Here is a 142,977-nt window from a genome sequence, read left to right as displayed (position 1 = left end):
CCATCTTCCTCGCCAATCCGTTTCTCAAGACCTCGGTGAGTGGAGAGCCTTCCAGCCCTGATGGAAGCCACATGGAGGCGGGAGGAGCCGGTAAGGGGGCCACCCACTGCAGTTCCGGGGCAGCATTCCTATCTCCTGAAGTCTTTGAATTCTTTCTCTGTCTTATGCCAAAGTGTCTCTGGCTTTGCCATGTCATTTTGCACAGAGCAGCATTCAGAACATTAGCCAAAGCTGCAAACTGCTAAAGCAGCTGCCCACACCCCCTGAAAGAATGCACCTAAATCAATAACTTCATTCCAGCTGAGAAACAAACTCCGCCCTCTGTGCCCAGGGACCCTAAGTCCCTTCTCATGATGACTATACGTATCTTTGTTTTGTTTTTGTTTTTATTTACAGTATGACTGTACACGCTGGTGCAGCCATGCTCTTCCTTCAAGAAGTCATTCTTCATTCCCCTTCCATAATAATGCATTTCACTCCCAGGCCTTGTTGAATTTCAATTCTGGTTACCAGCCACGTAAAAACGTGTAGTAGCAGGGCATGAGAGTGTGGTTATTTTCCCTCAAAGGGCGAGGACTCTTCCTAAGGCAGGAGAGGCACAGTGCGAGTATTGCACAGTGGTAGGGCCGGGGGAGTCTCAGAATATTTCTGGATATTTTTATTCCAGTTCCATCTTGTCAGGCTTGCTTTCTTTCTCAACCATTGCCCTCACTTTTCATTAAAAGTACTATAGGCCGGGTGTGGTGGCCTATGCCTGCCTGTAATCCCAGCACTTTGGGAGGCTGAGGCGGTTGGATCATGAGGCCAGGAGTTCAAGACCAGCCTGACCAAGATGGTGAAACCCCATCTCTACTAAAAATACAAAAATTAGCTGGGCGTGGTGGCGGACGCCTGTAATCCCAACTACTCAGGAGGCTGAGACAGGAGAATCACGTGAACCCAGGCAGCAGAGGTTGCAGTGAGCCAAGATTGCGCCACTGCACTCTAGCCTGGGTGACAGAGCGAGATTCCGTCTCAAAAAAAAAAAAAAAAAAAGTACTGTAGGCTGTGAATTCAACTGTGTTAATACACAAGCTACAGGTTCAGCCTCGGATGGGTTCGGTTTTCAGCCTACTGGTAACCAGTTACAGAGTTTTTAAAAACTTAGTTGTAGAAATACTTGAATATTCTCTTTTTTTTTCTTTTTCTTTTCTTTTCTTTTTTTTTTTTTTGGATACACAGTTGCACTCTGTTGCCCAGGCTGAAGTGCAGTGCTGCAATCTTGGGCAACCTCTGCCTCCCAGGTTCAAGTGATTCTGCAGCCTCAGCCTCCCAAGTAGCTGGGATTATAGGCACCTGCCACCACACTTGGCTAAATTTTGTATTTTTAGTAGAGATGGGGTTTCACCACGTTGGCCAGGCTGGTCTCAAAGTCCTGACCTCAAGTGATCTGCCCGCATTGGCCTCCCAAAGTGCTGGGATTACAGGCGTGAGCCACCTTGCCCAGCCAATATTCTCTTTTTTGAGGCAAGTAATTTTAGATTTGGGTTACTATCATTTTTAATTTGGCCAGTGCTCACAGAAGCCACCACTGTATTTCATATTGCTTTTGCATGTCTCATCCCCTTTTAATTGGTCTCTAGATGATGACAAGGGAAAAAGGCAAGGCATATGTATAATATGCTACTAATTTTATTGAGAAGTAATTCCCATATTATAGAATACATTTTTTAAGTACACAATTCAGTGGTTGTAGTATATTCACAAGGTTGTACAACCATCACCATTATCCAGTTCCAGAACATTCTTATCACTCCAAAAAAAAAAAAAAATCCTGTTCTCGTTAGCTGTCACTTCCCATTCTTTCCTCCTCCAGCAATCTGTTTTCTGTCTCTATGAATTTGCCTCTTCTAGGCATTTCATATACATGAAATGATACAATGCATTGACTTTGGTGTCCAGCTTCTTTCGTTTAGCATGGTGCTTTCAAAGCTTAGTGTGTTGTGGCATGTATCAGTATTTCATCTTTATGGCTGAATAGTATTCTATTGTATATATTTTTAACAGAGTTTATCTGTTAACCAGTGGATAGACATTTGAATTGTTTCCATTTGGGGCTATTATGAATCACATGAACACTGGAGTACAAGTTTTTGTGTGAATTTGTGTTTTCCTTTCTCCTGGGTATACGCCTGGGGGAGAAGTGCTGGCTGATATGGTAAGCGGCTGCAGTATTTTACATTCCTTCCAGCAATCTGCAGAGGTTTCAATTTCTCCATATCCTTGCCAATATTGCTATCTTCGATTATAGCCATGTGAGTAAGTCTGAAGTAGAGTATGTTGCCTTTTATGTAAACACAAAGAGGAAAAAAATATAGATCTGTGCGTAATTGCTTAGATGTTCACAGAGTGTCTCTGGAAGATGACGTGAGAAACTGGCAACACTGGATGCCTCCAGGGAGAGGAACTGGGTAGCTGGTGGCTGATGCAGAAGGGAAATTTTATGCCAACCACCCTTCTCTAAGAAATTAAGTTTAGAGCATGTGCAAGTATTACCTATACAAATAATTAAATTAATATGAACTTAAAATTAAGTTAAATTTGGCCGGGCACGGCAGTTCACACCTGTAATCCCAGCATTTTGGGAGGCTGAGGTAGGCGGATCACCTGGGGTCAGGAGTTCAAGACCAGCCTGGTCAACACGGCAAAACCCTGTCTCTACTGAAAATACAAAAACTAACTGGGCGTGGTGGCATGCACCTATAATCCCAGCTACTGGGGAGGCTGAGGCAAGAGAATTGCTTGAACCTAGGAGGTGGAGGTTGCAGTGAGCGGAGATCGTACCACTGCACTCTGGCCTGGGCAACAGAATGAGACTCTGTCTCAAAAAAAAAAAAAAAAAAAAAATTAGGTTAAAGGTATTATAGCAGGGATTGGCTAACTATAGCCTGTGTACCAAATCTGGCCTGCCACCTGTTTCTGTATGGCCCATGAGTTAAGAATGGTTTTTACATTTTTAAATAGTTGAACAATCAAAAGAAGAATATTTTGTAGCACATGAAGTGATATGAAAGTCAAATTGTATTATCCATAAATAAGCTTTTATGGGGACACAGCCATGCTAATTTGTTTACTTTTTTCCATGGGTGATTTTGTGCTGCACTGGCAAAAGTGAGGAATTGTACCAGGGGCTGGATGTAGCATTCTCATTGCCTTAAACTGCTACTTGGCACAATGAGAATTGCAGTTACACAGTTAAAAAACAACAGGATTTTGAGTGCTACATATATTGCCACACTCTAACTTTAAAAAATTATGAGTACATCTCTTTCATGTTAAAAATCAAAGAAGGTAGAATTGGACTTTGAATGTCTGTTTTGAAGGCATAATGGGGTGAGAATTATTTTGCTATCACATCACATGACGAAACGTGTTTATTGTGCAATGACATAGCTCTTCTAAAAGAGGACGATATGCATCAATATTGCAGGGATCATGGCAGAGTTTCTTCACGAAAATTAAAAATGACAAAGAATCCATAACTAAATTATCAAGTAGTTCATTTGTTAACCAAGAAAGAAATCTGTTTATAAACGGTAAGTTAATTACATGATGTTTGATTACAGTGGCTGAATAAATGTACCCAGAAAAAATTAACTTGTTTAAGAATATTAGCCTTGCATTGAGGATAGCTGGTTGAAGAGTTTGGGACAAATCCTTGCCTCCTAGGTTCAAGTGATTCTCCTGTCTTAGCCTCCTGAGTAGCTGCGACTACGGGTGCACACCACTACACCTGGCTAATTTTCTTGAGGTTTTTTGTTTTTTGTTTTTGAGACGGAATCTTTCTCTGTTGTCCAGGCTGGAGTGCAGTGGCACAATCTCTGCTCACTGCAACCTCCACCTCCTGGCTTCAAGCGATTCTTCTGCCTCAGCCTCCGAGTATCTGGGACTACAGGCAAGCACCACCACACCCAGCTAATTTTTGAATTTTTAGTAGAGATGGGGTTTCACTATATTGGTCAGGCTGGTCTCAAACTCCTGACCTCAGATGATCCGCCCGCCTCAGCCTCCCAAAGTGCTGGGATTACAGGTGCGAGCCACCGTGCCTGGCCAACAGGCAGTTTTTTAAAAACTTGAGAAGTCAATGCCAAATTTGAAGTGGCTGCAGGAGTAGCTTTTATGCATGTAATAACTGTAGGGGAGAATATTTTTAAAGAAGTTGAAAAAACACTAATTCATTACAATCAGAAATGGAATCTATTAAGATGTGTTACAACTGATGACAGTAAAAATATGTGTGGAGCAGCAAGAGGCTTAGCTGGACAACTCTATAAAGCGTGCAGAAATGTAAGAGGTTTAAAGCCTGTGAAATTCGTTGTATTATATATCAATATTTTCAGGAAAATATTTGAATTATGTGTTATTGAATGAGTACTGTTAACACTGAACTTGACTCTTGTGGACTTAATCATCAGTTCCATGAATTTTTATCAGAAATAGATAATAAATACCTTGACTTGTTCTACCACACAGAAATTTGAAGGCTCATTGGTAGTGAAGTTTAATTGAGATATTTTGAGCTCAGGGCCAAGATTTAAGTTTTTCTGAATAAGAATAGCCTCTGTCAACCACTATTATACTATAGTATAATAGTGCTTAGAATTTGCTGTGAATTTGAAAGTATTTCTTAATAAATTCAAGCTAATATTAAAAGGCAAAACAGTGCTTATATGCAAAACTTATATTGTGGTAAAGTCATTTTGCCTTTCTAATATTGTTTGGGTCACAGCTGATGTTGTGTCACTTTAAATACTTCCCATGCTGTAGAAAGTTGAAACAAAAAGGAAGATCTCCATTTCCATACAAATTTCCTGTGGAATTGTTTTTGAAATTCAAGCTACAGTGTAAGCAACGTTTCTTAGAATGTGGTGTATGCTGAAAGGAAACTTACATGCTTCAAAGTCTATTTGACTGTGCAATAGAAGAGTTTCCAAATAACCTTCAATTCGAAATGATTAATACATAATGAAATGACATGCTAAAAGGCAAATATCAAGGAAACAATCTAATAGAATTCTGTAAATGCCTTACATGTGATGAATATAAATTACATTTAAATCACAACTGAATTCAATTCAATCACAATTGAATTCAATTAAAATCACATGCTTGTGGACTGATATCTTATTGGCAGTACCTATCTTTTGCGAAAGGACATTTTCAAAGATGAAATATGTAAAATCTCTTTACAGATCAGCATTGACAGATGAAAATTTGCCATTGGTTATGATAATAACCAACTTTGACCACCAAATAAGTAAAATGTCACCTCCCCCAAAGAGCTTCAATCTTCTCATTAGTAGAGCTATAAAACAAAAAAGTACTTATTATCGTAGTTTGAATTTCATCAGTTAAAATTTTGTGAAAAATCTTTTTTCCTCTCATGTTACATAATTGCCTCTATAACATCCTTGAGTTTGCCCACAAAGCCTAAAATATTTACTACCAGGCATTTACTTTAAAAGTTTACTGGAGTAATGTTAGTGACAATTTCTGAGTAAGAACCTCTAAAAATTCTCTTCCCCAGAAAAACAATGAGAAAACTGACAAAATAGTCAAAGTCAACAATTTTAGAACTTTGAAAATTAACCAAAGGTTTGCAGCCATTAGGAAAGCATGTATTTAAGAAAAATGGCTGAATCTTGATAAGAATAGTGAGCTTTGTGGCATCTTAACTTCCCATATTTCTATTTCCCTTTCTCCAGTTTTCTGGTAGCCTTGAAAACCAATAGCCTGCATTCAAAGTGAAAACCAGAGCTGGTAGTTACCAGAGAGAATGAAATGAGGTTGAAGCTCCTTCGAAGCCTCCTTCACAGGAATTATCATTATTTTACCCATCTGGTTTGTTTGCCATGACTGAAAGCTTGCCTAGTGTTAAAAGCCTTTTCCTTGGGGGCATTTGTCTAAACAATTAGGAGCAATTGTTTAATTTTATGCCTGCTTGAGGCAGTAGGTGACAGCTGGGACAAACAATAGGCTAACCCAAAAGCTGAAAAGGAAAAGTTGGGGAATGAAATGTCATGAAAAGCCACAGGATCTTTGGAAAGCATAGGCCCAAGGTGATGCATGGGCTCATGATGAACCAGTGAGGTTCTTTCATCTCTGGGTCACCTTGAGGCTCTATGCAAGAAAGAAGTAAAGACGAAGGCGGATTTGTCAGCTGCCTGGTTCAGTATTGAAGGCATGCTCCAACATATGCACAAAGCTCCCTGGCAAAGACTGGGAGAGTTGTTGATGACAAGAATTTAAGAAAATGTCTTTCTAATAATTAGCTGACCACTAAGCTAACAGAGCAGAGACTTCAGTGGCCACACATGACAAGAAATGCAGATTTCACAGAATTTATTCAGAAAAGTCACAAAGAAACGATGACAACAAGTAGCAATAACAATAAATAGCAACATCAACAAAACCTGGGGAAGGGAGAGAATTTGATTTTCAGAGTTGACATAATATGTTAAGAGGCTGGTTTTTAACAAAAAATTATGAGACGTGCAAGGAAATGAAGTATTACCAATACATAGAAAAAAGGAGCAATCAGCTGGGTATGCTAGCTCACTTCTGTAATCCCAGCACTTTGGGAGGCTGAGGTTGGTGAATTACCTGAGGTCAGGAGTTCAAGACCAGCCTGGCCAATATGATGAAACCTCGTCTCTACTAAAATACAAAAACTAGCTGGGCATGATGGGCAGGTGCCTGTAATCCCAGCTACTCGAGAGGCTGAGATGGGAGAATCGCTTGAACCTGGGAGGCAGAGGTTGCAGTCTGCTGAGGTCGCACCATTGTACTCTAGCCTGGGTGACAGAGTGAGGCTCTGTCTCAAAAAAACTTCTGAGGAAGCCTATGTAATCCCTGTCAATATCAACACTATCAATATCCAGCAAACATTTTTTATGGAAATTGACAAGCTGATACCAAAATTCATAAGGAAATGCAACAAGCCCAAACAATGAAAACAATCTTGAAAAAGAACAACAAAATCGGAGGACTCACTTTCTAGTTTCAAAACTTACTACAAAGCTACACTAATGAAGACTATGTGGATACATCACATCATGTGTAATAGAATTGAGAGCTCAAAAGTAAACTCATGCATTCATGGTCAATTGATTCCGCAACCCCTCCCCACCCCAGCTTTCCTTCACTATAAGAGTCAATTGATTTTTGACAAGAGTGCTAAGACAATTCAGTGGTGGAAAGAATAGTCTTTAAAAACAAATGGTGGTAGAACAACTGGATATCCATACCAAAAAGAAGGAAGTTGGATCCTCTTTTGAGGAAATATCCAAAATATCATTGTCCAGATCAATGTCATGGAGCTTTTATCCTATGTTTTCTTCTAGTAGTTTTACAGTTTCACATCCTTTTTTTTTGTTTGTTTGTTTTAGACAGAGTCTCACTCTGTCTCCCAGGTTGGAGTGCAGTGGCACGGTCTTGGCTCACTGCAACCTCTGCCCGCTGGGTTCAAGCAATTCTCCTGCCCCAGCCTCCCAAGTAGCTGGGACTACAGGTGCGTGCCATTACGCCTGGCTAATTTTTTTGTATTTTTAGTAGAGATGGGGTTTCACTATGTTGGCTAGACTGGTCTCGAACTTCTGACCTCAGGTGATCCACCTGCCTTGGCCTCCCAAAGTGCTGGGATTACAGGTGTGAGCCACCACACCTGGCTGTGAAATGTGAAAATTGTTTCACATTTTTAATCCATTTTTTTGTTTGTTTTTTATACATGAAGTAAGGTCTAATTTCATTATTCTTCATATGGCTATCCAGTTTCCCCAACACCATTTATTGAAGAGATTGTTTTCCCCATTGTATGTTCTTGGCATCTTTGCCAGAAGTCAATTGACCATTAATGCACAGCTTTATTTCTGGGCTTTTAATTTTGCTTCATTGGCCTGTGTGTCTGTTTTTATCCCAGTACCATGCTGTTTTGGTTAACATAGTTTTGTAGTGTATTTTGAAGTCAGGTAGTATGATGCCTCCAGCTTTGTTCTTTTGGCTCAAGATTGCTGTGGCTATTTGGGGTCTTTTATGGTTCCATACAAATTTTAGGATTATTTTTTCTGTTTCTGTGAAAATTTCATTGGGATTTTTATAGTGATTGCATTGGACCTATAAAAATCTTTGGGTAGTATGAATATTTAGAAAATCAACTAAAACAACTGTTTATTTTAGAAGATCAATAACATTGATAATTCTCTAGCCAGGATAACAAAGACCAAAAAAACAGAAGATACATGTTAGTAAAATCAGAAGTGATAGTGGATGCATCATCACTGAGACACTTAGAGGATATGCATTGATAATAAAGCCTTGCCAGTTGAAAAAGAACTGCTGCTGGTTGCCTTTATTAACAGATATTGAGGTGGAAACAAAACATTTACCAGGTCAATAGCTGCATATGAGGTACCAGGAGATGTGGTACCAGGAGATGGATATTTAAACAATATTAGTTCTTCTAAACTATGAACACCAGATATTTTTCCATCTATTTGTGTATTCTTCAATTTCTTTCATCAGCAATTTATAGTTTTCAGTATACAGATCTTTCACTTCCTTGATCACATTTATTCCTAAGTATTTTTGTTTTGTAACTATTGTAAATTGGTTATTTTCTTGATTCCTTTTTGAGATAGTTATTGTTAGTATGTAGAAATGCTACTACTAATTTTTGTATGTTGACTTTCTTTTCTTTCTCTCTCTTTTTTTTTTGAGATTGAGTTTCGCTCTTGTTGCCCAAGCTGGAGTGCAATGGCACGATTTCAGCTCACTGCAACCTCTGCCTCCCAGGTTCAAGCGATTCCTGCCTCAGCCTCCTGAGTAGCTGGGATTACAGGCATGCGCCACTATGCCCAGCTAATTTTTTGTGGTTTTAGTAGAGACAGAGTTTCACCAGGCTTGTCTCGAACTCCTGACCTCAGGTGATCCACCCACCTCGACCTCCCAAAGTGCTGGGATTACAGGTGTGAGCCATCGCGCCTGGCCTGCATGTAGACTTTCTAACCTGCAACTTTACTAAATTCACGTATTAGTTATAACAGTTTTTTCAATGGAGTCTTTAGGATCTTCCATATATAAGATCATGTCACCTGCTAACAAAGACAATTTAACTTCTTCCTTTCCAATTTGGATGGCTTTTTTTTTCCCCCTTGCCTACTTGCTCTGGCTAGAACTCAGTATTGTGTTGAATAGAAGTGGCAAGAGCAGGCATCCTTGTCTTATTCCTGATCTTAGAGAAAAAGCTTTCAACTTTTTACCATTAAGTAGAACATTCGCTGTGGACTTGTGATATAGGGCCTTGATTATATTCAGATACATTCTTTCTATACCTAGTTTGTTGAGATTTTTATTCTGAAGCAATGTTTAATTTTGTCTAATACTTTTTCTGTACCTATTGAGATAATGATATGTTTTTTGTCTTTTATTCTGTTAATGTGTTATATCACATTTATTGATTTGCATATGTGGAATTACCCTTGCATCCCAAGGGAAAATCTCATTTCATCATGGTGAAGGATCTTTTTAATGCGCTGTTGAGTTCAGTTTGCTTAGATTTTGTTGAGAATTTTAATGCGCTGTTGAGTTTAGTTTGCTTAGATTTTGTTGAGAATTTTTGCATCTGTGTTCATCAAGGATGCTGGCCCACAATTTTCTTTATTTGTGGTGTTCTTGTCTGGCTTTGGTATCAGTAAAACTGGCTTTGTAAAATGAGTTTGGAAGTATTCCCTCTCTTCAATTTTTTGGAAGAGTTTGAGATGGATTGGTATTAGTTCCTCAAATGTTTGGTAGAATTCACCTATGAAGCCATCAGGTCCTGGGCTTTTCTTTAGTGGGAGATTCAATCTCTTTTGTTATTGGTCTGTTCAGATTTTCTCTTTCTTCATGATTCAGTCCTGGTAGGTTGTATGTTTCTAGGAATTTATCCATTTCTTTTAGGTTCCCCATTTTGCTAGTATATAATTATTTATAATAATATCTTATGATCCTTTGTATTTCTGTGCTATTGATTGTAATTCTTCCTCTTTCATTTCTGGTTTTACTTACTTTAATCTTCTCTCTTTTCTTTCTTAGCCTAGCTAAAGGTTTGTCGATTATGTTTGTCTTTTCAAGAATCCAACTCTTAGTTTCACTGATCTTTTTTATTATTTTTCTAGTCCCTATTTCATTTATTTCTGCTCTGATCTTTATTCTTTTCTTCCTTCTACTAACTTTGGACTTAGTGTGTGTTTCTTTTTCTAGTACCTTGGGGTATGATGTTACGTTGTTTATTTGAAATCTTTCTTCTTTTTTGATATAGGTATTTATTGCTATAAACTTCCCTCTTAGAACTGCATCCCATAAGTTTTGGTATGTTTTTATTTTCGTTAGTCTCAAAATATTTTATTTATTTTTAGAGACAGTGTGTCACTCTGCTGCCCAGGCTGGAGTGCAGTGGCATGCTCATAGCTCACTCACTGTAATTTTGCACACCTGGACTCAAGTGATCTTCCCATCTCAGCCTCCCAAGCAGCTGGGACTACTGGCATGCACCACCACACCTGGCTAATTTTTCTATTTTTTATAGAGACAGGATCTCACCATGTTGCCTGGGCTCAGACAATCCTCCCACCTTGGCCTCCCAAAGCGCTAGGATTATAGGTGTCAGCCACCGTGCCCAGCCCTCAAGATAATTTTAAATTTCTTTTTAGCCTCATTTGTTGTTAAGGAGCATGTTGCTTAATTTCCACATACCTGTGAATTTTCTGAAATTCTTTCTGTTAGTGATTTCTAGTTTCATACCATTGTGGAAAAGATAAGACACTTGATATGATTTCAATCTTCTTAATTATGTTAAGATTTGGTTTTTGGCCTCGCATATGACCTATCCTAGAGGACATTCTATGTGTGCTTGAGAAGAATGTGTTTTCTGTTGCTATTGGATGAAATGGTCTGTATATGTCAGTTAGGTGGAACTTCGTTTGTTTGTTTTTGAGATGAAGTTCTGCTCTCATTGCCCAGGCTGGAGTGCAGTGGCACGGTCTCGGCTTACTGCAACCTCCACCTCCTGGGTTCAAGCGATTCTCCTGCCTCAGCCTCCCAAGTATCTGGGTTTACAGGTATGTGCCAACATGCCCTGCTAATTTTTGTATTTTTAGTAGAGACCGGGTTTCACCATGTTGGGCAGGCTGGTCTCGGACTCCTGACCTCAAGTGATCCACCTGCCTCAGCCTCCCAAAGTGCTGGGATCTACAGGCATGAGCCACCATGCCAGGCTTGGACCTTTTTTTTGAGACAGGGTCTCACTTTGTCACCCAGGCTGGAGTACAGCGGTGCCATCTCAGCTCACTGCAGCCTCGACCTTTCTGGTTCAAGTAATCCTCCTGCCTCAGCCCTGCAAGTAGCTGGAACTACAGATGTGCAGGCCAACACCTGGCTCAATTTTGGAATTTTAGTAGAGATCATGTTTCACCATGTTGCTCAGACTGGTTTTGATCTCCTGAGCTCAAGTAATCTGCCCACCTTGGCCTCTCAGAGTGTTGGAATTATAGGGGTGAGGCACCAGCCAACTGAACTCTTTTTTTCCTTCTGCATTATTTATTTTTTATTTTAATTTTAAGTTCTGGGATACATGTGTGGGATGTGCAGGCTTGTTACATAGTCAACGTGAGCCGTGGTGGTTTGCTGCACCTATCAACCCATCACCTAGGTATTAAGCCCAGCATGCATTAGCTGTTTTCCCTAATGCTCTCCCTCCCTCCTCCCTGACAGGCCCCAGGGTGTGTTGTTCCCCTCCCTGTGTCCATGTGTTCTCATTGCCAGCTGAACTCTTCAAATATTAATAAGAATAAACCTGCAATAGACTGAAGCACATATCAAAAATGTTAGTATAAATAAATTGTAATTAATAATGACAGTAATAATTGATCACTGTTGGAAGATGCTAGGGGATCTATACATTGTTTTGAAGATGAGTAAAGAGAGGGGGTCAAGCACTTATCTTGCCTTTCCTATACCAACTGTATATTCTTGTAACCAAATAGTGGATGCGAGGAAGTTTCTTTTTCAAGAAGCATAATACATGGAAAGAGAATGCTAAAATTGGAATTTGACCATTTTTCAGCCTCTGGTGAATTACTGAATGCAGATATTGAATATCAATGGTTGTTCACAATAAAAGGAGAGAAAGCAAGATGTTATGTTTTTCCCAAAGGAAGTACACAGCACCACCTGTAAAGTCATCTTGTAACAAAATCAGACTTGAATCTGATGAAGCCTCGAGGCCCAACAGCCAATCTTTGTTATTGAATTCAGGAATCCAATAAACGAATTCCAGACCGTGGGAAATAAACCATTTTAAGGAAGAAAAAAAGGGAGATAGAGGAGGACCTACAAATTCAGAGACTTGGAAGTCATATCAAGGAACCTTATATTTTGGCCGGGCGCGGTGGCTCAAGCCTGTAATCCCAGCACTTTGGGAGGCCGAGACGGGCGGATCACGAGGTCAGGAGATTGAGACCATCCTGGCTAACACAGTGAAACCCCGTCTCTACTAAAAATACAAAAAATTAGCCGGGCGTGGTGGCGGCGCCTGTAGTCCCAGCTACTCGGGAGGCTGAGGCAGGAGAATGGCGTAAACCCGGGAGGCGGAGCTTGCAGTGAGCCGAGATCCCGCCACTGCACTCCAGCCTGGGCGACAGAGCGAGACTCCGCCTCAAAAAAAAAAAAAAAAAAAAAAAAGGAACCTTATATTTTGAATTCTTATCTTTTTAATGCTAAAATAATTCATGAAACAATTTTAAATTGAAAATGGATAAGTGAGTGGTTATTTGATGATATTAAGGGAATGTTGTTGACACTTGTAGGTGTGATAATGATATTGTGGTATTCTAAAAGTACTTATCTTCTAGGATAAATAATATTTTCCAACAGAGACAGAGACTGATTTGCCAACCTTTTAGTGGTAGAGAGGTGCTGTGATTAATGCGTCCATTAGTTTTGCTACAAACAGAGAAGGAGAAATCCTTCAGATGGAAGGTGGGAAGCCCTATGAAGCTGTCAACCCTCCAATAGTCTGATATTTTTCTGCCAATTTACCTGAAGGTCCAACTTCAGTGGTACCTAATTCTCACAAGCAAGCAGACGGAGTTTAACACCAGCTTATCTACTGCATCATAATATTTCCAACCCACCTCATCTCACTTCAGCCTGTGCCACGTTTTAAGATTCTGCTGCTTTTAATATCCTACTTGGATTAGCAACTTTCATTTTAGTTGAGACCTGGGGGTGGGGAGTAGTTTCTTAGTCTCTTAGCCTCTTGGTCTGTTCAGGCTGCTATAACAACATACTATAGACAGGGTGGTTTGTGAACAACAGATATTTATTGCTCACAGTTCTGGAGGTTGAGAAGTCCAAGATCAAGGCACACGTGCAGCGTCTGGTGAGGGCTTCTTCCTTATAGATGGTGCCTTCTTACTGTATCTGTACACGATGGAAGGGGCAAGGCAGCTCCTTGGGGCCTCCTATTTTATGAAGGTGCTAATCCCATGCAAGGGGGAAGCTCTCATGATCTAATTACCCCTCAAAGTCCCCACCTCCTAATATCATTGCCTTGGGGGTTAGGGTTTGCACCTATGAATTTGAGGAGAACACATTCAAACCATAGCAGGGTGCTTTGAATTGCAAACCTCAGAAACCTTATTCAAATTAGATTGGTCAAAAGAGAGGATTACCTGTCTCATGTAACTGGGGAATCCAGAAGCTCATTTTACACGTAACCGAAATGAGACATCCGAGTTATCAGGATCAGACTAGGTCTCCTGCCTCCCCGCTCTCTCTGTGCCACCTCCTCCTGTCCCTTTGTCAATGTGCTTTCTTTGTGACAAAGAGGATGGCTTCCGGGACCCTACAATTCCCATTTTTCCCATGTCTGCATCCCAAAAGGCATTTAGGTGGCTAGATAGTGTTCTGTTTTATTTAAGCAATACTCAATTAATGAATATTTGCCTAGTTTCAAATCTTTCACTATTTTATGTGATTCTGTGATGCAGGTTGTTGCACGTAGGGCCAGTGGCACAATATGCTCTTTTTCAGATACAGTCCTAGAAGTAGAAATGCTGAATCCAAGTTTATACATTAGTCCCCCACCAACCCCCACCACACACACACACACACACACACACACACACACACACACTGATTGTTCTCTATCCCCAGTTTCAGTTTCATGGTCCATCCTGTCAACCACCCTGTTGCTAACACCCTAAACCCATTGCTGTTTACCCTCTGATCACATGTGTTGGCAGAACCCCAGTCTGGGATGAATCAAGTATGTATTATGCATATACCTGAGTAGCTAAGTTCTGAGGACAAAAGCCCACAACAGGATAACCTGATTTCCCAGCAATTCCTGATCACCAATATCAACTAAACCATCTGTTTTCAAATCCTTCTTTCCTCAAGTCAACACATTCTCCCTTTCTCTACAAAGATGTGTCAAACTTTCTGTTCTCTCCTCAAACCTCTGACTTCACCATTTCCTACCCTCACCCTTCCCACCTTCTATTGCAGAGAGAAAACAGTCCATGTGCAAGCACCCTGTCACCCGCCTAGCACTGAAAGTTCACCCCGTCAGCATTAGGCTGTCCCTCCCCGGGCTCCACCTGTGCTGAGGATCCTCTGCACTCTGCCCTCTCTGGAGTCTTCTTCTTTGGATAATTCTCCTTTCTGCATATTCAGCCTTTCCCTCCTTTACCCTCAACATTGAAACATTCAGATTGCTTCAGTCTTAAAAAGCAAGGCCAGGCATTGTGGCTCACACCTGTAACCCCAGCACTTTGGGAGACTGAGGTAGGCAGATCACCTGAGGTCAGGAGTTTGAGACCAGCCTGACCAATATGATGAAACCCCATCTCTACTAAAAATTCAAAAATTAGCCAGGCGTGGTGGCACATGCCTGTAATCCCAGCTACTCCGGAGGCTGAGATAGGAGAATCGCTTGAACCCTGGAGGCAGATGTTGCAGTGAGCCGAAATCACACCATTGCATTCCAGCCTGGGCAACAAGAGCGAAACTGTGTCTCAAAAAAAAAAAAAAGAAAGCAAAATCAAACAAAAACCACTTTTCTTGGCTTAACCTCCTCTGGTCCCCACTCCATGTTTCTCCTGCTCCACAGACGAACTCCATGTGAGAGTTCTCTCCTGTTGCAGTTCCGATGGCTTCAAAACAGATTCCCCCCACACTTAGTGGCATTGATTATTGTAATAGTTTCCATGGGTCAAAACTTCAGACAGAGCACCGTAGGGACAGCTCATTTCGGCTCCACCAGGTCTGAGCTTCAGCTGTTTGCTTCAAAAGCTGGGCTGGGATCACCTGAAGGTGTGTTTGCCCACAGGTATGGTGGCTGAAGGTCACTGTCAGCTGGGGCCTCAGTTGCTCCCCACGTGCGCCCCTCCAGGTTGTCCTGGATGACTCTGGGCTTCTTCACAGCAGGACACCTGCATTGCAAGCAAAAATATACTAAAAAAGAGAACCAGAGGTGGTCAAATTCACAGAGACAGAAAATAGAAGGATGGTCGCCAGGGACTGGCTGGAGGTGGAATGGGGAGTTGCTGAATAGGGACAGAGTCAGGTTTGCAAGGTGAAGAGGGTTCTGGAGATAGATGGACAACAGTGGGAATGTGCTTAACTCTACTGCGCTGTACACTTAGAAATGGCTAAGTTGGGTCGGGCCCGGTGGCTCATGCCTGTAATCCCAGCACTTTGGGAGGCCGAGGCGGACGGATCATGAGGTCAGGAGATCAAGACCATCCTGGCTAACGTGGTGAAACCCCGTCTCTACTAAAAATACAAAAAGTCAGGCATGGTGGCGGGCATCTGTAGTCCCAGCTACTCGGGAGGCTGAGGCAGGAGAATGGCATGAACCTGGGAGGCGGAGTTTGCAGTGAGCTGAGAATGCACCACTGCACTCCAGCCTGGGTGACAGAGCGAAACTCTATCTCAAAAAAAAAAAAGAAAGAAAGAAATGGCTTAGATGGTAAATTTTATGTTCTGTGTATTTTATTGCAACATAGAGCGAGAGAGAGGGAGAATAAAAATGAATATGAATCAGAAAGCTTATGCTTTTTATGACCCAGCCCCAGGGGTCACAGCAGCAAATCACTGTAAATCACTGTTCTCTGTCGGTCAGAGAAGCCACAGGTGTGCCCAGATTCAAGGATATGGGGGTAGACTCTGCCTCTTGATGGGGAGAGGGAAGGTTCTGGAAGTGCACGTGGAACTGAACATGTTGCTAGTGGCATTCATGAGAAACACAGCCTTCCATTTTGACTTTCCTAATCTCCATTTCCTCAGTTCGCACAAATCTAATTTCTTCCCAGTCTAACTTTTGCTCTTTACCTGTATAAATTCATAAATGATGCAGGCTGGGCACGGTGGCTCACACCTGTAATCCCAGCACTTTGGGAGGCTAAGGTGGGGGCGGATCACCTGAGGTCAGGAGTTCGAGACCAGCTTGGCCAACACGGTGAAACCCTTTCTCTACTAAAAATACAAAAGTTAGCTGGGCATGGTGGCATGTGCCTGTAATCCCAGCTACTCAGGAGGCCTAGGCAGGAGAATCACTTGAACCTGGGAGGAGGAGGTTGCAGTGAGCTGAGATTGTGCCACTGCACTCCAGCGTGGGTGACAGAGCAAGACTCCATCTCAAAGGAAAAAAAAAGCCGAATGCAGTGGCTCACACCTGTAATCCCAGCACTTTGGGAGGCCAAGGTGGGTGGATCACCTGAGGTCGGGAGCTCGAGACCAGCCTGACCAACATGGAGAAAATCCATCTGTACTAAAAATACAAAATTAGCTGGGCATAGTGGCCCATGCCTGTAATGCCAGCTACTAGGGAAGGTGAGGCAGGAGAATCGCTTGAACCTGGGAGGCAGAGGTTGCGGTGAGCCAAGATTGTACAATTGCACTCCAGCCTGGGCAACAAGAGCGAAACTCCGTTTCAAAAAAAAAAAAAACAAATGATGTATATGTTGATAAATCACATAGATTTGTGTTTGTTTGGTGCATGTTTTAATAAAGAAATGTTCAAGCTGGGTGCAGTGGCTCACACCTGTAATCCCAGCACTCTGGGAGGCTGAGGTGGGTGAATCACTGGGTCAGGAGTTCCAGACCAACCTGGCCAACATGGTGAAACCCCATCTGTACTAAAAATACAAAAAGCCAGACGTGGTAGCAGGTGCCTGTAGTCCCAGCTACTTGGGAGGCTGAGGCAGGAGAACCGTTGAACCCAGGAGGGGGAGATTACAGCGAGCCAAGATTGTGCCACTGCACTCCAGCCTGGGCGATAAGAGCAAAACTCTGTCTCAAAAAAAAAAAAAGTTCAAATGTATTCAAAAGAAGACAGACTAATATAATGACCCTCTGTTGCCCAACTTCAACAATGATCAATATTTGCAAATCTTGTTTTATCTGTCCCCCTACTCCCACTGGATAATTTTGCAGGGATTTCATCTTTTCCGGCTCCCAGAAGCACTACACAGAGGTGACCACTCCATTCCTCTTGAAACACTGGCTTCCCTTGGCCATCTCCTAATCGCCCTTCCCTTCTCAGACCTTTTCTTTCTCGGCTGGTTTCGGTTATTGTCCTCTCGGAATCTCTAGGTGTAAGAAGACCGCATCACTTGGTGCTACTGTTTTCCTCAGCCACCTGTCTTATGCTCTGGAGAACACTCTGGCACTCTTTAGTGAAATTAAGTGTCTACTCTTCTACCCAGAAACCCGACTCCTGGATATGTGTCCCAAAGCTGTGTCCTCTGGGTCTGTAGGCGCCTCGTTCAGGCATGAGTCCACATAGCCTTGTTTGGGGTAGCAGGGAGTGGAAGGCAGCCTGGGGGTCCACAGTAGTCATCAGGACTGCTCTAGATGTGCCAGCTTTCCTCTCCTATTGCCACATGCTAGAACGGAACTTCCCTGCGATATGGGGTTAGGTGGAGCCAGGTGACTTACCTGGGCATAGAAATGTGTGCAGAAGTGATGTGTATCACTACCACATGAGTCAGGGAGTGCTTTGCTGTGCCTTTTTGTCTGGCATAGCAAGCGACAGTAATAGAGAGGGCACCTAGGTCCCTGGGTGATAACAAGAACAGAACCCTCCTGTCGGTCTCCAGTGGTCATACAGTCTGAATGAGAAATGAGCATTTGTGCCTAAACCATTACCGTCTCAGGAATGTATGTTACAGCAGCATAACCTACTCTATCCTGGCTGATACAGTGACACATGTAGACCTGGAAGCAATGATGGCACATACACAGCAATGTGTACAGATCTGAGAAACAGGGCTGGGTGAGGAAAACACAGAATGAGATCTATAAGCATATTATTTATGCCAATTAAAAACAATGTGCCCCTTGGCTGGGAATGGTGGCTTATGCCTATAATCCCAGCACTTTGGGAGGTCAGGGCAGGCAGATCGCTTGAGTCAAGGAGTTCAAGACCAGTCTTGGTGACACGGCGAAACCTCGCCTCTACAAAAAATACAAAAATTAGCTCGGCATGGTGGTGGGTGCCTGTAGTCCTAATGGGGAGGATTGCTTGAGCCTAGGAGGTCCAGGCTGCAGTGAGCTGAGGTCACGCCATTGCACTCCAGCCTAGGTGACAGAGTGAGACCCCGTCTCAAAAATAAATAATAAAAACACTGTGCCCCAAACAATGTACATGTTTTTCAATAACACAAACAGAAAGAATACATCAGACATACTGGAATTGCTGCCTACAGAGAAAGAGAAGTGCAGCTAAGGGGAATAAGTAAATAAATAAAACAAGCACCTTGCACACACCAGTGAACATCTGGCCACAAAATGCGGAAGATAACGATTCCCATCTCCGGAGGTCCTATGAGGGGGAAAAGATCGGTGCTGTGTATCTCCTCCCTGGAGGCATCCAGTAATACCAGTTAGGCCTTTTAAGCATATTCACACAAAGATACATGCTCCCCCCAACACCACACGCACACTAACAGCCTTTTTATAGAAATGGAAGCATGCCAGTGAATACACTACTCAGCCCGTTGCCTGCTTCTCAGCCTATGATGGTGAGGTTGGAAGCTCTGAAGCTTGGGACGGGCTTTGTCACAGACTGAAAAAGAGATCTGGTCTGGGGGAATGAGGCCAAATGCAGATGTACACCCTTGCTCTTTACAGAGTATTAGGAACCTTTGAATTAATTTTGCCTTTTGTTTAAGGTATTTTATATTGCGTTTCTGTTACATGTAACAAATAAATCCCAACTAATACATCCGAATGCCCCTTTAATCATATATTCAATTTCCATAAACTTGGGCCTGTTTCTCAGCTTCTGTTTTGTTCCCAGGCTCTGCCTATTCCTGTGCTAGAACTGCACTAGAATGTATTATATGTGTGATATCTGGTAGGGCAACTCCATGGCCATGGCCAACAACCTTCACTGTTGGAATTCCATTTGCTATTCTCGTAGATAATTTATTCTTCCAGATGAACTATAAGATGAGTTTGCCACATTAAAAAGATCAGGGTACTCTGGGGTTGCATTAAATTTAGAGTTAACTTGGCCGGGCACGGTGGCCCACGCCTGTAATCCCAGCACTTTGGGAGGCCAAGGTGGGTGGATCACGAGGTCAGGAGATAGAGACCATCCTGGCTAACACGGTGAAACCTCGTCTCTACTAAAAATACAAAAAATTAGCTGGGCGTGGTGGTGGGTGCCTGTAGTCCCAGCTACTCAGGAGGCTGAGGAGGAGAATGGCATGAACCCGGGAGTCGGAGCTCGCAGTGAGCTGAGATTGCGCCACTGCACTCCAGCCTGGGCGACAGAGTGAAAAAAAAAAAAAAATTAGAGTTAACTTAGAGCAGAGGTGTCCAATCTGTTGGCTTCCCTGGACCACACTGGAAGAAGAATTATCTTGGGCCACACATAAAATATACTAGCAATAGCTGGTGCATTAAAAAAAAATCTAATGTTGTAAGACAGTTTATGAATTTGTGTTGGGTCACATTCAAAGCTGTCCTGGGCTGCATGTACATGGCTAATTTTTGCATTTTTTGTAGAGACAGGGTTTTGCCATGTTGGCCAGGCTGGTCTCGAACTCCTGGCCTCAAGCGATCCTTCTGCCTTGGCCTCCAAAAGTGCTGGGATTATAGGCATGAGTCACCATGCCTCATTTAGGATTTAAAAATGACTGCCTTACACACACGCATGCACACACACACGCTTGCACACACCCTACACACACTGTTATACACACCCACACTCACACACATTAATACAGCAGTGGCCCTTGGCAGAGCCTGTCAAGGTAGAGAATGAGCAGGCAAGTGAAGCTCCCCTTCACCAGGGAAGGTCTTGGATGGTTCCCAAAGGTTAAAAGCTGGGCTTCTGGAACCAAAGCAGGGCTGGAACCCCAGCTCTGCCCCTGAGCTGCTCCCTGACTTCTGGCAAGGGACGCCTCTCGGTGCCTCAGTTTCTGCCTTTATAAACAGTGAGATTTTAAAATATAATGTAATGTAGTCTAATATAATATAAATTGTATATAGTTTAATATGTAATATGTAATTCACCTTATACAGGTGTAATTATATGATATGAAATACACTGTGTAAATATAAATATGTAGTAAGGTAAAAGTATAGTGTTATAATATGTAATAAAATGTAATGTAGCACAGTATAATATAAATTATATAATTTAATGTATAATATATGAAGGTATGCATATATAATTATAAAATATAAAAGTTATACATTTAAATTGAAGTTATGTAGCCTTAGTCTGTATAATAAAATATAATATATTGTCATATAAAGTTTATATAACTTAATATATAATATCATATCACTTTGTACATGTATAATTGTAATACATGAATATATAAATATACATATGTAGTAATATAAAAATATTACAATATTAATAATCTATAAAATATAAACTATATAATTTAATATAAATTATATGCAATTTAATATGTAATATGTTACATAAGTATAATTACACTATAAAGTATAGAAATACATGTGTAGTAATATAGTATGTTAATTTATATTATGTAACAGAAATAGGATTTAAAGCCTCTTAATTGTTATGAGTATTAAAGTATTTCAACAGGATCTGGCACATAATAAACAGTACATATGAAAATCTTACTGTTATGGTTGTATGGTATAAGAATAGCAAGCACTTAAGTAGTACACGTGTGCATGGTAAGTACTCCATCAATGCTAGCTTTTATTATTATAGTTAGACAGTATACGAGTATTAAGAGACTTAGAATGGGGCCTTGGCACTCAGTGTTAAACTTTTATTATGGCACACCAAGTGAATTTTCTGTGGGGGTTTTCTAAGCTGTACAATCATATAATCCACACGTAATCACAATATTACCTTCTCCTTTCTCATATTTGTGACTTCAATATTTTTGGTCTAATTGTACTAACCATCACTTCCAGAACAAAATTAATAGTGGTGAGAATAGGTACTGTTTTGTTGTTCCTGGCTTCAAGAATATTAAGAATATTGCTGGCTGTTGGATTCATACACGCACAGGCACACACATGAAATGACATCAAAGAAGCATTCTTTTATTACTGTTTTGCCAAGGGCTTTTGTTTAAAAAACAAAACAAAACAGAAAGGGACTCAATGCTCTTAGATGTCTTTCAACCCTATCAAGCTGCCAAAGGCATCTTCTCTTTTGACCCATTAACATGGATGGTATGTTGGCAAATTTCGTGATACTCATCCTTTGCATTCTTTGGTAAGCCCTTTCACTCTAGTCTGAATTTTGTTTGCTATGATTTAGAGCTTACTTTGTAAAAAGTGTGTCAAGCATAGGAGAAGGAGACCCAAAGCATCAATATCATTGTAGGAAAATTCAAATGAACAAGAAGCAAAGCTCAATATGGCAGCGTTCTTCTGAATGTTATCGTTGTTGAACTAGCGCTAACAAATGCAATGCTGCAGTGACATGCAAAAGAAAATTCACTGGCATTATTTCAAGAGCAGTGACAGAAATTAATCCTTAAGACTCCAGTGAATTTAAACTCTCACAGTGAAGATTTGGGTTTCAGAAGACGTACTGAGTTATCCATGACAAAGCCCTCACTGTGGTCAGATGTGTAGATGAGTTAATTGTATGTCTTTTTATAATTGAAACAAAATGACTTTTTTTTTTTGAGACAGTCTCGCTCTGTCACCCAGACTGGAGTGCAATGGTGCCATCTTGGCTCACTGCAACCTCTGCCTCCTGTGTTCAAGTGATTCTCCTGCCTCAGCCTCCCAAGTAGCTGGGACTATGGAACTACAGGCGTGCGCCACCAAGTCTGGCTAATTTTTGTATTTTTAGTGAAGACAGGGTTTCACCGTGTTAACCAGGCTGGTGTCAAACTCCTGACCTCAAGTGATCCACCTGCTTCGGCCTCCCAAATGAAAAAAAGTGAAAACTTAAAAGTTTATTTGAGGTATGCAGGTGAAAAACAATTCTTTTTTTTTTTTTTTTTTCCTGTTTTCATTTTCATTTATTTATTTATTTACTTACTTATTTATTTTTGAGACAGAGTTTTGTGGTGTGGCCCAGGGTGGAAGGCAGTGGCACAATCTGAGCTCGTTGTAACCTCTGCCTCCCGGATTCAAGCGATTCTCCTGCCTCAGCCTTCCGAGTAACTGGGACTATGGAACTACAGGCACGTACCACCATGCCTGGCTAATTTTTGTATTTTTAGTAGAGGCAGGGTTTCGCCATGTTGGCCAGGCTGGTGTCAAACTCCTGGCCTCAAGTGATCTGCCCACCTCAGCCTTCCAAATGAAAATTTAAATGTTTATTTGAGGTATGCAGGTGAAAAACCTTTTTTCTTTCTTCTTTTAGACAGACAGAAAAAACTCAGCTTTTATTTTCAACCTACGTACTGCCTTTGTGGAATCAAGTTTCACTGAGACTTGAACATGACTTGAGTTAACTTATATTGTCACAGCTCTCAAAAGAATTCTTGGCCCACACCAAGGATTTCAATGGTTTCTCCACTACTGTTATTCTTCGTGAAAGTAAAAACCTTAAGGCAAATGATAAGCTACTATTACAATTTCAATTTATTGCTGAAACCGCTATAAGAATATTTTAACTTCTATGGGAAGATAATAGAAATACTTACAGTTGTGGATGAAGGCAATTATATAATTCCATATGGGGTAATTTCTCAGTTGTACAATGAGCTATAATTTTATGGGTAAAGTTTAACACTTTGTTGTCATGTACTGTTGCTGTAAATTGAACCAGGTAAAGCATGTTTAATTCACAGCAACAGTACATGCAGGTAGTCGATGTTTGCATTTCCAATTACTAATTAAGAAAAGTCGTCTTCTCTTTTGTGAAATTTAGCCATTTCTGCATTCAATTCTTGTTCCTAGAAACAAATAAGAATTATTCTAACTATTCTAGTGATAATTCTCTTTTTTGAGAAGATGAATCAACTTTAATATTTCCTTAAAATTTTGCATATCAGCAGTCTGGTTTCTCCCTCACCTTTTACCATTTCTCATTAGCAACCTCTGTTTTTTTGATTGATAGCTTGTTAAGGCCAATCTAAGTGTGATCTGGTACAAAAAGTTTTTTGGTTTGGAATTAAGGATAACATTTTAGCACCAAATTAGCTGAATGAAACTAGATTAAAGGCTCCCCCATACTTTAGGAGGCCAAGACATTTCAATCTCAAGAGCCATCAGAAAAAAAAAAAATTGTCATTCTGAACCCTGCTACTGAAGGCTATAATTGAGACAGAAAGATGAAACCGAGAGGGGGAAATATTGAATAACTACAGATTTACCCAATGCAATGTGATTTTTAGTGATCCTTCAGTTTCAAATTATAAAACCCTAAAGAACACAGTTCAGAATGCCCTCCCTGGCCAGTTCCTACAATTTCCAAGAATCCTGTTTGCTAATGAGCTATAAAATACTAAAGCAAGTACCAATCAGGGGATAAATGATGAGAAAACCCCAAAGCATTCTTAACCTTTGCTCCAGGAACTGTTTGGTAATCCCAACCCTGCACTCAGTTTTCCATTTCCCAACGTCTTTCTCCCCTCAAACTCAATTTAATGGGGACATTCTGTTTCCTTTGAGACAACCTGACCTTGGGGAACAGGGTCACAATATTTTTTCTTTATTTCTCTCCTTTTGGAAAAAGAGAAGAACCAATTCTTATCTCTGGTTCCTGGATCCTTATTTCTATTGACTGATGTCAATTTTTCTCAAACTTGACCTTCATCTCTGAAGCAGTGAAGTGTGTATGCGAGGAGGACTGCAGGTAGACGGGGTTCCTAGACTTCCCTTCCTATTATTGCAAAAGCCACCTTGACAAGGCCGTCAATTTCCAGAGAAAAGTGATGGAAATGCCCTCCTATTTCCCCAGTTGGTTCATTTCACATCTCTTCAAGGACTGTTAGCTTTGTGCCAGGCACTGCTTTGGGCTCCACAGATACGGCAGCGCCTTTTATCCCAGATTCTGACATCTGAGCCCTACCCTCCTTCACTCTCCTCTGCATGCAACCCCAAATCCCACCTCCTTCCAGGAAACTGTGTGTCACCAATTTTGGAAACCGAAGATCCTTAGAGATGTAAGCCTCTCTAAGCAGCAAGACATGAAAGTCATTAATTACAAAAACACAGTTGTGTCTCTAAATGTGTGCTGGAAATATGTGGTGTGCCCCAGGGCTTTCCTTGCGGGGGCATCCGCCACCTCAAGCTCCTTTCTATAGCTTTCGCCCTCTTCCCACCCTTTGAGTCTCAGTTCGAAGATTACCCCCTCAGAGACTTCTTCCCTAGCCACACCTTTTAAAATGATACCCCCAAAACCACCACATCACATGAGCTTGCTGTAGATAAACTTTGTGACTGTCTGAATTACCTTAATTATTTATTTGGTTACCTTTGTATTGTCTCACTTCTCCCTCTAGCATGAGAATGGTTTTCTACCCCATTGGCTGCTGTCACCTGGCCACCTAGTACAGGGCTTGGTGGATTGTTGAGTCTCTAATAAATACTGGTTGAAAAGTCTGTGCTATGACAAAGGATGAAAACGTTTGTTCTTAAAATACGAAAAAATTACTCCTAGTAAATTTATGCCAAGAAATTACCAGACCATCATGGTGATGAAAGACTAACCCAGAAATTTATATCAATAATCCCCCTCTCCTCTGCCTCACCAAGCCCCATATAGGTGAAACCCCAATTTGGAAATGTGATTTGCCTCACAGTACAGGGAGGGCCCCCATTTGAACAGAACCAGCCTGTCCTGGGCACAATCACTTTGTTCAGCTTTAGCCCTAAGGAGGCATTCAACAAAGTTGTAGTTGGGAAAAAGATCTCCTAAACAGCGTATTATCTATCATTCAGCAACACCACTGCATTTCTTTCCAATCTTACAATCTTGGGTGGTTTTTTTTTTTGAATCAGCGTCTTGGGTTGGGGGTTTTCTCTTTGTCCTAATCCCTCCTCCTCCTGTCTCTGTACGGGGGAGCTGTTTTCTTGTTCCTTCTTTCTTGCCTATTAAACTTTACGCTCCTTAAAACCAAAAAAAAAAAAAAAAAAAAGGGGGGGGGGGTTCTTGGGTTGGAATTTAAAGTTGCAGGAGCCTGGCTACCTGGGTTTTAATCTGGACTCTACTACTTATTAGCTATGTGATCTTGAACCAAGGAGGTTGTTCAACTTTCTTTTTTTCTTTTTCTTTTTCTTTTTTTTTTTTGAGACAGAGTCTCACTCTGTCATCCAGGCTGGAGTGCAGTGGCGTGATCTTGGCTCACTGCAACCTCTGCCTCCAGGTTGGAGCAATTCTTCTGCCTCAGCCTCCCTAGTAGCTGGGATTACAGGTGTGTGCCACCATGCCCGGCTAATTTTTGTATTTTTAGTAGAGACAGGGTTTCGCCATGTTGGCCAGGCTGGTCTTGTGCTGGGATTACAGGCATGAGTCACCACGCCTGGCCGGTTGTTCAACTTTCTACTCCTTGGTTTCCTCATCTGTAAAGCAAGGATAAAAACATCTTGAGTTATTCTCTGTAAAGTGCTTAAATTAGGGACGGTAGGTGGTAGGCTCTCAACAACATAGTTGCTCTTACTATTATCATCATTTTTTTTTTTTTAGACAGGGTCTCACTCTGTTGCCCAGGCTGGAGTACACTGGCTCCATCTTGGCTCACTGCAACCTCCACTTCCTGAATTCAGGTGATCCTCCTGCCTCAGCCTCCTAAGTATCTGGGACTACAGATGCATGCCACCATGCCTAGCTAATTTTTTATTTTTATTTTTTGTAGAAAGATGGGGTTTTGCCATGTTACCCAGGCTGATGTCGAACTCCTGGCCTCAAGTGATCCACCCGCCTTGGCTTCCCAAAATGCCGAGATTACAGGCATGAGCCACTGTGCCTGGCCTACTATCATCATTAACATTGGAAGTTTTAAAAACTTTCATCTGGAAATGTAAGATTTTTCCTTCTCTTTTTCTTTATTTTGCTTTGTTTTATTTTATTTTTGAGATAAGGTCTTGCTCTGTTGCCCAGGCTGGAGTACAGTGGTGCAATGGTAGCTCATTGCAGCCTTGAACTCCTGTCTTCAAGGGATCCTACCACCTTTGCCTTCTAAGTACTGGGATTACAGGTATAAGCCACTGCGCCTGGCCCCTTGTTTGTAAGCTTTTGCTTAAAATAGCCAACACATAGAAAATGAGAATAGTGCAATGGACCCCCACGTACTGATCACCCTGTTTTAACAAGCATCACCTGGTGGCCAATCTTGTTTCACCTCCACCCTCCTATCAGTGATGTGCTGGAGTCAACTGGCACTGTCTGCTCAGAGCTGACTGTGCACATCTCTTCCCAACTCCATATCCAATGGCATACTGCTGGGAGTTTGAAATCAATCATAGTGGGGGATTTACACCATGGAAATTGGCAAACACTAACATCAAGTCTCCCCACAGTCCCCCATTTGCCACAGGAGAGCCTCTGGCAAAACAATTTCCAGCACGTCTCCAACTTCTGCCTTCACTCCACTGCATGACTTTGGAACATCATATTATTTTGTTTCAGTGGGTATGTCTGAAAGATAAGAACTCTTGAAAATCATGATACTCCTATCACACGTGAAGAAGTTAACACTAGTTTTCTTAGTATTGTCAAATATCCAGCCATTGTTTAAATTTATCGGATGATTTCATACTTTTAAAAAAATAGTTGGTTTGTTCAAATCGGAAGGTTTATAATATGGGGATGCAATCAGCAAAATCTGGAATATGGAAAACTCTAAAGGACAAACAATTCAGTTTCTACAACAATGGAATCGTATAAGGGGCAAGAAAAAGAGAAGAGAAGAAGTAACCCACAGATTACACGGGATTTAGGAGATGAATCAACCAAATGTAACATAGGGACCCTACGCAAGTGGTAGTCTCTTGTATTTTCTTCTTCTTCTTCTTTTTTTTTTTTTTTTTTTGGTGAGATGGAGTCTCGCTCTGTCACCCAGGCTGGATGGAGTGCAGTGGCACGATCTTGGCTCACTGCAACCTCTGCCTCTTGGGTTCAAGGGATTCTCCTACCTCAGGCTCCTGAGTAGCTGGGATTACAGGCACATGCCACCACACCCGGCTAATTTTTGTATTTTTAGTAGAGACGGGCTTTTACCATGTTGGTCAGACTGGTCTTGAACTCCTGACTCATGATCTGCCCACCTCAGCCTCCCAAAGTGCTGGGATTACAGGTGTGAGTCACTGCACCCAGCCTGTATTTTCTCCTTAAAGCTTTATTGTTTTACCTTTCACATGCTATTGATTAAAAAAAAATTTTCTTTTTAAGAGACAGGGTCTTGCCATGTTGCCCAGGCTGGTCTCTAACTCCTTGACTCAGGCAGTCCTCCCACCTTAGCCTCCCAAAGTGCTGGGATTATAGTCATAAGCCCCTGTGGCCAGCCTGCTATTGATTTTTTAAAATATTATTATTATTTTAGGGATGGGGTCTTGTTGTTGTTGCATAGGCTGGAGTACAGTGGCACAATCATACCTCACTGCAGCCTCAAACTTCTAGGCTCCAGTGATCCTCCTGCCTCAGCCTCCCAAGTAGCTAGGACTGCAGGCATGTACACCATGCCTAGGCTGGTATTGATTTTTACAAGTTAATCTTATAAATCTGTACTTTGTACTTTACTAAATCCTCTCACTTTTTAGTAATTATTTCTCTGTGGATTTTTGGAGGGGAGTGTTATAATGCTTAATAATCACCTGTAATTTTTTTTTTTCAGCAGGGTCTTACTCGGTCATGAGGCTGGAGTGCAGTGGCATGAACATGGCTCACTGCAGCCTCGGCTTCCCGGGCTCAAGTCATCTGCCCACCTCAGCCTCCCAAGTAGCTGGAACTACAGGCATGTGCCACCACACCTGGCTAATTTTTAAAATTTTTATTAGAGACAAGGTCTTGCTTTGTTCCCCAGGCTGGTCTTGAACTCCTGGCCTCAAGCAATCCTCCTGTGTCTGCCTCCCAACGTGTTGGGATTACAGGTATGAGCCACTGCACCTGGCAAAAAGATAGTTTTGCCTCTCCCCTTCCAATTCTAGGTCTCTCATTGCTTTCTTTTGTCTAATTGAATTGGCTTATTCATCTAATACGATGATAAAGAGTGTGATGATGTGAGGCATCCTTGTCTTTCGTGTTTCTTATTCCTGACATTAGTGGAAAAGCTTTTAGAAGTTCCTCATTAAGGCCGGGCGCAGTGGCTCAAGCCTGTAATCCCAGCACTTTGGGAGGCCGAGACGGGTGGATCACGAGGTCAGGAGATCGAGACCATCCTGGCTAACATGGTGAAACCCCGTCTCTACTAAAAAATACAAAAAAACTAGCCGGGCGAGGTGGCAGGCACCTGTAGTCCCAGTTACTTGGGAGGCTGAGGCAGTAGAATGGCGTGAACCTGGGAGGCGGAGCTTGCAGTGAGCTGAGATCTGGCCACAGCACTCCAGCCTGGGCGACAGAGCAAGACTCCGTCTCAAAAAAAAAAAGTTCCTCATTAATTAAAATGTTGACTTTTGGAGATTTTATTTATATACATGATATATACTGTACTAAGTATATTACATATAGATATGTGGGATATATAGAGAGAGTCTTTATATCAGAAAAGCATCCATTACTATTTTATTGGATTTCTAAAATATGAATAAGTATTAAATTTTGGCAAATATTACTGTATTTGTTCATATTGAACAAACCTTGAATTCCTAGAATAAATCTTACCAGGCATGATGTATTTTTTCAAATGTAATATGGAATTATGTTTGCTTATATTTTAAAATATTTATATTGATATAAGTGAAATTAATCTGTAATTTTATTTTTGGGTGCAGTCTTTGGCATGTTTTGGAATCAATGGTACACTTTATAAAAACAATTTTGAGGTTTTCCTTTTATTATGTTATGGTCTGGCATAACGTAAGTAGCATTGGGATTATTTGACTTTTAGAGGTTTAATAGAATTCCCCTGTGAAACCATCTGGGCCTGGTGCCTTTTTCCTTTTCCTCATTTAAAAAAAAAAAAAGAAAATGTAATACATGTACTAAAAAGTTCCACATACTAAGTGTACAGCCCAGTGAATTTTCTCAAATGGAATACATTTGTTTAACCAGCATTTAGATCAAGAATAGAAACGTGCTAGCACCCCAGAAGTTTCCCTCATGTTTCCTTCTTGTCATTAGCTTCCCATCCCAGCGAGAGTCTGGAGCCTTTCCATCGTGGAGGCCTGTCACTGTGCTTTGTGTTTTTCTATGGTAACTGGTCGGCTTAGATTTATGATGTCTCTGCCGGGGTCAATTTTGGGGAAAAGTACTTTTTTCAATGATTATCTATTTCATCTAGGCTTTCTAATTTATTTACATAGAATTATGCAAATTGTTCTCTTATGATTTGAAAAGGTTTATTCCCCCCTAATATCTTCCCTAAGCCTTAAAACTACAGGCATTGGATATGTTTTTCTCAGATGTTCCATCAAGTTGCATACTACAGGAAATTATAAATCCCTCTCGGTCGGGCACAGTGGCTCACGCCTGTAATCCCAGCACTTTGGGAGGCCAAGGTGGGTGGATCACCTGAGGTCAGGAGTTTGAGACCAGACTGACCAATATAGTGAAACCTCATCTCTACTAAAAATACAGAATTAGCTGGGCGTGGTGGCGCATGCCTGTAATTCCAGCTCCGTAGGAGGCTGAGGCAGAAGAATCGCTTGAATTCAGGAGGTGGAGGTTGCAGTGAGTGAAGATGGTGCCATTGCACTCCAGCCTGGGCAACAAGAGCAAAACTCCATCTCAAAAATGAAAAAATAAAATAAAATAAATCCCTCCTATGTGTGTGTGCGTAATAGTGTTATTGAAAAGATACCGCCAGGTGCAATGGCTCACGCCTGGAATCCCAGTCCTTTGGGAGGCTGAGGTGGGTGGATCACTTGAGGTCAGGAGTTTGAGACCATCCTGGCCAACATGGTAAAACCCCATCTCTACCAAAAATACAAAAAAGTAGCTGGGCGTGGTGGTGGTGGGCTTCTGTCATCTCAGCTACCCTGGAGGCTGAGGCAGAAGAATTGCTTGAACGAGGGAGGCGGAGGTTGCAATGTGCTAAGATCACGCCACTGCATTCCAGCCTGGCTGACAGAGTGAGACTCTGTCTAAAAAAAAGAGAAAAGGAAGGAAGGAAGGAAGGGAGGGAGGGAGGCAGACAGGGAAAGGAGGGAAGGAGGGAGGGATACTTTTCTGTTACTTTTACTTTCTAAGTACACATACATAGCTGGATATCTATGTGTATTTCACATGGTGAAAAGTGAATAAAGAGGCCTCTATGAAAGACTGACAAAAAGAGGACAAAAGAGATTTGGTTGGGTTGTCTCTTCCCTCTCTCTTCTGCCTTCAGCTGTGCTGTGATACCATCTTGCAACCATGAGAGAGAAGCCAAGAAAATTGGGACGCATTAGTCCTGCCATTGATGAACTGCTGAAATAACAGGAATCACCTACCTCTAGAATTCTTGGTAAGTGGATATAAACTTCTGTTTGTCTGTGCCACTGTGGGTCAGGATTCTGTTACTTAAAGCTGAATGCATTCTTAACTGATACAATAAATAAAATAGGCAAAATGAGAAGACTTGTTGTTCATAGCATATGTGTTTTTTAATGTGGGAAAATTATCCTAGAGATGCAAAGTCCTCCAGCTTTGAAATAAGAACCTGTATAGCAATTACTTAAATTAAGTGCTTATTGCAATGGCCTTTTTAGTGTAACCTTTATTAAAAGCATAATTTGCTTAAATTCTTCACAACGCTTTAGATATCATTTACCTTTTTCACGTGTGAGCTAACTACAGCACAATGGGATAGGACCTGTTGTACAAATGATGGGATGCATTTTAATAGGGCTTTGAAAAGATTAAATGAGATCATCCATATGCAGAGTCTAGAACAGTACCTGGCACATAAAGTCCTCCATAAATGTTTGTTACTATTATTATTATTACCTTTGGGACAGAATCTCACTCTGTAACCAGGCTGGAGTGCAGTGCATGATCTCAGCTCACTGCAACCTCTGCCTCCTGGAGGCAGATTCTCCTTGCCTCCCGATTCTTCTTGCCTCAGCCTCCTGAGTAGCTGGGACTGCAGGTACTTGCCACCACACCTGACAAATTTTTAATATTTTTAGTAAAGACGAGGGTTCACCATGTTGGCCAGGATGGTCTCGAACTCCTGACCTCAGGTGATCTGCCCGCCTCAGACTCCCAAAGTGCTGGGATTACAGGTGTGAGCCACTGCACCTGGCCGTTAATTATATTTTAATAACAATTTTAAATAATGATGTTAGCTATTAATACTTGATGGCTGACTTCTTTTCATCTTTCACATTCTCAGAAGAAAATGTACTACATCAGAGAGGCCCTCCCCAGCTATTCTATCTCAAGTGAAATCCCTCCTCAAATATCTCCGATTCCCCACTGCCCGCATCCTGCTTATTGCTTCAGAGATTTTGTCACCATCTGTAATTCTTTTTATCATTTATTTAGTAAGTGTGTGTCTCTCTCGCTAGAACATGAATCCCACAAGAGCAGAATTCCCACTGGCTGGCATGGATCCCATAGTGTCTATGTATTTATTGAGTGAAAAGATGACCAAAGCCATCCAAGAAAGCATGATAATAAGAGGATAATAAGCATGATAATAAGAGGTCTAGGTAGAAGGGGTATGCAGATGTGGCCATTTTGAGGGCATAATTTTGTGCACATTTAAGTAAAAGTGGAGGTAAATAAAAATTCTGTCCCTTTTTAGACCCTTCTCACACTGTGAAGGGCCCTGATGGTTTTTTATTATCATGTTCAATCTAAAAGGTCAATGAATAGTCATTTATAATATTTGGCTTATACATCTCTACAAACTGTGGTGAAATTGTTACCTTTAGAAAAATAGTTTGCTTTGCACTTTAATAGCGATTTGAACATCGGATTAAATTTTTTTCTTTTTTCTTTTCTTTTTTTTTTTTTTTGAGACGGACTTGCTCCGTCGCCCAGGCTGGAGTGCAGTGGCACAATCTCAGCTCACCACAAGCTCCGCCTCCTGGGTTCACGCCATTCTCCTGCCTCAGCCTCCTGAGTAGCTTGGACTACAGGTGCCCGCCACCACACCTGGCCAATTTTTTGTATTTTTAGTAGAGACGGAGTTTCACCATGTTAGCCAGGATGATCTCGATCTCCTGACCTCGTGATCTGCCCGCCTTGGCCTCCCAAAGTGCTGGGATTGCAGGCATTCCGATTAAAAAAAAATTTTTTTTTAAATGGCTTCTTGTAATCAAAGATTTAGATGAAATTATTTATTATGTTTTGTTTTTTGAAGATCCTAAAATGTAGATTTTAAAATAGCTGTAGAAGTTCTGCTTGGTCCCAGGGGCAAAGGGAAAAGGAAAACAAAACTGTTTTAAATAGCAGTGATGAGCCCTAACACAGGGAAGCAAGTCTCAAACACATCAGGGTGACTGGTGAGGGCAGAGCCCTGACCTGGTAGGGAGGCAGGAGTATGGCCAGTGCCACGGTCTGTGGGAAGAGGCCCCACCCAACTACCTGGGTGTGGAATCCCATGGTGACCTGCAGGATTTTCGATGGGGGTCACAGGTCATGGACTCCTGATAACTGACATCATGGGAAGAACACCAGGAGACCTTTTTCTCTTTTCTCCTGCATCTTCCAGGACAACAGTATCTTGTAGGGACCAAGCAGTGGGCTTTGGCTACTTGAGTTTGAAGCCCATCTTCCCTTCTCACTGGAGACCTCTCTCGGGGCCTCTCTGGGCCTCGTTTACTCACTGTCAAAATAGCAGCTGAACCTATCCCATTGGGTAATGGCTAGCACTAGTAGATACCTGATAACTGTGCCTTTTGTGGCCCTTCTTCTAGAAGATACCATGAAGTCTCTGTCAGTTATGACCAACAAGGTGGGGCTTTGTGGTATCATTTTCCTGGGCATCTCTATGGCCTGGGAATTTTGTGTTTTCTAATTTTGATGGATATGGGGCTAGAGCTGTGACAATCTCATGTGGATTATGCTTAGACGGTTCCAGAATTTCTGTGCAAAAGGGGCATACAGGTGGCCATCTTGGAAGAGGAGCTAGGGGCTGGTCTTGTGGTTGCACTTGATAGCCACTGTCCAGGTTTTAGGTGTTTATTTGGGGTGCTTTGGAGGATTATGGGAACTTGTGGGCTAGTCTTTTGGTTATATTTGCATAGCAAGCCCCAATTTTTACTTGGATTGTATATTTATTTGGGAGATTTTGAGGGCTTTGTACTAAAAACTGCATAGCAAGCACACGTGTACTGAATGTTGTGTGAAAAATTAGATGGAAATGCAGGTATTTGCTACTTTTCTACCCCCCTTGGCGCTCATCGCTTGCTATATTGTATGATTAATTTGGGTGAGAGTAATTTGATCTGGAAACTAGAATAGGAAGTGGATTTGGGGCCTGGATTACAGAATGAACTTGAAGTCCCATTTGCCCAGCTTCAGAGGGCACCATCGTTGATGCTGGTCACTTCCTCCCACCCTTCCTGGGAGCCACCCAGGAAGCGACCACGTAGCGACAACACCTTGGGGGATAAGCCTAGGGGTGAAAGTCTAGGGAACCCACAGGACCTCAGAAATAAGCCACACTCCAACCCATTGAGTATGGACTCCCATCCCCACTCCCAATTATAGTGAATATTGTGAGTGATGGTCCACATATCCCGAGGTTTATTAGCTATTTGTATTTAAGTTGCATGCTTATATACTGTGCCCATTTTTCTGATGATATTGCTTATTAATTCATAAAAACTCTGCTTATTAAGTAAACCCTTTGTTAAATTTTTACCTAACCCAGGCCCTTCCCCCATTCAAATTTGAAGTGTGATTTTCATTTTTGTAGTCATCCCCAACCCCCTTAAGGCCTTTAGGTCTCAGGTTATGCTGCAGAGAGGCCCTTTATAAACCCAAGAGTTTAACTGTAAAATAGCCACTTTAAAAAGTACCTCTTTTATTTAGATGTATGTGATCAACTTGTCAAATTCATTTTGGTGTGTGCAATGAGGTAGGGATCCAGTCTAAATTTTCCCCAAATGGCTACACCATTTCTTGAATAACCCCATTGATTTGAAACACGGCGCTCCTATATTTCTCCACATCATTTAGTCCCTATCTTATAGCAAAAAATACACTACTTTTCTTAGGAAGCCTGGGTCAGCAGGCAAACTGTGTGATGATGTAATGGCTCAGTTGTGTGATGTTGTTGGCAGAATCTTTGGATAGGATGGCAGTGATCAAAATGTAGAGGTGACTGGGGCATAGTGGTCCACTATGGGGTAAAAGTTTGGGAGATCAACAGGAGTGGACTTTTCCTATTGTCTGAAAATTATTTCAAGACACCTACATTTTACAGTCACCAGAAAACATACAGTGGTGAGATTTTATACCCACTTCACCTTGGGGCCTCCCAACTTTTGATGTAAGGGCCAAGTCAAACCATGAATGACAGGAATCTGCGCAGAACCACAAATAACTCACGGGAGTCCCATCATTCTTTGCTCACATTTAATTTTTATTTTGATTTTTTTTAATGCTGCACAACACAATATTTATTTCATTTGTTTCTTTTATTTCATTTTATTTGTTTGCTGCTGTTGTTTTATTTATTTTTATTGAAAGTCAGAGGGAACTTCTGTGGCCTTTTCTCCTTTTTCTGTAGGCCGCCTTAAGCTTTCTAAATTTGGAACATCTAAGCAAGCTGAAGGGAAAAGGGGGTTTCGCAAAATCACTTGGGGGAAGGGAAAGGTTGCTTTGTTAATCATGCCCTATGGTGGGTGATTAACTGCTTGTACAATTACGTTTCACTTTTAATTAATTGTGCTTAAGGCTTTAATTAAATTTGGGGGTTCCCTTCTTAGAGCAGCTCGTACTGACGAAGGTGCATGCGCTGAATGATGTCACGGCAGTCGTTGAACACACGGCGGATGTTCTCAGTGTCCACAGCGCAGGTGAAGTGAGGGTAGCAGTAGTGACGCCCATCTCCACTGGCAGTGCTGATCCTCTGCGGGTACAAATGCAGGGACTCGTCAGTGACACCCTCGCCAGGAACCACCCTATCACTGATGGGGACACCTACCAGGGACGGCTGTTGGCCAGTCTCTGATGTCATATGAAAACGAAAGCAAAAGGAGGGGTGCAAAGAACTCAAATCCACACTGGATGTGCGTGAACTAAAACCATGGACCTGGGTAGCTGAACCCCTGAAGTAAATTTACATCCATGAGAAAAAGAGGAGGAGGAAGAGAGGAAACTAAAGACAGGCTCAACTCACCAGAAACTCATCTCGAATGAAGTACTTGGCCCGGGTCACGCGTGGGTCCTCTCCGGGCTCGGGAGTAGCTATAAAAAAAGGGAATATATATTAATGTAATTAAAAAGTCAAGCAGCGCTGGGGTGCTAGCATCATTGTAGCTCCTGAAGTTTCAAAACCCTGATGTTTCCATATGAGAATTAATGCAAGTGTGTTTTTCTTGCTTCTCTTACAGATCCTTTATGGTTTGGTGGTGGGAGGGGGATGGCGGCTTTCAGCCCGACTGAAAAAGAACCACTGCAATGAACAGCCAGCAAAAGAGTGGAAGCCATACACACCATCCTCAGGAGTAGTGTAGCGAGCAAATTCTGGAAAGTAGTCCTCAATCTTCGATTTCCCAGCAAGGACTTTCTCAGCGAGCAGATCTTGCTTGTTGAGGAACAGAATCACAGAGATGGTGCGCAGCCATCTACAAGAAGGGAGGCCGTGTGAATGCCCGGGAGAAGCGCGCTTTTGGCCAGGGGTCTGGAATGCTTGCACAGGGTTCTTTTCTACAAACAGTGCAGACCAGGGCCTCCTGGGCAAGCGCAGGGGGTGGGCGGTCACTCCACAAACCTGTTGTTCCAGATGCTCTTGAAGAGGTTCAGAGCCTCCTGCAGGCGGTTGGTCTGGTTGTCCTCCCGGATGACCATGTTGTAGCTGCTGCTGGCCACCACGAAGATGATGGCAGTCACATCTTAACCAAAGAAAGCAAAGCCAAGAGCGTGAGCAGCGACACTGATCCCTAACAACACAGAAGCAAAGCGTTCTTCACGAACAGCCAAGCCCACAGCGTCCTACCGTTGAAGCACTGGATCCACTTGCGGCGTTCATCACGCTGGCCACCCACGTCAAACATGCTGGTGGAGAGGAAGACAGCTGGTTATTCCAGAGGGGCTGGGGTAAATGTCAAGAAACCATGATCTCTGTTATATAAAAAGGTAACAGTGGGCTTACTGGAAGTTGACTTTGTCCACCTGGAACTTGGTCTCGAAGATTCCAGAAGTCAGGACGCGGCAGCGAAGCAGGTCCTAGAACAAAATTGAGGTCAATGGATCTCAGCAAAGCCAATCGAAATAGTAATAATTTCCAATCTAAAGCAAAAGTCTGGGGTGGTTTGGGAAGAGGGCTCAGGGTCCTCTGGTGGTGAAGGGTTTTGCACACCTGGTCGCTCGGCACATAGTCAGCCTGCTTGATCACATCGATCTTGTCCAGGAAGCTGGGAGAAAAAGAAAGGCACATGGGGTGTTCACAGCGTTCACATTAATTTGCCAACTATTTGTGTCTCTCTACAAGGTCAGGCTCAACGGAAGTGACCGTCCCACAGTTATGCAGCACTAAGTCAATGGCACATTTGCTTGTGTGTTGGTTACATTTATAACTCAAAGCTGATGCCTTAAGAAAGTTAGGCCCAATGGGATTTAAGATAAGTAATTTTAGGAATCAGGGAACTCTAGATGCGTCTAGCAGCTAGCCTGCAGCCTCAGTGCAGTGGGGCCACACAAACAGCACAGGACAGAGGTGGGGCTTTGTTCTTCATGTTTATTTTTTTCTATTTTTCTTTTTTATTCTTTACTTAGCTTGTTTATTCCTGTTGCTCTCTGGTAATATTCTTGATTTTTAAAAGGTTTTATGCACATCAACCAGTAGAGAAAGGACCCCAAAACCAGGCTGACCTATCATAATCTGTACCATTTGGTAATGCTTGACAAAAACATTTTAATTTTCAAATTTCCTGCCTAAAATGGCAAACAGTTTGAAAATTGTATACCTCTGTATCATTCAGTTAAAAAAATAAATAAATAAAGTGACATTCTTAAAAACATCAAGGACTTTCTCCTCAAGGGCACATGAGATTGTTTTAGTTACTGAGAATCTGTATCCCTTCCTTTTCACTTTTTAAGAATCTCATTGATTAAAGGGAACAAAAGAGGTTGGCACAAAGGGGCCTTCTCGCCCTAGCCATCCTGAACAGGAAACAAACACAAAGTTCTCTTCCGTTCTGTTTGGTCCATGAAATAGAACGCTCCAGATATTAAACTTTTCATTTAAAAAGCATCTTGTTTGTGTTGCTTGACTAGACACACAGGAAAATTTACTTTTGAAAGATTGGGGTAATTTAATTAATACAGAAAATGCTAAAACCAGTTTATTTTTTGGAGGGAGAGGCATGTAGAGATTGGAATTGTTTTAAAGTGGGCTAATGAGAAAAGAAAATCATAAAGAGAGAAAAGTCTGTTTCAAGAAACTGCCTAAGTTTTGTGTTCCCCTCTTCCTTTTTACTAGTTCAGAGTTAGTCTGGCTTAGAGGATATACTAACTTGCCCAATCAATCTTACATTACAGCACCAGTCCAGAAATAGCTCCCCAGCCGCCCTGGCCTCCAGCATGTTACCATGGCAACAGAACCACAGTTCTATAAATAGATCATCAGCACCAAATCTTGTGAGAGAGACATCTGGAGTGGAGCCAGCCAAACCCCAGCTCAACAAATAAAAATAGGCAGCTTAAGAAATGGGCACGGTACCAGTATCCCAACTTTAACATAAAGGCAGTTCAACAGAAACGTGCCGGCCACGGCAGATGCAGGGCTGTTTGAGCCAGCGGTGAGGGAGGACATTTTAAAGATTTTAAGCTGCATTGTTCTCTTTTTCTCTGAGTTTCCTTACAGCTTTTCATGATCTATACAAATGGTGCAGTTTTCAGACAAAGTTGAAGTGTTGCATTAAAAAACCCCAAAAACTTCTAAATGATTTGAGAGAGAAAATGAAACCCAACAAACTTCAACCACCTGGCTAAACTACTGTTAATTAATGCAGCTGTGACTCCCTGCCCCCCAGCATTCAAAACTGGGATGGTTAAACTCTCCTAATCTTGTACCTGTACTTCACTTCTGACTTGGATCCAAAATACAAAATGCAAACAATTCCAGGATTTCCATTTGTTTTGCGTTACTATAATTAGCGCTTCCAGCTTTTAGTTCAAACTTTTGAGAAAATCAGGGACTTTGTTGAAGAAGGAGTGGGGGCTGGGGGCCACAGGGACCAGCCAAGATGGGCTGTTTTTCTGTTCCTTGAAAAAATATACAAATTTGCTTGTATATTAAACCGTGGAATATCTGTGTATGTGGCAACTGAAAATAATCAAAGGAATTTCCTATGGGAAGGGAGGGCTGGGGTTGATAGATTGCACAGACCCTAACATAGGCTTATATGATTTATAGATAAACAGTATTACCTCTTCCTCCCTCCTGTTTATTCAGGTGGTTTTCACAATCAGTTCCTTGGGCTTGAGGCTACTAAGTAAAGCAATCTTAGCCCTTGGTGAGTCAGCCTGGCACCTTGGTTCTGATTAGTTAATACTTCCTATAGCAAAATCAGTTCCGAGTTTCAGCTACTTGTAATAAGGACAGCTAAAACATCAAACCTCTACTAGACTCCCCTGTCCCGAGTCACAAGACACTCCTACTTCATAATATTAACTGAGACTGCTTTGTGCATTTGTGCAGCATCAACAAACAAAAGATATCTTTACATTTTTGGCTGGGCGCGGTGGCTCACGCCTCTAATTCCAGCACTTTGGGGGGCCAAGGCAGGCAGATCACAAGGTCAGGAGTTCGAGACCAGCCTGGCCAATATGGTGAAACCCCATCTCTACTAAAAATACAAAAATGAGCTGGGTGTGGTGGCGGGCACCTGTAGTCCCAGCTACTCAGGAGGCTGAGGCAGGAGAATCACTTGAACCCAGGAGGCAGAGGTTGCAGTGAGCCAAGACTGCACCACTGCACTCCAGCCTGGGCAACAGAGTGAGACTCCATCTAAATAATAATAATTATTATTATCTTTACATAATTTTTAAATAACCCTGACCACCATATGCTTGCTATATCATGTGCAAGATGAGGGAGGCCATAAACTATTTAAAAGGCAACTTTCTAGCTATAGGGTGTGATGTCCTCTGGGAGAGACCATGGTGGGTGACAGGGACAGAAGGCAATCCCTGAGGGAATGGTAAGTCAGGTGTTAGGCAACAAGAGTAGCAGCGTGGGCATCAGGTGTAGTTGTGCAATAAAATCTGTTTCGTAAGTTTACCCCTTCTTCATTTACCAACACACTAATCAGGCAAGCCCACCTTTATGAGTGACTTTGGAGAAAGAGGACTTTCCCATTGCTACTGCAGGCCTTAACCCATCCTCCTTGCAGGTAGTAATTTATTTGAAAATGACCCCACCACGGTACTGTACTGCTTAGGTGTACAGTTTAGGATTTAAAATACACTGACCACTCACCATCCTTGAAATCAAGAGCCGGGGGGAAGGAATAAATAAGGACATGAAATAGAGTTCAAAAGTCAAGACAACACAAAAGCAAACGCTACCTAGAGTCACTCAGATCTAGTAACACTAGGCAGCTACTGGAGTCTCTTACCTGAGAGCAGAAATAGAGCAATCAACAACTACCAACGAGAGAGGAGGCGTAGCTGTCTTCACTGTTCCTCTTTGTTATGTTTTAAAATTACAGCAATAAAATGTAGTATTTTTACATTATTCAAAATGTGAGAACTGCCCTATTTCTGTAAATGCTTTGGGTCAATTCAATTAATTACTTCCCAGTAATTAGGAATACTATGAAACTCATCATCATCTTGCTCTAACAGACATTCAATGTTTATATAAAATAATGTCCCTGCACTAAAAAAAAAAAAAAAAAAAAATGCAATTAAGGACTTTATAAAACAATTCAATCAGATTCGAACTTTCTGCCAGTGGGGTAACTGGTTGGCTTCTACGAAAGGAATCATCGACAAGTAGCTTTCCAAGCAGGATCACAGGTTTGCATGTTTTCTTGTGTCTGCCTGTTTTATGTGCCGGTGGGTCGGGTGGGGTTACTTACTACTGGGCGCAGTCAATCAGCTGGTACTCGTTGGAGCGTTCATAGCAGGCACGTACTCCTTCGTCCTCCCACAGAGCCTTGGCATGCTCGTAGAATTCCTGAAAGTGAACACAAGAAAGTTTAGAGAAAGACAAGAACTTGAACTAATCAAGGACACTGTCATTCGAACCCCGAGACCAGAGTTCCCTATGTGACCGACACTTGGTGTGATTCTGAATTTTGAGCCCAATTAATGAATTAATGCTCACAAAGAACTTTAATTCAACACGTTAAACATATTCAAAAGTTCATGCAATTAGCTGCTGGTCTTATTGTGAATTACTGGTTTTGGGTAGTTTCTTTTTGTGTGTGTGGGGGGAATGGGGGGAGCTACTGAGTAATTTAGTTTCTTTACAGAATTGTTTAGGAAGAATATACACTAATCTGTGTTAGGCGAATATGCCAATAAATGGTTCAATGTTGTGAAAATAAGAAACTTCATTTGTAGGATGTGCCGGGACTAAATCTTCCTTCTGGGAAAATGTGAATCTTAACAAAAAAAAGGATGATAGGGGACTTGTAGGTGGGAACATAAAAGTTCAGATGTTAGTAGGACTAATAAAAGGTTATTGTTCGGATACATTTTTAATAGGCTGCTGTTTTTCCTATTAAATATGGAATCATAAGAAAGTCAGTGGGTTATATTATACATACTGTGTTTACTGCTTTAATTTTTTCAAAATGATGCTATTTAAAAAAAAATTTAGCTATCCATACTAACTAAATACTACTAATTTCTCTGCTAATGTAAGTTTGCAGCCAAGTCGATCTAAAATATACAAACACAAATTCCCACGAAAGCCTGACAAAAGGCAACAATAACTCATTGTTTTCGCTGTAGACAAGTCTCTTCCTTGTGGGCCTTACAAACGCATACATCTTTCTATCTCATTTCCCATTCCCCGCTTATAAGCCATTCTCCCCACGAAGGGGCCTAAACATATATGCTTGGGCTTGAATGGTTTTTTGTTCCCTAAAAGTAGTCCTTTAGGGAGCCAACAGTGTCGTGCATCCAGAGGAAAGTCTTTTCCATAGGTTCTATTTCATGATTATTTTTGAGTTATAATTTAGATATATTTCATTTTTTTAAATAATGAGAAAAGATTTCATTTGCCCCGAGACAAGGACTGACTTTAGAAAAACTCTTAATCAGTGTTAAAAGGTCACCTGTTTAAAATGAGAATGTCTTCCATTTGGCACTTCACTGAGGCATCCCAAGGTACACCTTAGGGCACTTCCAGTGGAGTAAATGGACAATTAGTATTTGTGTGCCATATTTAAAATAGTTTTGTTTGTCCTAAGAAGTGAATGAGGGAATAATGAAGCCTGCCGTAGCTCAGAACTTTTTTTCTTGCCCACATGCAGGGCTGTCACTGACGTTCCTATAGGAACACTGTGCTCAGGTGGGCGGGGCTAAGGCCACACAAGTTGGGGTGCAGCTTACGGGAGGGAAGTCAAAGTCAGGCACGTTCATCACACTCAGAATGTAGTCCACTCTGAACTGGTTCTCGGGGTTGGCCAGCTCCACGGGGGGCACCAGGTTGCTCATGGCGGCCACAATGGTCTGAAAATGATTTAGCAGAGCGGTCAGGGAACAGCACTGGATGGGAGGGGCTACAAGACAGAAAGCACAAGGAGCCAGAACGTACTTCGATTGCCTCTTTCAGGTTGTTTTTGATGTCCTGCACTTTGGTTGCCTTCTCACTGCAGTGGAATTGAAAAGAAGAGAAAATCATATTGCACCACGTCAGTTAAGAGTACTGCTTTCATAAAGATATCCCGACTAAAAAGCATAGTATTCTGTTCTTCAAGGAGTTGTGGGCTCAGATCTGTACAAAGATTGGAGGTAGCTGAATAAACGTGGTTGCAAATTATAACCTCCCAAATGTGTCCTGAGGACATGCCCAATCGGGCAGATTAGCAAATTGCCTGAACAATCTTGACTGTACCAGAAGTTGCACGCAGCTCATTTAATCTTTCATGGGTTGGAAACCCCCACACTACATACTAACACTTCCTAAAGGCTTCTCCTGGTCTTATCAGCATCTGGGTAGGGGTGAGGCTGGAGTGATAGGTCACTCTGAGGTTGGGGTGGAGCAAAACAGTCCCGTGGTTTGACTTGGAATTCACTCAGTTGCTACATGAGCATAGTGAGAGAACCAGTGAGCACAGGTGGTGGTGGTTCTAACAGTTCATTACAGGAGTCTGGGCGCAATGGCTCATGCCTGTAATCCCAGCACTTTGGGAGCCTGAGGTGGGCAGACTGCCTGAGGTCAGGAGTTCGAGACCAGTCTGGCCAACATGGTGAAACCTCATCTCTACTAAAAACATAAAAAAATTAGCTGGGCGTGGTGGCATGTGTCTGTAATCCCAGCTACTCGGGAGGCAGAGGTTGCAGTGAGCCAGGATGGGGCCACTGAACTCCAGCCAGCGTGAGACGCTATCAAAAAAAAAAAAAAAAGTCGTATGTGCGATGCTCCAGGGCCCCCGGCTAGCAGCAATGAAATTTCTAGTTCATGATGTTAGTACATGTTGGTCCATGTGCAATAGGAATCAAGTAAGATTCCACCCCCTAGAAGGCCTTATAATCTAAGGGGAAGGGGGTCAGATCCCGCTGCCAAGTAGAGGTTGAAGGTTTTGTAGCTTTTCATTGACTTTAACTCAGCCACATGGGACGGCCTGTGTGGTCTTTACGGAATTATCTATATTCAGGGTTACTTGTCCCACAGGTAAAGGCCACACCCTTTGGCTTCTGGGGACCACAAGAGAATGTTAATTTTTGTACCAGATTACACTGATCCAAATGCTGTATGTTTTTCAGAAACTAGCCTTCATTAGAAGCACAGCCAGGGAAGGTTCTCGAGTTTATGTTTTCAGGGGGCAAGAAAAGGCCTCTTGTGTGGAATATGTATCTCATCAGGTCTATAGCCCAAAAATGGAACAAGCACACACAGCACACCTGCTGTACCTGTTAGGCCCTGGGAGGTGAGGGCATCGTCATGCAGAAAAAAAGGTGCTACGGTCCTGCTCCTCTGATGGGGAAACTGAGGCTGAGAGGGGGAAGTCTTGAGTCACGGAGGCAGAAACCAATGGGGGTGGGATATGGAGGGGACAGAGTATCTTTCTCATGGTGTGTGTGTGTGTGTGTGTCTGTGTATATACACACACATACATATACATATATATATTGATCTTTTGAGATTCCCAGTTTTTGAAGCATTCACTTGGCTGATTCACCAATTCATAGAATGGAGGTAGAAATTAAACATATAATCCCTCCAGACTAGAACAGGACAAAGTTAAGGCAGAGGAAAGGCGAAGGGAGGTTAATTAGCAAGAGCAGACTGGGTGGTCAGTGGAGCAGCAGGGGCGGGCCAGGGGTGGGGGAACTGGAATGGACGGTGGGGCCAAGTGCACGCCTGTCGACAGGCCTTCCACAAATCATTTGGTCTTTCCTTTCTCAAAGAATTATACTTGCAAATTTATTCTTTCTGAATAAACGTCTGTGTACTTCTGGGCCTTCACCTGCTGAAGGATCCCATCTCGCCCCTTTCCTACATGAAGCCTCTTTCACAGGTCTCTGCACCACTGCTCTTCTACATTGAAGAGCTGATGAAGTTCAGAGGGGTCATGCTCATTAGTGGTGGGGGGTGTCTGGGGTTGGGGTGGAGGACAGATGTTGCCAGGAATCCCCTCAGGGCCATTTGAGTAAAAGTGCTGCAGGTCCAGAGAACCTCAGAAACACAGATGACAGGGAGGTGAGCTTCAGGTCTTGTGTACAAACCTGACATCTGATTCTGGCCCCCAGACTCCTAAAGCAACCACCTTCAAGTGAAAGGGAGTGAGTCCTGACCGTTCTGTGGGACTGTCTGCTTTGTGTGTGCAGAATCAAAGCTCATGTCTGAAATTAAGAATTTCCAGCCTTGGTGTTAGTCTAACATCAATTATTTAGATGTTAGAAATTAAAAGGACTTGTGTTTGATCGTCCCCAATGTTCACTTTTGAATTCAGAATTTACCTAAAACCCCCTAGGACAAATCTATTCCCATTCATTAAAAGCAGGCTCCATTTCATAGGTAATGAAAGCTATGAACCTTTGGTTTTGAGGTTCCACAATAGTAAAATTAGATACATTCGGGTACTAAATATCCAAATCTGCATACAGCAAGAGAAAAGTATTTCCAGAAACAAGTTTCTTTCATTCAGTTTGATATTTTGGTCTAAGCAGTAGTATGATAATTGGAAAACTTCCCGTCTTAAAATACGGATATTTTGAGAACGTGTTCAGTATTCATCTACGTATGTGAATAGGTGTGGGAGTATATCAAGTATAAAACAGCTAAAATAGAAATCTAAAATCTAATTCGGGTGTGTAATACTAAAACATAAAATTCTTCCATTGAAGCAATTACTATGTAGATGGAGATATTATACTGGGGGTTGGCAGGTTTATCATCACTTTTACTATTGCTTAATGAATTTAACGTTGATTGTGAAATTCAGAGAAAATTCCTTAGATGTCTTTAAACTACTCAACAAAGGCAAAACATATGCCATTAGCTAGAATTCTGATTCGCTACAAAATTGGGACTAGGGCTGGAAGTACTTTTAGGGTCTTGGTGCCTCCTCCTCCCCCTTCTATGTATAAAGCAGATGGGCTGCGTTCAGTTTTTAAGAGCTCGCTCTCCCCCCCCCCCCCCCCCCCCACCCCGCTTCAGCTAACTAAGTGGTGGGGGAGGCTATTCAGGTCTCCACCTTATCCTTGTGCTTTGGTAGGAAAAGACAGACAAAGGAAGACAGAAGACAGACGCGAGATACAGGGATTGCTGAAACATGCAGAGAATTTTTATTTCTCACGAATGTTAATACTTATATTGACTTGCAGAACAGAATCAGAGAGATGTGCAGGCCAAGGTATTAGTAGGGTTCAAGGGTTTAGCACGACATCTAGTACACAGTAGGTTGCTCACTAAGGACTTGTCATATTTTGCTCAAATGCCAACTTTTGGTACAGTAGATTGTCAATTAGTCATTTCTTATAGAGATGCCTTTTTGGATAGTTGTCACACTACATTTCTGCCAATTAAGGATTTCAGTCCATTTTTCGTTTTTTCAATCATCGTTTAAGGTAAGGTAGTAGGGGCCCCATCCCCCCTCCCCCCTCAGACAACAGAATAGTATTCTTATTAGAAGTTCCTAAGACCGAGCAATTCCAGCATGCAAATTGTGATAGGACATAGCCGGGAAGATGAGAAACTGTAGCCATCATCTAGGGATAATATATTCTAAAAGAAACAGATGAACAAACATGTGTCAGTTACTTTGTCCCCAGACCCCAAGATTTTTGCCCCTCCCCTCCCCGGCCACAGAAGCTGTTTCTTTGAGATGCCCTAAACTAAGTCAATGGTTCTGGATGTTCTCATGAAAGAGCCACTCCACCGCTGCATGCGAAACACGCAGCAGAGCTAGAGCGGTTACCTGGTATGCGTGTGTGTGCGCGCGGCGCGTGTGGCTGTGTGTGCGTGTGCGTGTGTGTGCGTGTCTGTGTATGCATGTGCATGTGTGTGCGTGTGTGTATGTGTGATGGGTGTGGGGATGCAGGAAGCAAAGAAAAAATAATTTGATGATGAATGGAAAAATAAAAGATGCCATCATGAATTTCCTTATGTACTAGCTAACGTAAAGTGCCTTAGATTCAAATAAATTTGATCATTTTTAAAAGGCCAGAGGCTTTTCAAGATGATTCTTAACGACCTGCTGCAAGGTACCAAGGCATATTAAAGACAGTGCAGCATTGCATATTTTAATAAAGGAAAAAAATTTTGTTTCAAAGAGGTCTGAAATTTTAAAATCAGACCAACCAGTGGGTAGATGGAATTTAGCAGATAGTTTTAAAAACAAGTAGCTGGTTCAAATGGAGAGCTGGGGGAAAATAGAAACCATATGGAAAAACATCAATTCTCAAAATCCTAAATTGATCGTCTAAAGCTGAAATCTATAACTTTCCCCCAGCTGGATCTCATTCTACTTTAAGCATGGCCAAAAAAATTATGTTACGCACTTTACTTGCTCCAAAATGTCAGGAAATTGTGTGTTATTTGCAAATGCATGCCAATATGGCTGATGGTCCTTTAAATGACTTTTATTTTCTTCCCGGGTCTCTGGCCTCAGTTTCCCAGTATGATCTTCATGTTTGTTTTGTTTGTTAAAAAATTTTTCTGTTTTTGAATGTGCCTACCCATCGCTGTTGCTCCTTGCAGCCTGCGGGTCCTCTTCGCCGCCCCTTTTAAAGAGAGATTGAAAGCTCACCTAATCTGCAAGGCACCGCAATTTCACACAAACCCCACACAGTCTCTCTACATTCCTAAACAATCAGCCAAGAGCAAAAGCAACAACTCGCGCGCCATCCATCCTCCCGTTAATTCTTAGGTCGCCTTTCTGGCTAAATTGGAACGTCCACTGAGACTGCAGGCCATGAGGGAAGAATCCTACACGTTTGCTGCAGTATTAACAGAGCTGTCTGGAGACTCTGGTCGGACACAGGAGGGATGGATAATTATTTTCTTGTGCTTTCACTAAACGTACATGCATTAGGGAGCTAAAGCAGTGATTTATCTCACAATTCTTCTGAGAATGTGGCAGCGCATAAGGCTCCTAATTCTCCCAGGTCAGAATCTTCCCAATGTTGTAACTTAAAGCACAAAGGCATAGACGGGGGAGATTTCTGCCCAGGATTTCCTGCAAAACTAATGACCTCACTTCTTGCAGTGGAAGGAAACTACCTATAAAATGGTTTTATTTATAAATAATTGTTCCCCATAAATTGTCATTAAACTATGTCTGGACTGTGATACAGCAAAAAATTAAAAATAAAAAAAAATTAAAAGAACAAAAGCCCACCCACTACCACCATAGAAAAAAGAAAAAGAAGAAAAAAAAAAAACCCAAACCCAATCTTCATAAACAGTAGGAATTCCTCCTTGAAGGCCGAAGGGCAGCCTTCTACAGTTTGGTAATTGATCAGCTTACTTCAACCAATGTTAATGGTGTTTATATTTTGGTTTTGTTTTGTTCCTGGCACTAAATGTAAGAAAAAGAGTTAGCTTTGAGTTAGAAAATCCACATCCAAACTCCGTATTTCTGAAGGTCAAATCAATATTATCTTACTCTTAAAAATTTAATCGGTATGGCAGCCCGCAGAGAGTTAAGGCAAATTTAATAGCTCAGCAGAGCCCTAACAAAACGCAAGATCAGGGAGGAAAAACCCTGTACCACACAGACCACCCTTTAGGGACAGATCTCACTGTGTCACAGGGAATTCCTAGTTAAGAAGGAAATAGCTTTTGTTGCAATACCGCAGTGAGGAAAAAGAAAAAAGGAGGCAGTTGGATGAGATAAAAATAAGGTATCTAGGCTCCCATGAGGAATACCCCTGCAAACCCTTTCACAGGCTAAATTTAACATATCTATGCCCTTGTCTGCAGAGAAGGCAAACTGGGAATGTTGCTTCCTCTTTCCAAAAAGAAAACAGAAAAGAGAAGTTCTGGTTTAAAACCCTTGCCTGGTGTTATAGGCTGGCTCACTTAGGGAGGAGAATCCTTTCTATAAAAATTTTTAAATTTTAGGGCAATCTGTAGGGTAATGAAGCTGTTAGTAATTTATTTCAAAGGTGACTTAGCTTCTACTCGACTCAAAATAAGGTAAATAGTGGCTGCTGCATCTTTGAAAAATGCTAGCCATGTCCAGTTTTAATGAAAATATTTATCTAGAGGATACGTGGTCAAATTATTTTTGCTTAACTACTCTCATGAAGTACTCCTGCAAGCTGCAGGAGGGAAATTTATGCAAGATTTTTCTTCAAATGACAACATTCATGGTTGGAAGTCTGTCTCCGGGTTTTTATTTATGGTCAGGATGGCAGTCTCCGTTGGCAGGGCTTTATCGAGGGGTGTGTCAAGAATTAAGAATTTCAGAATTGCTTGGTGACAAGTGATGCTAACTTACTCAATAGCACATATGTGTATGTTGATAAGCCACTGAGAGTCATAATCAGTTGAGTAAAGAAGCCCATCCTTCTGCATCCCAACCAATCCTTCTGAATTCAGGGTTAAAGTAGAAAAAGCATCCTAAACTAACATGACTATTTGTATGGGTGATGTCATCCTTCTCTAAACAATTATTTGATCTAACAAATTCTAGAATTCACCATAAGGAGCTGCCTGCCTTGCTCTGAAAGGTGAAAAAGTTCACGTTCGTTTCCCGGATGCTTAGTGACTAGTAAAGGTGTTTTTTTTTTTGAGGGGGGGGAGGGTGGGGGTGGGCAGGCATTGGTATAATTAAATGCTACCGCCTTGTCTCCATCTCCCCTTTTGAAATGGAAGCCAAAGCAACTCAAGGTTAAATTTTCAATTGAATCCAGGTTTAAGAAAGGGAACAGGACTGGGCTAACCAGCTAGTAATTACAAACTAGTGCCTTCAGGTGCTTGAAATCTAGTGAGCTTAACGCTCTCACACCAGTGAAAATAGACTGGTCAACTTAGTTTTTTCTGTTTTTTACACACTTTGTCACATGAGAACGATGGGTAGGCCCCAATCTGGGGTCTTGGGGAGAAAAGCAAGTTCCCCGATTTATTGAATGCTCCCTGTTTGCATTCCTCATGCCAGGCAGGGCTTCCTAACTTGTGTCACAGGTCTAATATAAAGTCTTTCCCGTTTAATCTTCATTCCCGCTACTGGACTGCCACACTGCACTATACCAGGATACCTGGGAGGACTTTTCAAAGGCAAAAATGCCCCTCAGTGAGGCTGGGAGTGCCTAACTCCCAGCCTTTCCATCCTTTACATAAAAGTTCCCTTTTCTTTTCCTTAGGCAGGGGTACTGATTTGCTTTTTGTTTTAAAGAGAAACAATGATTTGCTCATAATGGTAATTTAAAGGGGGACAAAAAAAATTACAAACTATAAACACGGGCTGCCACTTCCAAATCTGTTTCTGGTGAGAATATTATGGAAACGATGTTTCCTAAAACATCCTGTGTTGGTTCATTACATTGAAATCTGTGTGGGGTGGGGTGGGGTGGGGTGAATCTGCAGTGACCAGCATGGGCAGGACAAGGGGGCGGCCAAAGCCACATTGAAGACACTGCAGTGATGTCTGGAGGCTGTGGCAGGGACCTGGCCCAGAGAGGGGCTGTCACGGGGCCAAGTGCTGTCAAGCATCCCCCGCAACCAGGCATGATTTTCTTGGGATAGGGAGATGTTTGTCACAAACACTGGTGCTTTCATCAGTAGTATTTGCTGCACCAAAGACCCAAGGTGGGGGGGGACCCTAAAGAGCCCTTCCCAGGATTTTCTAATATGTAAATCCAGAAAAATTAAGTGAAAACTGGCTGCCCAGCCCCCAAAGCCTACCTATACTTCCTAAAGGTTAGTATAAAGTCTGTTCCTCTTACTTGGTGCCCCTGCACAGATTTGACACTTACTCTCCATTAAACCCATTAACATGCAGGATCCTCATCTGCTTCACAATGGTGCTTTTACCAGATTCTCCAGCACCTAGAAAACGAAAGTAAGTCTCAGGTTATGAAGGAGGCATTTTAACACTTTGGGCAGGGAGGACCTGCTGCTGTTGTTTTGTTTTTCCATAGAAGCAACACACAAAAAACCAAACACAAAATCATAGACTTGCAACTTTTCTTGACATTTCGACGCAGAGAAAAGGAAATCAATCTCCAACTCAGTGTCTACCTGCAGTATTTCACCACCAAAATAACAAACAAGAATTCAGGGTTTGCTGATTTTAGTTTTTTTCTTTTGATTGTTTAAAAAATTGTGGGGTGGTGATGGAAAGGGGCAAAGAGAAGGAATGACGCAATTTTGTCATTTGCGGGGTAAACAAGAAAATTGAAGTTAAAACTGTGAAACTGAATCCCTGATACATGAACATTCACACATAAACGTATCTAGACACACAATTCGTTGTCAGATGTTTCATGGTTAAAATACCCGGGATTCCCAACAATGCCCAGACGCTGCAGTCTCTTCCACATCACGTAGCGATGCAGCACTTTCCTTCTAAACATTTTCACAACGCAGCTTCTTTCTGTGCAGGTTTCCTACCCCTTGGGCTACTTAAAAATCCACCCCTAAAACTGCATTACATTTTATCCACTTAGCCATACTCCTCTTTCCTCACAAACTATATCTTTCTAAAGATAAATTCCCTCTGGGTACAACTATGTTGCTGAGGAAAAGGGGAGACCATCAATTATCTGTCATCTTCTGGAAAAACCACACTTTAATATCAAATACGATTCTTGAGACCCTATTAGCATTAGGTAAACTGTAACAGTAAAAAGTAATACAAGAACAAAACTTTAATCAAAAGGAAAACTATCCCTGGGAACTACTGAATTTGAAAGATTCCAAGCCCTTCCCAACTCAAAAAGTAGAAACACATGCCTCCATTTTAAATCATCTTTCATTTGTAAAAATACATATATGTTTCATGGAAAAAACACATTTCCATCAAGCTAGAGGGAGGATGGCTATTTTGCATCTTCTTTTTTGCGATGCACATTCTCCAACAGATCATCTATGTGTGAATATTTTGCCCTCCTTCCACACAAATCTGTTTGTTTTCACCCCTTTTTCTTTTTAACTTTTAATTGTATTGTTTTGTTTTAATGCCCAGATAGCAGAGCATTCCTCCTTCACTTGCCTTCTCACAAGCCCATAATCAATATCTGTAAAAGTTAAAATTAGTTTCTATGGAAAACATTGATTTCAAAGCAAACACTATCTTAATGAGCCTAACTTTGGTAAATTAAAAATATAAATGGCACTACTAAGAGAGGCCATGAAGAGAATACGTAATATTTAGCAGGATCGCTAATATTCTAATTTCAGAAGTGCTAAACTGTGTAACAGTTACACGACGTATCTTTTACAGGCAAAAACAGATCCGTGCCTCAGTTTCCACATTCATGAAATGTGGCCGAAAAATTATTTTAAGATCATTGTAAGTTCTCTAATTCACTTAATTTTTATGTCATTAAGATAGAGTAAAAAGAGGATTTGGGGCATTATTAGGTTTCCTCTTTTGGGGGGAGGCATTATTTGGTGAGAATCACCATTGAAAAATGCAAAATGTTGTGTCACTGGCTTAAGCTGCAGATTCCTAGGCCAGAGGCAATCAATACATCATGATGTAATGTAGTCATATAGACTAGGACATTTAGATTAGCCCCTGTGACGCAAGGTGTGTTCTGAGTAACAGTCTCAAATTAAGTGGAGACTTTGTGATCACAGCACAAAAGGTGTTGGAAATTTAAGATACCATTAGCATCACACTTGACTTAAATTAGTATTCAGATAGCATTCACAGAAAAGATTCTAGACTTTTCCAGATTTATACTTTGAAATCAAGTTATACACATAATATCCCAACAGCATAATTCTGCCTTCAAAAGTTTTAGACAAGACAGCAACACATGTACCATTTAATTACTGAAATTGCAAATGCATAAACATCAAAGACACTTATTTTCACTTAATTAGTATTTTTCTTCTTTTATAAATCTGGACCCAGGAGAACAAAGTCATGACCTATCCAAAAAGAGCAAAGCAAAAGCCACCAAAGGAAAAAAACAACAACAAAAAACGGCCTTTTATATTTTCTTCTTTCTACTCAAGCTGTTTTGCTGAAATGTGACCACGAACTAGGTCTTAACCTAGCAAATTCACAAATTTATTCAGATAGCCAAATTATCAAGGAAGTGGAAAACTTCCATTTTTAATTAATGCTGTGTAATTCTTTTGGTCATTTAAAATTTTTTTCTCCCCAAAACAGCACCTTAAGGAAAAAAAAAGGAGGAAAGGCCATCTCCTTATAACCTTTTTTAATTTAATTTTATTTTTTTGCCAGAGGAAAAATCGCAATCAAAAAAAAAAGAAAAACCCAAAACCAAACAAATAAATATCATTTGATAAACAACTAATTAATGTCTTTTTATCTCTTCCCACCTGGAGGAAGTCTTCTCCTTACAGCACTCTCAATCCCCCCTCCCACCTTGAAAAGGACAACCCCCCCCCCAAAAAAAAAACCACGCCATTTCCAGACCAAGAAGCCATTTACAGACAAATGTCATTCTCCAGTTTTATCTGATTTGTGAATGTCTTTGTTTTTTCTTTTCACAAAGCACTCTCAATGTGGCCAGCCAGCAGAAAAATGTGTTTTTTAATGGTTTATTAAAATAGTGTTGGGGGGGCGCTGGTGGTGGGGGGGGCAGCTGCTACAATTAATTCTCCGCTCTGCTTTTGAAAAAGCCTGCAAGTCTGGAAGGGGAAAAAAAGGTCATACTGTAAAATGACGTGTCATTTGGCTTCACTGGGCACTTCTCGTACTAACTCTATCCATTTTTTGGTGGTGGGGGGTGGTCTTATTTTATTTGACTCTCCTTCTCCTCCTTCCACCGCCCGGCCTGGCCCGGGACACGTCTGCTCCGCGCACACACAGTCGGTCCTGCCCGAAACGCACCAAGTCGCGCCCAGCGGCAACCGCCCTCCCTCCTCCCCTCGCCCCTCTGACTCCGGCGCCACGGACTCCCCTTTGGTGCCCCTCCCCCACCACTGCCCTGGCTGCCCACCAGCCCCCACTCTCCTCGGCCACTTCTCCCCGCCAAAGCCTCCCTTTGGCGGGGCCCCCTCCGCCACCACGGCGCCCCCCAGCGTCACCCCCTCCTCTCCTCGCCCCTTTCTTCCCCCTCCCATCACCACGAGGCGGTCCCCTCCCCCACCCGCCACCCGATTTCCTGTCCCCGAAACCCTCTTTTTGTCGCAGTCTCCGGAGCCCCATAGGCCTCCCCCTCCCCCTCCCCAACACGCACCCAAACCCCTGGCGTCGCAGGGCCTTCATGAGAGAGAGAGGGAGAGAGCGAGAGCGAGAGCAAGAGACACACAGAACGGGCGGGCCGGGGGAGGGGGACCCGCGCCCGCGTCGCCACGGCCCCCTGCCCCGTTTTTGAGCCCCCGCCCGGCCGAATCCGCGCCCCGGGGTCCCCTTCCGGCCTCGCCCCCCACAGACAGAGCCCGTGAACGGGCAGGGGGCCCGGGAGCGCGCGCCCGGGGCGGGGGGCGGGCTCGGCGCGCGCGGCCTCGCGGGCGCCCCTCTGGGGCCCCCGGGCCGGGGCCGGCGCCCCCCGCCCGCCCTGGCCCAGCAGCAGCAGGCGGTGCGTGGCCCGGCAGACCTGCTTCGTCCTCCTGCAGCTGCTTCTCGATCTTTTGTTGGTTCACGCTGCGCTCTCCTCGTTGCGCTGGTCCTCGGTCTTACTGTTCCCGAGGCAGCCCATGGCGGCGGCGGCGGCGGCGGCGGCGGGCGCGGCCGGGCTGCGGCGGCGGCGGCGCGGGCGGCTCCCGCGGGCCGGGAGGGCCGGGCAGCGCCGGGCGGGCGGGCCGGGCGCGGGCTCGGCTCCTCGGCAAGGAGCGCGCGGGGCGGACTGCGGGCCGCGGGGCGCGCGGACGGGCGCGAAGGGGAGGGTGGTGTCGGTCGGACCGAGGGGCGCGCGCAGCTCCCCGCCCCTCGAGCCGAGGCCGAGGTGGCTGATGGCCGCCGCCGGGCCGAGGCGGACCAGAGCAGGAGCTGCGGGAGCTGCTGCCGCCGCTGCCGCCGCCGCCGCTCTTATTGCCTCGGCCGGGCCCCCGCCGCCGCCCCGAGCTAAAAGCGCCGCGGGCGGGCGGGGGGAGGCGGGGGGAGGAGGAGGCGGCGGCGGCGAGGGGGGTGGAAGGAGGAGGAGGAGGAGGAGGGCCGAGGAGCGGCCGCGGCGGCCGCGGCGGCGGCTGGGAGGGCGGGAGCCGGCGGAGGGAGGCGGCCCCCCGGGAGCCCGGGGAGGGGGTCCCTCCGCCCGCGCCCGGCCGGGGACGGGACGGGCCAGGGAGACGCCCCCCACCCCCCGGGCTCGGGCCGCAGCCGGGCCGGGCCGAGGGGGGAGAGGGGGCGTCTCCGCGCCAGTGACGACCCCTCGCACGACGCCAACGCTCCACCCCCCGGACCGCGTCGCCCGGCGCCCCCGAGGCCTCCTCCCCCTCCCGCGGGCGCCGCCGAGGGGCCGGGGTGGGCGGAAGGGGAGGGAGTGCGCGCCCGGACTTAGGAAAATTTTCGAAAGAGAGAGAGACACAGAGAGCCAGAGAGCAGGAGTGTGGAAAAAGCGAGGCGAGCACGAACCAAAGGACAGAGCAACCGAAAAGGAAAATGTGTCCACACACACACACGAACACGAATAAAAACCCACACTACACAGCGATGGTGGTGTCTGGTGGCGGTGGCGGTGGCGGGGTGGGGGGTCTGACTAGATGAGCCGCTCCTCGCGCCCCCGGCGCCGGGCGCCATGGCCCGAGCCGAAGGCGCCGCTGGCCCCGGAGCGCCCGCGGCCTCTGCGCTTGGCGCGGCCGCCCAAGTAGGAGAAGAAGGCGCAGCCCAGGAACACTCGGAAGCAGCAGGTCGCCCCGAACACGAAGCCGCAGCCGCGGCCCTCCTCCGTGCGCTTCTGCAGGAGGAAGTTGAGCACCCACGAGGGGCTGCGCACCGAAAAGACCAGGAACACCACGAGGGGCAGGTGGGCGCTCAGCGCGCCTGCCTTGAGCGGCCCAGGCCGCCACACGACGCCCCCCACGCGCGGCGCCGCGTAGTAGGCGTCGTCCTCGTCGCCCGAGTCCGTGTCCCACTCGGCCCAGGCCCTACTCGTGCCCCCGGCGGCGGCGCCCTCCTCGGCGCCCCCGACGGCGCCCTCCTCGGCGCCCTCGTCGTCGGCGGCGGCGGCCGCGGCGGCGGCGGCCTCGGGGTATCGGGCCTCCTCCTGGGCTTCTGGCACCTTCTTCTTCTTCTTCAGCATCTTCTCCACCTTCTTCCTCTCCTTCTCCTTCTTCTTCTCCTCCTTTCGCCTCTGCTCCAGCAGCTTCTTCTCGAGCTTCTTGCGCTCCTTGTCTGTTAGGAACTTCTCGGGGGGTGCCTCCCGCGCCGGGTTCTTGGGGTTCTTCGCGGACTTCTCGGGGTCCCCGCTCTTCCGCGGCGCGAGCGGCTCTCTCGAATCGGCCAACGCCGCAGCCGCCGCCGCAGCTTCGGCAGCCACCTCGGCAGCCGCCGCGGCCGTCTTCTTCTGGCTCTCTGCCGCCCGGGCTTTGAGCTTCATGGCCATCTTCAGCATGGTGGCCCGGCCACCTCGGGGAGCTCGGCTCGCGCCTGGCCCGGGCGCCCTGCTTGCCCCCGGCCTCGGGCTGCCCGGCCCCCGTGCGCCCCGTGTCGGGGGGCTCGGCTGCGGTCCCCGCCGCGCTGCCCCGGGGCCGCGGAGCGCGGCTGCCCGGGCTTCGGGCTGCTGGGCTGGCTGCCTAAGAGTTAGCGCCAAAAAGGATGAGCAAACGAAAAAGGGACAAGAACAAACCAAAAAGCACCCAACAACAGCGAGAAACCAAAAAGCACCAAGAAATGTCAACTCAAAAAGAAAAGTGCAAAGGCGCGGATGGCACGAGTCTGCTGTTACCCTCAGGCGCTCCTTGGTTTGGCTCTTGGGCACGCCAATGGAGAAAAGAAAAGAGAGAGAATTGGGGGGTGCTCGGAGGCGCGGGGCAGGGCAGCGGCGCCCGGGCGCCCCTGCCTTGTCCCGGACCCGGCGGCTCTTGCCCGCGCCGGGCGACTCGCACTTCCGCGGGAGGCCCCGGCGCTCCCCGACTTACATGTGAGTGAGGTGCACTCACACGCAAGGCAGTGCCTGCCGGCCGCCCGCCGCCGCCCCGCGCCGGGACAGGGGCTCGCTCCAGCCGCGGCGCCGCAGCCCGGAGCCAGAGAGCAGGGGAGCGCCGCGCCGGCCAGCCACCTGACGCAGCCCGCTCCGCGGTGCCGACGCGACTGAGTGTCCCTGCCGGAGAGCAGCGCTTCTAACCGGCCCCGATGACGCCCCAGCCTCTTCAGAGGACCGACCCATAGCAGCGGCCCCTATAAACCGAAGGGGAAGCGCGAAAAATCGGCCCACCGGGGACGCACCCAAATGGGCCGCCGCGCACCCTGGGGGTGCGGGCCGGTGCGGGGACCGCGCGGGTGTGGGCCAGGGGCTCGCGGGCCGCGATGGCGGGGGGCGCGGGCGCGCCCAAGACGGTGGGCGCTCAACCCCGCCTCCCAGACCTGCCTCCCAATTTTCGGTGAGTGGTGTAGCCCTGGGCGGCGTGCAAAGTGTGCGACGGCGGCGCTTACCCCTGCTGTGCGCCTCCTTACCTCCAGCCACCCACCCCGCCCTCCCAGCGGCGCGCGCCCGCCGAGGTAGGTGTCAGAGAGCCGAATTCGAATTATTTGCGACGCCCGACGGAGTTTCTTATCTTCGGACGAGAAAAGTGCGATGGGAGTGCAAAGGTAGCTCTGCTCGAAGCAGCAGGCACGCCGGTGTCACGGGAGCCGAGGAGCGGTGGCCGTGGCTGTGGAGTCGGTGCTCGAGGCGTCCTCCCAGGTGGGAGAGGTGGCGGCCTGGCCTGGGCGCCCTGGGGGCTCTGGAACAGAGGGAAAAGTAGTTTACGGAACGTGAACTTGTTTGAGGGTTCTTTCAAAACTTTCAAGTGTCCCGCCCCACACTAGGATCTAGCAGTGCACGGGATTAGGAGCAGGGAGAGCAAATTTTCAACCAGTTGACCCCAGCTCGCCTTTCCTGGGACCTTGGTTGGGTCATCTGCTGCCACCGTGGTGTCTGCTGGGATACAGTTTATTCATTCAATAAATGTTTGGTGCCTGCGGGTTCCGCGGCCCACCATGTGCCCAGGTGAGCCGAGGCGGCCAGGTAATCAAGCTAAGACATGAGCAGTGTCTTTGATGGGACACAGGCCTACATCCCGGAAAACCCAGATATGCAAAGTCCACAAACTGTCTTCCAACTTTTTCTTTGACTTCTTAACAGAGTCCATGAAACTTAAGATGTTTGGATGGAGAAGGAGAAAGAAAGAAAAGTCTACTTATAAATGGAAACACATTTAACAGTCCCCAGGGCTATGGGGCGGCTGATACCACCAGAGGCCTGGAGCAAACTGTTGTATCATTTTAAGTTAGCTTTGAAAATAAAAAGACACTGTTAGCCATTCAACAGGATGACTGAAATTCCCCCCTTTCCCCCAGTTTGCTCCACTTCGAGTAAGAAAAGGTGTGACAGATGAAGATGCCACATATTATTTTTCTTGGCCCCTTCAGGTACACTACTGCCCCCATTGTACAAGGCCTCTTTTTTATGAACCTGAAAGGACAACAGAGGGCGATTCAAAGTCACCAAACAACACTTGGAATTAAGAACAGGAAGCGCAGCCTAGATGCCGTCCTGCCCTAGGTTGCTGCAGACCCCTGACTTTCTTGAACTCGGCTGAAAAGTTGCTGCCAGGTTTTTGTCACACTCCTGATCATGGCCTCTCTTCCACACAAAAATACACCTTCTTTTGAAAATGCTCAAAGGAACTATCCTAGGTTGATGCTTTTCACCTAACCAAAGATGCATAAAAATATTGTGCAGATACACCTGAATGTGCTCCCGGGAAAACTCAGCAGTAAGGCCTCAGGACCGATGATTCTTAGGCTGCCTGTAACAGTGAAAGTAAGGCTCACTGTCATCCACCACCTAAATTGGAAAGAATCGCTTGATGACATGGCACAGGTTCTATATCTTTAGATAGTAAATTAAAAATTCCTGGCTGAATTTGATTGTCACTTTTAAAAATTGTTAAAGACTTGTAAGAGGGAAGAATAGGCCAGAAATTTTTGTTATGCTCCATTTGTTCAAAAGCATCTTCCTTCCTGCTTCCAATGTGGCAAAGCACAGATACATTGTCTTTAAGAGGTAAGGTAAATAGTAACAAATACAACCTAGATACTTATGCCAGGAGCTACAAAGTTATACAATGAATATAATGAAGAGCCTCCTTATTTGGAAAACTCTGAGCTCCATTACCACCTTCCCCTTTTAGATAAGTATCACACCTGAACTTTAAAAGGAGTGAAACTGCCCCATGTCATATACTAACATGCGTTCTAGGCAAGGCACAATTGGGACTATTGTCCTAGAAATGTGTAACGCAAGATCAGGCTTTACTCCTTTCAGCTCTCAATCTATGAGGCCATTCTTGAAAACAAAAATGTTTTAAGTGTAGGTTTCACCTATATTTTATTATGACTATTGATGAATAAATAAAGCATTTACTTTGTAAATAAATGACAGCAGGTGGAATCATGGGTTTACAGGTAAGCAAATGACACCCAGAGCGCTGAAACACAAGCTGGTTTGCGGTCAGCTAGGCTCTCTGTTTTCACTCCACACAAAGTGAAAGAAGAGATTTTATTGAGCTTTTGGCCTCAAATTTGACCTCTCAAGGCCCTAAAAGTTGTGATTTTTTTTTTTTTTAAGTCTTTCAGATTTGGAGGCTACCATGTGTGACCTTTTCATATGGGTTAGTCATTTATTTTAATTGATCATTACTGTTTTAAGTACCTAGTTTATGCTTTGAAAGTGGGGTAATCTATTAGCATAATTCTTGGAACAGTCCAGATGAAAGAGCTTTCCAATGGAAGGGGCCCCTCATCTGGCTCAGGAAGAGAAGGGAGTTATGGAGATTTCAGGGAGAGACAAAGGGCAGAATATCTTGGGTATAAAATGCCCGAAGAGAGCACAGATCTGTGGCTCAGGAGACTTGCTTCATGCCCAAGCCAGCCAGTTGAGATCATAACACATCCCTAACCTAAAACACTAGGTCACCTAACGAAAAAATTTGGTTAAACAGATCGTGTCACACACTACACGGAGATACGGCCTCAAAACATTTCTTTCCAACATTCCATATTGACAACAAGGAACAACGTCCCACATCAGGGTTTGAATTCTGTGGTCTTGTCAGCTTCGTGGTGATAAAGGCAGTTTGTGTTCTTGGCCCCTGGGTATCCTCCTTTCTGAGTGAGAATGCCTTGTCTGCCTTTCGAAGCAGCAGACTTGCTACAGCTTAGAATCTTGAAAATAGTGTTCTGCTTAATGATGTCACTCAGTTTTTGGACAAGAATGTTATCCTTGGCCCTTCATTAGTTGGGGTCATTTTAAGTTGTTTTCCAAGAACTCAGAGCAAATATAATTATAATATTATTTTAATAGCCTAGGAAACAATAAATAGGTTTCCACTGAAACAGAAACTTTAGCTGTAAGATTTTAATAATAGTATTTAGCACTTTCACAGTGTTTCCTGTCTTCAAAGCACATTCTGCACTTTAATTAGCTAGAATGACTGAAACTGCTATTGCAAATGAATGTCAAAGTCTATGTCATGTAGATGATGAAAGAAGGAATTGTAAAAAGCATTTCCTAGTCCCAGTTAATCCTTGTAAGAAGGCTCTATTACTTTAGACCATAAAAGTTCTTAGAAATCGAATGTAGTGATTATCTAGGACATTTTTTTCTTGTCATATTCACTAGTCAGTAACTCCAACCACAAAGTAACCCTAAACTTATATTCAAAACTAAACATGATGTAAAACTTCATTTCAGAAGACTTGAAGTCAATTACTGAAGAATTAACTACATGGCCATATGACATTTTCCTATTTATTATCCATCAACTAATTTTAAAATGATCTGTTTTTAATTCAGAACATACTCTAATTCAAACAGAATGTGGATGTACATTGGCCAGTGTGTTTGGACCGAATTCCTTGAGTCAGTGGATTTGAGATGTTGTTCAAACATCTACTTAAAAGCATGGCACACAATATAAGGGCAATGAGGACGTTTTGCAGCCCTTCTTGATCTTTCCTGACTCTCTGATGGGGAGGCACCATCTGTGGGAGAGGCTTCCTGGTCTCTGTGGACAGATGCCCAATTCCCCAGGCCATCAATGCCTTTCTCACCACATCCCCATGAGCCCCAGAGTGGGCAGGAATGGACTTCTAACAAAGCCACCATCTACCTTAAGAAGCGGGAAGCTAACAAAAAGAGATGACATGTATTACTTATGTTCCTTCTAGAAGCCTAAATGATATGATGCACATGTTACCCTTCATTGAAGATTCTAGGTGGACAAACAACTTGGATATCAACAGGGAGCAGAAAACCCACTAGCAGGACCAAAAGGCAGACCCATCAGCAGAACACAGGCGGCAGCTTCAACAATTAATTCCAAAACTGAAAGTCAAATCCAGGAGAAGACAGGAAGCTCCATTTTCTTTGAGGTACATCAACATCAATAACAGATCAATGGACCCACTTAATGGAGTTCTTAATTGGGTACAAAAAAATATTTAAGAGTTTTAACCACTCTACAGCAGGAAAGTTAATTTTCCTAAACTGAAATATCCTTCACTTCCCTTGGGGAAAAGTTTTCATGAGGACTAAGGTAATGGGAAAACCTGTTGCTTAGAACTTTTAACTTGGCCTTGAAGATGGAAACTCATCCAGGATGGAGAATAATGTAGGGAGACTAGTTAAAAATAGACACGGACCAGTTCACTTTCACACTTATTTACAAGGTGCCTTATTTAAATGACACTTTGATCCAACATCTTACAAAACTAATGACAACAGGAAAAAATAAGAGGCAGTTGGTGCACCTGGAGATGGGATGTTGAGACCAGTCAGGAGTTCTGAGGGACTAATGAAATTTCCTTAGATAAAAGAAACCCTTTAATTCTTCTTATTTTGAAGATTTTAGGAGTTTTTTCATAGTATTCACTTCTTCAAATTTAGCTCCATAGAATTGGAGTTTAGACAGTTAAAAACACTGGATTAATCAGGCAATTCATTTCATTTAGTTAAATGCTGCTTTGTGGACATACACAAATGAAAACTGCTAAATAGAAGTTTTACATCTTCGGATTTTATCTACCTGCCAACCAAATGTAGGTGATCATTTTCAAACAGCCTTGCCATTAGGAACTAGCCTCAGTTTGGAAGAACTGAGATTCAGACTGGGCCTCAGGTGTCATTCGCCTTCAAAGCTAAAACCCTCTCCAGTCCCACTTCCATCTGCTGTTGGTAAACCAGGAATTAAGCAATTAACGTGACATAATTAGTCACACATTTAATTCACCTAGAAATGTAGATACCTTTTCATCGTTTTGTGTTTGTCCACACGTTTTAGTTGAAATTGAAAAATGTGTAATTATCGCTTAGCTCCACCTATTTTCCTGGCTTTTATTTTGAGGAGGGAACTAACCATTGGGGCACAGGCTGCACAGCTCCCAAAGTGGAGGGCTGCCCCCTCTTTTCACACGGGCTCCAACTGTCCTCCCCACGGCCACCGCAGCCTTCCTCTGCTTGATTTCCATTTAGCCTCCAGTTGGTCGAAATTAGGCGTTTGCTGGGGAGCTCAGGGCTGCGCCCTCTGCTCTCCCACTCAGCAGTTTATTGAGGGCTTGGCAGTGTGCACAGAACTCTCACTGGCCTGTTAGGAGCCCACTCAGCAGCAGAGCCCAGATGGCACTGTGTCTTTCTAAGGTCCTTGCCGACCACTGGAAGTTATGAGAAGGGGAAAATTATTCAGCCCAAGCTGCAAGCATTTGCAACCAGTCTGGGGATCAGATGAAAAGGAGATTTTTTATGAGCTACAGACCTCAGCTCTACCCGCAGCCACGTCCCAGGGTCTCTGCACGCCGCCCAATACTGGGAAGGCTGCCTCTGCCCGCTTTCTTGAACATTCCTGTTTTTCAGTTGCCTTAGTCTCTACTACCTTCTCAGATTACGGCTCCTTTTGTGCTAATTACACCGAAAAAATTGAAAGAATGTCGCTGACTTTACAAAGAACACAAAGCAGACTTGCTTTAAAAACTAAATATAGCCAGTTTCTTTCAGAAGGCAGACAGACTCGGCCTTCCAATCATTTGTACTATGCAGATTAATTGCAGATGGCCAATTCATTTATTAGGACCCAAATGACAGAAGGGCTCAGCTATCGGCAGGACAGATTAAAAATGTGTGTTGCTTTTGGGGGCCATTTACATAAAATGAGAAGGTCTGATTAATGACGAACTTTTTTTCCCCAGCACTTAATTGTAAATTAAGATTTGCTGATGATGACGGGCTAATTTAAGCTACCATGGAAAGAGGAAAGAAATGGAAGCTGCCGACTGTAGGAAGCAGTACCTGTACTGCGCAGGTAAAAATATAAATGAAACGAAAGAAGAAAATCTAACTTCTCATTCTGGAAGGCAGTGGCTGACACAGATCAAGAGGATATTGTTTTTGCAGCCCCTGTTCTCCATTATGTAAGAAATGGCCTTTTAAAAGACAGACTTGGGAAGGGGGTATTATCTCTGCTAGCCAAGCAAATTATAGATTACTCCCCACTTCCACCCCCACCACCATGAAATCCCGAAAGAGTTAACAGGTGAACAGTAGCAGCTTGGAATGATTTATTTTTTTCTAAGGAACATTAAATACTGAATTGCTCATGCTGAAATAACGCTACAGCTGTGATCCGTGGGGCTGAGTTTTGGACACTGGCTCGAGTGACAGGTGTACTCGTTGTTTGCCCAGCTCGGCTGAAATTGTGATGCCTAACTCAAATGTTTTCCCAATTAACTGGTGAGGATTCTGGAGCCAGCCAGGAAAGGGCCTTTTGCCACAAGGACGGAAGACATGTGTGCTCAGCCTTCAACAAAAATGTCAGCCTTAGGGGAGAATGGAGCCGTTGCTCCCTGATCATAAAAACAAGAAAATGGAGATGGACCTGCAATGTCCAGAAAGGTAGGGAAAAGAGACAATCTAATTGGGACCAAACCCTTCTAGGTTCTAAAGCAAACAGGTCTGTCCTACAGTTCAGCTCTTGGAGGATTTTAGGGATTGAAGCAAGTCCAGGATTCTAGGAAATGTGTCACCAAAATTGGTATTATTAGAGAAAGTGGCACAAAGCTACAAGTGCAGAGTCTGATCTGTAACATGCTAATTACATCTATTTTTATCCCAGGGTTGCAGTGACCTAACATCAAGAAATAAAAACTCTGGAAAACTAGCCTTTCACATATAGAAAGTATGATTACCCTTAGGTATGGGAGCCCCTGGGAAAACTTTCACTGGGTCTATGGATTTAACCTGAGGTAAGAAAGCAGCAGTCACCCAGGAAGGTGGTTGACTTTCAAGAGCACTTGGCAGCAGTGAGGGGAGGCACATGGGGAGTTGTGGAATAATGTCAGCATGTAGTAAGAGGGGAACTCTGAAATGTCCAAGGCCAGCCCAAGCAAACGGCGCTATCTCCACGTGGTGCCCTGGTCTGGAAAGGGAAGGAAGAAGGCTAGGCTATGTTTTGCCAAGCCAAGACTTATAAATGAGGAAGCTTTCCTCAATCCATTCCACTGATAGCAAAGGCCCTGGATCCCTATCTTCTACCAAGATGGTGCCAAATAGCCGAACCATACAAAGGAAATTGGTGTAAAACTTAATTGGGACCCAGAGACATCTAATCTCCAAGTTAAAGGACTACTCCTTTTACTCATAACCGTTGGAGGCATACCAAAGCCTAGAAAAGCCTAAGTGACCCTAAATTCATATTCTAGTGTTATTTAACCCATGCCTCTGAGAGGCGCTCAAGAACAGGATAATTTAATGTCATTCTCAGCCTGAAGTTCCTTAGTTTTCTTTTAATCAGTAATTACTTTAAATGCATCATTTCAACAAGATACCATGAGTTAGTTGAATGAATGCATATAAAACCAAAATGTTGACTAGTAAATCCCCAAATCGAATTAATATTTTAATCTTAGATATAACATACTTTTATATTTCATTTACCTTGCACATTTTTAAATGTGTTAAATGTGTTTTCCACAACTTGGCATAACTACACATCCACTAGGTTTATTGGGTGGGGAGGCAGAGAGGCAGAGAAGAGAACTTTGTTTTTTTTTAAAAAAAAAAAAAAGAAAAAAAAAGCTATGATTAAAGGATAGAACTCTACAGCAAACATTTAGTTTCTACAATTGATGCCAAAGGTAGAAGAGATTTTGAGAGAAAAAAAATAGATGGATAATTTCTAAAATATGTAAAGTAAACAACAAATATGCAAATGCAAGGAAAAAAAAACACTACTAGCAGCATGAAAACCCCAGGGAAACAAACAAGAACATCATTGTAATTGAAAGTAATTACTTTGAACTTAACCTTCCTCCCAATACCTGATAATTCTGTGAAATCAGCCAGCTGTCACTCTTGTCCTTTTAGAAACATGACATTGATTTGCCTAGCAAAGACCCATCATTAGAATTCTGAGGTCTGCCTAATGGGACTACTAATAAATCTAAGTCATCAATTCTTGACCTTTTGTTTCCTGAAATTCTCGGTATGTGGTAAACTGCTGAAAACACATTTTCAAGGTCTGTGACTGTAACATGAAAAATAAAGGATCAAGGCTGCGCTTTGAAGGTCTGATCATATCTGGGTTCTGCCCTGCCTGCGCCCCAGAGGGAAAATAAGCAAGATGGATTAGGAACAGCATCTGGGGGTCATATCAATATCCTCTTTTGGGCTGAGCTATTTGCAAATAGAAATGGACTGTGTAAGACTGAACTACAAAGGGAGATGTGCCAAGGAGCCATTGCCCCTTCCCCTGCCTCTCCTTGTCCTCTTCCTCCCTCATCTGCCTGACTTTTTACTGCACTGAGAGATCAGGAAAAAGTCCAGCCAAGAGAGTCTAAATTGACTATGCACATGAGAAAGAGAGAGAGAGAGAGAGAGAGATTATCTAGTCTCAGTTTTGGTGACTTTGAAATAAAAGGTTTGGGTTGGGGAGGGTCAGCTTCTTTTTCAAGGAACAGAATCATGGAAATTTTTTCTTTTTCTGTAAAAGCAAAACACTTCTTACCCTTATTTTTTGCTGGCTGGATTGAGCTGGTTGTAACCTAAGACAAAATGCGGGCAGGTGCCTTCGGCTTCCTCTAAATTCTAAGATGGCTGCAGGCACCAGACTCTGACAGTGATGTTGCTGAGAGTCTAGCCATAAAGATTTCTTTCCACACGGTTCTCCCTCCACATCTGCCTAGAAGGACTAGTCTGCTGCTTCATTTTCCCCCTCCTCTGCAGCCAATTTCAGATAGCTGCAGCAGAGAAAGTGAGACCCCCCCACACCTTGTTTGTGTGTACCCTTCCTTCCGTGCCCCTCTGAGTGCATTTGGGTTGTGCTGGGGTGACATCGGGACAGGTGGTTGGCTGAGCTGATCCTCTCAAATATTCAGGCAAACTGGTTGTTTGTAGACAAAACATCCAGATGCTTTTTCACGATTGAACTTTTGATCAAATTGATTGGATGCTTTGTTGTCAAGAAGACAAAAATCCAAGTCAAAAAGGTCACCAGAATAGGAAATTTGCAGGCAATGAATAGTAGGAAGAATTACATATTTCTAGCAATGAAAAATGTGAGTTTTTAGATTGTGCTAAATGACTCGGTACTGGCCAGAGCAAAGATACAAGTGAAAGAATGGATCTTTTTAAGGTTATATTGTTCCCATTTATTTGGCTTTGTGCTACCAGAAAGTGGCTTGGAGGCTTGCTTTTTAGTGCTCTGTAAAATGTAAATGGTCTAAGTTAAGAAGCTATTTAATCTCAAACAATATTAATTGTGACATGAAAAATGAGACCAATTCTTCCGACATTACAATCACCACCACCTCACGTTAACTGATCACCTGTGTTTCTCAAAAGAGCCTGAATATTTTCCTTTTCCAAACTGCCAATTTTTAAGAGGAGACAAAAATCCTCAAATACTTTACTTATTCTGATGCTGAAAATGTGGTCTCCTAAAGTGGGCTTCCTTTGGCCTCCAGGCTCTGCAAACCTCTACATCTGATTTGTCTTGTTCTCTCACCCCCCGTGCCGCCGCCCCCCCCCCCCACTGCCTCTGAATTAAAACTCTTTCTAAAATAAAACCGCTAAGCAGCCAAACGGTCATAAGCCAGGATGCTGCTCCTGCATCTCCCTGCTTCCAGACAGAACTGCTGGACCCTAATGCTGCTTTCCAGGAGAAATAGGGGGAAAATGCATTTTCACATATTTTTTAAGTGTTTTTCCCTAAATGGGTCCATTAAAATCAGCAAGATCACTGTTCCTCCATCTCTGTAGCAGGCAGAATCACCACGCATGGAGATAGGAGCAAATTTGTATTTCCAGTCGGCTCTGATGGGGAGATTGCAGTTGTTCTACGGAAAGGCGATATCTCCATCCCTGCAGTACTGCCTCATGATTTCAAGACCACTGCCTCCTCCCGTAAGATTCTGCAGATGTTACACTTTGCTTGTTAAACCTCTTGCTAAATGTAAGAAATAACGTTGTTTTACTTGTAAATGTCCGTAATTCACCTACTGCAAAGCCCTAAGTCCTTGCTGTTTCATTACCAGCTGCCTGTTAATAACCATCAAATTAGAAGTGTCTCTAGCAGCATGACAATTTAGTGAGGGGAATAAGAACAGAAAATCACAAATTGTTCAGAGAAGTTGCCGCATAGCAGGCCTCCTGGGGCCGGGGCCTGATGCCCCTTGGTGTTTAGTTCAAGGCCACGGGGCTCTCTTGGGTGACATCACTTCTAACATAGATACTGTGTAATTCAGTTACACAAACGCAGCCCAGACAAGCAGGCTCACATCATCTCTTGTGCTCTGCGTAAGTCTGCACCAGAGGCTCTCAACACAGCCTGCACTTCCTGTTGCATGCCACGAAAGAGCCCTAAAACCAAGGAGGGAGGTGAAAGGAAGTACAAAATAATGCACCTTCTATGTTTTTTGTTGTTTTGTTTTTTGTTTTGTGTTTTTTTTTTCCCTCCCTTTCTGCTCCCTTCATCTCTAAGGAATCCACAGCTAACCTGGACGCATTTTGTTACTTCCCATTCCCAGGGAGAAAGGCTTTTTCCAGCTGTGAGAGTCTAGGATTCATTTTTATCTCTTTCTAAACACTACCAGCCCAGAATCCTCAGACCACTTGTGGGCATTATAGCAACACAATAGGTACCTCCTGTGGACCCCATGCCTCGGATCAGAGCAGGGATTACCGGCAAGGCCGAGAGGTGGGAAGTCAGTGACAGCGCCATTCTCTCGTTCTTGCTTGAGCTGACTGTAGCTTCTTAACATCTGGTGCACCAACTCTTTCCCCATTCCTAAACCATAGCCGGCCTCTGCCCATCAGAACGTCAGTCCTGGGCTTCCTGGGCTCTGTCCCTTTATCCAGCTCTGAAGCCATTGAGTGTCCATTTCAACCTCACACCTGACTTAGCACCTGACTTTAAAGAAAAACATCCTTTTCACCAATAAGGTATGTGACCACTTGAAACCCCTCCAAGGCTTTCAAAGCCGGTGGAGCAGAGCATAACAGCAGAGGAGATCCACCCCCGGGGTTAAAATCTCACAGAAGGAAAGGGGAAAGCTGGCAGTAGCAGGTGGCTCCTTTGGGCTATCCTATTCACCATTTGCCCCTGGCTGACTAGTCCTGGGCCCCCACAGAATGGGCCACTGGTGCACAGGCTCAGGGAAGGGCTTCTCTCACCCTCTCCAAGTGCATCTGTCATTTGGCAGTGACAGCCACTTTGCACTCTGTACCTTGGCAGCTCACATCTCTTTCAGAGGCTCCCTCCTTTCCCCCCACCATAAGCCTCCTCTGTAAAAACCAAAAAAAAAAAAAAAAAAATCTTGTTCTTTCATCATAATTAAAGTGCTGTCAGGGAAAATGGCTGATTTTTGCTGCTGTTGAAATGACCCTCCTTCTCCTTCTCCACTCCTCTTCGCTTCTCTCATTTGCTAAAGTGGTTCTTTCTCTGCCTGAAATCAGGCTCTTTGGTGATGGAAATTTTAGCTTAAAGCAGAGAGTTCTAAGCAGAATCCTAACCTTGCGAGGGTGGGGAGAAAATCAATGTTTTGAGCTGGCCTCTGTTTGCAGCAAGGTGCTGGTGAGGCCATTTTCATCAGGAGGAACGGTGGCGGTGGCTCTCTCTGGGCTTCAGATGCATGCAAGGTCTCCTAAATACAAGTCACTGTCATGGTACACAATTTAGCAAAACTTGGTGGCTGATTTCTCCCCGTTGACTTAGCTGAGGGTCAGGAGGAAGCTATTTAGAAGTAAGTACAGAGGTTCTGCATCTGTGAAGATAAAATCCAAACGCCTCTCATGCTCAGAGGGAAAGTGTGCCTGCGTGTTTACTATCACTGCTGGCCTACGTGCTTGTGTGTTTGAAATAAAACTGTAACTTACATAATTCGATGTTCTCCTCCTCACTCTTACTGAGTCATACTTAGTGTGTGTGTGTGGGGGGTACTTCTTGTGTGCTGTGGACACGCATCGTGTAGGGGTCTTTTTAACACCTCATATCATTTTGTGACAATGTCATTCTAATCCTGTTAGCCATCACAGAACTTTCCGAAAATATTTCAGGTGGCTGACATTAAAAAACAAAAACCCTCCCTCTGAGTGACTTTGAACTCTGCCATTAGAATCCATGACATCTATTCACATACACATTACGGGAGGGACTATGATATTCATCCCAGCTGTCACCTACTTACATTATAAGGAAACTCGAGTGTCAGGAGCTTTCAAAATTAGCTTAATTTCCTTTTCCTAAAGATCACACATCTCAGAAAGGCCCCTTTTAACTTACACTGGGGAACTTAATTGGCAGGCTTTTGGGTTTCTGTAAGGGTATTGCTAATATCTGGCAAGTCAAGATGGCAATCTGGGCGGCCCTCAATGGAATCATTAGCTGTTAATACACCTCTGACTAACTCTAAGCTAAGGTGTGAAATCAACCCAAGCTCCACTAAGCCCCAGTTTTTCCTAAGGATATAACCGCAGTACAGTTGGGGGGGGGGGGGGGGGGAAGTGGGGGGAGCTGTTTATGTAACAAACAACAAGGTTGTTTTGCTGCTGGCTTATTTGCTGGCCTGGCCTCCTGCCTCCTTGCTCCTTCCCCCTATGCCCTTCACATTATATTTCTTTTTTAAAGAAAGCAAAGCAACCGTATAGTACTCAAGCCTCTTTTATTTCCTGACTGTTTTATGTGTCATAGCCATGGACGCTGGAGAAAAACATGGGGCTTGTCATTATCGACCGGAGCTGGAATGAGTCAGGCACCCTGAAGGCTGCGATCTGAACCTTACTGCCACTGAGTGGGGTGGGGGGGGGGTGCCCCGCTGCCAGGCAGAATAGCACTAAGCAGTATGCTGCTACTTGGAGATCTGGTGTGAGAGGTCTGCGTGTCCTGGGATCACAGTGGAAGAAAGTCAACTCATTGCTTTGAGGGCTGCTAGGCAGCCATAGACTTGGGCTGGGAATAACAGGGTATGGGGCTGGAACTAGAAGTGTGGGGGGGTGACAGCCCAAATGCCCTCCCCTGTTCCCTCCAATGCCTCTTGTTAGAATGCTACTCTTAAGAATCCCACTATTAAAAATGTGACTGTCTGGGCTTTTGGGCCTCTAAAGCTCTTTATGAAAATGCAAATGTCCCTTAAAAGTAGCCCCATAAGCCTTTGCCAGCTAATGGGATTAACTGAAGAGAACACAGCCACCTGCAGGGAGGTAAGGAGGCCTGGGGCCAAATCAACTTTTCAGATTTGCCATGTGCTCATCCATGATCACCTAGAACACAAAATTCAGGCATTCCTGTTGCAGCGGCAATTTTTAAGAAGCCACAACTTAATAATTCTATAAATCTCAATCATATTCACTACGGAGTAAAGTTTACCTGAGAGTTCTTTCAGTTCAGTCATCCACACAAAATACCTTCCCTTATCTTATTTTTAACATAAAAAATAGCTGGCAATCTGTATTACACACTCATATTTTCAAAAAAACCATACAGGTCACTATCATGTGCTGTGATAGCTAGAGACCTATCAATAAGACATATTATTTCAAGGGTAATAAATAGATAATTTAAAAGTATTTGTGAAAGGAAAGTTGGAAATAAAATTCTGGAAATTAAAATGTGTTTTTCTTTCCACAATGACTGGGCATTAATTATAGTATTTGAATATAGACTATCTCTATCTGCATTAGGGAACAAAAGAGACCCAAAGCTCAGGATCTAAAATGGAGGACTGGAACTAAGATAGAGGGCAGACCAGGAACTAAGATGGAAGGCAGGCCAGGAGCAAAGATGGAGGGCAGGCCAGGAGCTAAGATGGAGGGTAGGCCAGGAGCTAAGATGGAGGGCAGACCAGGAGCTAAGATGGAGGGTAGGCCAGGAACTAAGATAGAAAGCAGGGGAGGAGCTAAGATGTAAGACTAGAGCTAGGACAGGGGCCAGCCCAAGAGCTAAGATGGAGGGTTGGCGCTAACATGGAGGATGAAAGCACTAAGGTGAAAGCACTTTGTAGTACATCAGGACCTGACTGCAAACTACACTTTCCCATCTAACTCTCAAAACACTAATCCTAGACATAGAAGATTTCTAAGGTTAGGTGGGAAATATTGGGCCCATCCTCCTAAGAGAATTTTAGTCTTGAAAGATTCTGGAAGGCATAGTTTGGCTCCAGAGAGTGCACAATGAAAGAAAGAAGTTGGCAAAAGGCAGTTCTCAGCACCACTCTTGGGCCAGGCCTCTGCAGCCCCTCCTGGAAGCAAGACTGCCTCCTCAGCATGACCAGTAACCCTCTGGGCTATGCCTCCTGGAGAAAGGCCTCATTCAGTCCCATGACTGACAAGTTATCAACAGGGAGGTCTACCCTATCAACAGGGAGGTCTACCCTGTGACTAGAAAAGGTTCAGTTGCTGCTGTTTGTGCAGAAAATTTCAGCCTCAGAGTGGCATGAAAATCTGAATGGCTGTGCCTGTCAAATGTTGTTTGTTTTGACCCCAGCAGATCCTTCTAGGTTTTCTGCAGTTTAATTATCAGCACTCATGACACCTTTAGGTAATCTCTGATTTGGTGTGCTCAACTGGGCTGGAAGACTCTTAGCAGGCTGTTGAAGTCTTTTGGTTGACAATCTTTCCACCTTTCCTTATTTATTCCCTGTGTAATCACTTATAACAGAGACTGCCCACTCTTCTTAACTTCCTGGGTTTGTTTTGATTCCATCAAGGGAGTCGCAATGTCTCATACCTTTGTCTTCCCCACAGGGAAGGGCACATATTTGGCACTCAATACATGTATATCGAATGAATGAATTAACAAATGAAAATGCCCGAATTGAGGCAAACTCACCGACCCGGCAAGGATTCATCCTTCTAAGGGACGTGGCAGACACGTGAGCAGCTACTGCAAGCTTAGAGATGCTACTAGACAGACAAAAAGGAGTAAGGCTATTTCAACCTACAAGTTAACCAAAAAATTAGGAAATAACTTATCAGTGAGAAAAAATGGGTACATGTGCCAGTCCCTGTGTACCAAGGACTGGGCAGGATTCCATGCTTTTGCCAAGTTGGACATAATCTACATATGAGTAAACCTCAGACCTGCCAATAGTCAAACATTTGAAAAATTAATTTGTGACAACTGTTTTCACTTGGAACCATGATGGATTTAACTATTTTCTTAAATGAGGCATGTCATTTTATGCTAAATTTCCATTAAACATTTCCCAACATTTCTTTCTTCCTGAAGAACCACCATGACCCCTATCTCCCTGACAACTCCAAAATGTCACAGAAGACCCATTTTATAAACATATTTGTGAATGAGTTCCTTTTCTTAGCTATTAGATCAGCAATTATTTTCCCCAACACTGGCCCCTAATCAGCCATTTTGCTAAGTCTCAAAGCAACACAAATTTAGCTCAAATCAATTAGCAACACATTTCTAACTCTTGGCACTTGGGGAGAGTCTGAACTCCTCCTGATGGGATGAAGTTAACGCCTTGAGAATGAACTGAGAGGCAGGTCAGCCCAGGAAGCCTTTGTGGTTGTGCTTTACAAGAAGGCCAAAACGTGGGAGAATGGGGCCCAACCACAACAAATTAGGATGAAATTTTGATTTTATTTTTTTCTCTTGAGCTGATGAATGAAGCCCAGGACATAGAAAGGCAGCTGACGGAATATTTTCCCCACCAATGCCAGGAAGCTGAAGGTCTGCTCTTGTGATTTGCATCTGGCTGTGATGTTCTCTCTCTGCCCCCCACCCTCACCCTAGCACAGAGCAATCAACCTTGTCCCTGTTCTCCTCCTGCTGAATTCCCCTCTTTTCTCTTCCCCTCACCTTTCCTTGCTGAACAGATTGTCTTCCCTCTCTAATGAACATACCCCAAGAGAATAAAACTTGTTTTTCAAAGTGGGGAGGGGGGAATGAGAGGAAGAAAGGAAGGAAGGGAGGAAGGAAGGAAAAAGAAAAAAGAAAACAATGCCTATAATGGGTCTGGCTGGAACCCAATTCTCAAGGACATCGATTTGTAAATTCAAAGGTTTCCCCAACATCAAAGATGCATACTTAACATATAGGATGCTCACTTTTAACCTGAGGGTTTGCTTTGTTTTGTTCTGGATAATTATCAAATTTAAAAATTTATGGTTTTTTGTTTGTTTGTTTGTTTTTTTGTTTTTTTTTTTTTTTTAAAGAACTGGAAGGTTCTCTGTGTGCCAGACTTCCTAAAACAAAACAAAACCACTTAGTGGGATAAGGCATGTGAAAACACTTGGAAAATGAAGTTGTGCTACATGCAGTGTGTTCCTAAGTTTAAAATAAAACAAAAATTGGACCATCATTTTAGAATCAGGAGATAAACATTTGAGAAAGCAATAAGAGGTGAGAGGGCAGCGGTCAGAGCTCAGAGGGTGGTGGTGGCCCCCATCTTGGCACACAGGAGAGGCCTCTGTCCCAGCTCTTCTGGTTGGCACTTGAACCAACAAAGGACCTCATGGGGCAGTGAGATGGGGAGGAGAGGATGCTCCAGCCTGGATTGTGAGCCTGCCTCTCCTCTCTGTACTCCTGTCCCGTCCAGCCAGCCTTACCCCTCAGCTGTGCCAGCCACACCCTCCTTGGCAGCACTCCACCCCCTGCCTGGTAGAAGGATAATCACTTGCAACCTGATCCTCTCCTCTGTTCTGGACTAGGAGTTCCTAGAGGGCAAGGACCCCATTTGGTGCTTAGAGCTAAACTTGGCAAAGGTACTCATTTTTCTTTTCTTTTTTTTTCCTCCTCTCTCTCCCTTTCAATTTTTCTTTCTTTTTTCTTTCTTTTTTTTTCAGACAGAGTGTCATTTTTTTTGCCCAGGCCGGAGTGCAATGGCACAATCTCAGCTCACCTGAGATTGAGCTCACCAGCTCAACCCCTGCCTCCCAGGTTCAAGCAATTCTCCTGTCTCAGCCTCCCAAGTAGCTGGGATTACAGGCATGTGCCACCATGCCTGGCTAATTTTGTATTTTTAGTAGAGACGAGGTTTCTCCATGTTGGTCAGGCTGGTCTCGAACTCCTGACCTCAGGTGATCTGCCCACCTTGGCCTCCCAAAGTGCTGGGACTACAGGCGTGAACCACTGTTCCCTTTCAAATTTTTAAATTTAATCTCTATTTACTTCCTTCCTTCTGTCTGTACCTTCTCTTTGTCTCTCTCTTTCAACAATAAACAACTGGCCAAAGGGAATTGGTTTTAATTTCTGAGTCGTTCACAAGGACCCCGGGATTTCAAAAGATCAGAGAAGGAAAAACAAAGGGAGAGAACCTCAATTCTTTCTCTGCTCTTCCCCACTAGCGAAAGGACTAAACAAGTGAAAGAACTGTGGAAGGACAATGGCAAACAGGGAAGAGCTCTAAGGAAACTGCCCTGTAGTGTGTGTTTGTGGAGCAGGGGGATTAATATGAAACTGCACACCACGATTCATGCCGTCTCAAAACTATCCATACACCTGAGTAAAGAACAGGGGGAGATCATGATCAAGAAAACCATAGCAGGGTGAGGGCAGGCTGGGGGGATTTCCTGTAATATTATGATGTCATTTTAACAATAAATACAACTAGAAGAAAAGGCGCCAGACCAAGTGTGGGATGTGGGTTCCATGTCCTGTGGGAAGCGAAAGTGGGCAGCTGGGCCCAGTAGGGAGAGTTCTAAGAGGGTGTGGTTCCCTCTAAGGGAGGGATTTGTGCGTCTGGCGCGGGAAGAAGACTGACCAAGAAAGCCACCAAATAAACAGACCAAACCCCCAACCACCCCTCCCCTGAGAAAAGCACAGAATGGCTGTATTGGTGTTAAAAGTAAGGTCCCCGGGACCCAAGACAGGATGAGAGCCCCAACCAAAACACCCTGTAAACACGGGGCTTTTTTTCCATTTGGGCATCCTACATTGCATCTAGAGAATTCCAAGATCCCACTTTCTGAGAGCAGACCCAGCCATTCTGAGCTCTCTGCTGACCTCTGGTGGGGAGGAGCTCCAGTGGCCCAGGAAAGGTTGGAAAGAGGCAGTCACCTGCCTGGGCCTCCCCTGCTCCCCATGGTCTACAGGGTCACCTGCCCTCAGCCACCACTCAGGGCTAGAAGTCAGGAACTGTGAGGAGAAGAAAGTGCAAGAAAAGCTTTAAAGAATCCTCAGAAGAATATGGGCATAAGAGAATAATGTTGTAGGAAAGTTATCAACTAAAAGAAAAATGTTTAAATAGGTGGGTGGGAGGGACGTTTACCTTCAATCAACTGTTTGTATTCAGTTTCCTTAACTTTACAATTTTAAGAGTAAGGGGAGAGAGAATGTGTATATGAATGGGATATGGAGGGTAAATTTGATCGGAAAGAAATAAATTCCCATTGGAGGACTTTGTAGGCCCTTGTGTGGGAGGCCTGTGTGGCCCTTCTCAAATAGATGACCTCATCATTTTCCAGCTGCTGGATGGGGTGGTGGGGGGCAGAAATGGCAGGGAATGGCAACAGCACCTGTTCTTGGAACCAAGGAATTTGGCCAGACACCATCAGACCCAGCTTGCTCTTCAGTGGAAACGAGGCCTAAAGAAGCCAGAAGTGGCCTGCCCCAAGGCAGTGCTGAGCCTGAGATGGACAGTAGGGGTCCCATCCTTAGAGAGGATGCCTTCACTAGTGAGAATGCCCTGCTGTACGGTGAAGCACTGAGAAGTGGAGAGGGGTTGAGGAGGGGAAGAACTTAAAACTAGCCCTGAGGTCTCAGAGATCCTGAAAAACTCAATGATGCTTGCATGAATGGAAAAGCAACGATTTATCCCTAGCAAGTCCCTTCTCTGTGAACAATCATTGACCATGCACCTCAAATTCTACTCCATCTCCCCATATTGTCTTAAATGCTAACTTCTCCAGGTAGGCCCCTTGGATTTCCCTGGTGGAAACGAGCTCTGCTCATCTATGAACCTCTTGTCTAGCTCTTGATTGAGGTGTGAAAGAGTTTACCACCAAACTCTGCTCCTGCAAAGATTCTCCCGGCGATGGGGACCCAGAAACTATTAATTATTTACCAAAGGACAACAGAGGGCCCTACCATTTGATTTCCTATACAATCTTCCATTTTGGAACAGACATTTAAAAAAGTGTGTGTTGGATAGGGTGTTGGCATACCTCGTCTATTTAAACTATATCAGATAATTAAGTAAGTTTTAAAGTGAGAAAAACCTCCCTCCTGTTTTTTCAGTTAAGAAAAACTAGAACCAGGGATTTGTCCAGGATCTCAGGACCAGTTCCCAGGAGAACCGGGGCACCAGGGCTATGAATCTAGAGGTTACCTGATCCTGTTCTTTCCTGTCCTGGCTAAGATCTTCAGATCCACTAGTTAAAAGTGGCCGGGATTTGTCCTTAGATGTCAATTGCTCAACTGTAAACTTTTAAAAACATTCCTCAGCCTTAGGGGCAGGGGCTGTGTCCCTGAGAAGGAGGATTTAGGGAGGGGGACGCGGGTTCTGCCTTAGGCGCAGGCACAAGCGTGAATTTTTGAAAGCCAGGCTGTCAATAGTAAAAGCCGAGCGCCCTCTGCCAGCCGGTTCTGAGCGGCCTTGCTTTCTTCCATTGTTTCCACTTCCCAGCCCTGAATAATTCGTGTTCTCATTTATTTCCCTCCAAAAAAAAGTGGTTCCTGCTCAGAAAGCCCCCCCAAAATAAGAACCCTATTTAAAAATAAATCTCAGAAGAAAGTGAGTGAGGAAAAAAAAGGAAAAGTGAGAAAGAAATTCGAGAATTCCTTAGGAGGCTGCTTTCCGCTCTCCCCTTTCTGGGTTGTGAAACTTCTGAGAAGATGAGAGATGAGCCCCCTTTCTCCAACTAAGGCAGCCCTAATGATCTTCCTTCTTCTTTCTGACCTCCCACCTTCTTCTGGCAGAGCAGATGCCCCATTCTGAGCCTGCCTTAACATCTGATCAGGCCCTAACTCTGGGGAATCAAGATTGTAGGGCCAGAAGAAAAAAAAACAACAAAAAAGGCCAGCCACGGTGGTTCATGCCTATAATCCCAGAACTTTGGGAGGCCAAGGCAGGCGGATCACCTGAGTTAGGAGTTCTAGACCAGCCTGGCCAACATGGTGAAACCCCATCTCTACTAAAAAGAAAAATATTAGACCGGGCACAGTGGCTCACGCCTGTAATCCCAGCACTTTGGGAGGAGGCCAAGGCAGGCGGATCACCTGAGATCAGGAGTTCGAGACCAGCCTGACCAACATGGAGAACCCCATCTCTACTAAAAATACAAAATTAGCTATGTGTGGTAGCATGTGCCTGTAGTCCCAGCTACTCAGGAAGTTGAGGCAGGAGAATTGCTTGAACCTGGGAGGTGGAGTTTGCAATGAGCCAGGATCATGGCACTTCACTCCAGCGTGGGTGACAGAGCAAGATTCCATCTCAAAAAAAGAAAAGAAAAGAAACAGAGAGGCATCCACTGTGTGCTATCTGTTAGCTTAAGTCTGAGGCTGAGATGCCTGGAGGCATTTTGGATTCATCCCTGGCACCTGAGTCCAAGTCTCAATCTCAAGCCTCCTTTCTCAAGCTGTCCCTGTCCTGCTCCCATCTTGGGTCTTGACTTCCTCATACATAAAGCTGAACACAGAGATATCCTCTGCTTCTTCCCTGACAACCCATCAAATTTAAGGTGCTCTCCTGACCATGGCAGGACCCCAGGAATACTTGGCAGAATCACTCCCAAATGGGGCCTTGTCAATACTTTCAAGAATCAAACGTTAGCCTTTTCCCGATGTCAACTTAGCAAATTCATGGAATCCTAGAATAAAGTTCTAGAATCAACCAAGGTCCCAGGAATGAGAGCTCCCAACTTCTAACCCAGTGCTGTTTGTACTATTCTAGGATCCTCCCAAACAGCTGGAGCTCCTCTGCCCACAGCCTCCCCCATCAGATCAGACCTACAGTAGAAGACACCAAGGAGTAAACACTGTATGCTCACAAACACCAAACTGCCCTAGGATGAACGATTTCGTAAGAGCGCTCCAGAATGACTGGATCCCATCAGGAACATTTCCAAGGACTCCCACTCAGAAAGGAGAACCCTCCTAAACCCCACCCTGGCCATTTGTTTTGCAAAACAAAATGATCTAATGTGCTTTCCCTTTAGCGGCTAAAACTGCTTAATTATAAATAGCTAGAAGTTTTCTGGCAATCCAACTTTACAAAATTTTCCCCTAACGTCTGGCATTTGTTTTTGGGTTCTGCCCTGAGTCTTCTAAGCATTTGCTTGGAAAGCTGTTGCACTTTCCCAGGCAAAATGTCAAAATCAACATTCAAAAAGCTTGCCTTAAGTAATTTCTAGGATTCTGCACTAAGGAGGTTTTATAGTTAGGGGGCACTTTGCTTAGCTGAACTTGTGACAAAAAGCTAGTCTTCAGACAAGTTTTGATTTCAAATGATATTTTAAATTTCACACGTTTGATATATAATTTATCAAACTACCAATATATTTCTACACCTTCCCCTAAAGAAATCCTAATGGTAAAAGCTAAAGTGTTAAAATACACGTACATGTCTGGAAGGGAGAGTGGTCATTGTCTATCTATTTATTTACTTTTCTGGCCTTTGCAATGAACTCAGAGGTCACAAATTCGAAACTCCCTAAGCGGGGGGGGGGGGGGGGGGGAGAAAAAAATCTCCTTTGTTGGAAAAAATTAGATCCCTAATGATTCTGTTTCAGTTATTACAATCAGATGTTTCAATTAAAAAACTTGATGAGCTGAATTCAGATGTTACAATCTGAAAACTCTATAGAAAGACCAAATGGGGGCAAAAATGTAAATGTGTTATGTCAAAATATAACAAAGAAGTTATAAAGTCCCCTTCCATAATGGTTACTTGAGAGAGGCTGGTCAGATGCAAGTTAGGGACTTAGACCACTGTTTAAAATTAAGATCACAATTTAGTCCTGTTATGATTATTTCAAGAAATAATGGTTACAGAGTCTGCCCTAGGATGGAGAAGGGGGTGTCCACTTTATCAAAGACCAAGCACAAGACTCTTGACCAGGAAATGTCCTTGGATTGTTACTTTTATTGGCATAGCTATGTTTCATTCCTGAGAGATCTTATGCTCTTTCTCAGTCCAGTCATTCAGAGCCGTTCCTTCCACTGCCCCTCTCTCCTGCAATCGAACTTTGTGCCTTGAAAGACAAGTTGCTAAAGGTCATAGGTTACCTCCATGCAGTAGGCTAGTTCCCTATGGGCCTGGGACTAGGGAGACCCAGCAACTGGGGCCCACACACTGCTTGCTGGTGGGTACACATTATCAGTTAAAGACTCTGCTGCTGTTTTGGGGAACACATATAAAGTGAGGCTCCTGCCACCCTAGAGCTGATACATTGTCAGCAGCCATCTGACAGATGGGTCCTTCATGTCTTGGCATCCTTCTCTACAATGCAGAGTGAATTAATTGAGTGTGCACCAGTCAGAGAGAGAGTTCCTAGCCTGCTACAGGAAAAGGCATCCTGAAGAACCCCTGAGTGGAAGATGAGATCATTTCAGGGTAAAGGCTATTTAAGCACTGATTTAGCCTAGCTATGGGACTGACTTGGTTAATCAAAGTCCACTCACTGTTTACTTCCCTGAAATAATTTCCTTTTCTATTCTAGTTAGGGTCATCTGGGTCACTTTCTTCTCTGAGATTTCTAGAAATCACTTCTGCAGGGTTGGATGCGGTGGCTCATGCCTGTAATCCCAGCTACTAGGGAGGCTGAGGCAGGAGAGTTGCTTGAACTTAGGAGGCAGAGATTGCAGTCATCGGAGATCATGCCATTGCACTTCTGCCTGGGCAACAAGAGTGAAACTCCATCTCAAAAAAAAAAAAGTAACTGCAGTGGACAAACTTTTCTCTGGGGAAAAAAAAATGTGTATTTTATATTATATATAATATATATGATATATATGACATATCACATGTATGATATATAATATGTAATCATATATAATAATGTATATATAATGATATATACATATATGATATATATGATATAATATGTAATCATATAATATATAATCAACCTCCTTAGTGAAGAATCCTAGAAATTACCCAAGGCAATTATATATATTATATATCATATATATAATCATATAATGTATAATCATATATGTGATATATTATATATATATATTTTTATATATATATTTTGAGATGGAGTTTTGTTCTTGTTGCCCAAACTGGAATACAATGGTGCCATCTCGGCTCACTGCAACCTCTGCCTCCCAAGTTCAAACAATTCTCCTGCCTCAGCCTCCTGAGTAGCTGGTATTATAGGCGCCCGCCACCACGCCCAGCTAATTTTTTGTATTCTTAGTAGAGATGAGGTTTCACCATGTTGGCCAGGCTGGTCTCGAACTCTTAACCTCAGGTGATCTGCCCACGTTGGCCTCCCAAAGTGCTAGGATTACAGGCATGAACCACCGCACCTGGCCCCGATATATATATTTTTAAGATACGCAAGTTACAGTATGTATGATCTTGAACTTTCCCCAGAATTTGAAACTGATGATGTTAGGGCAGTAGTTATCAATGAGGGGTGACGTTTTGCAATGACTAGAAACAGTTTTGGTTGTCAGAGAGAGAGAGAGAGAGAGAGAGAGAGAGAGAGTATGTGTGTATGTGTGTGTCTGGTATGTAGCAGTCAGGGATGCTGCTACACATCCCACAGTGCAGAGGACAGCCCCCCCCCATGACAAAATGTCAACGAAGCCACTTGGAGGACCCCTCTGTTAGACTGAGCCCCCCAAAATGCTTCTAAAATCCTAGCATATAGCTAACTAGGAGAATTCACAGCATAAAAGTAAAACGCTGGTCTGGCTAAAGCTTTGGGGCCTATTTGAGTCGAAGCTCTGTCATGAGGTAGGGGGTGGCAGTAAAAGTCAAGGGGACCCTTCTTCGCCTTTGCTGGCCCTGGCCATCCCTCTCACTTTCACATAGACATGCCACCTGTTTTCTGCCTTATACTGTCTCACCATCTAGTGGTCACCTGAAATATCAATTCATCTTCACCATCTTTGGGCCCTTCTAGAGCCAGTCATTTAAAAATTCCCATGTTGGGGGCCAGTGGGCAAAAGGAACCCCCTGAATGACGTCAACGATTTAATTAATAAGTTAGTTCAGCATTTGAAGGCCTAGCAGAGCCACAGAAAGAGCAGCTATAAGGAAATAGGATGGACACTTCCTAAGATTTCAAAAGCCCATGAAGGCCAAAGAAAAATCAAGGGACTGATTATAAATAAGTCCTGTCTTTTGAAAAGAGAAACCCACAGGGCTTTCTGCTTAAGTCCCCCAGACACAGATGTTACATAACCATAGATTTTAAAAAAGGTATCTATTTAAAAGGATGTGTTCAAGTGGTCTCAGTAATGTAAGTGCCTATATACTTCCTAAATAACACTATCTATTCTTGACAGGTTTCCTGTTTTCATTTTTTTTTTCAGTTGGACCACCAGCTACTACAACTGTAGAAAAGTGGAGGCACAGATATGTGGGTCCCAGAGCCCTGGGGGAGCTGGAATGGATACTTGCTAAAACACGGGACATGAGATTCTCTTTCCTTTGGAAGGGTCCTGTCGTGGCCCTTCTTGGGTTCTGGACTATCTTACAGTGTCTGACTTTGGTTTCTGTGGATCATGATAAGCATTACTCTTTTTTTCCCCCTCAAATATCCCACAGCTTCAAACTTACCTGAATGCAGGTTCCCTGTAAAAATACCATCATGTAATTTTCACGTTAGCAATCAGTTTGATGAACAGCAAAATTGTTCAAATGGGAAAGAGGAGAGAGATAATGTGGTCTTTTGATGGAAAGGGAGAGGCAACAGCCAGCTAAATCAGAAGAGAGAGGCTCTTGCAGCCCAAGCCTTAATTTCCTTGTAAGAATCGATGCTCACTCAGTGGTGACACTGAGCATGTGAAAGCTCAACTGTGACACTCCTTAGAAAGTAGTACAGGGATTTTTTTCCTTCCCATTATCAACTCATTAAAGGAAGTTAAAAGTACTTACTCTGTCCCACACACAGTGTGTGTGTGACAATGTCGGAAACATTGACTGACTCATAATAAATTTGAGATTGGATAACAATTTATACTACCTTTATACCTCTCTCCTCGCCCCAAATTGAATCATTAAAAAACATTTAGTAAGATCGAATGTGCAGTTCTGTGGGCAGAACTCCACAAGTCAAAATATTCCTGAATTTAAATACTCCTGAGGTTTAACAAATTACTCTGCAATGCAATTTGGGATTTTTCTCTAAGGAAGTACAACAGAGGCACACTCCCTTAATTTCCATTGCTCCGTCACAGATCAGTTGCCTAACATTCTTCCCTTAGCGTAGCTCCCAGTTGTTGCATGTAGAAAAGCACTCCACTGATTCTAACTTGAAAGGTGTGTGCCTCATGTGTGCTCAGAGAGCATGTGACGATCGACATAATGAAAAATCAAACATTGTTTTGTTGTGTTGCTCCCTACCTCTTTCTTGGAGGTCTCTTCATCTTCAATTCCCATGGGCTGGCCTAGTTCACCATCTGGCTGTTGGAAAGGAAACTAAACACATTTTCTTTTCTTCTTTTCTTTTCTTTTTTTGATGTGTAATAACCGTAGAACAATCCAAGCTCAGGTCCTTGAGCTCAGCCTCGGTATTGAGTTGATTGGTAGTTAGGAGCTAATCAAAACAGAAGGGACAGCTGGATAGGCAGGGGTGACAGGTGACACTTTTACAGGATAAGTCAAAAAGTACGTTATCTCCTCATCTCTCTCTGGCACATCATTTACCTGAGAGTGACTTCACACAATTATAAATGTGGCAAGGTGGCATTCGTCTACTGCTTGGATTGATCTTTGTTTACAGAATGTAAACAAAGAATGTACTCTGACAGGTGGAGACAGAAAGACGGAATGAGGTGGCCGGCACTTTTAGAACTTACACGTTAATAGTCTAATGGGAAATGCAAAAAACAGAAAAACAAACAAACAAAAACCCAGCAACAACACAGGGCTTTCTGCTTAAATCCCCCGGACACGGATGTTACACAGCCATAGATTTTTAAAAAGGTATCTATTTAAAAGAAAGCAAACCAAACCCCAAACCTCACTTGGAGCAGGGGAAAAAAAAATCTAGGAGGAAAAGTAAATTTCTAAAATTAAAAGTTGAGGCTTGGTATGGTGGCTCACACCTGTAATCTCAGCACTTTGGGAGGCCAAGGCGGGTAGATCACCTGAGGTCAGGAGTTAAAGACCAGCCTGGCCAACGTGGTGAAATCCCATCTCTACTAAAAAATACAAAAGTTAGCTGGGCATGGTGGCAGGCACCTGTAATCCCAGCTACTGGGGAGGCTGAGACAGAAGAATCACTTGAACCCAGGAGGCGGAGGTTGCAGTGCACCGAGATCATGCCACTGTACTCCAACTTGGGTGACAGAGTGGGACCCTGTCTCAAAAAACAAAAAACAACCAAAAAACCCCAAGAAACCCAAAACATTTTTGGGGTACTGATGTGTGCCAAGCACTGGGTTGAGCATGTTACCCTTTAAAAAAGACTCTAGATTTCTCAAATGTAACTTTGCTCCTAGTAGCTGGCCCTCTTTTGGGGGGAATTAAGAAAAAAAGTCCAGGCGCGGTGGCTCACACCTATAATCCCAGCACTTTGGAAAGCCGAGGCTGGCAGATCATCTACAGTCAGGAGTTCGAGACCAGCCTGACAAACACAGTGAAACCCTGTCTCTACTAAAAATACAAAATTAGTGGGGTGTGGTGGCACATGCCTGTAATCCCAGCTACTCGGGAGGCTGAGGCAGGAGAATTGTTTGAACCCGGGAGGCGGAGGTTGCAGTGAGCCAACATGGCGCCATTGCACCCCAGCCTGGGCAACAAGAGCAAAACTCCATCTCAAAAAAAAAAAAAAAAAAAAAAAAAAAAGAGGATATAGCCTCTTTTTGAAATACCTCTCCTCTCCTTTGTTCAGGGGCTTCTTTCCCCCTGAGACCCCCATGGCCAATTTGTATTCGTGCCTTCCTTCCAGTCTCTAAATTGCGTAAAGGCCACTTAGGACTTGGAGACTCTTCAGCAGAACTCCCAAAGAGAGGCTCAGGTCCATTCTCTTCTTCCTTCCTAAAGAGAACATGATCTTATGCTTAGGGTGACCACAGGCCAGAACAGGAATCTGATGGGAAAAAAAGCTCCATTCAGTCTAATTTAATGAAATCTGTGAAGGTATGTGTTAGGGCCAGAGTCTCCTAGTCCCTATTCTAAGGGGTCAGAGATGGTCGATCAGGCTGACCAATACTCTTAGTTCCCTCCAATGATTTGTTTTAATTGATGGTGGGGACCTTGTGACATCAATTGGCCCTGTTCCTTCTCTCTTGAAAATTGCTACTCGTCCTGAGAAATTTGATTTTTAAATGGGCAAATGGCATGAGTGGGTTTGAGAGGAACCTCACATTTGCTACTATAGGTAAAAGAAACCAAGAAGTGTAGAAACGAATTGTTGTTCACTACTGATGTGTCTCCTGAGAGTTACTTTATTTAGAGGCATTTGAAGAGCCACACTTTTGCTGGGGGTTGGGAGTAAGTTTTATTTGGAGGAAAAACTAACTCTAAAAAGAAGAAGGAGCATGGCTGGCATTGGGAATTTCAAATCTAGGTTACCTTCTCTAAAAATAAATTTATTTTTTGCTTAATACTAACCTTCCTGGCCGGGTGCAGTGGCTCATGCCTGTAATCCCAGCCCTTTGGGAGGCAAAGGTGGGCCAATCACCTGAGGTCAGGATTTCCAGACCAGCCTGGCCAACACGGTGAAACCCTGTCTATACTAAAAATACAAAAAATTATCCAGGTGTGGTGGTGCATGTCTGTAATCCCAGCTATTTGAGAGGCTGAGGCAGGAGAATCGCTTGAACCTGGGAGGCAGAGGTTGCAGTGAGCCAAGATAGTGCCACTGCACTCCAGCCTGGGTGACAGAGTGAGACTCCATCTTAAAAACAACAACAACAACAACTAACTTTCCTGCATAAAAGTCCAAGATGATTTCTAAGACCATACACTGACTCTTGCTAAATAGAAATTAGCCTGGACTAGAAGTAAGACATACTTTAAAAAAAAAAAAAAATCACTAGGAAGACTATGGAGCAGAGTTATTTTAATAAGATCATGAGATCCAGACCAGGATTCTAAACATTCTAACACTATACTTATCATAGAGCTATGCAGAAAAGTAACTGCATTTTATTATTATAATGATTAATTATTACTTAGTGGAAACCTAAATAAGAAGAAAAGCTTTAGACCCTGCTAAAAAACAAACAAAAAAACAAAACAAAACAAAATTTCAAGAAAACCTGCATAAAAAAATAAAAAAAAAAACTTTAAAGAAAACCTGCATTAAAAAAAAAAAAAAAAAAGGAAACAGTGGCCCAACAAACTAAGGCTGCAATGTTGCAGTGCTGGCAGATGAGTTAAAGCAAATGGGGAAATGAAATATCACCATAGCAATGACAACCATCTCAGAAATGGGGGAGCTCACATTTCATGTACACTTAATGGACATTTATAAGCAGGGATCTGTGAGTTTGGCTATAATTCAGAAAGTAGCAGACTACTCGACACGTGTCATTTGGCAAGGGATTTTAAGAGCACATAGTATACTTAGAATAATCATGCTTTACATTTAAATAATGCTTTATAGCTTACCATCACATTTCTGGTAAGCATTATCTTATCTGAATTTGAAATTTGAGATCCTTTACCTACTTAACAGTCTTTGACTAAAAGTGCCTGAAGGCTGAGCGCGATGCCTTGCACCTGTAATACCAGAACTCTGGGAGGCTGAGGTGGGTGGATCACAAGGTCAGGAGTTTGAGACCAGCCTGACCAACATGGTGAAACCCCGTCTCCACAAAGAAATACAAAAATTAGCCAGGTGTGGTGGCGGGCGCCTGTAATCCCAGCTACTCAGGAGGCTGAGGCAGGAGAATCGTTTGAACCCAGGAGGCAGAGGTTGTAGTGAGCCAAAATCATGACATTGCACTCCAGCCTGGACAACAGAGCGAGACTCCTTCTCAAAAAAAAAAAAAAAAAAATGCCTGATATTTAATTTCTGAGCTTTTGGTTTATTTGCCTATGAAATGGGGCCCTATCAAGTTTTTATTGCCCAGGACCATTTCAAGAGACAAATATAACTAGATGAAAGGCTTTAAAAAATGTAAAACGTGGCCAGGTATGGTGGCTCACCCCCGTAATCCCAGCACTTTGGGAGGCTGGGTGGATCACTTGAGGTCAGGAATTCGAGACTAGCTTGACCAACATGGTAAAACCCCATCTCTACTAAAAATACAAACAATTTGCCAGGCATGGTGGCACATGCTTGTAATCCCAGCTACTCTGGAGACTGAGGCAGGTGAATCGCTTGAACCTGGGAGGCAGAGGTTGCAGTGAGCAGAAATCCTGCCATTGCACTCCAGCCTGGGCAACAGAGCGAGACTTCGTTTCAAACCAAACAAAAATGTAATCAGAATGTGTTATTATATTGTTATTACTGGTTACTAATAATACTGAGAGCAGTGAGATTTTCCTTTTCAAGTTAGGAGGATACATACAGAAAGGGGATGACCCCCAATTCTTTTTGCTTACAACCAGTTTTCCATGGTAAATAATGTGCGTAAATTGTAAACATTAATCTACCTATATGGGAAATTTTTTTTTGAGAAAAATCTATAAGAATTAAAACCAAGATAGAATTTCAGACTTTGAGAAGCATGAATCTTACTAGGAGACTGAGAAGAGACAATAATAAATCTATCTGGACTCCAAAATTTTGTGGCCTGATAGGCTATATCCTTCCCACCATACCAAAAGCTCAGTGGAGGCATTTAGAATACAGAAAAATGGCTGTATGTTAAAAAAAAAAAAAGAGAGAGAAAGAGAAAATAAAAATAAAAAGGCGCTTCTGCAAGATGGGATACAATGCATCACTGTTGCACTTGGTGGCATAAATAAATAATCATACAATTAATTGTGATTCGCTGTATAAATAAAGCATCATAGCAGAATAACCTTTCTTATATATAGCATTTGCCTACACAATTTTAATAAATGTGGCAGATACTAAGAAACTCTGATCTATTAGCCCCCTTCAGTTCTTAAACAAGGAGGAAATCACACCTAAATGAAGTTTTAAAAAATGTTTAAGCCACCAAAATTATTTTAAAACGTAACAGAAACATGGAAACAGTCTATTGGTGGATAGTGTTGAGCAAGAAGAAAAAGGCTTCTTTAAAAAGAACTCTTTAAATATTTTAGAATTTTAATCGTATTATTGATTTCTATCTCTCTCTCTCTCTCTCTCTCTCTCTCTTTTATTTCTTAAGATTCCCTGTAATGAGATTAAATAGTCCAGGCAATACAAACAGAAAGGATAAGCACATAAACAAACATTTTTCAAGCAACAGATGAATCTGCATGTCACAAATTAGCAGCCATATCAAAAGACAGCCATTTGATCTACATTTTCAGTGGTAGGGATGTATGGATGGATGTCTTGTTTTATATGTTGGGACTAGAAAGTTAGTAAAAAGTCTTGTCCTACATGTGAGTAAGTCCTCATCCTTCCTCCTCTCCCTGTCCCTAATCAATAATTCAGGTCCAGAGGAGGTACATCACCTCTGCAAAAGGAAGCCTGGTCAAAAACTGTAGCCTGCTTTGACAAACTGCAGTGGTACAGTTTCAGCTAGCAACTAACACTGGCTATTATATTTCAGGCTTATGCTAGACATGGCTCATGGTTTACCAGCCCATCTTCTGGACTATGCTGCATCCAAAGGTGTTTGGCCACCAGCACCCAAGAACAAAGCCAGGACAAGGTGCAAGGTGACCCTACCAAATATTCTTTTTGTTAAAGTTAATTTTTACTCCTGGTGACAAAATAAGGGGAGACAAAGGAAACTTCTAATGTTCTTAAGACTGGTCCCAAACATGGACAGTTTGCTGCAGGATTGATGGCTGCACAATCTATGGTATAAGTCTCCAGTCCTGATGTAAGTGGACTGTGTCTCCTCCACCCCCACCCCCAGGAAGAATAGAAGACTCAAATCATGGCAAAGCATTCCTTAGTGGAGATCTGCTAGGAAAGCTTCATTTCACAAAGGAGGCAACTGAAGCCCTGCATGTAAGGCACATTACCAATTTGACAATTAGGGGTCAGGTGCACACTGTCACTTGGGTCTCCTGTCTGTACCCACTTGTGTCCTCCCACCCCAAATTTACAGGTTTGCTTCCCAGGATATATACAGAAAGGGGATGACCTCCAATTCTTTTTGCTTACAACCAGTTTTCCATGGTAAATAATGTGGGTAAATTTTAAACACTAATCTGAGCTGTGCTTGGAATATTGAAATGGGTCTGTTATGGCAAAATCAGATGTCTGCAGGGAAACCAGTGCATTGTCATTTAATGTGTGGTAGCTTTAGTGTAGCTGAGACATTTGAAATTTAAAACAACTACCATATTATATGTTTTTGGGTAAATGATAATGTTATGATCTACCTGGATGGGCATACACAAAATGATCCTCACATCTAAAATTGTGATTTGTGAGAGCCACATCACAGTAGCATAGTTACATGCCAATAATGCCATTAATAAAAAACCGTCACAAGTTCTAACATATTTAACAAATGTAGCACAGTCTTAAAAACTGTGATCTTGAAATCCCTTGAAAGGTCTTAGAGAATAAAATGTAAAAATTAAGCTTGTGAAGTTCGTTTGAAAGTTTTCATTTAAACCACATATTCAGACCATTGCTAATTGCTGATTTGATTAAATGTGGCAAAAATAGTTAATGCCCCAGATTTGAAGTTAAGAAGTCTTGGGGGGTTGGGGGAGTGGGGAACTGGGAATGGCCACGGAAAGACTGGGAAATACAGGAGAGGGTCTTGCTGTGGGTTGCGGAGGGGGATCCTGGAGAGGGGAGGGCACCAAGAGGTGGGGAAATGTGAGCAGAGGAGGGGGAAGGTAGAAGGCCACCAGAATACCCTCCTGATGAGAATATCATGATTTTTAACTTCTGTAATCAAAAGACCTTTATATATTTTTTGTATCCAGAGCCAATTTGCAGAAGACCTTACCTTTGACAAGCCTCTTTGCCCCCAGCTAAAGCTGCTTGAAAAAATTCACATGCAAACATTTACGTGTTTCACAAGTCATATTCACGGTTTTGCCATACTTTGTCTACACACTTCAAATACACTCAGCGCATTTTTTGAAAATTTTTATTTTAGTTGCATTTCAAACACAAAGGTGACATTCCACTCCCAACACATACCCCCATCTTTTTAAACCAAGCCCCTCCTACTGTACTCTTTGTAAAAATAATTGGCTTACCTCAGGCTCTTCGCTAGGAAAAAAAATTATTTCATATTTTTTAAACACAGCCACGCCCACCCCCTTGGAACCAGCCCCCACGTGGTTTGGGATTCAGACTTGCCTACAGCAGGTTGTTTCCCCTCTCCCCCATCCCCCGACCAGGCGAGCTGAGTGTGTGCAGAATACTGAACTGATATGTGCAGCCCCGGGCGCCCCAGATACCTGTGTGTCTGGTTTTTCAACTGTAAAGGCGGGAGGGTTTGGCGAACGAATGAGAAGTGAGGAAACGCTTAGCGCAAAAGGAAAAAGAGAGAAAGACATACAGGAACAAGGTTACGGAGGCCGGCAAAAAGCGATCCCCCGCTCCCCCAGGCCAGGGGCCCCGCTTATTTCCCGGGAGGCCCCGCCACCTTCCCCACGCGTACTCCGCACGGCTCACCGCAGAGCGCCCGGGCGCAGGTACCACCAGAGTGTGCGAACACTGAAAGTTTTTTGCCCGCGCCATGGCGCAAACCACAAGACAGCCCGTTCCCAAGTACAAGTACACAGTCGCCGGGTAATTTGGGGGTGCCAGGATAGGAACGGGAGACACTTGAGCGTATCATGCACAGGCGAACACAGAATATGGACACCAACACACACCAACGACAAGCTGTCTGAGTCCAAGCAGCCGTGCCAGGCGAGGCGGGGGCGCGCCTTTCCCAAAGACCCCAGCCCACCATGGACCCCACCAGCCTAGCCAGGGGAGCCCCGGGGCCCCTCCCCGGCAGTTCCTGGCTCACCTGAAGCCCCTGACTGTCCAGCTTACGGTTGCTGGCGCTGGCCTGTCCAGCCGGAAACGACCCTCAGTGTCGCTCGGCATCACTTTTCTCCCTGGAGGGCATATACTTCGGCCACCCGAATCCACCCAAGATCCCCTCCCGTTCCCAGGGCATAGTTAGGGTCCCTCCCTGGAACTTTCTAGCAAGCTCTTCCCGCCTTTGGCTGGATCCCCTCCTCCCACTGTCGAGCCCCGAGCCCCACCAGGCAGCCCTGCCACCCCCTACCCAGTTCCCCGGCGGCCCTGCTGCCCGCAGGCAGAGTCCGCCGCATTACCTAGAAGCAGCAGGCGGTGCGTACACATGTAGCCCATCTTTTCGTCCTGGAGTTGTTTGTCGATGAGCTTGCTGCGTTTCTTCTCTGCGCGCTTCTGGGCCCGCTTCTCCAGGGCTTCTTTGCGCATCTGTCTGCGCTTCTCCGCCAGGGGTACCTTCTTGACCTTGGAGGAGTGCGAGGCTTTGGGCTGGGGACTCTCAGATCGACCGAAGCAGCCCCCGAAGGCTTGCATGAGGAAGTTGCGGAGTAAGTTGCGCTGGGGCTTTCGGCGGCGGCGATTTCGCCGATGCTGAAACCAGCGGATGCATCCGAAGGTCCCATCGTCGGACTCGTCTCCGCTGGAGTCATCGTCGCTGCTGGCCGCCCCTTCATCGTAGTACCCGCGGCGGCCGCAGCTGCGCTCGGACTTGCCCCGCCAGGCAGACGCGCGAGCAGGCCGCGGAGTAGGCGGATCGGCAGCCTGGATCTCGGGGCTGGGGGGTCTAAGGAGATGGAGCTTGCGTCTGGCCCCGGAGGCAGGGGCTGCAGAGGCCGCCCGGGCGGCTTGGGCTGCCCGGGTGGCAGAAGCGGCTGGGGCAGTGGGAGCCCCGGCGTCAGGCGCAGCTGGGGCGACATAGGCTGCCCGGGTCTCAGCAGCCGCAGGGGCGGCGGGAACCTCAGGGGCTGCCCCGGCATCTGGATCGGCTGGGGCGTCAGGGGCTGCCCCGGCATCTGGAACCGCTGGGGCGTCAGGGGCCGCCCCGGAGTCGGGATCGGCTGGGGCGTCAGGGGCCGCCCAGGAGTCGGGATCGGCTGGGGCGTCAGGGGCCGCCCCGGAGTCGGGATCGGCCGGGGCGTCAGGGGCCGCCCCGGAGTCGGGATCGGCGGAGGCGGCAGGGGCTGCCCCGGAGTCGGGATCTTCTGGGGCTGCCCCGGAGTCGGGATCCGCTGGGGCTGCACGGGCTGCCCCGGTGGCGGTATCCGTTGAGGCTGCCCCGGCGGCAGGGGATCCGTACCCCGGAGAGGGGACTTTTCCTCCCTCCGCGGCATCAGCGGCTGTGCTTCCTTCCATCTCTGCTGCTTCCTCCTCAACTGGGGGTCTCTCTGCTCGCTCTCTCTTATCTGGGGCTCCGGAGACCTCGATGGGCGGGCCGTCAAGCGCGATTGGGGGGCTGTCCATGTTGACGGGAGCGTCGTCGACCCCAGCGGGGGCGCTGCCAATCTCGAGCGGGGGTCCGGAGATCTCCATCGGGGGGCTGCTGCCCGTGAAGTTAGGAGGAGGTCTGACAGCCTCTCGGGATGGGCTGCCGATGGCGCCTGGGACCCAGAGGGGAGGCGCGTTCGTGGCGGGAGTGAGGCGGACCGCACTCGAGGCCGCGACTGCCGCGAACTGGCCACCGCCGTCAACTTGTGCGATAACTCGGGAAAGCCCCGGGGGTGGGCTGTCGTCCCCAGATCCTTCTCCGTCAAGCTCAAATGGCATAGTCTCCTCAGGGGGAGGGCTGTAGCCTCCTCTGGAGCCAGTCTTTGCAGGCCTGAGGGCTTGGGGCTCCTCGGGAGGAGCTCCGGGGACCCCTGCAGCACCTGGGCCTCCTGGAGCAAGGTCTGGGACCTGTAAGAGAGGTTGACTGCAGCCTCTCTTGGCAGGCTGGTCAAACTCAAAGGGCATAGCTTCTTCTGGTGGAGGGCTGTATCCTCCCAGGCCTGGTCTGGTACCACTGAAGGCTCCAGGTTCCATGAATGCTGGGCCGAAGGCCTCAAGGCCTGCATGGGCCCCACTGGGGGATCCAGGCTGCTCCAGTGTAGGCCAGAAGCCTCCCAAGCTGGGCTGTTCGACCTCGAAGGGCATTGCTTCCTCAGGAGGTGGGCTGTAGCTTCCATGGGCTCCAGCTTCCCTGAATGCCGGGTTGAGGACCTGAAAGTTGGGCCTGGAGACCTCTGGGGGTCCACAGGCCTCGCTGTCATTCTTGATGGGGATGGGCTCGTTGTGAGGCGGTTCGGTCTCCATCTCTTCGGCTGGGCTAGGCCCAGCACCGGGGGCAGCTGCCCCTGGGGCCTCCAAAGATGGTTGATCGGGCTGTTCCCCGATTTCAGGGGGGATATCGCGTTGTCCTGACATATTATTGCCGTCGAGGCGGTTGCGCACGCCCATAACACGGTGGCGGCCTCTCAAAATAAGTTTGGGGCTCCGTAAGACGGAGCACCCAACCGAACTAGGGTGAAAAAATTATTATTATTATTTTTAAATCAAAGTACCAGCTGGAAAGTTCACCAGCCTCACTTTCCAACCCTTGTGAGGTTGGGGGGCTTCAAGGCCTGGTACCCTAGACTGAGGCTGAAGCAACTCAATTGTTGCTGGTGGAGTCTTGGCTCCTTTCTGGCCACTTTTTATCCCCTCAGTATGCCCCCCAGCCCCTCTTCCTTGGTCTGTCCTTATGCCCTCCTCTCTCTTTCTTTCTCCTCCAGGCCAGTCCCGCCTGCTTGGATCTGACGAGCGTGCCGATTCGGTCCGAAAATCGCCAGTAGCGCTCGCTCTCTGCCACCAGAGGACGCCGGTTCCAGTGCCGAGCTGGCTCCAGCTCCAGAATCCTGCTCCTCGCGCCGCGGCCCGGGACTTTGGGTAAGGGGGCTGACGAGCGCAGGCCTCGCAGGGACGTTTTGGCTCCTTCCACTCCTCTCCCTGACTGATTTGGAATCTTTCTCCTCGCTTCTCCCCTGGCCAGAGAAAGCTCTCCTGCGTTGCGGGACACGTGACGCAAGACGTGGGCCTCGGGACGCTGGAGTACAGGAGCTGAAACCCTCCCTCCCCAACCCAACCGACTCCTCGGGGGAGGGGACTGAAGAAGGGTTTCATCACCCCAGGATACCCCTGAAACACTGAGTCATAGCCCCCAGTCTCCAGGCAGCCCCGGATCTCAAGCCCCTAGTCCAGAGCGCAAGGCTTTTTTGGTGCCTGAGAAGGGGCACAGGCATGCGTGGGGATGCGACAGGTGGTCGTGAGCCCACCAGAGAAGCAGAGAGAGACGAGGGAGAGGGGATGCCGAGTATGCGAGCACACAATTTGTTTTTTAAATGCCTTGGTGTACTTTTTACTGCTTTTGTTTGTTGCTTGCTGAGGTTGGCTCCGGTAAAGCACTTTAACAGCCCCCACCCTCATCACACTCTAGGGGTCTCCGCAGTGGCCCACAGCAGCGCAAGCAGGGTGCTCCCTTGTTTATGTGGATGGTGACGCAGGGGAATAAGAAGGTCTCGGGTGCGTACCACCAAGAGCAAAGCCCCCTAGGCAGTAGCTGCGGTGGCACCGATGGAGGGGTGGGGGGCGTGCTGCGCAGAGGGGGACCCCACAAAGTGGCCTCAGAGTTTCGCAGGTCCTGCGGTTCTAGGGAAGGTTTAAAGGGGATTTTGGTTGGCGTTTATGGCCGGTTTAGGGTGATTTCGAGAGTGGACAACGCTGTGGGCACTGAACCCACAGATAAACACCATGCCGCGCGGCAACCGCAGCTGAGGTGCGCTGCTCGCTGCTTCGGGTGCCGGCCGCAGCACCGGTCAGTCTGCTCCTTTAGCCCCACTACAGCCTGTCTCCAGTACCCTTCCAGCCCCTCTCCTCTCGCTATGGGTATCTTAGGGTAGTCGCTTTAGTTTTCTACTGCTAGAGCCTACTGAGGCGGCACTGAGCCCGCCAACCGGCCACAAACCCGGCGGTTGCCCGCGCAGCTGCGCTCCCGCTACCATGCTGCGGTGGGCTCAGAGCTAGCCAAAGGTAAATACCCAAACCACCTGGTGACCTTGGTGTGTGCACATGCTATGCTCTGGTCTGGGGTCTGCAGAGGGATTTGAGCCCGGGAGAAAAGCTGCTGTTAGGGGGTCACGTAAAACCCGGCAGGTGCGCATCAGGTCGGTCTCACCAGTAAGACAGATTGGCGAACCACGTCTAGGCACAGAGCAGCTGGGCAGGAGGCAGGGGGTCACCTGACCTGCAGAGTCCTGCGGGAGGAGAGGCTGGATGAGCATTACACAGGGCGGGCTGCAGCAAGCAGGGCGCACAGCGCGGGCTGCTGTATGGGAGCTGCAGGCGGACGAACCACTGCACGGTGCGATACCGTCTAGTCTAACGCATCCCTCTTAGAGCCAGGGTACCACAGGCACCGCGCATCCTTCCCCCGCCTGCATCCACCATCCACGTGGCCACGCAGCATGGAAAGAGGCGAACACAGTAGGACCCCGGTAAACGTTTGGGATCCCCCAAAGATATGTCGCTTTAGCTCTATGGGTCTACACACTTCCAGCTGTCAACACTGAACTTTGATTCCAACTTTGGCCAACTAACTCCACACAAAACGGCTTAGCCACTTGGGCATCCACTGAACCGCCGCCCAACTGGGTCCCAGCACCAACTCACTCCCCTACGACCCCAGTGCCGGGTCAGCCATTGGGCTGGGGTCATGCCAATCACGGCTGCCTGGCGAATGAGCAGGGGGCGTCAGACCGGAAACCGGATATGGGTGGGAGGTCCAATAGGGGGCGCCGCGTTGGAACGCCCGAAGAGGTTGTGCTGCTGGGGTGGTTGGAAGTCGTTGGGGGGCGGGTGTATGGCGGCTAGGCCTGGAAGACCACGAGGACCGCTAGGGCCGTGGGGTCACCCTTCCTCATGCCACAGGTTGCCAAGCCTCGGGGGAGAGGTGGGGTCCCAGGGGCCAACCCTTGGGTGCGTTGATGGCGGCAGGCTAACCTAGCCCACGGGGTGCCGCTGCCGGGAGAGGCAAGGAGCAAGAAGATTTCCAGGGCTGGGAGGTAGAGGGCGAGGACTACGAGGAGAGGGCTTACTGCGAGCAGCAGCCCAGGATGGCTAAGGAGTTGAGGCCCCAGGGATGCTGAGCCTGCACAAGTGGAAGGTCAGTAGACATTGGGGTTGGAGCCCCAGGGAGAATGCGATGGGTGCTCCGAAGGGGTGGTTTGCTCTCGTCAGGCCTCGCGCTCACCCCCAAAGCACCATTTGTCGAGGAACGGGTTCAGGGTCTCTGTTCGACACCCTCATGGGTCTGTGGGACCCCTTTGTTCATTCTTTCTGGTATCATGATTCTTTGTCAGGGGAGCACATGCATCGAGGTGATTAAAAAAAAAAAGGTTAGGCAAATACCAATTCCTCATCCTAGGGAGTAGAGCAGCATAAAAATGAAAGAAAAGACTTCCACTTGGGGGGACCTTGAAAGTCTTGGTGGAGAAAATGGCTTTTTATATGGGCCTCCAAGGAAGGATAGACGCCTTGGCTATGAATAGAAGGTAGTAGTGGGGGATGGGAGACGGTTTGCCCACCACGAACAAAGGAAATAATGGTAAGAAACATGGGGCGTGGCTGGGTAAACACAACTGGCCACCTTGGCTGGCTCTTCAGGAGCAGGGGGAGAAAAGTCAGGAGAAATTAGATAGAATCTCTCTGAGGATGGCATGGAGTATGAGAGCAAGCACTTTAAGGCTATTTTGGTAGGAAACAGAAAGGATGTTGAAAGTTTTTTGTTCTACAAGTGAGGATTTGAGCCTACTTTTAGGAAAGGCAGAAGCAGCATGGAGGATGATCCTGATGGAGAGAGAACAAAGGAAAGGGGTTATGCACAAAGGAGATGTTTAAAGGAGAGACCTAGCACGGTGAAGGAAGCAGGAATGCTGAAGGATGACACTCAAGAGGGGTCCCAAAGGATCCTCCTGGAGCACCTCTTATTGCTAGAAAGACACAAAAAATGGAGGAGCCAAAGTGTGTCACCCAGATGGATGAAACACTGGGAGTTGGACAGGGAAGTCAGTGGGAGGGACTGGCAAGGTGGCAGTGCTGATTTGGTTTTAGACATGGCAGAGTTAAAGGAACTTTGAGCAGTTGGGATAGAGATTTTTGCAGGGAAATCTGAAATTTAGGGAGGGAAGGTCTGAAATTTAGAAAAAGATCACACATTCAAATTGGCAATCATCCTTACAAAGATGAATTCATGGAGTCAGAAAATTCTTTAGGGGAGAAATACATTTGGTAACAGAATCTTGAACAATTGGTGCACTGGACAGGAAAAAGGGATACAGTCCAGGAGTGAGCAGGGAGGACTCAGAAGGGAGAGATGGGAGCACACCAGAGGAAGGGGTTTCAGAACCACTCAGCACATTTTATCTAGACTTGGTGTTTTAGCCTCTGCACTAGTGGTATTTGGGGCCAGGCAATTCTTTGTTGTGGTGACTGCCCTGTTCACTGTAGGATGTTGAGCAGCATCCCTAGCCTCTACCCACTAGATGCCAGTAGCATCCCCTTAGTTTTAACAACCAAAAATGTCTCCAGACTTTGCCAAATGTCCTCTGGGGGGCAAAATCTCCCCCAGTTGAAAATCACCACTATAAGCTGAGAAAGGACCCTTAGATTTGAATAGGAATTGCCTTAATCTAAAGGTAGATTAAGACCAGGAAAGATAAATCCCAGTATTTAACCCTGATATTCCCCCATTTTCCCACTCTTGTTATTTCTCTGTAGTGACTGGCTACCAGTCTCTGAAAAACCTAAGTCCTTTAGGTGAGTGGAGCTAGGAGTTGAAACATCAGTAGTGGGGTCAGGGACCCCAGAAGTGTGGCCAAATATTCGAGGAGTTGACCCACCTGTGGCACCTGAAAGGCCACAGGGACCTGAGGAATCCGGTATAGTAAGAGCTGGGGGTGATCAGCTAGTGGGTTTACTGGGTCCACCTTGATTGGCCTGATTGGTTGGCTTGTCTGGTGATCCTCCTGAGGGCTGATAATTTTGCTAACTCAAGAGAGAAACAAGACCTTGATCTGGATGGAGATGGCCAGTGCTGGATGTTAGTGGGCAGCGTCATCTGGGGCCTAACCTTGCCAGGGACGTTTTTAGGATCTGCCATTATAATTGTATAATAGCAAAGTACCTTAAACATAGCTTTCCAATGCTGGATGGATTGCCATCGTGGGAAAAGATGAATATGTGATAGGACTGAGGAAGGAAAGTCTATTAATGTGTTTATGCAGCTAAGGAAGAGGAAGTCAGGAGAGGCTGGTGCCTGAAAAAAAGGCCGAGTTGGGATGGATAGAAGCTGTGTGCCAGGGTCCCCTGTCCTGAGGGGCTGTGTGCTGGAGTGCAGGGCTGCAGTGAGATGATGTGTCAAGTAAGGGACGACAGTATTGGCTGTCAAAACCCAGGGATGGGTTACTTGAAAATTGTGTATACTTGGCTACTTAAAAATAATAGCCTCTGCACTTGATGTACTAAGAAAGGGATGGGAAAAATTTCTCATGCTTCCATTAAACTCTGCATTTCTGAGGAAAGCCAAATGGCCCAGGTGCCACAGGTGGCAAACAGTGGCTTTTGGAAAATATGGAACCCCAAATGGAAAGAATGTATGTATTTCTTTACCGTTGACTCTCTGAACAGCACCATTACAGCCCCATTCCTTGGTAGCCCCACGTGATGCCCTGGGCTTCCCAAACTTAGTCTCTCACCTCTCTCTCTCATCTCTCACTATTGACACTTTCATGGCACATGTATTCAACAAGTGATTGTGTTTCTACTTACATTCTGGGATTCTTACTCATTACCAAAAGCACAAGGCATATCTCAAGTTTTGGTAGCTACCTGTCAGCTTTCTGGGTTTATCCCTGTAGGCAACAAAGATAAAGCAAAGCAGAGAGAGGGAGGGGAGGTGAGCGAAAGGGAAGGGAACAGGAACCATGAACAACAGTATTTTTTTTTTGGTAGTATTTTCCTTTTGGTCTGTGGCTTTGCAGGGAGGTGGGTGGTGAAGTTTGCAGAAGTGCCTTCTCTATAGCCCATTCATGTCATTAGTTGTGAGTGGGTTTCTTTCAATTGAGAAAAAAGTAAAAGCAGAAAGAGAAGGTAGAAAAGAATTTAGGCAACTATGACATTTCTCAGCCTCCCAGTGACAAATGTTTTCTGAGTGCTGACTGAGTAGTAATAGACTTTGAAGCTGTACAATTAATTACTTTTCAATCAAGACTTGCTGCTGCCATCCTTTTCCCTTCAGCCTCTTCTCTGCCCGCCTTGGCCGGTGGAGGCAGCAGCATACAGCTGTCTGCAGAGGGGTCTGTGTGGCCAGGCTGTTTGAAGCAAATGCCAGCTAAAGGAAAAAGGCCTCAAATGGATGAGGCAAGATACCAGATTAGAGGCAGATGCAAGGCTGATATTAGAGGTGGTAGACATAGTCTTTATGAAAATACTTGATATGCTCAGATTAAAAAGCCTGCATCGTGAATTCAGACCCCTTCACCCAGCTAATTAGCTGTAGCTCAGCAACCTTCTCAAAAGGTGCACCAAATTCTGTTTCAGCCAAGGCATGCCACTGTCCTCTGACCACCTGTGCTTGAACAGTGGGTACGGACATTTTCTCTGTAGTTGCCTGAGCTGGGCTGTGGATTCCTTCTCCAGACTAGCTGATGATGCAGCAAAGAATTTCAGGGGAGAAGAGGCCATTCCAAAAAAGATGAGCAGCACCATGGGAAAGAAACTAAGAGAGAGGCAAAAGTAGGGGTTGGAGGGGGAAGAGGGAATCCCGGAAGATAAATTTGGCTTTAGTGGAAGCTCTGCTTAAAATTTCTGCAATTCATGGTGGAAGTTCCAGCCACCCTGGGGGCTTCTGGGCATCATTGTTTAAGGGGAATGGTATATTTCTTTTTTTTTTTTTTTTTTTGAGACGGAGTCTCACTCTGTCGCCCAGGCTGGAGTGCAGTGGCCGGATCTCAGCTCACTGCAAGCTCCGCCTCCCAGGTTCACGCCATTCTCCTGCCTCAGCCTCCCGAGTAGCTGGGACTACAGGCGCCCGCCACCTCGCCCGGCTAGTTTTTTGTATTTTTTTAGTAGAGACGGGGTTTCACCGTGTCAGCCAGGATGGTCTCGATCTCCTGACCTCGTGATCCGCCCGTCTCGGCCTCCCAAAGTGCTGGGATTACAGGCTTGAGCCACCGCGCCCGGCCGGGAATGGTATATTTCACCTTCTCGAACAACCTCAATTACCCAGAGCAAATTTTCCTAATGAAATCTAGTTGAGACAGCGACATAAGCCAGGACACTCAGAAACCAGCTCTCACGTGGGGTTGGCGGGAGAAGAAACGTGGTCTTCTGCTGGCTGCCAGTCTTTGGCCTGTGCCCCTTGGACCCCTCAAGTTTGAGAGTGGGGACCTTGAAGACCAACCTTGCTGTGAACCAAAACCCAAGGCTCTAGACAGCTAGATTTCTAGGTGTTAAATCTTTCTCTTTGAGCGTAGCAATTGAAGTACTTGTGTGAAAACTCCACACCTGTGAAATTGGAATTTTTGGACCAGGTCTGTAAGAAATTCTCAGGGGGAGGCCGGGCCTGGTGGCTCACGTCTGTAATCCTAGCACTTTGGGAGGCGGAGACGGGCGGATCACGAGGTCGGGAGATCGAGACCATCCTGGCTAACACCGTGAAACCCATCTGTACTAAAAATACAAAAAACTAGCCCAGCGTGGTGGCGGGCGCCTGTAGCTCCAGCTACTTGGGAGGCTGAGGCAGGAGAATGGCGTGAACCCAGGAGGCAGAGCTTGCCGTGAGCCGAGATCGCGCCACTGCACTCCAGCCTGGGCGACAGAGAGACTGTCTCAAAAAAAAAAGAAAGAAAGAAAAAGAAACTCTCAGGGGGACAGTGGTGTTAACGGTGTCGAATCTGTGAGCCTCATTAGTAGCCCTCCAATGCCATATTTGGCTTTTAAAAATGCCCTTCCTAATGCTGAGCTAAAGTCTGTCCCTTGGTACACCTTGTTCTAACCCCCTCAGCCACCAGATACTTGAAGCTGTCCTTTTTCTCTTCAAGACTCTCTTTATTCCTTCAAACAACTTTATAACCCCCAAATTTCCTGGCTTTGTGACCCGCTTCCCCATTTCTAAATCTTCTTTTCTGCTCCTTCCCAGCGGTTCTCTTGTCTGCCCACATCTTCCTTTTTTCTGTGATCCCTCAAATTCTTTTCCTTTTGTCTTCCTTAAATCTCTCCCCACTTTACTGCCACCACCTACCCTCTGTCCATGCAGCCTGGGTTTACGTTGGCCTTTCTCACAGTCATGTGCCCTGCTAATTTGTAACATACTTACCCTAAAATAAATCCATAAAATAAACACCCAGGCTATGCCCAGTGGGAGCTGGGAAGGCAGCCTCCCCATTTCTACCCGGGAATAGTTGCAGGCAGAGTCCTGCCTCTGCTGGCTGAGCATGGACAACAGGTGATGGTGGCCCTGCATTGCAGGCTCTTGGCCTTGGAAGAACTAAGCCACTAGGCTGCTTATTCTGGCTTCTCTGCCCTGTGAATTAATGGCCACTAGTGCTTGGACCAGAGTAGCTATTGGAGGCCTTTGGAAAAACTCATGAGATTTTTAAACAAGGGAAAAAAAACAAATACCAGTAAAAAATTTACTTCCCCCCCATGTACGGCCTTTTGATATGTAAGAAAGAAATTATAAAACAAAAATGGGTGCTAAATCACTTAATTTGACAGAATCAGATTTTTGTTGTTGTTGTTTGTTTTTGAAATATTTGCTTTGTTTATCTCGTGCATCTGTGATGGAGGCAAAATTGGTTTTGGGGTATGCAGTGTGCAAAAAGTCTTAGTTGTGACAGGGTCCTGCAGTACATAAACAGATAATGGGGTATAGCTATATGTCCGTGGTATTAAAATATCATGGGGAGGGGCAAATAAGAAGTATATGTCTGAAGAAGCTAAGAGGGGAGTGTTCATGAAAAAAACAAAAGTTGAGAAAACTGTAGCTTCTATGCCATTTTTTTTTTTCAGGTCTAGCTTAACCAGAACACTTAAAACTGTTACCAAAAATCTTTCAACAACACTTGTGGTCACTTAACCAGTGTTCCCATCAGTCTACCGTCTCCCACAGTGGTTAGCCTCTCCAAGCCGCAGTACTAGGTCAGTACTTGCAGCCATGCTGCCTGCTCCTGCTCTGAAAAGCTTGTTCTTAGGCACCAAGGTCAGGGAGAGAAGGTGGGGAACACACACAAAACACACACTAAATATGACTCTCAGGATGGCTAAATTTTTCCAGTTTAGGGAAAGGACACAGTGGAATTCTGCATTCTCTAAACTGCTTTTTTAGACCATTTTGTAACCAACTGTAAGGCAGATTTGACAAAATTTACATGAAACCAACACAAAACAGATTTCTTCATAGCTGGTGCTTTTTTTGCTTTTTGGGTTTTTGTTTTTGTTTTGTTTTGTTTTGTTTTTGAGACAGAGTCTCACACTGTAGACCGGGCTAGAGTGCAATGGCGTGATCTCTAGCTGGTGCTTTTTATTTGATCAACTTTTGAAGTTTTTTTGGAGTTCCATTAGGGTTAAAATCACTAGTATAGAGTCAAATTGGACAACCCCAGCCTTCTTAAACTAATCAATCTAGACATTTGGAGCAGAAAGGGATAAATAGGATCATCTCATTCAGCGACCTCATTTTAGAAGAAACTGAGGCAGAGAGGTGTAGGGTCTGACCTAAGGCCACTTGACAAGACCATGGCTAGAAGCAACCTGGGCTGTTAGCCCCAGGCATTTTGTCTTAGATCCCACTGCTCCAGTTTGGGACATCAAGTTACAGGAAATAGAGTCATTAGTGTCAAAACCCCCCAACAGAACAAGAAATTCCATCTCTCATTCTTGAACATGGGGATTAAAGATGTCATTTGAGCATCTCATCCCTCTGCTGGGCGATTTTTTAGAGAAGAGCAGCGCTTGAGCCAGCACATGACGTCACTGGCCTGGAAGCTTAATTTTATTTCAGTGATTTGGTTTTTGTGAATAGATCACCTTCCAGTTAAGAGACACGCTTTACTCACACTATGGGTTCTGCTCAGTTTCCTCTCAACAGCTTCCCTCTTCTTGAAGAGCAGTATAATAATAACTGATAATTGAGGTAAATCCGTGTCGATTATTTAAAAAGCAAAAAACCTCATTCTTACCAACACTGAAGTTTCAGCTTTCTTCCTCCTTAACCTACACAGCTGCAGAAAATGAAGGCTGAAGAGTCAAAGGCTGTAAGCAGCTCCAGAGTGAGAAAGGCTTGCAGTGCGTTAAAGAAACATCTCAAAACAATCCCCGTTCTCCACAAAAAGGAAAAAAAAAAAAAAGACAAAAAAAAAAAAACCAATCCCAAACTGTAACATTTCTGATTCTTGAATTCTGATGAACATAAAGAGTTCTGTTTGCAAAACTTTAAACCTACATCAGGTTGACCCCACACAGTGTTGGAACATTGCAGCATAATTTCCCAGCTCAAATAAGTTCAGTTACAAGAGCACCTTTGGGTCGTCCTCCCCTCCTCCCAAAAAGCAAATTTCCATTAAGCAAATGATTAATGTAGTAAAGGAAATAACTTCAATATTGAGGGCATATCATCATGTTTAACTAGCTTTATTCTCCTGCTCCTTCTCCTCCCCCATTTGAAATATTAAAACTGGCTGGTAATTCACCTATGTGGTTAATGGTAAGATCTGCTTTTTCTTGAGAGCAGACCTCAGACCTCACCTATGTAAAAGGGGCAAGTGAGCCTATTCAAATGCTAACCCCGGTTGAGCTGGGTAGACAAAGGGCCAGCTGGGAGACTAGTGAGTTGGGAATGCTTGGGGAACTTGCTAGAAATGGCTCTGGAAAAGGAAGGCAGGTGAATACCAGTTTCTCGGGCAGAAAGGAGGTTTGCTAAGTCTATGTAGCAAAATCCTGTCTTCTCAGGGAGGGTCATGAGTGCTCTCCTGGGGGGTTGGTGTATCTCTCCATTGCTTTGTATGGTCTGCAGTGGCTTTTCCACCCTTGAATCAGGGTGTAGAGAGGGAAGCTGGGGGAGGGGAATTGAGCCGGGGAGACTGTGTGCCGGTAGGTAACAGGTTTTCACAATTGGGCTGTAATGCAGATAGCGAGGCAGTTTGTGGAAGACTGTCTGAAAGACGGTGTGTGTTCCTAGATTGCCCCTCCTGGCTACATGTGAACGTGGTACATTGCTTACAGTTCAGGAAACCTCCCTGTGTTGGGCTTCTGTTTAAAAAACAGCAAGATGGGTGTGAGGTATGGGTTCGACACGGAGGGCTTTTAAAAAACTTGTTTATTCATCCTGCAACAAGGCAACACGCTCATTTCTCTAATGAATAAACCTAGCTTTGTGGGAAAACGGGTCTCCCAGACTACCCAGTCTGAAGATAGCGCCCACACTTGAAAGGCACACCAAAAAATTCAACACAACCCCTGGTTTCTCTTGCTTGTCCCTAGAGACCTTTTGCTTCGTGAACTCAGGCTGAGACATTACCAGAGGAAAAACTGAACGCTTAATGTCACAGAAAGCAACACACCATCATTGTTTACATTAAGTAGGAATTTCGATTTATGGGCAAGCCAAAAGCAGGGCACACCTGGCCCTTCCGCAGCCTCCAAACTTCCGAGACTAACATTGCTGCCGCAGAAAACCACTTGCAAATAAACTGGCTTATCCGTATTTATTACGGAAGACCACAAAGGCATCTAACCACAGTTTGCGCTGCAGACCAGCAGAACTAAGTCTTCGGCGCCGCGACGCCTTTCCTACGGAATAGGTCCTGGAAGGAAGACCATTTAAGGTATTTTCCTTCTATCATCATCCTTTTCTTATGAGTTAAAAACCTGACCATCATTCATTTCAAGCCCTCAAAACGCTTTACTTTTCCTCTAAATCATTGTCATCCGAATAATTCAAGCCGGCGCAAAATGAGACACGCACACCAGAAAAAAAAATTTCCAAGTCGGATGAGATTTTTTAAAGACATTTCACTTATCAGTCTTTCCCCCCAGGACTGTCGAGGAGAGCACGCCTTCGCTTCCGAAGGTGCGTTACCAGATTGCGGCCGTTTTTGTGCTGGGTCACCAGAGCAGATTCCCCTCCAGGTTACAGATTCTAAACTTAACTCCACCCGAGCTGAAAATGGCCGGAGCACGCCGCCTGCCCTCCCCAAGGCTGCCGAAGCCGCCGGCCCCTGCCTCCTTTTCGACTGATCGTCCAAGGACTGGCGCCTGATCGAACACCTTTCCCCAGCTCTGCGGGTGCCGCGCTCTTTGGAAACGAATTGTAAGTTATCCTGATGTTAGACGCGACCCCCCCTCTCCAGCCTGTCCCTTGTGCCGCTTTACCTTTCCGCTTGCGACCATCTTGAGGGCCTCCAGAGGTCCTGCGCAAACAGCCCAGGACGTCTCCTGCTAAGCTGCATGCAGCCTGGCCACCTGACCAGCTGCGCCAAAAGCCTGGCAATACCCCGACGTGACCATGCCTGTGCGTCCAACCCTGGTAGCCCGTAGGGCCACCCCCAGGGGTCCCCTTACGTCCCCTACCTTTCCCCCAAGTACTTCCCCCCAACTGCCCGCCGCCGGGAGAGGTCAGCTCCGGCGCGCGCGGGCAGGTGCGCACGCTGTTTGAGGCGGTCTCTGTCCCGGCAAGCGCCGGGAGGCGGGCTGTGGCGGCCAAGGCTGGCGCGCGGCAGCTGGGGGCACTGGCGCGGAGGTCCCGCGGCTTCACTGGCAGCTCTGGGACCTGGGCTCCCGGCTCTGAGCTGCTTAGGCGCCGCGCGCGCGTGACTTCCCTCCCGGTGGTCAGTCTCCAGAGTTCTCGCCCAATCCCATTCTGATTACTTTCCACACATTGCAGCAGTGTCTCTACAGCGCGGCTGCTCTCACAACGTGAAAGTTGGCGCGCACCTCCGAACCACATTTTGGGCACCTGAGAAGGCCAACTTGTTTGAGACTAGTCTTTCTAGGAGGAAGAAAGGCGCGCAAAACAAGTGACTTACCAATGCCGTTTGGGTGTGCAGCTCCAAATCGGGGGTGCGTTCGGGATTCAGTCGCGCAGCCGGGGCACCAGCTCCGAGAGACCTCAGGTTGTCTCCAGCGGGACGCACGGTGTGCGTCCCGCCGTCCAACAAACCTTTGGCCACCATGGCGCCCCTGGCATCCTGGAAAGTTTGGGGGAGCCCTCGCCGCCTCACCCTGATCCCCGGTCCTGGGCTGGCCAACTGAGCCTCCTCTCTTCCGACTCACCCCTGAACTGCCTTTTCTTCTCACCTCCTTTCCGCCCGCCGCTCCCACACCGCCCTCAGGCTCCCCAGTTTAGCGGTGGGCAACTAACCTGAATCCATGAAAACAAGGAGAATCTGGACGGCGTCCTCCATTAGTGACGCCGGATGGGGATGGGTCCCTTTTTGGAAGGGGACTCCGGGGACGAGTCACGGCGGGTGGGCTTCTTAGGCTTGCAGCGACGCCGCTGCTTCTCCTTCTTGGGCTCCTCAGACTCTTCGGGGGCCCTTGGATCTTTGTCCTCGGGCTTGAGCTCCTCCCTCTCGCTGGGGCTCTGGGGCTCCTGAGTGCTGGGCGGCGCGCGACTTGGGGAGGCGTCGGGGCTTCGCAACTTGAGAGCGTGCAGGCGCTGGGTGAGAGACTGGCCGAAGGTGGAGTGCTTGGGCACCACCGGGCCGCGCTCGTCTTCCGGCTCGGTCTCGGGCTCAGTGGTGGGGGCGGTCTCAGGCTCGGTCTCGAAGTCGGTCTCGGACTCGATTTCGGACTCGGTCTCGCTCTCGGTCTCGTAGTCGAACTCTTCCTCGTACTCTAGGCACTCGGGAAGGGACAACTCAAGGTCTGCCTCCTCGTGCTCGTGGTCAGATTCCGATTCGGGGGACTCAGGGAATACCTGGGCGCCGGAGCGGTGGTGGGCGTTAAGGAAGCTCCGGCGCTGCTGGGCAGCCGCGCGCTGCTGGGCACGGGCGTTGGAGGTGGCAAGGGCGCGGAGGAGCGCGATGGAGCAGGAGAGCCAGAGGAGCGCGGTGGCTGCCCGGCGGCCTATGGGCGGGCACAGGTCGTTGTAATTATGGCGAGCTCGGCGCCACTGATGAGCCCGGGACCTCCGATCCATCCTCTTAGGCGCACACCAAGAAGCCGACCTGCCCTCTGGCTCTGCAGAGAGCGGCTCCAAAGCGCATTGGCTGCTGGAGCCGGGAAAGGTACCCCCTATGAGGTGAGAAGCTGGCCCGGAGGTCCCAGCCTCACCTCCTTGTGAGGAGAAAAAGGGAAGCACCTACCTTCCTGACCACTTAAGAACTTTCTACAGCTCCGCGCCTTGCTTGCCTCTCTGAGCAAGAAGAAGGGATGGGAAAAGAGGGGAAAGGTCTGTCTCCTCCTGGGCTCCTCTCGCTGAGTCTTAGGTTCCGCAGCCTAAGACTCGAGAGAGGTGCTTCCGCCGGTCCTCTTCCCTGGGAGAGGACAGAGGAGACTGAGGCGAGGAGGGACGGGCAGTGAGGTTCTGCGAAGTTGCGCGCCCGGACTTCTGCCGGGCATGTGCAGTAAGGAGGTGGGGGCCACCTCCCCGCGAGCTGCGCGGTGGCGCCGAGCCTGTGGCGCAGACCCTAGTGGGCCGGCAGGTGGCAGGAGGGAACCTTGTTTGAAAGGATTTGGGCGAAGCAATGGGCGGGGGGCCTGGCGGGTGGCAAGGAGCAAGCGGCAAGCTAGCCCAGGTCCAGTACTTGGGCAGGTGGGCGCAGGCTTCTGTGGGGTCGTGCCCCTCCCTGTTTCCCCAGTTATTGGTGAAATAAACACAGCCTGGGTGCAGCTAAAAACCCAGAACCCCAAATAGCAAATATTCAGGAGAAAGAGGGTCTGTACACGAGTATTAAGCCCCCAGCATTTTCCAATGGCTTAATAGTTTGAGGATGGTAACTTCAGGTAGTCATTAATCATGAAACTACCTTTAGCAGATCTGTTATAGTGACTGTAATTAGAGAAGTTTCCAAAAAATACGTGCTCAAACAGTCTGAATTGGCTGATTACCTCATCTTCTTCAACAAGGGCCCCCATGGTTGAGGTAGTAGTTTGCAAGTCTGCAAGCCCATCTGAGGACTGCCCTGAGCTCGACTGAGCTGAGAAGGTGGTGCTGGAACTCAGACTGGAGCTGAGAGCATGAGCAAAGGGAAGCGTTTCCTGCGTTCTCAGTACACACAACCGCTTCTCTCCAGCGGGGCAGTTCAGGGTGACACGGAATCCTCACTGGAGGCCCCTTACAGCTATTTCCTAGATAGGCTTTTAACAAAGGTAACTCTTTGAGCAGTACTCATTGGGTGCCTTGCATGTGCCAAGCTGTGTTTTAGGTGCTGAAGGTAGAGTAGTGAACAACAACAACAAAAGTATTGTATTAAGGAAAGGATATTTTGGATTAATTTGCTGTTAATCAGGAGATTGAATCAGTCCGAATCCCTCTGTACCCACCAACATTGTTTAATCCAGTTTGAATTCCACGTGAGAAAATGATTGGCTCAGGGCTAGGGGGCGGCCAGACACCACTAGATCGTGTTGTTGAACTCTGCAAGGCTGTAGACTTGGAGTCAATAGTGCTGCTGTTTCTTGGCCCTAGAAAATCAAATGACAGCCTACAGGAGGAGATCCCTGCAGTGGGAGCTAACCTGGCTGCTGCTTTTGGGGTGTGCGTGTCCTCAGTCTGGCCCTCCATGATGATTATGGAGTGCCCTTTTGGCCATAGTGACAAGTCCAAAGGCGAAACAACTCAGAGCAAAGCCATCGTCCTGGAATCCATGGGAGTATCAGGAAGGTTGTTTCACTTAGGACACATGTCACAGGTTGTAGTCCTTTCCTCCTTCTTGAGTCAGTATGGGGAATCTTCAAAAAAGAGGCTCCACCACTGGGTGGCCCACCAGGCCCTCCTGGTACTGGTACTTCTGCCTGGTGTGTGAAGAGTCAGTCAGGTACCCACAGCCATTCTCACCATGATGGAACTTAACCTCACACCTTCAACACCACACCCGCATTAAAGCCACTAAGTACAGAGTTCATACCCCAGTGAGAGACCAGCAACTGCTTTGGATGTGTTGAGGTTTTCCTTTCTGCATCTTGGCTGTGTCTATAGCTTGTATCTTGCACTCTGTGTTAGTTTGTAGCCTTAAAATAGTGATTGGGCTGGGCCTGGTGCCTCTCACCTATAATCCCAGCACTTTGGGAGCCTGAGGCAGTTGGATCACTTGAGGTCAGGAATTTGAGAGCAGCCTGACCAACATGGTGAAACCCTGTCTCTACTAAAAATGCGAAAATTAGCCAGGCGTGTTGGCACACGCCTGTAGTTCCAGCTACTCGGGTGGCTGAGCCACAAGAATTGCTTGAACCTGGGAGGTTGGTCTAATAAAGTGGGATTGATTTGTCAAACCCCACAAAAGGACAAATGTCTATGTTCCAGTTGTGCCCTGCTCTACCACTTTTCCTGAGGAACTGCAAGGGTTTTATTATCACAGGTGCCTGCATGGCTGTGTGGATATTATCATGGGACACTCTACAGGGGCATTTAGAGCTGTATATGTCAAATCCTGATCTCTGCCTCTCGGTCCTGACTAATGGGGCACGTTTCTAGAGGGTCTGCCTACACTGACCCACCCACTTTATTTCTTCTAATTAGCACAGCTCCACTGACAGCATATGAAACAAAGATATTATTCAAGCTGATTTCAGGGCACATTGGGGGAAACATCAGGAATATATGGGTGCTAGTAAATGTCCTTTGAATGGAAACTAATGTCCGCTGTCAGCAACAAGGTAGATTATGATTCTTCAGTGTACATAAGAAAGTACTTCATTCTTCAGATGGAGTGCTTTATGCCTATAAAGGAGATGGCAGCCCAGAGCTGATTCACTAATATAGATACACCGAGATTGCCTGCATTATTAAAAAATGTGCATTACATAATACATACTTTTGGACTAGATTCTGCATTAGCAATGCGCTTTCTTTGCAAGATGCATTTTAATCAGCAAACAAACATTTAACACAACACTGCATTTTTGAGCCCCAGTCCTGTTTAGTCACAAATACATCTCAGTGCACATTCACTACAGGCTCTGGGAGGAAGGAGCGGGGGACTGCACTGAAATGCCATTCCATCTCACACGTAGGGCCGAGGTTGAGCAAATGGAGCCGTACAGAAGATGCTCTTTAAAATGCATTACGTGCGTGACTTTAAAAAGTGCTTACTGCAGAGTGAATTTCAAAAAGGAGCAAGTGGGTGATGAACGACCTCTGTTGTTACCGGGCTAAGGAACAAGGGGCTCTCTCTGTCTGCCGGTGAAGTGTCGGCATATATCACTTCCGGGACTCTGCTGGAGGGAGGCTCCTAAACCAGTTGGACAGGAAAGCCCTGTTCCCAGCTCACTACAGTATCATACAGTAAGCTTCTAATTTGGATAAATTGTGAAGAATATTGTCTTTAGCTCCCTAAAGGATTTTCATGTGGAAGAGGCCTTAAGATTTATTGTATGTGGCTGTGGAGGGCAAAATTAGAACCCATTGGTGGTAGTTGTAGCAGAAAGCCTTCAGCGTAACCCAAAGAAGAATCTGACGGGGAGTGGGCTGTCAGGAAGCTGGTGCTTTGTCAGAAGCAATGTGAAGTCAAAGGACAGGTGACCACACACTGGAGATGGTTTTCCATGGTGTGCGTGAGGGAGTGGGGTTGGAACTTGGTGCCCACCACAGTCTTATCAGGTTAGCCTCTGATTCCATCGAAGGCCTTTGTAGGTTGTGGGAGAAGGGTTTGGGGGCTCTACCGATGGACACAATCCTTCCCCCCTGCTTTTTACTATTTTGGAAGCATTGAAAGTGCAAGTGGCTCAGTGACAGGAAGGAATGTTGGGGTGGCAGTTTTAGGACAGGGCAAACAGATGTGTGTGATGGACCCAGCGGCCTGTGGAGGAGCTTTCCTCACCAAGGCAGGGCGTGGAGGCTCTTTGCTCCACAACTCACCACTTGTTGAAGCAAAGAAATTAGTCAAGTCCATCAGTTGATTACATTGGTCCTCTTTGCCTCCTCTCCTGGGGCTGTCTCGGAAATTACAAATGAAATTGGCTATTTAGCAATCATGAATTGAGCCACTTCTATGATCAAGACACTATTCCAGGCATTGTGCGGAGATCCAAGTAATTGAGGATGAGCAATTCCTGCCATCCAACAACACACACATTGGTGTGAAGTGCCTCCAAATATTAAAACCAGATTGCTGATGGGTATAGAGTAATACATTCCAGCTCAGATAGACAGGGAGGGAAGTTGAGTAACTGGTTAGAATCAGAGGTACAGTTCATCTGGTGGTTTTCAGAAAGAGATGAGTCTTTACCTAGTCTGACTTTGAGATTTTCTTTTGATTTTTAAAAGCCCATGAGAATTGCTTTCAATCCACCTGTTTGTAACCATGTATCTATCGTGTGCAAAGCCATGTGCTAGTGGCCCTGGGGGAGACAGATGAATCATGGGTTCTCAGAAGGCTTGCAGGCTATTGTCAGGGGTCCCATAGACATCAACGCATTTTCCAAGACGAAACTCAAGATAATGGATCAGTTCTGCTCTGCCTGGTGAGCGGGTATAATCACTCTTGAAGATATTTTTTGGACAATCATTGCAAAGGACTATTTTTGGAGATGAAGAGCTTTTCACACTTTCCTTTGGATAGAAATGAATTCAGGGAGTTTGAAGTGCTCCCCACCCCTCACTGTGGCAATCAGCCAGTAAGGCTCAAACCCACTGAGAATTTGGTATTGGCCCCTCCCGCCTGTTCCCCATAGGGGACTAAGGTACAATGCCAAAGCATTTGTCTCAGTTCTCTAGGGTGCTATTTTGCTGTTATTCAGACTGCACTGATATCAATTGGCTCTCACCAGTAGAAATGGTGAAAACCTCAAGCTCCTGATTTTGAGATTTGGGGTTAATGCCATCTAGAGCTAAAAGCAAACAATAGAGGGAAATAATCACCTTTTTGACATGGCTGGTTTCTGTCCAGGCCATTGTTGGGATTACAATACTGTATTTGTGCTATTCATTTTGAAAGGGAATAGGATCAGAAAGGAGCCTTCGTTTTCTGCATAGAGATTGCTTGGAGCTGTCTTCCCAGGAGCTCCCTTACTTTCTCTTCACTTCGTGCTCTGTTGAGCTTCTCCTACTGATACAGTGCCTATCTCCCTCTCTCTCCCTCTGCCACAGGAGGAGCAATTTCTAGACTCCTGATCCAACGGGAAACATCTAGAAGCCCCCTTGCTCAGGCAAAGCATCAGTACCCAAGAGGGGTACAGGCCCTCTTGGACGTGGCGTCTCATTTCTCTGCCATGGCCCTGGAGCTTGGCATTCTCGTGTTCCCCGGTTCAGCCTCTGGACTCTGACACCCTGCGTTGCTTCGTCCTGAGCTCCGACTGTCTGCCCAGCCAGACTTACACTGAGCTTGTCTGGTTCTTTCCTGCAGCCAGCTGAGACATCATTGTCCCAGGATACCCCCAGTCCACGTGGTTCTGGCCCCAGATGTCCACCTCTGCCCTGCCCACCAGCAGCCATGCAGCCAGTGAGCTGTGGATGAAAACACTGCTGATTGCAAAGGCCCACTCAACGGTCAGGAAAGCTCTCGGCTCATGGCTTTGTCTTTTGTCCAGCTCTCTTGGACATCCTATCTTTCCCCCAGCCCCTAGCTCTGACAGAGAGCCTCAAAGCTGTTTTCATCTCATCTGCTGAGGATCTGACTCACCCCATCAGACTTTTGGGAGGGAGGGAGCCAGCGCTCCTCAAGCCCAGAGGGGAGAAACCCTTAGTGGTATCACGGTTTAGGTACATGCTCATAGAAATCCTTGCAGCTCAAGCTCTTCAGAATATGATTAGACCAATTTTACATGTCTAGTCACTGAGGCTTCAGTAGATTGGGACTATTTCTATATGTGCAAAGTGAAGTGGAGAATTGAGGCAATTATCTTCAGGCAAATGAATCTGAGCACTGTAATCAGTCCGTCCTGATAACTGGGGAGAAATTGGCGTCATTCGCTGTAGCACTGCTTTGTGTTAAAGAGAATTCTAAGATATTTGTTTGTTATATTCACTTGGCTTCATTTTTCCAAAAGACAGTCCAGTGAAGATCAGGTCCTGCCTCGTGCTGGTGTTAGGATGTGTGGCCCCCTTAGGTCTCAGTCCGGTGTGTGTATGGTTGATCTGGATGGGTTGATAATCAGATCAGTGCCCTAGCAGGGTGCATCCTTGGCTTCCTTGCGGTGGGTGCTTGGTTTCCACGTCAGGGTTTTCTTTTCACTTCTTCCTTCCTTGTGTATGAGAACCCGGAGGTGTTGGATGGGTTGGTCTACAAGGTCACCTCCACTGCTAGGATGATAGGATTGCTAATAGGGCCCGTCACTGACATACATTGTGCATGATAAAATGTGGGGAGCCAGGAGACTGAAAGAAGGGCCTCTCGACATCAGAAATGAGAACGCATTGGAGGCTGGTGATTACTTCTGGACCCCCTCTTCCCCATCCATTGTTTTGGCTAAAAGTTATTATAAATTGGGAGTCCTTCCCTTTATTGGTCTAGAAGTTCCCTCAGGAGGCAGCCATCACTTCTCTCCCAGCTCTTCACAGATGGGGGAGGGAAGAGGAGCAAGATAAGACTTTTTGGTTTTCGAAATGGCAGATTTGGTTTCTGGCATGTAAGGAGCCACATATAAAAAGAAAAGGCATGGTGGTATGTGAGATTTGACTTAAGTGGAGGAGATCCTCGCCCTTAAGCAATAATCTGTGTATTTAGGAAGACAATGGCCCAGCAAGAAGTCCAGCAGTGCCTCCTGAGTGCCTGGGCACCTGGTGGAGATGGTGCAGGGACCCTGGGAAAAGAGCCTCTGGGACAGGAGTTGTAGCCACCAGCCTGTCTCACACACTCACACTCGCAATTAGAGCACAACGGGAATTTAATTAACTGCCAAAGTGTGCTTTTGACCATAAGCATTCTAGGAATGAGGTGCTGTGTGGGGTTTGAGATGAACCTTGGAAAATACTTAGGGAGAGGCTGTCAGGAAATCTTCATCTTGTCACTTTGTAAATTTCTGACCTTGCTCAGTTAGTTAGAAAAACAAAAACAAAAGCTTCCTGTCCGCAACTGAGATGACAGAGTTTTGCAAGACATCTCTCTGTCCTCGGAGTGTTGTGGCCTTCTGTGGCTTCTGTAGTTTTAATTGCTAGCGGTTTCATTCCTGCTCAGTTAGTGAAATTGTGGCATCTTCCCAGTGTCTTAGCGTGACTGCTCTATAGCCTTAACAATCATTGTTTTAAGGGGCAAGTGCCTTCTTACTGCATAGTATCTCAGCATTCTCTGATGTTTTGTCCATTTATTTTTCTATATGAATTTAAGAACCATTTTTATCAAGTTTTATAAATGACCTTGGTGATATTTTGACTGGAATTGCATTCAATTTATAAATTAAGTTGGGAAATATTGTCATCTTTTCTGCATTTAGTCTTAAGCCGGAAGTATGGCCTCTCAATCTGTTCAGGTCACTATTTCTCTCATTAAGGATTTGTGTTTTCTTCATGTGATTTTAATATGTCCTATGTGAGTTTAATATGTTAATATATATCATATATTTCCCAAGTATTTGATGTGTTTGTTGCATTGTGAGTGGGCTCTCTTTTTTTCATTGTATTTTCAGGCTGCTTATTGTGTATTTATAGAAATGGTATTGATTTTTGTATGTTTTTCTCATCTTCTGCCACTTTCAGAATTGGTTGGTTTATGAGGCAACCAGCAGCCTACTCAAGCAAACACTCAGAGAAGGTTCCCGAAGGATTTGGTAGAAGAGACTCCCTCATCAGGGAAAGAGTTGAACTAAGTCAGCGGTTCCCAAATGCCAGTCCACAGTGAGATGAGAAAATGAAGATGTTGTAGTGGAGCTTCCATCAAGCCAAATTTATCCCGGGGAGGGACTTTTGATTTTGATTCTTGATTTTGAGGCTATATAAGCTCCTGCCTTTTAGAATTTTGATGTCATTTCTTTCTAGAAGGATTATAGATGGTAATTAGGGTTTTTGTTTTGCTTTAAGATTTTAGAATCTTTGAAAATAAATAAATCAGAAATGCTTATAGTAAATGAATGAATGAATAAATAAAACTGCTTGAATTGTACCCTCCCCAAAAGATTTTAGATTTTTTTTTTTTGAGAGAGTCTCACTCTATCGCCCAGGCTGGAGTGCGGTGGCACAGTCTCGGCTCACTACAAGCTCCACCTCCCAGGTTCTAGCCATTCTCCTGCCTCAGCCTCCCGAGTAACTGGGACTATGGGCGCCCACCACCGCACCCAGCTAATTTTGTTTTTGTATTTTTAGTAGAGACGGGGTTTCACCGTGTTAGCCAGGATGGTTTCCATTTCCTGATCTCATGATCTGCCCTCCTCGGCCTCCCAAAGTGCTGGGATTACAGGCGTGAGCCACCATGCCCGCTGATGTTGTTTTTTAGATTTTGCTTTCATTTAGTTTTCAGTGACTTTGTCTAGCAGATTAAAAAAAAAAGCAAAACAGCTGGCAACCTGATGTGAGTGCCACACATTTCTGTTGAAATATTAGCGTGGTCTGGCCGGGCACAGTGGCGGAGATGTTGGTCTAAAATCTCAGAATCCAGGAACCTCCAATGCGGTGTCATTTGGGTTTTACAGTTGTGATATTTGGTAAATCTGGACTTCTTTTATATTTTAAAATCATTTTTAGTTTATTATTTTGGGTTCTTCTAGTTAGTAGTGCCAGTTAGATGGATGTTTTTATTACTTATTTCAGCTTTCTCTGACTTCTTCATCCTTCGTCTATGCCTTGCGGTGTCCTTTGAAAGTGTATAGGAGAGAGAAGGGTGAAATGGGGGCACCCTCATTTTATATCTGTTTTTAAAGGGATTTTTCGCTAATGTCTTTTCTCTGACAGTATTTAGGTGGGCTTCAAAGGGAAAATAGATGGTATCTTATGAGAGGGCTCAACAGAAAGTTTGGAGGTGAGAAACCAGAGGCCAAATTTGGGACCACACAGGCCTGGATATAAATCTTGCCTCCTTCTGCTTCCTAGCTGACCAGGGGCTATGGCTGATGGTGGTGCTGGTGCTGGTTATGGTGGTGGTGGTGGTGATGATGGTGGTGTAGTGGTGGTGATGATGGTGGTGGTGATGGTGGTATAGTGGTGGTGGTGATGGTGATGGTGGTGGTGGTGGTGGTGGTGATGATGTGGCTGTGGTGATGGTGGTGGTGATGGTGGTGGTGATGGTGGTGGTGGTGGTGGTGGTGGTGATGCTAGTGGTGATGGTGGTTATGATGGTAGTATATCAGTGGTGGTGGTGGTATAGTGGTGGTAATGGCCAAGAGGTGAGAGAATGAGGGGGCAGGATTTTGAGGAGCCCAGCCATGCAGAAAGAGCCTAAAATAAAGCTGGAGTTGGCAGTCAAGTTGGATTTTTTTAAATTTCACTTTCCTGTTCTCTTTTAGTGGCTTGTTAATGGAAAGCCTTAGAAGCCGTAGAGTTTGGTCTGCACAACTGCACTGAGTGCCCACTGTAGGTCCTGTACTCTGCAAGGCACCGGGAATACGATGGTGAATGCATGCAGTGAGGGGGATCTGGAAATAATGAGTCATCATGCTAAGGAGGGTCTCATTACAATCTGAGCTAAGGACACTGGAAAAGAAACATGTTCTTTTGTCCCCCCCCCCCCCCCCAAGTATACAGCAGAAGAAGCCGCCCTGGATTTGGGCAAAGCAGGGAATACTTTACTGAAAAAGTGATACGTGCACATTTGAGCTGAGAACTGAAGGGTGAGCATGTGGCAGCAGGGGAGTGGTGCGGTTCCAAGTTGAGGAGTAGCCAGAGGGTGGTACAGTTCCAAGCTGAGGAATAGTGTATTTGCCAGCCCTCTGGCGGAAAGAAGCTAAGCCTGTTAGGGAAACTCACAGGTCAGCAGAGCTGGAGGACAGAGATGAATCTGGAGGGGTAGGCAGGGGTCTCTGGGCCCAGCAGGTCAAACTGCAGTCTTTCTGTTGTCTTGAACAGCCATAAACAATGGGAAGCCTTTGTCCTGATGGCCATGAGGGACTGAAATCAAGTTGTCTATTTTAAAGATCTCTCTGGCCACAGAGTAGTGGGATGGAATTTGAGAGGAAGCTAGAGTTGATAGTAGCTGGGTCTAGGGAGGTGGCTGCTTTTAGAAATACATAAAGCTGAGGATAGTGAGAGTGGCTTTTAGAGTTATTTAGGAGAGTGACTTACAAGGCTTGGTGATAACATGGATGTGGGGAAATTGGCTGTGTCAGGATGACACCCAGGTGGAACTAGATGGAAGCTAGTACTTTTCACCAAGCTAGAGAAGCAGGGAAAGAGGCCCAGGTGTGAGTGGGGTGGTGGGGCCAGGAGTTACTCTATGTTGAGTGGGGTAGTAGGGCCAGGAGTTACTCTATGTTGAGTGGGGTAGTAGGGCCAGGAGTTCCACCATGTTGAGTGGGGTGGTGGGGCCAGGAGTTACTCTATGTTGAGTGGGGTAGTAGGGCCAGGAGTTCCACCACGTTGAGTGGGGTGGTGGGGCCAGGAGTTCTGCCTTTGGTCTCTTGAGAGCAAGTTGCCTTTGGGCTGCACGTGACAAGGTATCAGACAGGTAGAAAGATGTTCTAGGTCTCGGGCACGGTGGAGAGGCTGTCGTAGCAGAAAAAGTCTAGTGCTAAGTGGGAGACAAGAGAGGAACACTCCAAATTGAGTTTCCAACCAAAGTCATTATCAACAGGAGTCATCCTGGAGCTGGAAGGCACTGGAGAGATCGAGTCTCAGCCCTTTTATTTCACAAGTAAGGAAACTGAAGCTTAGAGAGGGAGGTGGGACCTGCTCGTTAGTGGTAAAGCCACTCTTAGACTGAATTTTTCTAGTCCTAGTTCTGTCTCTCAATTGTTTACTACACCAAGCAGAGAATCTTCCTGTGGAGGTGGAACATGAGCCAAGGGCTCAGATGTCAGCCCCCTTGATATCAGATCTATTTTTTGTCAACAACCAAATGAACAGCTTCACATTCTTTTCTTGATCACTTTAGAACTGACATTCCTCCAGCTCCTTATTAAAGAAAGAGTAAAGCAAGAGCTGGCTAGAAGTAGTTTGGAAGGTAGAAATAGACTATACCATGTCTTTAGTGATCAGCCTGGCACAGTCACATGGCAGCCAGGAAGAGTTTGGCCAAGGCTAAAGCCAGTATGACTTGGTGGCACTCTCTTTTTCTGTTGGTCCAAAGGCACCAGTTATTACTTAAAACTGGCCCCTAAAATAGGAGCATTAAGGTACAAGAAAGGCAAGTTCATTTTTCTCAAGATCCTTTTTCAAGATGTCTACACTGTGAAACTGATAACACAGCAGCAGCTTCTCCCAGCCATGACTTCTTAACTTTAATGTTTAACTGCACATGCAATTATATGAATTACATGTATTATCTAATCATTTTAAAATATTAGATAAAGCTAAGGCTAATGTCTGCTTTGATGACCCTGTACCAGTCACAGTTTTCATACACCACCTCTCAAATCCCCCAGAGGTTACCAACTTCACAAATGATGGGTTTCCATACAGGATGTCATAGTTAAAAACACAAACATAACTGTGTTTTCAAACACAGCTTTTCATGTGTTTCATTGGGCTTCACATTGCAGCCTTTTCATGTATCTGTATATCTTGGAGACCCTTTCCTATTGGTTCCTGTAGGATCTGCCTTGTTCTGTTTCACCATCACCTCATTGTCTGGGCTGAATAAAGACAGTCAGCAGTCACATTCCTGTTGACGTGCATTCAGCTCTTGCCACTTTGTCCCTATTAGAAATTGCACTGCCGACCATGTCGTGGTACACACCTCCATGTAAATGTCACAAGTGTTTCTCTGGAGATGGTATCAAGCAGTGGAGTTGCTGCTCACAGGCCAACACAGAGCCTTGGCTACATGGCACTTCTCTACGAGGCCACCGGTGTGTCCCCACCAGCAGTGCCTGAGTATTTATCTCCCATGCCCTGCTAGCACCACCCTCTTCTTTCTGGTAGAGGAAACAGTAAGGCCTGTAGCATCCCCAGGCCCTCTATGAGTTAGGAGAGAGGTCTTGGAGCTGTTTTCCTGCTCTGCTTGTGGGACTGGGTTTCTGAGGCCCATGACCTTGGCTTCATCAATATTTTCTCTAGACTGTCAAGAAAAGAAGTTGAACTTCAGAGAAATATATCTCAGAAATTTGCCACAAGGAAAGGACTAGGGAAAACCTAACTCAAAGATGTTAGAAAAGAGAGGCCAAGTGTATCCGAAGTTATGTGTCCAGTTTTGTTTAGTCTTTCAGGAAGGTGACTGAGCTGTTTTAGAAATAACATAGTCCAGTCAGGTGCGGTGGCTCACGCCTGTAATCCCAGCACTTTGGGAGGCTGAGGTGGGCAGATCACTTGAGGTCAGGAGTTCAAGACCAGCCTAGCAACATGATGAAACCCCATCTGTACTACAAATACAAAAAAAAAGCCAGGCATGGTGGCGCGCACCTGTAATCCCAGCTACTCAGGAGGCTGAGGCAGGAGAATTGCTTGAATCCAGGAGCCAGGATCATGCCACTACACTCCAGCCTGGGCGGCAGAGTGAGACTCTGTCTAAAAAAAGAAAGAAAAGAAAGAAGTAACAGTTCAAACTGCCATTGGAGAACTCTTAATGGTGCCCTGATTATAAACTATGCATCTCTCCCTGATTGATTATAAACCATGCATCTCTCCTTGATTGATTATAAACCATGCATCTCTCCCTGATTGATTATAAACCATGCATCTCTCCCTCACCATCTGATCATTTTAAACCCAGATCCCTTCTGCTAATCCAGGATCTAAACAGTTTAAGCCGGGAATGGCCACAATTTAAAGAATGCTCTCCAGCCTTTGAAATTCAGGTCCCTGTTCCCCTACCCCTGAACCCTCCCCCTGCCCACTCATTGTAGGCATAGACGAGTGAGTCATGGTGTATAACTAGGGTTACCATAAAATTTGTCATCCAGCTGGGACATTTTTAAGCATGAAAGGCAGCGCTAACCAAGGGGATGCTAGGATGACAGGGGCAGAGCAGGCTGACTGGGCCCCCCAGCACTCCCGTCATGCCAGCATCAATGTTGTTAATAGTAGTATGACAACATTGCAAAAAAATGTACATGCTCATTCACATAACTATAAAAATAATTAGTATTAATGTTATCATTATTAGCACTTTTAAAAGAGAAGTAACTTCCCTTCTCCCACTATTTTTCAATAGACTTCAGTGTGCTGAAAGTTCTCCCATTGAGAGCACTTATGCAGCTGGGTGAACTATCTACATGAAAGTGACATTTGCTCATCTGTCTTTCTTGCTGAAGTTATCGTCTAAAGGTAAGCAAAGGAACAAGCTCAGGAGGAAGAAAATGGAGCACTCTCAGAGACCTTTCCTGGGGCTCCGGATTGGGAGGAACAAGGCCTGTGGCCACCAGTTGTCGTGGCTTTATGCAGCAGCAGCAGTGGCAGGGACTCTGGGCTTCCACACTCCCCTCTCGCCCGTGCCGGGAGCAATGGAGGCTCTTCTAGCAGGGCTAGGATGCCCCACAGCTCTGGGCCTTGAACAGGGTAGGGGTCCATTCAGACTGGGGTTGCTGGCCTAGGGTTATGAGTGGCTTTTGTTGGCAGAGACTACAGTTAAACCCATCTAAGTGCCAAAGTGCCTTAGAAATTAGAACAAAAAGTACAGTCCCTTAGGAATATCGAGGTCATTTTTGCTCAGACTTCAATTATTTTCACACCACCTTCAGTTTTTGCCATATTCCTATACTGAAACTGCACTTCACCGTTCTCTCTAAGTCAGCTATTTCTTTATGTAAATACATTTGTTTTTAAAGGAAAGTTATGCAACTGCTATTGAAAGATTACCAGTATCACTGGCTTCTGGTTAAGTACTTTAAAAACACTCATGAAGACAAGTGCGTGCTCTGAAAATGGCAACATGGCTGATGCCCCTCCAGGCACAGCCCTGAGCACCTCCTTGATCCTGTCCCCCATCCACCCAGTCTCTTCATTGACCTGAGAAACACTCGTCTGGGCTCTAGGAGAGATGGTGAGAGATGGTCTTGTATGACACAAAGATTTCCCACTAAAGGGGACAAATGATTTTTTGCCCCCTGTATCTGGTCAGGTGCCTCTTAGCTGAGAAGTGGTAGGAAGAGTTCTTATTCCTTCCAGCGGAAGCCTGTTGAGTTTCAACAGGGCTCAATTACTTGGGGCACATTTTCTTCCCATGACATTTGTCATCTAATAATAAGTCAACAGATGGAGTTGTCTTGATCTGCCTTTACCATGACATTTGCTCCCACTTCACATGTTTATGTTTGCAGATGCAGCCAAGAAACAGTCGGTAGAACTGTCCCAAAGCCCAGCGAGATGAGCCCGGGCGCTTCTCACTTCCTGCTGGCATGCTCTGAAGCAGTGTTCCAGCCAGCAGGCCTCTCACAGAACCCATCCACTCACCTCTGTTCTCACTCCCGGCTTTTCTGGGGATTGGGTGTGGGGAGCTGGGTCTGTTCTCCCATTGTGCTCTCTGTTCTTGATAGGATGCCAGAAAGTACAATGCTCTCTTCATCAAGTTCAAAAACAGGCAAAACCAAGTAATGCATACGTGATAGAATGTTTACAGCGAGCATACAATAAACTCAGCTTCTGCATTTGGTTTCCTCTGGCAGGGGCGACCACAAGGAGTGGGAGAAGGACATTCTGCTAGATGAAGTTCCTGGCTGTGTTCTTTCTTGGGTTCAGCTGCATAGGGTCACAGGGATTGAATGACAATATTTTTAAATACTAACTTTTAAAAGTACATGTTCGGACTGCCTCCATGGGTCAGTGGCATGGACAGCTGAAACCAACCCAGGGCATTTGGGGAATGGTGGGCCTGCTGTGCTATGGTAAAAGGAGGCCATAGTTTTGAGGCTGAGCTGTTGCTGACCAGCGTGGTGGGACTTTGCTCACCTTTCTTCTTTCTATACAAATTAAGAATCCTCAGAAGAGTTCTTAGCACATATTAGGCCCTCAGTAAATATTTGTTGAACAATTTTTCACTTGTGTATTTTTAACCTTGTTGTTACGGAAATTTTCAAGCACACCAAAGCAGAGAGGAGGCCAGCGCGCTGCCCGTCAGCTTCTGCTGCTCTGGTGTCCTCTGTCACCACACCTTTTCTTCTGGAGCCCTTCACAGCAAATCCCAGAAATCATAGTGTTTCACCCCTGGCAGTTTTGGGCAGTAGAGTGGGTTCTTCTGTTCTGGATTAGTGGCTCTGATCCACCTAACAGTTTGTTCTTCCTGGGTTCTTTTAGGATATGTTGAAGCCGACCTCTTCTTCCCCAAAGACAGCATGTCAGGAAAATGAAGCCTTTCTCTGTATCTCCCTGCGGGGGATTTCCTCACTGCATAGGTGTGTACTTGGCTGCACATTTGTCCTGGGCATTTTGCTGGACCCATATATCAATGATGAGAGAAGAAGCCGTGGCCTAGGGCCTTCATGCAAATGCAGGCTGATGGCATGGTTAGGGGAGCGGAGCCTAGTTCCTGTGGGCGCTAGGAGTGTTGTAAAGTGACCACCCATCTTTTGAGCCCCCTTTCACGACTCCCAAGTTGATCATTGGTGCTTTCCCCCATTGCCAAGTCAGAGTGGACATTTTCTGCAGACAGTACCCCAGTGGACTGCAGCTCTGCCCCTTCTGACAGAAGGCACATTGGGAACATGCAGAGCCCACATCCAGGGTGATGGCAGTTGTCACCATCCATGTGGAAAGACCTGGCCCCGGCCAGCTGCTGGGCCTCTTTGCACTGTATTAATAGCAAGGCCATGGGGCCCACTGGGGTCGGGAGACAGAGAGGGAAGGAGGACAGCTGTGGCAGACATCACCCCATGCTCCAGACATGTGCACCCGTCACAGGCATACAGATGGCCACACCTTGACCTGCTGCTCCAAAGCCCCCCAAGCCCCTGCCAACCTTCTCCTTGTAGGGGCAGGAATTGGCTCGCACTGACGACCCATTTGACAGAGGAGCCAAATTAAGAATGGCATGATTGGAATAGAGGGTTCCAGTGGCCCCACGTTCAGGGTCAGTTTACGCTTTTATTAGACACACACAGGCATGGGGGCCGAAAATGAGGCAGTGGTATTTAAACAGCTGGGGGTATTGGGTTCTATATGCCAAGGCTGGACAGATATTTTTAAATGTCACAGGCCAAATGGAAGCTCAGTTGGCAGCAGGATGGAGGGGCAGGGGGATTTGGAGGCCACTGCATTGCCGTGGCTAGATATGGCCAGGAGAGCTGAGTAGGATTAGGGCCTGGGAAGAAGCCAGCCTGGGAAGAGCCCGTGAAGAGGGAGCAGGAAGGATCATATGAGAAAGCGGTAGGCGCCGGGGTGGCAGGCAGGCAAGAGTGCAGGTGCTGGAGCCAGGGGCAGACAGAACTGTGTGAAAGCACCAAGGACAGGGCCAGAGGAGCCAGGTCAGAGCCCAGCCCTAGCTCAGGGGAATGTGTAGAGAGCAGAGCTGGTGTGTCAGGGCCCTGTTCTGGCATCAGAGAGATGTGAGCGCTAACCTTAGCACCCCACTTTCCACCCTGGGGCCTTGGAACTACTTATTCATCTGCCAAGGCAGTTTCCTGACTTCAGGGAAGGGGCCAGGAGAGGATTAAGAACAAGCAGCACCTGACACTCAGAAAAGTGTCCCTAAATGATCGCCACCATTATTAATAGTACAAATTAATGGGTGGCCAGCCTCCATTGTGTGATGGAGCCAGAAGCTGCTCTCCAGGCCTGCTCTCACCCAGAGACACGGTGCGTTTCAGCCACATAGGAGTTCCTTTAAGGATAAATGATGATGACCACCAACGGTTAGGTGTCAGCAGATTTTACAGAAGCCTTTGGCCATTTGACCTCTCCTGGCCTCTAGTTTTCTGGGGCCTGCCTCTTCCTGTCCATGGACAACCGTAGCTGGGGGGCGACCGCCCCCTGTCGGCCAGCAGCACACACACCCCCGTGCCTGCCACCACCTGTGCCTGTCACTCATCTCTGAGTGGGGCCTGGCCTCCGTAGGCATTTGCACTTGCTCTCCCTGCAGTAAAGTGGAGCTATTATTATCTTATAAGAAACAAGGGTCATCATCAGAATTGGGCAGGGACCCAGCAACTGAGTTCTGGCCGGGGCCTCCTTGCCTTTGCTGTGACATTGGTCTGGGCGACCTGGGCTGATGGATGAGCACTGAGTGGCCAGGCCTGGGGAGCCATCATGGCTGCCTGCTTTCCTCTTGGTGGGCCCCATAATAAGCTGAGCAGAAACACAATGTGGCTAGGGCAGTTACCGCGGCCACCTGACATCTGTGCGTCCCTCGGCCTCCGTCATTCTTGTCAGCATAGGGATGACTTAGGAAAGCTGGAGGAGGCCCAGGCTGCTCTGAAACCTGGGCCTTGCTTTTCAGCACCAGGGATTCAAGAGAGGAGGAGGTGAGGGAGGAGGGGAATTTCTGTTGGGGCTCTTGTGGGCCTCATGTGGCCCCTGAGTTAATCTCTATTCGTATTCAGAATTCCCTCCTTTTCCTTGGTGGGTCAGAGTTCTCTCTTGCTCATCCAGGTCTCAGAGAAGAATCCATGGCAGTTGTGACCACAGCTAGGCCTTACCTCCTTCAGGGCCATGTACATGAAGGCTCAGAAGATCCCCTCATCTTCTGAAGAAGTGAGAGTCTCCTCCTGTGGGCTTCCAAGGGACACTGTGGTTAGCCGTGCTCGCACAGTCTGCCCCATACTCAGGCTTCTTGGCACAGAGAAGCCCTTCCTGATTTATGGTGCCTACCACGTTCTAGGCATTAGAGAAATGCATTAATTTACTCTTCCTTGCAAGCTTGTGGGGAAACTGAGGCATACACAGGTCAAATAGCTTGCCCAAGGCCACACAGCAGGAAAGTCGTGGAGTCTGGATTTGAACTCCAGTGGTTAGTCAGGCTCCAGAGGTTGCCTTTCAAACCACTGTCCTCAAATGCTGCCTGGAAAATGACAGAGCTGATGGAGGGGTCCGAGGTGATGCTCTGGTGAGTCGGGAGCCTGCCAAGTCACAGGAGCTGGGGAAAGAGCCCACTGGACAGAGGGGACAGCCAGTGGAAAGCCCCTGAGGTGGGAAAGAGCTGGCCATGAACTATAGGGAAGCAGGAAACCAGTCTGGCTACAGGAAGTGAGCAGGGGCAGGGGAAGGAGCTGGGGTAGCTGAGGAGGCAGCACCATAAGGGCAGCCTGTGGGTGTGGCACTGGGGTCTGATTCCAAGTGCAGTGGGAGGCCCTGAGGCTTCTGACCAGGGCCCTGCTGGCCTGAAGGTCTCCCCTACTAGGAGGTGGGATTCTCGTGGCAAGAGGAAAGCCGGGAGAGCAGGAGCTGAGCTGCCCCACATTGGGTAGCTGGGGTCTGTTCACTGAAGGGGATCTGATATGGTTTGGCTCTGTGTCCCCACCCAAATTTCATCTTGAATTGTAACTCCCACAATTCCCACGTGTTGTAGGAGGAACATGGTGGGAGGTGATTGAAGTATGGGGGTGGGTCTTTCCTATGCTGTTCTCGTGATAGCGAGTCTCATGAGATCTGATGGTTTCAAAAAACGGGAGTTTGCCTGCAGAAGCTCGCTCTCTCTTTTGCCTGCTGCCATCCATGTAAGATGTGACTTGCTCCTCCTTGCCTTCTGCCGTGATTGTGGGGCTTCCCCAGCCACATGGAACTGTAAGTCCAATTAAACCTCTTTCTTTTGTAAATTGCCCAGTCTCAGGTATGTTTTTATCAGCGGTGTGAAAACGGATTAATACAGGGTCTATCTGGGAGAGGCTGCCTTTCTCTGAGGCCTCTTGCTTGGCAGTGTAGAGGAGGTTCACTAGTGCTTCTGGAATGTTCCTTGGCCCTTTGGGACTCAGCCTATAGTCAGAGCTGGTTCCTTAGGCTTTAGGTGGGGCACCCTTGGAGAGCTCCCTGCGGTAGGTGTCCAGGTGTCATGTACGGCTCTGATGCCTCCCTCCCTTCGTCCACCTAGTGCTTCTGGAGGGCTTGGCTCAGCGTCATCTTGGCAGCTGGGCCAGGAGGCAGGGCTTTGTGGGTTTTCCCATTTATATTTCTTTATAGGTGAGAAATGAGCCTCACCTGTGTGGCTCAGTGGTGCGCGCCTAAGGTCACATCTCCAGTTCCATGACAAAAACACCAGGTCAGGTGCATGGGTGGCTGGCACTCACCGTGGCAACACTGTGAAGACATCTCTTTGCCATTCCTGGTGCCCCCATTGGAGCAGGCATCTGAACGCTGGTGATTGAGAACCTGGGGGCTCTGATGGGGCACAGATGCTGAAGCGCTCCCCACTAGATGACACAGCTGCAGTGACAGGTACGGACAAGCCTTCAGCACCCCTTTTCCAGGAGGGTCACCTGGGGTGGGGGTGCGAGGACCCCTTTGACCTGGGCACCTGTTGGACCTGAGTCTGGGTCCCAGCTGTTCTACCTCACACTGAGGTTGTGGTCACCTGTGTGGGTCCCGGTTTTTTGTTCTTGACAAAGGTTGGGACTAGAGGTAGATGGGTTCACCTGTTCTATTGTTTCATGATGGAAACAATCCTGGTTGGTTGCCTGGTTTCTGCTTGGGTTTCCATTCCTTGCCCTGGCCCTACAGGATTAGTGGAGCACCATAGCCCTGCCTCCTTTCTCTGGCCAGCCAGAGGGCTTCAGAAAAGGCTTATCTAAGCACTCTGTTCTTGAGGGCCCTGAAGAAGTTGACTCTGGCAGATGTCTTGTCTCAGATCACAATGGCCTTGGAGATTGGGACTCCACACCCATTTCATTGAAACCTGCTCTTCCCCATCAGAAAAACAGCCATGTTTTCAAAACCATAACTGCTTCTCTCTTAAATCAACAATAAACAACAGCCTAAAGATTGCCCATAAAAGTAAGTTCCACTGATGGCTGTTCTGGCTGTTGGAAGCAAGATATCAAGTTGGAGTGTGGCCATGGGAGATCACGCCGCAGGTGAGTGTGTGTGCACCTGGTTTCATTTCTATTGTTAATCCTTTGCCCTGTTTTTCTCTTTCTTTTTATCCCAAACCTGTCTGCTCCCAGCGGTCCCTGGAACCTTCTGCGTTTGTGCCCCTCCAGAACTCCGCCTCATCAGTGCCACGTTCCTGGGTTGAAAACCGTGGTACTTCAGCCTCTTCTAGATGGGAGTTAACCCTTACCCTCTGCAGGAAAAAGGTTTGATAAGCAAAGAGTTTGGTGAACGAGATCCTTGTGGAGGTAAGAGCTGATCTCTGACGTCCACTGGGACCTGGCTGCTCTGCAGGTTTCTGTATCACATTTTCCGCACATTAGAATTGGAGTTGGGGCGTATCTAGTTTTGAACAAAGGCCCAGCAGGCCCTCTCAGATGCACCCTGTCAGACAGAGCATACTGTGGATTCACCACTGGGCTTCTTTAAAAATGGCTTAATTCATTCTTGGTGGCTACCCCACCACCCAACAGGCACCTAAAATGAAAGGATTTTTGGTAGCTGGTTACTACTAAACCACCTCAGGCAATACATGGGAGACTCCAAACCAGCTGCTGTTAAAAAAAAAAAAAAAAAAAAAAAAAGGCAGCAGAGCAGTCATAGAACAGACCCTTCTTACTGCTGCCTACAAGATGATCCCATGGACTGCAGGCAGCCACAGCTTTATCCACATGTGCTCTGTGCATCTGGGGCTGCTAGGCTGGTTAGATTTGTGGTCTTCTTCCTCCTGAGGAGGCCCCTAGGGAGAGCCAGCCTGAGCCCTCACCAGGGTTCCTTCTCCGGCAGCACTCACAGAATGATCCTCAAAGGCTATCCTTCCAGCCCTAGCTGGGTTCCTCATTTCCAGCTATTTCATATCTTCTTTATGTCTCGGTGAATGTTCCCAGGCAGAGTGGCCAGACAGACTCATACTGACAGTTCTCATCAGCCAGTTCCATCCTCCTAGAGATCTCCAGAATCAGCCACATGGACCTGATGCTAGAGGCCCGTCAGCATTGGGGGACCGGGAGAAGCAGCTCAGGTCTTCAGCAGAAGCCGGGTGGTTCTCCCAGTGGTTTTCCTTGACTGTGAGGAACTAGCCTGCTGTTTTGCTCAGGAATGAGCTGCCGGCTCCCCTTTGACGTGCGGCGTCTGTTCAGAACCAGGCAGGGGTGCCTCACCGCAGCAGCACTTGAGTTAGGTAGTGGTTCATGGACTCTTCTCCCGGGGCCCCACACGAAACATTGTTAGCACAGACCTGCCACTCAGATCAAGGTGGCCGGCAGAGCCGTCAGAGAGTAGCCTTCAGAAGATGAATGGCAAGGCTAGCCGGCAGCACGTGAGGCCAGGGCAGAGACGTGGTGAACTGTTCCGTGGCGCCCCGAGCCTCCTGCCAAGGCCGCCTTGAAGCTGAGATGGAGGCGGGGTGGCTGAGAGGCGAGTTTGATGTGCATGTTTGGGAAGAGGGCTCCATGGAAAGTGCTGTAGGGACCTTGGCTGGGGACCATGTGAGCCCTTATGCAGAGAGAGCCTGTGTCTGTGGGTCTGGGGTCCACCGCAGGCCACTGAGATGGGGCAGGGCTGGGAGGGTTGAGGAGGGGAGATCCCGAGTAAAATGGTGAAATTGGGCCCAGCCGCATGTGGGAGGTGAGGAGAAAGGACCCTTCCGGAGGGCCCCCCCTCAATCCTGTTGTGCCTAATTCAGAGGGTTGGGTGGAGGCTCTCCTGAAGGGCTCTGAAGAGTGCTGCAGCCACAGCTGTGTACCAGGAGTGGAGACAGGACAGCCGATACAAGAGGGGCCCCTGTCATGTCACCTGCTGGGTCCCCTGGAGCAGCTGGGCACTGGGGAATGGTAACCTCACTGTGCCGCACCTCTGCCACAGTCTCCCATGGGTCCCCACTGCCGGAATTTTCACCTACCTCCCAGCCTCAGCCACAAGCACCTGCAGGATGCGGTGCCACCCACTCCGGTGCCCGCTCCCCTTCCGGAGGCTCTCTCCACCCTCACTGCCGCCTCCTCCTCGGGAAGGCCTCCCCCTTCCCCGACCTCACAGCCTGCTGGGTCTGGGGCTTCTGCTGGGGGACTTATCTGTTTTCCATCCCTGCTAGACTGGGAGCTCCAGGGCAAGGCCGTAGCTGCCTTGCGGATTGTTATGTTGTCCAGCTTGTCTCCACACGTGATACCCAGCAGGTGCCTAATAAACTTGTGTAGAAAGAGTGGTGGATGTTTCTCTTTCATTTATTCTCCACGGAGCCCAGCTCTGCTTGCTGGAGTCCTCGAAGCAAGTGCGCAGTGTCTCAGTGTCTGACGGGCCTGGGTTGCTTCTGACTCATGGTGGCTGCTTGGGGGTCATGCTGGAAACGTGGCACCCCAACTCCTGCGTGGAACCAGTTGTCCCTGCTGTGATTCCTCTGGCTGCAGCTGGCCCTGCCTTCCTGGCTCTACTGCAGCGGGGAGTTGCAGGCTCACTGTCTTAGGGCCTGTCTCCCTCACCAGACTAAACCCCAGAGGGCAGAACTCTCACACACTTAGGACAGAGCGGGTCTCAGGTTCTTGCTGGATGCACCAATGGATGAGTGGATGGACAGAGCGAAAAGATGAAAAGACGGGAAGGCAACTGGGGTGTGACAGGCGGGGTGGCCTGACCCTCCCTGTGTGGACAAGGCTTGATGGGAGGTGCTGGGCATGGCTGGGAGGACTTGGGGTGCAAGGTGTCCCCACAGCTGTCCTGAGGGCAGAAGCAAGGGTGAGCCTTGTTCCTGCCAGAGCCGGGGGAGTCTCCAAAATAGGGCCTGGACCCGCAGGAGCAGTGGCCCTTCCCAGTGCAAGAATGCCACTCCGAGTTGAAAGTTCTGGGGGCTCAGGGACCCCTGAAGTCCGTTCTTGAGCCCTTCCAGTGGCTGTGGCCTCCCCTCAGGCAGGGGAAAGGGGGCCAGAGGGGAGCTTCCCCAGGGGCCTCTGCAGGAGGCCGCCGGGCACACGGTGGCTCCACGCTGGGCGCTGTCAGCAGAGGTGCCCGGATCCAGGCCCTGGTGGAGACCGCAGGCCAGGAAACCAGAGGCCCCTCCGCCCCCCACTGGGGCCCCATGAGTTACACCAGCCAGGCCCCACAGCTGAGGTACCGGGCGGAAAAGGCCTTGGGTGAATGGGGCAAGAGGCCAGGGGCGCTGGGGAAGGCCAGGAAGAGAGCAGAGAGGCCTTCGCTCACACGCAAGCGCACGCCCCAGGGGCACAGGCCTTGAGACACAGCTTGGGGCGGGGGTGGGGGGGCTCCCTGCTTGTTCCCACCAAAGCTGGCACCCCAGCCCTCTCTTCTGGGTATCCCCCATGCCTGGGCTGTGCCGTAGCACAGTTCATGGGTGCCCAGGAGGGGAAGGTGAAGGCCCGCCCTCAGGCCCTGCAGCCCTCACTGCCCCCATCCCTGCTGCAGGGCTGGCCTCCCTTCTGTCACCGCACCTGCCACTCGCCCCTGTGTCTCAGGAAAAGCCACTGTGATTCCCTTCGAAGGCTGACCTTCCTTCTGGTGGCTTCTGCCCCATTCCAGCTCCCCTTTCCCCATGGGATCATTAGATACCGAGCCCAGCCGAGGGCCCAGCCATGTGGGGGTGGAACACGGCAGTCGCAGAAGAGGGGAGAGCCCTTTCTGCATGGAGCTTGCTTCTGCAGGGGAGAGAAATATCACCAACAGGAAGTGGGTGGGCTGTGTCGTGTGTGGAAAAGTGGCACGCCGGGAAATGAAGCGGGACAGGGGAGCGGCAGGGGCTCTCCCAGGCTCCCCTCCTGCGGCATCTGTGTACCCCTGGCCTTCACCCCAGCACTGCTGACCTTCGGGGCTGGTTCCAGCCCTGGTGGGGGCCGTCCTGGGCATTGTAGGCTGTTCAGCAGCTTCCCTGAGCTAGATGCTAGGAGCCACAACCACCAATGCCAAAAAAAGATAGATGCATTTGCCACCTGGCTGGTTGCTCTGTGTAAACGTGATCTAAACTGCTGGCCCAGGATGGTTGACACAGAGCAAGTCTGACTTTCTGAGGGTCCTGGTGATGTGAGGATGTGCAGCTTAATACAGAGTCTGGTGGAGAGAGGGAGAAAGACTGCTCTCCATAGGTGTGCAGAGAGGGTTAGCATATGCATGTTTATTTCCTGGTTCTTTCCAGGGGCTCCAAGAGGACCTTGAAGCAGTGACGCCACCCAGGCCTTAGTTGGTGGTGCCATTCTCCCATAAAGGGAACCAGGCTTTTGGTGAAAATAGCTTATTCTGGCTGAGTGTGGTGGCTCACGCCTGTAATCCCAGCATGTAGGGAGGCTGAGACGGGCAGATCACTTGAAGCCAGGAGTTCAAGACCAGCCTGGCCAACATGGTGAAACCCCCATCTCTACTAAAAATTCAAATGTTAGCTGGGTGTGGTAGTGCACGCCTGTGGTCCCAGCTACTCGGGAGACTGAGGCATAAGAATTGCTTGAACCCAGGAGGTGGAGGTTGCAGTGAGCTGGGATCGCACCACTGCACTCCAGCCTGGGGTGACAGAGACCCTGTGTCAAAAAAAAAAAAAAAAAGGCTTATTCTTTGGCTGGCGCGAGGACTGCAAGGTGAGCCCGAAGCATCATGTGGTGTCAGGAAGGAGGTGCCCCAGCAATGGCGGCAGGTTCCAGGGACACAGGAGCTGACAGAAGGAGCTCCCAAGGGTCACAGCTGGGACAGGGGACTAGCAAAGCTGTGCTGGACTATGACCCAATTCTTAGAATATCCACGGGTCCAGACTGATAGAAATCAATAAGTAGATGGAAGAGACAAATCTCTTGCACAGAATAATTCCAAATAATTCCGGTAGATACTTCCCCCTCAAGGAGATAGAACATAGCTCCCACCCCTGAAGTATGCACAGTGCTTAGTGACTTGCTTCCAAAGAGTACGTATCGAAGGTGGGAAACGGGCTGCACTGTGGAGAAACCTGGGCAGCTGTGCCTTAGCCAGCGGGAGGCCTGTGTCATCAGGGATCATCCTGTACCTAATACATACCCTGGACACCACGGGATGAGGGGGTACTTCACGTGGTCTTCCTTCCCCAACCCCATCACTCCAGTGTACCCATGAACCAAACATCAGATCACCCAAATTGTGGGACAATCTACAAAATACCCGACTAGCACTCCTCAAAATGGTCAAGGTTATCAAAATCAAGGAAAAGCTGAGAGACTCAGCTGAGGAGCCTGGAGGAGCCTCAGGAGATGTGATGATGAAATGTCACGTGGGCTTCTGGATGGAGTCCTGGAGCACAGAGAGGGCATTAGGGAGAAGCCAGTGACGTCTGCACACCGCACGGGGTTCAGGCAATACTATTCGTTCGTGGTGACAAATCACGTGGCAATATAAGCGGTAGAACCTGGGTGTTGGGACACAGAAGCTCCGCACTAGCTTTTCAACTTGTCTGTAAATCTCAAAGTTTAAAATAAAAAGTTTATTTAAAGTGTGTGTGTGTGTGAGAGAGAAAGAGAGAGAGATAAACAGCTGTGACCCAGCACATGAGCTAGGAGTGGTGCAGGCAGACTATAAACAGAGAAATGGAGGTATCACACCTTCTGGGAGAGATCGGTGCTACAGAAAAAACAGGGCTGTGAAATTGCAACCTGCCCCCAACACCTGCACACCTGATGCCCTGATCTCCCACGTGTGAGCCAGGGGAAGAGGAGAGCAGCAGGCAAGGTCAGAGAGGGCAGGTCCCCTGGGGGCCATGGGAAGTACATAGAGATAATGCCCCTCCACGCACATGGTGGGGACATTCTGGGATGAAGGCGTGTGGGGGGACATAGCTGCATGTGGAGTGTGTGCACACGTATGCAGCATCTGTGTGCACGTGTATTTGTGCGAGTGCACTTAACATAGTATGTGTGTACACTTGTAGCATCTGAACTCGTGCTCTGTGTGTGTGTGTGTGCATGTGGGAGTGACATGACCACGCCTGTGATGGGTGAGCAGAAACTCCTTTTCCCGGCAGCTGTGGCAGCGCAGGTGAGAGAGAATTATGGGGGCGGGCGGGGGTGGGGGGCAACATGAGGAAGGTGGGGAAGGTGGGTGGGCAGTGCAGGCGTGAGGGAAGGGTCAGTGTCCAGGAGCACCTGCGGCTTTGGCTGGAGCCACAGATGTGCAGTGGGTGAGATGGAGGGGGTAGGTGCTGGGTTTGAGTGGGGGTACAGGCAGAGCATGGTGGGGTGCCCTGGAAGCCACTGCGTGCTCCTGTTTACATGTTGGACATGCTGCTAGGGAAGACCCAAGCCTCCTCCAAAATGAAGGCCACGGTCAAGAGACTCACTGGCCAGCTGGGGCCACCTAGCAGAGATGTCCTGGGGCCTGAGGCTCTGTCAGCCCCGCCTTCCTGGCTGTTGGCAGTGGTTTCCACAAGTCTAAGAAACCCAGAGCGCACTCCTGGCAGAACGAGAGCCGGCGAGGCCTGCCTGCCCGCAAACGTCTTCCCACGCTCCCCTGAAATTCTTCACTTTCTCAAAAGGCAAGATGTTCTCGTAATTAGAGGTGAATCTGGGCTGATGCCACCCTCTCAAAAAGAAAATGTGCCCATGCACCAGGCATTTGCACCTCCCTTTGAATGCAGCCATCTGTGACCTGCTGTTTCACACCAAATTGGGACGCCCGAGTCCAGGCCAGGTGGAAGGACACATGTGGCCCTGCTGCAGTGTCTAGTCCAAGGCAGGGATGGGGGTGGGAATGAAGGTGCCCCCTCCTCAGCTTTCCCAAGGAATAGCTTCCTTCTGGACAGTCCTAGAAAGACCAGGGGAAGAGGAAGAAAAGAGGGGTCCCTAGCACCATCACCAGCTCCCTGTGGCAAGTCATCACCTATGCCTCCAAGCAGAGAGTCCACAAGATGAATGCACACCTACCGTATGCCAGACCCTTATGTGGGCCCAAGGACACAGAGGAGGGCAAGATGGACATGAGCCTGTCCTCGTGGAGCTTAAAGCCCATGCCTGAGACAGACCCTGGCCAAGTGAACAGCAGGAGCTTAGCAGGGAGGTACGGGGAGGGCTTCCTGGAGGAAGTGGCATGTAAGTGGAGTAGAAGGAGGCAGCCAGACAGCCAAGCAAAAGGGAAAGGTGCCCATGTGGGGATGACCAGCGCATGGGAAGGCCTTGACCTCCTCTTGCCCTCCAGCTTGGATTTTCCCTGGGGGTGCGAGCCATTGTTTCACATAGACAGTGACACACCCCACTTTGCATTTTGTAAAGTTCCTTCTAGAATGCCATTGGAGGCCAGAGTGGAAGTCAGGAGACATGGAGAGTGGGTGCTGGAGTCTTCCTGGGACAAGGTCACAGTACCTGAACCAGGGAGGAGGTGACCAAGGGCACACAGAAGAGGAACAGGGTCTAAGCAGTCTGGAAGGTGGCTGCCTGCAGCTGTGAGGAGCAGGGAGAGTGGTGGAGGATGTGGGCTGGGCCGCCATGCGAACAAGAATGGGGGTGCTGGGGGTAGAGGCTTGCTGATGAGTTTGGTGTCCCCGCACTGGTCTTCCAGTGCCCACTTGTAAAATGAGGGAGGTGGATGGACTATTCGCCAAGTCCCCTCCTAGCTCAGGACCCCTCCAAGGTAGCATAGGTGTATCCTGCAGCCATGGGGAGGGCTCCAAATTTCACAACCTGTGGCGCAGTCTTGGCTTGCTTTGATTAAACATTCAGCTGTCCTCAGCGGCAGCCCACGTCCATAGCCTATGCCCTTTCTGCATGGATGACTCACCAGAATTAATGTTCATTTGATTTTTACTATAAATTACGCCTCACATAATTTCTCTATTATGGACAGAGGACAGCTCCTTGGGAAAGGCTGGAGCGGCTATTTGGTCACTCATGCTGGGGAAGCGCTGAGTCACCGCTTCTCCCACGCACCGGCTGGCGGCAGAGGCGGCCACCCGGGCCATGGGCAGGTGGCCTAATGGATGCATCTCCCGAGTCCGCTAATGGGAGTGGCTCACCTTGGCCCCCAGAAGAGGAAGCGGGGAGCAGGCAGTGAGAGCTCCTGTTTTCCTGAACCACCTGAATATGGAAGACTGTGATGTGGAAGGCAAAAAACAACAAAATCACGCTTTTAAAAATGGAAGAATCTCCTTTCTTCCCTACCTCTTTCCTTCAAATATCATGTCCTATCCTCAGAATCCACACAGTCCTGGGCAAAATGAGTCAGGTCCTAACCCCAGGGTGCTCTCGGGCTTGGGATGAGACAGGTTGATCAGGTCATCTCTGAAGCCGGCACACAGCAAGGTGTGTGGAAAGAGCTGGGCCTTTCCCAGAGGAAGTGGCGCCTGCTGCGGCCGCAAGGCTGAGGGGCGGGCAGTGTGCGCCAGTGGGAAACAGCGTGTGTAAAGGCCATGGGGAGAGGACCTGGGGACGCCAGGTGCCCAAGGGAGACGGGTAAGCACGGAGCATGGGTGGGGCCAGCTCCCTCCCCAGAACTGTGCTCCTTTGTTGGAAAAACGAGGGAAACACGAGGAGGCTCTGATGTCATCCTTAAGGAGGAACAGGGCACCATCATCATTCTGCAGATGTCCCTTCCACATGAGGACCTGGCCCACAGTGGGCCTGGGGGCCTGACTCAGCCACCTCAGGGTGTGAGGGAGGGCATGTCGCAGAAATGGAGGCAGGGCTTGGGAGAGGGGACAGCAGCAAGAGAGGATGCCATCTTCTTTCTTTTCACCAGTTTTGAAACCACAGGCTACTTTGTAAAACTCCGACAAAACCAGGATTGTGAGTCATCAAGCCCGACTCCCCCCACCCCAGTGGAATAAACCAATTTACTTAAGCCTCCCACTGATCTTGTACATTTGTCTTTTTTTTTTTAATATCTGAAACTCAAAAGAAACTAAAGTTTACATGAAAAAAAAAACCACCCCAAAAACCTAGCGTACTAGATTGAAGCAGACTCGTGCTTATCTGCTTTCCAAAATAATTCAATTAAAAAACAAAGCCCACAAACAGAACGACACGACTTTCGCCTGCGCCAGCCCCACCACTGCTGCTCAGCCAGGGTGCCTGGAATTGCTCAGCCTGGGGCACCCTCCCCCGGAAGCCAGGGGCACAGTGGGACCCACCAGGCAGGCTTTCAATGGGCCCCACAGGAATCCCCTCTCACACATAGTTTCTGGGACGCGGTTCAATGACCTGTGGCACAGACGTTGTCCTATCACTGTCCCTGTTTGCAGATGTGGAAACTGAGGTTCAGGGTGGTCATTTACCTAAAGTTCTTCCCTTGTAAATATCACAGTGGACCTTGACCCTGGACTCTGCTGCAAAAAAAAAAAAACCAAAAAACAAAAACAAAACAAACAAAAAAACCAAAGGACACAAAAGTCCTAAGAGAAAGCCTTACTCTTTTCTTCCTCCAGACATCGGGTTTATATGGAACAGTAGGTACATGATTCCATTTATCTCAGTGGTTCTCAACTGGGGCAATTTTGCCCCCGAGGGGAGCATTTGGCAATGTCTGTGTTTATAGTTGTCATGACTGGGGTGGGGGATTGCTACCGGCGTCTAGTGGGTAGAGGCTGGGGTACTGCAACATCCCACAATGTACAAGAAGGCCCCCACCGCAGAGAACAATCCAGCCACAAATGTCAATAGTGGTCCTGGAACCCTGACTTAGGTAAAACGGTGTTAGTAAAATATGTGTATGCCTGCACGCAGAGAAAGAGCTAGAAAGATATGTACCCAAATGTCTACATTTGTTTATCTCTTGGTGAAAGGATTTGGGTGATTTTTTATTTTTCTTTCTTATGTTTTTCTGTACTGTTTGAATTTTTTAAGAAACAATGTGCATGTATCATTTTTATAATCAGAGAAAAAAAGCTGTTTTCATTTTGTAAAAACAAAAAAGGGCTTCAGGAGTTATCGATTCTGATCCAGCCCCCTCACTAACTAGCTGTCAGGAGCAGCTCTCCGGGAAATATGTCTATCTGGAAGTGAGAAGAGCAATCCTTCTTGCATTATATTATGGGAATATAAAGTAACATTGTCCTGGAAAAGCTCTCTGAGCTCAGAGGAGAAAAATTGTTGAGAATCCTGAGATATTACTTCTCTCATATATTTCCCCTCCAAGATGCTGTGTAGGTTTTTGCAGCATAGTGATTTAGGAGACCCAGCTTTGGTGAGGGCCGCCTATTTGCCAGGTACCCGGCCCGAAAAGGAGGAGCACGGATAGGCCCGGTGAACCTCCTGGGCTGAGGGTGCGTGGAATGGGCACTCCTACCTTTCAAAGATAGCACTTAGTCCTGGGGTGATATCGATTTTGTCTTGAGGGTGGGTAAGGTCTGGCTTTTCCAGCCAGGGTATAACTGTCATTTGGGGCGGGATCATTCTGTACTGTGAGGGCCGTGGACTGGACATTGTAGGATGTTTAGCAGCATCCCTGGCTTCTACCTGTGAGATGCAATACCTCCCTTGCAATGGAATTACTGTGTAGTGCTAAAAAAGAAGCAGAAGGCTCATTGTATAGGGATCAGAGCACCTCCACCACCAAATCCAAACAACTGAATGTGTCTACAGACAAGGGCACATGCTAGTGTGGGAGTGACAAAGTCACACGGGTACAGACCCCTTGGCTCCAGCCTGCTGGGTATTCCGACAAGTGGACTTTGTAGCGATAACACAGGCTCCTGCGTCAGGATACTGGTTTGCTGCATTTCTGAGTCACTGCTCATGTTTTCCATCTTCAAAAATTTTCCATTTGTGTCTGCCCCCTCCAAAACAGCCCACTGCCTAGACAGGACCCCTAGTGGTCTGGACACCCCAAGTCCCCTGGACAAGTCTCACGAGGCTGTGTGAGGTGTGGGACCAGGGCTCCAGTTTTCCTACACATAATGACATGACAGGTAGTCTGTGTTCCAGCAGCCGGGGCGACAGGAACCACAGAAATGAACCCACGAACACTGAAACAACAAATCCCTCGCTTCCTGGGATTGCATAAAGCCAAGGACTAATTGTGAGAAGGCCCCACAGAGAGGCTTCTGCGGCCACCCTGCGCACCAGTGCCTGACATCAGAATGAGAAGATGAACTTCAAATTGAGCAAGATAAAACCAGTTTGGGGAATGCAATATCTCACCTCACTTCCTGTCTTTTAAAAAATCCATAATTCATAGACAACCCAGTCAGGGGTGTGCAGCCCAAACTGAATTATCCTTTTTTCTAAAGGCTAAGGCTGGGAGAGACATTTTCTTGACATGGAGAAAATAAAAAGCAACTCTTTTGAGCCCGTGTCCCCTGATCTTGACTTCCTTGCTACAGAACCTTCATTCCACAGGGATGGGAACATTAGAAACACATGCTAAATGACATTCTAAAACACACGCTGATGACACGGCTAGCAATTTATCCTGCTGCTGTCCTCACACAGGCCCAAAGGATGAATATATTGGTTTATTCATTGCGGAGCCGTTGGTAATAGCAACAGACTAGAAACAACGTAGGTACCATCACAGGATTGGTTAAATAAACCCCATTCCTCCCTTGTGATGGAATTACCACGTAGCGCTAAGAAAAGAAGCAGGAGACTTGTTGTATAGTGATCGGAGAAACGTCATTGCATTGGTGAAGCAAGGTACAGAACAATGTCGTATGCTACCATCTGTGTTTATTTTAAAAAGGGGGAAAAAATACACGTGTGCACTGGCATGTGTATATTCTGTGCATCCCCAGGCTAGCTGGCCCCCAGGAGGAGTGGGTGGCAAGAGAGAGGCTACAAAGACACCTCCCACCCCACGCTTTCATAGGTTTTGCTTTTTGAACCAGAAATAAGTGCTCAGAAATCAATGTATAAGATTAAACTTCCTTAAAAGTAAAAACAAAACCAAAAACATACTGTGTAATTTGTTGTAAAAAAACAACATCGTAGGGGAGGGAAAATGAATTCCTATGAAACAAACCTGAGTGTGTTGCCTTAGGGAAACCCGGTCTGTGCTCTGGACCTTGGCATTCTCCACGCAGCAGTCGTTTTCTAAGGATCCCCTGCTTTTCTAGTATTTTGTGATGCTTTGGTGTCTTCCAAATAACAACATGGGGCCAGGCACGGTGGCCCACATCTGTAATCCCAGCACTTTGGGAGGCCGAGGTGGGCGGGTCACGAGGTCAGGAGTTCGAGACCAGACTGACTAACATGTTGAAAGCCTGTCTCTACTAAAAATACAAAAATTAGCTGGGCGTGGTGATGCGCACCTGTAGTCCCAGCTGCTTGGGAGGCTGAGGCAGGAGAATTGCTTGAACCCAGGAGGTAGAGGTTGCAGTGAGCTGAGATCATGCCACTGCACACCAGCCTGGGTGACAGAGCGAGACTCTGTCTCAAAAACAAACAAACAAAAAACACACACACAGAAAAACCCCCCACAACTAACAACACAGCCATCCGCGTCCTCTAGTCGTGGGCCAAAACTTATTCCAAAGCTCTTGTCCCTTTAACCTTCATTTCCCAAAGCAAAGTAGAGATGGTTTTGGTTGATACATGGACAATTATTATGCTAATATGCCTGTGCTCATTATGATGGATATTTCCTATTTGTGGCAAGTGATAGAGATTTTTCCATTCACTATGGTAGAGTAAAATTTTCTTGTCAAATCATGCATTTAAATAATGAAAGAGCAAAACAATACTAAGCAAATCACAGCACAGCTAGGCCTGCAGATGCAAAACCTCAGAGAGCTGAGACCCTGCTAGCTGAAATTTGGGTTCCATGGCTCTGCATACACCACCCCATCTTCCCAGAAAATCTACTTGACTTTCAATGACCAAGCCTTTTGGATTCCCTGAATCAGTATGATGAAGAGAAGAGAAAAAAAACTAAGCATTTGCCGTGAGCTTTCAATTCGTCTGCAGAGCAGCAGATCCAGGTGTCCAGTCCTCAGCTGTGGAGTGGGGAGATGGTCTCCTCAAAGAACAGGGCGCTTTTTGCTCAGTCTGTCCATCTCTGAATAGCAATGACGACCTTCACTTTCTACTGCATTTGAGAACGTATTTTCCATTCCACTTTTTGTCCATTCTCTGATGTCTATTATGGCTTAAGTGCTGCAAATCCTAAGCTGGTAAGAGAGGCCCTAATGAGTCCTGGGTTTGGCTGGATCGACACTTGCCTGCAGCCCTTTCTTAGAGACATTGTGAACAGTGCCATGGGTGGGTTAGGGGAGAAAGCTCTCCCTCTGAAGAGCTGTGGTCTGAGGACTGGCTAATAGATGAGATGGTGATGTTGCTTTATGGGATACGTAAATGCAAGTGATCTCCAAATTACATTGCAGAAAAACACAGGAGGGGTTCCAGTGGAGCGGGACATAATGGCTTCTCCTAATTGGGGCAAAGAGAATTCCAGCCGCGTGGGATGAGGGTGATATTTGCCAAGTCACTGTCACAGAGAAGCAGCATCTCACAAGCCCCCAGCCCTCCCATTTCCCTTGGAAATACCCAGAGTGCCTATTTATTTGGAGCTGGCTACAGCATGGCTCTCCTTGCATGCACTCTTTGAAAGACATCGTCTCATTTGTTAATTTTCCTCTGCTAGAAAGCTTGTTAGTCTTTCCTTTCTACTTTCATGGAGGCTGTGAACCTGGAGCTGGGGAAAGGCAAGCTCCTGGGGAACCAGAGTTTCTGGCTGGTCTGTAGAGATGTTCCTGGAAGGTCAGGAGTGGGCCATCTTTTTGAGGGTTTAAGACAATCCTGAAAATAGTGCTGGAGACTGCTAGAGGTGGAACAGACGTGAGCAGACTTTGCTTCAGGGAACCACCCGCAGCTACCCTACAGAAGACAAAAAAACTCAAACTATTTGACATGGTTTGAGTGCTAACTGTGCACACCTCATCTCATTGGATCATACGAGGAAAGTGCTGGTGTGATCCCCATTCACAGGTGGGCAGAGAGGGGCTCTGAGAGCTTGGGCGACCCACCCACAGCTCCACAGACATGGGATGTTACAGATGGGGACTCAGCCCCAGGTCTGACTCTAGAGGCAGGGTGCCACCCTGAGAGGCATGAGGGACTCTAGAGGGGCCAGAACCAGCCCCGGGGTGCCTGAGGAGGGGCGAGGACTGTCCACAGCTGATTCCAGAGGACACTGCCCGTGACCGCTTGTTCAGAACGCACAGCCACACTGGAGAGGGGCCTGGGCATGTACAAACTGGGGGTCATTTTATGTCTCATCAGAGGAGAGCGCAGTGTGGTGGGAGGAAGCTGGAGAGGAGGCTCATGGAGATAGAGCCCTGCCTCTGTTGTCCAGCGACTTAGTTCTGGCCCAAGGCCGCACACAGCCACCGCAAAGCAAATAAGAGCATCCATCCAGGGAGGGGCTGGATGCATTCAGGGGACTTCTCCAAGCTTTCCTGGGTGCAGACGGAGTCTCCCAGGGAGGCGTTCTGGACAAGGCAATCTGCTCGTCTTCTGGTGCTGTGGTTTTGCCTCCTCAGCTGGGCCAGCACCTGTTCCTGCAGGTGGCTGGGATCCACCACACACTCCTGCCCTCTCCCGCTTCTCTGCGCAGAAGTCCCTGGCCCTGCTCTCCTGCCACGGCAGCACTTAGTCCATAACACATTCCTGGCCTTTGCTTATCATCTCTTTCTTTGCCTGCAGTGGATTAAGTCGAACTAAATGAAACTGCTGCTCTTGCAAGTCAAAGACAGCCACATACTGGTGATTGTGTGTGTTCTTCCGTATTCCGTTCTGCGAGGATGGGGCTCTCCTTGGTGCCCTGCTGAAGTCCGACACCTAACACAGCGCCTGCCCCAGAGTGGGCCTTCAAGAAAAGCTGTGGGACGAGTGGATACAACTGGCCATTTGGGGGCTTGGAATGTCAACTTCCTGGGCTGTCAGCCCCAGAGGCAGAACATATTCTAGGTGACTCTGGGAAGACAGGAAGCCTGCAGACTCTAAGGTACTCCAGCTGTCCTGCACGGTTCCTCGTGATCCACCCACACACAGTCCCAGGCACAGGAAGGGGCAATTGTCAGGCCTTCTCACTGCCCTGCTAATGGTGGGCGTCCAGGTAGCAGAGGCGGAAGCCTAGGAAGAGTGTGAGGCCATCTGCCCCAGCCCCCCAGGACGCTTCCTCTTGCACCTGTGCAGCAGCCTGGAACCCTTGCCCACCGCCCACGCTGGAGGGAGTGGGTGTGAAGGGCTGGGGGCAGGTGCCAGTGGCGCAGTGGGCCCACTTGGCTGCATATACCCAAAGATGACCGTTTTATACATCAGTGTCTAATGAAGGTCGCAGGTGAATGTGAATGGAACTAATGAGAAAATAATTATCCAAGCCAGGAAGCCATCAAGGCTCTGGATGTTGCGATTTTGGGGCTAATGGAAATGTGGCAAGGAGAGCAGTGACTGAAAGGAGCGGCCACTTGTGCGTCCCTGAACTTGAAGTTTCTGGTCCCAGAAAGTTCCCCAGTGGCGGAGAGTAGAGGGCCAGCCGTGGGAATTCACCCTAGCCTGGCCCACCCCCAGCCCCACTCCCTTTACTACTAAGTGGAACAAATGGAAAGAAGTTAACCTGGGGGTCGACACTGGTGCCTCCTGAACACAGCGGACAAAGAGGGGCTGCGGTCGGAGGGGAGAAGGGCCCGCGGGGGAACCATTCTGTCCACTGTCCAGGCACATTAGGATCAGGTTGAAACCCCCTCCTCTCCAAATCTGAAAAGGGCTTGGTCAGGGAGATTGCCCGAGGAGGACAGGCAGGAGGCAGCCGGGGCCATGGCCTTGAAGGTGACGTCTGGGTTCCTTTTACGAGCCCTGCCACCATGCTCCCACTCGATTGTTTTCTGAGAGAAAGGGACATTCCGCCAACCAAACCACCATCTATGCCCAGAGATTTCAATAGCTCAAGCCTTCTTGGCGGGTTCACCTATTGTTTCTCGTTCATTTTGATAAGGCTGCAGGGGAAGATAAGGCTGTAGGCCCGCCCCCTCCCAGCCCCCTTCCCATTTCCTGGAAGCCAAGACAATGATGGGATAGAAGAACTATACCCTGGTGACGCTCCCAGCATTTCTAGGGGCTGGTGGAGTAACAGATTGCAAATTCAGGTCGTTTCCAAAGACCCCAGGTACATTTCTTGGGGATCTGAATTGCAACTGAATTTGTGCTGCCAGAGAGGAAAACCCATCTTCTTGTTCACTCTTAGCTCTGGCCTTCAAGTTCAGCCTTGGGTCTACAAATTGCCCCCTGTAAGGCAGCAGTGAAGTTAACATGCCTAATTTAGCATTTTCTTCTCGTTGGAGGGTGGAGAGCGGGCAGTGTAAGCATGGCCATTCTGCTACATAAACTTGAACAATACAGGGTGCCAGGCTCTGTCCCAGACTTGCTGGTTTTGAGCCTCCAGGAATGGGGTTCTGGCATCTGTATTCTTGCTAAAACTCTCCCTCCGCCAAACCAGCCTTGGAAACGCTGGCTTAAGGATAATTCCCAAATGGATTCTTCAT

General features: G+C 46.4%; 2 protein-coding genes and 2 long non-coding RNA genes across 22 annotated transcripts; 2 read left to right on the top strand and 2 right to left on the bottom strand.

Moving 5' to 3' along the window:
* Positions 1 to 35,144: 35,144 nt before the first annotated feature.
* LOC101006785 (guanine nucleotide-binding protein G(s) subunit alpha) lies at positions 35,145 to 106,955 on the bottom strand. Of its 17 annotated transcripts, none has more exons than XM_021920878.2 (13): positions 105,792 to 106,955; positions 50,354 to 50,426; positions 47,111 to 47,155; positions 42,522 to 42,576; positions 42,317 to 42,436; positions 40,834 to 40,931; positions 37,107 to 37,161; positions 36,900 to 36,973; positions 36,744 to 36,802; positions 36,519 to 36,639; positions 36,242 to 36,372; positions 35,925 to 35,992; positions 35,145 to 35,654 (listed from the first exon to the last, which is right to left on the bottom strand). In XM_021920878.2, exons 1-13 carry the CDS (start codon positions 105,832 to 105,834, stop codon positions 35,508 to 35,510), a joined length of 1,089 nt encoding a protein of 362 aa, XP_021776570.2. In that variant the 5' UTR covers positions 105,835 to 106,955; the 3' UTR covers positions 35,145 to 35,507. The 17 variants fall into 17 exon arrangements, with proteins under 17 accessions (XP_021776570.2, XP_021776569.2, XP_021776564.2 ...); XM_021920877.2 differs by having other exon boundaries at positions 42,522 to 42,579; positions 105,792 to 105,868; XM_021920872.2 differs by lacking the exon at positions 105,792 to 106,955 and adding an exon at positions 90,667 to 93,340 and having other exon boundaries at positions 42,522 to 42,579.
* On the bottom strand, positions 40,904 to 106,977 carry LOC103887915 (neuroendocrine secretory protein 55). 2 transcript variants are annotated; one of them, XM_009215855.4, is made up of 6 exons: positions 105,792 to 106,977; positions 50,354 to 50,426; positions 47,111 to 47,155; positions 42,522 to 42,576; positions 42,317 to 42,436; positions 40,904 to 40,931 (listed from the first exon to the last, which is right to left on the bottom strand). In XM_009215855.4, the coding sequence occupies exon 1, from the start codon at positions 106,569 to 106,571 to the stop codon at positions 105,834 to 105,836; it is 738 nt and encodes a 245-aa protein (XP_009214119.1). In that variant the 5' UTR covers positions 106,572 to 106,977; the 3' UTR covers positions 40,904 to 40,931; positions 42,317 to 42,436; positions 42,522 to 42,576; positions 47,111 to 47,155; positions 50,354 to 50,426; positions 105,792 to 105,833. The 2 variants fall into 2 exon arrangements, with proteins under 2 accessions (XP_009214119.1, XP_009214120.1); XM_009215856.4 differs by lacking the exon at positions 47,111 to 47,155.
* LOC110740481 lies at positions 57,121 to 64,792 on the top strand. Its single transcript, XR_002515063.2, has 2 exons — positions 57,121 to 61,095; positions 62,905 to 64,792. It is a non-coding gene; the product is annotated as an uncharacterized LOC110740481 (long non-coding RNA).
* Positions 95,161 to 128,760, top strand: LOC103887912. 2 transcript variants are annotated; one of them, XR_004179130.1, is made up of 2 exons: positions 95,161 to 95,537; positions 119,764 to 128,760. It is a non-coding gene; the product is annotated as an uncharacterized LOC103887912 (long non-coding RNA). The 2 variants fall into 2 exon arrangements; XR_004179131.1 differs by lacking the exon at positions 95,161 to 95,537 and adding an exon at positions 108,738 to 112,079.
* The last annotated feature ends 14,217 nt before the right edge of the window (positions 128,761 to 142,977 follow it).

The sequence above is a fragment of the Papio anubis genome, chromosome 16 (genome assembly GCF_008728515.1).
Source record: "Papio anubis isolate 15944 chromosome 16, Panubis1.0, whole genome shotgun sequence".
NCBI classification, from domain to species: Eukaryota; Metazoa; Chordata; class Mammalia; order Primates; family Cercopithecidae; genus Papio; species Papio anubis.
The sequence above is the reverse complement of the archived record's forward strand: the minus strand, read 5'-3'. Positions and strand labels throughout refer to the sequence as shown.

Excerpts from the sequence above, each read along its gene's own strand:
- LOC101006785 (XM_021920872.2), bottom strand. The coding sequence starts at position 92,797 with ATGGGCGTGCGCAACCGCCTCGACGGCAATAATATGTCAGGACAACGC. Across the intron at positions 36,640-36,743 it reads GTGGATCCAGTGCTTCAACG|ATGTGACTGCCATCATCTTC; the intron begins GTAGGACGCTGT and ends TCTTTGGTTAAG. Across the intron at positions 36,373-36,518 it reads AAGAGCATCTGGAACAACAG|ATGGCTGCGCACCATCTCTG; the intron begins GTTTGTGGAGTG and ends CCCTTCTTGTAG.
- LOC103887915 (XM_009215855.4), bottom strand. The coding sequence starts at position 106,571 with ATGGATCGGAGGTCCCGGGCTCATCAGTGGCGCCGAGCTCGCCATAAT.